General features: G+C 38.1%; 6 protein-coding genes and 1 long non-coding RNA gene across 7 annotated transcripts in view; 2 read left to right on the top strand and 5 right to left on the bottom strand.

Moving 5' to 3' along the window:
• Nucleotides 1-4,172: 4,172 nt before the first annotated feature.
• Nucleotides 4,173-7,674, top strand: LOC107817793 (uncharacterized). Its single transcript, XM_016643664.2, has 3 exons — nt 4,173-4,659; nt 4,779-4,885; nt 6,596-7,674. The coding sequence occupies exons 1-3, from the start codon at nt 4,306-4,308 to the stop codon at nt 7,317-7,319; spliced, it is 1,185 nt and encodes a 394-aa protein (XP_016499150.1). The 5' UTR covers nt 4,173-4,305; the 3' UTR covers nt 7,320-7,674.
• A 31,382-nt stretch (nt 7,675-39,056) lies between these two features.
• Nucleotides 39,057-49,034, bottom strand: LOC107793557 (homoarginine-6-hydroxylase 2-ODD-C23). Its single transcript, XM_016615935.2, has 6 exons — nt 48,724-49,034; nt 48,349-48,464; nt 47,977-48,080; nt 47,834-47,897; nt 46,780-46,847; nt 39,057-46,595 (listed from the first exon to the last, which is right to left on the bottom strand). The coding sequence occupies exons 1-6, from the start codon at nt 48,818-48,820 to the stop codon at nt 46,508-46,510; spliced, it is 537 nt and encodes a 178-aa protein (XP_016471421.1). The 5' UTR covers nt 48,821-49,034; the 3' UTR covers nt 39,057-46,507.
• Nucleotides 49,035-73,003: 23,969 nt separating this feature from the next.
• On the bottom strand, nt 73,004-76,645 carry LOC107793556 (homoarginine-6-hydroxylase 2-ODD-C23.1). The gene is made up of 12 exons (XM_016615934.2): nt 76,462-76,645; nt 76,189-76,304; nt 75,834-75,952; nt 75,691-75,754; nt 74,660-74,727; nt 74,417-74,475; nt 74,137-74,302; nt 73,959-73,978; nt 73,831-73,877; nt 73,561-73,641; nt 73,387-73,476; nt 73,004-73,286 (listed from the first exon to the last, which is right to left on the bottom strand). Exons 1-12 carry the CDS (start codon nt 76,493-76,495, stop codon nt 73,158-73,160), a joined length of 993 nt encoding a protein of 330 aa, XP_016471420.1. The 5' UTR covers nt 76,496-76,645; the 3' UTR covers nt 73,004-73,157.
• Nucleotides 76,646-90,640: 13,995 nt separating this feature from the next.
• LOC107793555 (protein IRX15-LIKE-like) lies at nt 90,641-92,136 on the bottom strand. The gene has a single exon (XM_016615933.2). The coding sequence runs from the start codon at nt 91,746-91,748 to the stop codon at nt 90,822-90,824; it is 927 nt and encodes a 308-aa protein (XP_016471419.1). The 5' UTR covers nt 91,749-92,136; the 3' UTR covers nt 90,641-90,821.
• Nucleotides 92,137-107,814: 15,678 nt separating this feature from the next.
• Nucleotides 107,815-111,301, top strand: LOC107793554 (putative inactive receptor kinase At5g67200). Its single transcript, XM_016615932.2, has 2 exons — nt 107,815-109,637; nt 110,586-111,301. Exons 1-2 carry the CDS (start codon nt 108,221-108,223, stop codon nt 111,152-111,154), a joined length of 1,986 nt encoding a protein of 661 aa, XP_016471418.1. The 5' UTR covers nt 107,815-108,220; the 3' UTR covers nt 111,155-111,301.
• A 17,716-nt stretch (nt 111,302-129,017) lies between these two features.
• Nucleotides 129,018-140,407, bottom strand: LOC107812236 (SUMO-conjugating enzyme SCE1). The gene is made up of 5 exons (XM_075234516.1): nt 140,228-140,407; nt 140,035-140,118; nt 130,979-131,131; nt 130,774-130,887; nt 129,018-129,328 (listed from the first exon to the last, which is right to left on the bottom strand). Exons 1-5 carry the CDS (start codon nt 140,294-140,296, stop codon nt 129,266-129,268), a joined length of 483 nt encoding a protein of 160 aa, XP_075090617.1. The 5' UTR covers nt 140,297-140,407; the 3' UTR covers nt 129,018-129,265.
• A 2,988-nt stretch (nt 140,408-143,395) lies between these two features.
• The window catches only part of LOC107797126 (uncharacterized), a 2,227-nt gene continuing 1,443 nt past the window's right edge, over nt 143,396-144,179 (bottom strand). The window contains exon 2 of the long non-coding RNA XR_001650605.2: nt 143,396-143,696. This is a non-coding gene — a long non-coding RNA (uncharacterized LOC107797126). The remainder of the gene's footprint in view (nt 143,697-144,179) is intronic.

Here is a 144,179-nt window from a genome sequence, read left to right as displayed (position 1 = left end):
TCGTCATCTTGCAATTATTTTGTATATAATTAATTTTCAGAAGCATGCTGCTTTTATTTCATGGGCTTGCATAGTTCATTCAAAATTTTAGCATGAGAGAGAGGTTCCATCTCATTTGCAGTAAAAAATCACTATGAAAAACTGTTAGTTACAGTAACGATAACAGATAAAGATGTAGGGCTATGCATAATTTGGTAAATATCAAATTATCATATTAAAACAGAAAAAATTGATATTTTGGTATTTGGTTTAAATTATTTTTAAAAACTTGATATATGGTATTCGATATTTAAAAATAAAATACCTAAATATCGATATCGTACCGAAATATATACTAAATTATACAATACATATATTATTAATTATAACATAAATATTAAAGTTCTAAATTTTACTTTCCATTATTTTTATAGTTTTTTTAACTTTTACCACTTTTTTTCCCACTATACTTGTCTTTCCACCTTTTCTTTGGTTGCTTACTTGCGTTTCAGCTTTTCTCCCGTCTAGGTTTAGCTTTTTTGGATTCTATTTTTTTTTTCAATATATTATAATATTTTTATTTTTGTATTTTTGAGTACTTTACGTAAGAATATTATAGTCTATAATTTTATGTAGTAGTTAATATTCGAGTCAAACAAATCAAAGTTAGCAAACCGAATAAATCAAAATCGAACGGAGAAAAGCCGAACCAGGCCGAATTTAATTAGGTATGGTATTGGTATAGCATTTTAAAAAATTGAATACCGAACCGAATTGTCTAAATATCGTACCGACCGACGAACACCCATAATAAGATGTATTACCATTTTAAATTTCAATAGTTGGATATATTTGAATCTTAAAAGTTGAAAGAATTGAATAAAATATACTATGTTCCACTTTATGTGGCAACATTACTATTAAATATTAATTCACCATGGTTGTTCTTTGACCATACTTTTTTTTAAAGTATTTATAAATATTTTGAATTATAAGTTATAAACTTATACGTAATACTTTTTTTAATATGTAAAATTTATTTACAAACACTTAAAGAACATATGTCTAATTTTACGATCCAAAATTAATAACTTTGATCCTCATACTTTAAATCATGCCACATAAAGTACAATCGAGGGAGTAATTATTAGTGAAAATTATATTTGGTAAAATAGAATGTCTCAAAATGTACAATGTGTACATCATATAAATTGGAAATGGGGAAGTGGAAATGACACCAGGTAGTCACTTTTAAGCATATTATTTAAAATATATCGACAATTTACAATGTATTTAAAGATTTGTTAATTTTGCTCAAACTCCAGGACACTACGTCCTAGAGTTTAAACCTAAAAATTCAAACTTAAGGACATCGTGTCCTAAAGTTTGAAAATTATGTCCAGAAGTTCGAATCTTATGTCCTGAATTTTAAATTAGCAGCTCAAAAATTCAGGACACTAAGTCCTGAATTTTCAAATTGAGGATACTTAGTCTCGAAGTCCTAGAGTTTAAACCTCAAAATTCAAACTTCAGGACATCGTGTCCTAAAGTTCAGAAATTGTATATAGATTAAAGGTGTTTAACGGGTGGGTGGGGCCGGGCCGGGTTGAGAAAAAAGGTGACTGGCCTGTTTCCAATCCGGGCCGGTTACCAATTTTTTCATACCGGGCTTAACGGGTCCGGGTCCATCCGGGTAAAAATGAACCGGAACGGTTATGGGTCCAAGGGGACGGGCCGGGTTAATGTTATTATTATTATTTATTTTTTTTTGTATTTTGTATAACTATCGTAATTTATATTAATATAAAGTAAAAATATAAAATAAAAAAATAATCTTATAAAAAGAGTGTTTGAATAAAGGATGCAAAGGCTTTAAAATCCTTATATTTGAATATTTCATTGTTACATTAAGAATTTAAGATAATAGAATACAATGAAAATGGAAAAATAATTGCACTTATAATTTGCAAGTGCTTTTTTTATTTCAAACTTACAAATTGAAGTTTACATTTAACAACTAGTAAATTAACGAAAAAGAGTAAATTCAAAGGTTTTGCATTGCCTTAGTAAGTTTTTCATAATCAATATGAACTTTTTGGCCATCTTCTTGAGTGTTAAATTCAGGTGGGTTACCATGTGTTAATATATCTCCAAGTTTCTCGTCTTCTGGTCTATCAACATCTTCACGTCCCTGATTTCTTCGTTCTGGTCTAATCCAATCTCTGAAACATACTAAAACTTCCAAAGCATTGCTTCCCAATGAGTGAGGGATGTCTCCAAGTTGTTGTCTTGCTAGACTAAATGCACTCTTTGATTCAACAGTTGAAATTGACACATTCAACACGTCCTGAGCCATAGCGGAAAGAACAGAAAATTGCTTTTCATTCTCATGTCACCATCCCAACGATGATAATTCCTTTGTGCGATGCTCTTTTTGCTTTTGCAAGTAGAATCAAAGTTCATCAATGTTCCTGCTACTGGTTTGAGTGATAGGAAATATAGACCAGATATTAAAACTATCAAGGCCTTCATCATCATCCATAGTAGTAGAAGTGGTACAATGCATAGTGGGATTAACATTGCCTACATTAAGAGCAACATCATCAACTATATTTGCATAATAATTATATAATTGTTGTAAATAATCATTTAGCTTGTTCATACAATAATATATATCTGGGGTTTCAGTTGGTCCAATCTCCATATAAGTATATAAAGCATTTATTAATTGGTGACAATCAGACATCTTAATAGAAGGATTTAAAACAGCACCAATTAAGTAAATCAGAGGAATTGGAAAGAAATATATTTTGAATTTTGCTTGCATTTTTTCAACAACATCCTTATATTTTTCTTTCTTCTTAAATTCAGAGAGTTGAAAAGAAATTTCAGCTATATGTCTCATCTTCAATTTTTAATTCATTATCTTCTATACCGAAATCTTTCTGTAATTGTTCATAATCTATATTATTATCAGATAATGTTTCAGAAATATATGTAGAGTCATTTAAATTACTACCAGATGTTGAAGTAGTACCTCTTTTTCTATTTTTTCGATTACCCCGATTAGCAACCTTATTACAAACTCTTTTTGCAGCATTAAACATATTGTGAAAATTTAACTACTAGCAAAAATTAAATAGTAAATAAGAGAAAGAGTTGGAGGGAGTGCACCGAATTCGGCAATAAATTGAACACTTGATGATTTCGCAACTCCAATGTTACCACGAAGAAATGTCAGTTGTTCAAAGTTTGAAGTTCAATAATAAATAATACGATAAATTAAATTCCAAAAAAATGAGAGCAAAATAGTTGATTGCGAGAATGATAATTGAGAATATGAGTTTGAGAAATGAGAGATGAGGGAAGAAATGAAGAAAATTGGGGGGGGGGGGAGGGGAGGGGGGGATGTATTTATAATTTTTCCAAGGGCTAAATTAGTAATTACTAAAAGTGTTATTTTTTAAAAAAGAATTGCCCAAAAAGGGCTATTCTTGCAATCAACCCGTTGGGCAACGACCAAATTGAAGCTGACCGTTGCCAACAGTCATATCACTTTAAAAAAATAAAAATAAAAATTCAGATTTATAGCCGTTGAACCGGTCCGGTCCGGTTAACCGGTTCAACGGTATTTTTTGTTGATCAGGTTTGACCGGTCCGATTAACCGATTTTTTAAAAAAGGACCAACCCCTCTAACCCCCCTAAACCCGCCCCCTAACTACCGGTCCGGGACAGTCCGACTTACAACCGGTATGGGCCGATCCGAAAATGGGTCAACCCGACCCGTTAAACAAGTATAGTATAGATGTTCGATTCTTATGTCCTGAATTTTAAATTAGTAGTTCAGAAATTTAGGATACTTAGTTCTGAATTTCAAATTAGCAGCTTAAAAATTCAGGACACTAAGTCCTGAATTTCTAAATTCTGGATACTTAATCCTGAAATTTGGGTAAATTGACTAATTTTTAAATACATTATAAATTATGGATATATTTTAAATAGTGGGCTTAAAAGTGGCTATTGCTGCACTTCGGCCAACAGGGAACTCGTCATTTCTTGTTTGGGCCACTGAGTCTCGTTGCTGTTTTACTGTACGATACTCATAATTGGGCCTGTGACCCAATAGAATTGGACCCAGGCCTCAATCGAGGTAGTCTATATTCCTTCGCGCCCTATTCTAACCGTACCTCAACGGCAACGGCGGCGGTAGCGACGGCGACGTTGGGTTGCGCAACCGTTCCCGTTGCCTCGTCATTAGATCTCCGTCGGTTCTCGGTTGCAGAATTCAGCCGTTACTCTAACCTGTCTTCCACGGGAAGCTTTTCATGGCGACCAAAACCCTAAACCTCAACGACGAAGACATGGAGGACGAATATCTCTGTTCCGCAACCACCACGACTTGCTCTATTCCTTTGGATCTAGAAGAGACACAGTCCTTGGCTTTGAATCGTCCGAATGGTTACCTGAAGGGAGTGTCTCGGATAGAGAGGGCGTGGTCTCATTGGAAGAAGCTAGGTGAGCCCAAACGTATAGTGGCACCAATGGTTGACAACTCGGAGCTGCCATTCCGTCTTCTTTGTCGAAAATATGGTGCTGATGCTGCTTATACTCCTATGCTTCACTCCCGTCTCTTCACCGAAGATGAAAAATATCGCTCTATGGATTTTACCACCTGCAAGGTATCTACTTTTGCTTGTACTCATATATGGAATTTCTTATCAAGTTCTTTCGTTCCTGCTTTGTGCATAAATTCTTCAATATTATTGCATTTCAGCTAATTCTACTTCATTTTATATAGGAGGACCGTCCACTTTTTGTTCAATTCTGCGCAAACAATCCAGACATTTTGCTGAAAGCAGCTCGAAAAGTGGAGCCTTATTGTGACTATGTGGACATCAACTTCGGGTAGGCTCCTTTTTCAATGTTTCCTAATCAAGATGCCTAGATTTTTCTCATATACTATGCTCATCAACCTAGTCTAAACTTGGGCCATGTTATTGGTTCTAGTGATAATATATCTTACCAGCTTTGAGTATCGATGATCATATAAAGTAACACATCTAGAGTCGCCATACCTTTCATTTCATGGAAATATAGACTACGCTGCATTTGAAAATTGAACAAGTCTTCATACTATGTATAATTCAAGTAAAACCTTGATTTTTTTCTAGAATTGGGGATAATTGTTTTTATACAACTTTCAGTGTAACTGGAACATTATTTCACTCGAGAAATTTCTTTCGTCTTTGTATACTCTATTTGTACCTGGAGCTTTTATGTGATACAAAGGATAGTTGTTTGTCTAAATACGTATTCAGTATTTAATGATAATTGAGGTTGCACTAACATGAATGCAGTCACATACCTTAGCATCTTGATTCCACTCTTGGGAAAAAAAGTATCTAATGGAGCAATTAGGATCCATTTGTTCATAGAGCTATATACTCGATTGCAGACATTTCTATTACACCTTGTCTCCACTCTAGAATGAAAAATCTGTGGCTTCAGTACTTCTTCTGAAGTCTTAGTAAAATAAGATAAGATTAAGTGATTTCGAATGATAGAATGATTCCGGAGGGTCATTCAACTTTGAGTAAACGGATAACTAAGGGTAACAGCATAATAGAATCTGAAGCAGACACAATTGAAAGAAAGCTCGGGCCGAATGGGAGGGGCTTGCAACCATGGAAATCATACAGGGATACGGGCATTGCTCATATAAAATGTTTTTTAACTAAACCAATTGGGGTGATAGACACCCGTGCACTGCCAGTGGTTATCTAAACTAAAGGTAAATGAGGGTCTGATTGTGAGTTTTGGTTTCAAAATTTCCCTTTTTTGACCCACATGAAACCGTTGGTGGTTTGGCTAATTACTCCATTCTTTCTCAGACGGTCTCCATACCTGCCCAAACCCAATCCTAATTGCCAATTGCCATGTCCAATAGAAGGCAGTGGAAGCAAAACAAGAATAGGAATGAAGATAGTTAAGTGTCCACCGAGACTTATCAAGACTAGATCGGTTACATATTTTTTTGTCTTGCAAAACAACAGTAGGATCGGTTACATTCCAATTCTTACCTTGATGGATTTTTTTAAGTTTTACTGTTGTGTTGTTCATGATGGAATTAAAAAAATGAACTAAGTTATCAGGAAAGCTTTAGTACCTAGAATTATTAGACAAGAAACATATAAACATCATTCAGTTGAATCTACTTTCTTCACACACAAGCATATCTGATTCCCGACTTGTATAAATCTAAACAAAGTCTAAATTAGAGTTGGAAAACAGCGGAACAAGCTCCATTACAGGACTAATAGACCGTAACTAGCTCTACATTTTCTTTTTCCACTTGCATATTTGAATTCATGTGCTTGCTTATGTTGTGGTGAAGGACATCGTGGAGTAGAGCAGTTTTTCTTCCAGATCAAGATTTGCAGTTTAATATTTTATTTTATTTATAGTTTTATTTTCTCTTTCTGCATTTCCTTCTAAACTGTTTTATGCACGAGACCGCAGATTTTGTTTCTGTATTTCCTGGATTATCTATGCAGATCATTTCTCCACTCATCTTTGCTATCAGCTCAGTTTGCTAAACTACTACTTGCTATGCAGGTGTCCCCAGCGAATTGCAAAACGCGGGAATTATGGAGCTTTCCTCATGGATAATCTCTCTCTTGTCAAGTCTCTTGTAGAAAAGCTGGCTAACAATCTTAGCGTTCCAGTATCATGCAAGATCCGAATTTTCCCTTATTTGCAAGATACACTCAGTTATGCAAAGATGTTGGAGGATGCAGGTTGTTCTCTTCTAGCAGTGCATGGACGAACAAGGGATGAAAAAGATGGGAAGAAATTCAGAGCCAATTGGGAGGCAATCAAGGCTGTCAGAAATGCTGTTAGGATTCCTGTCCTTGCCAATGGTAATATTAGGCACACCGATGATGTACACAGCTGCTTGGAGAAAACTGGTGCCAATGGGGTACTTTCAGCCGATCCCCTTCTTGAGAATCCAGCCCTCTTTGCTGGATATCGAACTGCTGAATGGGGATTGGGCAGTGTAGGACTCAAGGAAGACGATAAGCTAGATCAGGCTGAGTTACTGATAGAATATTTGAGGTTTTGTGAGAAATATCCAGTGCCATGGAGAATGATCCGTGCTCATGTGCACAAGTTGTTGGGAGAGTGGTTTAGGATCCAGCCAAGTGTGAGAGAGGATCTTAACAAACAATACAAACTCACCTTTGAATTTCTTTATGATATAGTAAATCGATTAAGGGAACTTGGGGTGAGAATACCGCTTTATGTGAAGGATACTCAGGAGGCAATATCTGCATTTTGACTTGTAGTTCAAGTTCTGTTCTAATCTGAAAATGGAGTCTGTTATGGTGAACCACAGGCCTTTGCTGGTTATTCTTTTTACTCCAGCTTGTGCTTGCAAAATGAAATATTGTGCACTCACTAACGTTGGTCAGTGTAGATGCAGGTTTAAATTTATCTTTGCCTTTTACCTCATCTTTGTATGATTATAGACGGACGTTTATCTTGTATCATTGAGATAACTTGCACCCATGGATTAGTGCATCTCAAATTGTATTCGGACTGCCAGTGATGTATTTATATTTGCATGTATTATCCGAAATTCGGACTGATTTTTTGGGAAGTTATGCAATAAATTTACTCGGACTGATTATTTGGGAGGTTATGCAATAGAGTTTTGATCGTACGATCAACACGTCTTTTAGTTCTTTGCCCTTATGCTCGTTAGTTTATTTTCCATATATTGCAGTACTGTCTGCTTGAAATGTTTGTATACGGTCGAAATCGGGCATATCAGATTTCATAGGCATGAGAAGCTGCCTCAAGAGTAAGTTCGTAATAGACCAGGCTCGAGCTCAATGGCAGAGTATGAAGCATGAAGATCGAAGTGCTCGCTGAAGATCGAGACCGAGCATGACCAACTTCGAGTAAGGCATAATAACGGAATGGTGAAATATTAGCAACCGAACGAAGATCTCAGCGGAAATCCCGGAACAGATCGAATCAAGCGGTTATTGACGCCAATCATGGGATTTGTTTCCGTTATTAGAACTGTACCTTATTTAGGATTCCTCTACTATATAAAGAGGGACCCCATTCATTTGTAGGGGGGATTAATTCACTGAAAAACATATACAAAAACGCTTCTCTCTATTTCACTTACTATCTATTACTGTTCATCATTGTTTATTTTCTGTTCTTTATTGTTCTTCTTACCCAACCTCAAGACCATCCCGAATCGAGGTCGAAAGTACTGCCAGAACACTGGTTTGATTTATTTTACTATTCAGATTATCTATTCAATTCCTTGTTTATCAATTGGTATTGGATTAAATCACGTATCCTTAAAACCACTAAATAAGTTTAATTGTTACTCGAATTTTAGGGTAAATAGTTTGGCGCACACCGTGGGGCTAAGGATAATAGTGATTTTTCAGTACTGATTCTGGTAAAACACACTATTTTACGCCTGTTCTTGTCAGGTATCTTTGCTTTCAGGTTAATACATGTCAAACTCACAAAACGCATCCACACACGGTGACAATGGCCTCGGATTCCATGGTGATAACGAAAATGTGATTGCTCTAGGAATCGAAGTGCCACAGGCTACTCACGGGGGAGCGTCGGTCGCCAACCCCATCGATGTCAGTTCACACTTTGCTCTAAATGCGGACCTAGTCGCAGATCTCGATGGGAGTGTACGCAAAGAAGGCCGATCTAGTAGCCAAGGAGCATAGGGCAGAGGAGACGAGGGAGTCAGTCTCCAAGTAATATTCGAGATGCTTCAGGCTCAGCAAGCCGCTATTGCTCAGTTACAAAATCAACATAGAGCTCCGAATAGGGTCGAGTCGGAAATTACTCGCCGTACCGAGCCAGTACCGGAGAGGCCAAATGGTAACGAATCGAGTACTGATCCTGCGATAATTAAAATGCTGGAGGAGCTCACCAAAAAGAATTGAATCAGGGGAGAAGAGAATCGAAGCCAACGATAAAAAAATGGAGATATACAACTCTCGAGTTGATCAGATACCGGGGGCACTGCCAATCTTGAAAGGGATGGATTCAAAGAAGTTTGTACAAAAACCCTTTCCTCCAAGTGCGGCTCCGAAGCCTATTCCAAAGAAGTTTCGTATGCCACACATACCCAAATATAATGGTACCACCGATCCCAACGAGCATGTTACTTCATATACATGCTCCATCAAGGGTAACGATTTAGAGGATGATGAAATCGAATCTGTACTGTTGAAAATATTCGGAGAGTCCCTTTCGAAAGAAGCAATGATTTGGTATCACAACCTGCCACCAAATTCCATCGACTCATTTGCCATGTTAGCAGATTCTTTCGTAAAGACACATGACATGGCCATAAAGGTCGCAATGAGGAAATCAGACCTTTTCAAGGTAAGACAAAGGGATAATGAAATGCTGAGGGAGTTCATGTCCCGATTTCAAATGGAATGCATGGAGTTGCCACTGGTCACAGATGATTGGGCCGTTCAAGCTTTCACCCAAGGGTTGAACGAGCGGAGTTCGGTAGCATCACGTCAGTTGAAACAAAATTTGATCGAATATCCAGCTGTAACTTGGGCAGATGTGCACAATCGATACCAATCGAAGATCAGGCTCGAGGACGATCAATTGGGAGCTCCTTCCGGTTCAGCACATCCAAACAGGTCGGCAGTTAAAAATTAGAGGGACATCGACAGGGAGCCAAGGTCGAACAGAGACCGATATCAGACCGATATCAACCATATACCACAGATCGAAGAAACAATGGTTCAGGACGCAATTCCGACTGGAACGATCGGAGAAGTGATCGAGGACAGAATTCTCAGGGACTTATGAGCAAGAGTGGTTTTGACAAGTACACCGATCCCACAGAAGCACCTCGGTTATCGAAATATAACTTTAGCATTGATGCATCTGGCATTATATCGGCAATCGGAAGGATCAAAGATACTAGGTGGCCCAGACCCATACAGACCGATCCTTCTCAAAGAAACCCAAATTTGATATGCAAGTATCATGGCACGCATGGTCACAAAATCGAGGATTGCAGGAAATTAAGGGAGGAGGTAGCCCGTCTATTCAATGAGGGCCACATTCGAAAGTTCCTCAGCGATCGAGCCAAGAATCATTTCAGAGAAAGAGACGCCAACAAGAAAAATGAACAGGAGGAACCCCAACATGTCATTCATATGATTGTTGGTGGGGTCGACATTCCACAAGGACCAATATTCAAACGCACTAAGATATCAATCACTAGGGAAAAACGAACCCGAGATTATGTGCCCGAAATACCTTTATCATTCAACGACGAAGAAGCAGAAGGTGTTTCTCAGCCCCACACCGACGCTCTGGTAATTTCTATCTTATTAAATAAAGTTCAAGTTAAGCGTGTTTTAGTGGATCCAAGTAGCTCGGCGAATATTATCCGATCGAGGGTCGTGGAGCAGCTCGGCCTACAAAATCAAATCGTGCCCACAGCTCGGGTCCTAAACGGCTTCAATATGGCCAATGAAACAACTAAAGGGGAGATTATTCTACCAGTGAATGTGGCTGGAACCATTCAAAGATACTAAGTTCCACGTGATTGAGGGCGACATGAGGTACAATGCCCTACTCGGAAGGCCTTGGATCCACAATATGAGAGCAGTTCCTTCGACACTCCACCAAATGATAAAATTTCCGACATCAGACGGTGTAAAAATAGTATACAGGGAGAAACATGCTGCAAAGGAAATATTTACGGTCGATGAGGTAACACCGATATCGACACTATCAGCCTCGGAAAGGTAGAACATCAAAGATAAATAGGAAGTCAAATAGCAATCACATCCACCAGCCTCGACCGAATCGGGGAAGCGGGAGATAGAAGTAGAAGAGGAGGATTTTCTGACCCCTCGAACTTTTGTTGTTCCCGAAGATACTGACGCCACCTAATCAACGGTCGAAGAGCTGGAACAGGTTGTATTGATCGAGTACCTGCCCGAGCGAAAGGTATACCTGGGAACGGGATTAACCCCCGAACTCAGGAAAAAGCTTATTCAATTTCTTATTGATAACATAGATTATTTTGCATGGTCCCATTTAGACATGACATGGATTCCACCGGAGGTAACGACACATCGGCTAAGCCTGGACCCTAGATTCAAACCAGTGAAGCAAAAGAGAAGACCCCTGTCCGAAGTAAAGCACGCATTCATAAAGGACGAGGTAACTAAACTTCTCAAAATAGGATCCATTCGGGAGGTGAAATATCCCGAATGGTTAGCCAATGTAGTTGTAGTCCCTCAAAAAGGGGATAAACTTAGAATGTGTATAAATTATAAGGATTTAAACAAGGCGTGCCCCAAAGATTCTTTTCCACTGCCTAACATCGATCACATGATCGATGCCACGGCCGGCCACGAGATCCTTACTTTTCTCGATGCCTATTCCGAGTACAATCAAATCCAAATGAACCCGGAAGACCAAGAAAATACTTCATTTATCACCAAGTATGGAACATATTGTTATAATATAATGCCCTTCGGGCTAAAAAATGCAGGAGCTATTTACCAACGCATAGTGAATAAAATGTTTGAAGAACAAATAGGTAAATCAATGGAGGTTTATATTGATGACATGCTAGTTAAGTCCCTGCGCAGAGGACCATTTGGATCATATGTAGGAAACGTTCGAGATTTTAAGGAAATACAACATGAAGCTCAACCCCGAGAAATGTGATTTCGGGGTTGGTTCAGGCAAGTTCCTTGGCTTAATGGTATCGAATCGGGGAATCGAGATCAACCCCGATAAAATCAAGGCCATCGAAGACATCACCATCGTGGATAGTGTAAAAGCCGTACAGAGGCTAACTGGGCGGATAGTTGCCTTAGGCTGATTCATTTTGAGGTCATCGGATCGAAGCCACATATTTTTCTCTTTACTCAAAAAAAAGAATGATTTCGCCTTGACCCAGGAATGCCAACAGGCATTGAAAGAGTTGAAGCGATACCTATCGAGCCCACCACTGCTTCACACTCCAAAGGCAGATGAGAAGCTTTACTTATACTTGGCAGTATCAGAAATTACGGTAAGTGGTGTCCTAGTTCAAGAATAGCAAGGTACGCAATTTCCTGTTTATTATGTAAGTCGAACCTTAGAAGAAACAGAAACTAGATATCCACACTTAGAAAAATTAGCACTTGCACTGATAAGCGCCTCTAGAAAGTTAAGACCATACTTTCAATGTCACCCAGTATGCGTATTAACCACTTACCCACTCCCTAATATTTTGCACAAGCCCGAACTGTCGGGCCGATTGGCCAAATGGGCCGTCGAACTCAGTGGGTACGACATCAAATATCAATCTCGGACGACCATCAAGTCTCAAATTTTAGCGGACTTCGTGGCCGATTTCACGTCAACCCTCGTACCCGAAGTTGAAAAGGAACTCTTGTTAAAATCGGGTACGTCATCGGGGGTATGGACCCTTTTCACAGACGGTGCTTCAAATATGAAAGGATCCGGGCTAGGCATCATTTTGAAGCCACCCACGGGTTGCACTATTAGGCAATATATCAAAACTTCTAGGTTGACTAACAATAGGGCCGAGTACGAGGCCATGATTGCAGGTCTCGAGCTAGCTAAAAGCTTGGGGGTAGAAGTCATTGAAGCCAAGTATGACTCTTTACTGGTGGTAAACCAAGTAAACAAAACCTTCGAAGTTCGAGAGGATAGAATGCAAAGGTATTTGGACAAGTTGCAGGTAACTTTGTACCGTTTCAAGGATTGGACTTTACAACATGTACCTCGAGAACAAAACGGTGAGGCCGATGCAGGGGTCATCGGTCGAGGAAGATGAGATCAACTCGGGGACTGTTGTTCAACTCTCAAAATCTATGATCGAGGAAGGTCATGCCGAGATAAACTCTACAAGCTTAACCTGGGATTGGAGGAATAAATATATTGAATACTTGAAGAATGGAAAGCTCTCATCGGACCCTAAAGAGTCGAGAACCATACGAACCAAAGCTGCTCGATTCACATTGGCCGAAGATGGAACATTGTACAGAAGAACATTTGATGGACCATTGGCAGTGTGCTTAGGACCAGGAGGCACCGATTATGTTTTACGAGAGGTCCATGAAGGCACTTGTGGGAACTACTCCGGCGCCGAATCACTGATTCACAAAATCATTAGAGCAGGATACTACTGGGATAAAATGGAAAAATATACTAAGGAGTTTGTTAGAAAATGTGATAAATGTCAAAAGTTTGCACCGATGATCCATCAGCCTGGAGTACAACTTCATTCAGTCCTATCCTCATGGCCATTCATGAAATGGGGATGGATATCGTCGGCTCTCTTCCATCGGCCCCAGGTAAAGCTAAGTTCATTTTATTTATGACTGACTATTTTTCTAAATGGGTTGAAGCACAGGCGTTCGAGAAAGTGAGAGAAAAAAGAGGTTATAGACTTCATTTGGGATCACATCGTGTGTCGATTTGGGATACCCGCAAAAATAGTATGCGATAATGGTAAAAAAATTTATCGGTAGTAAAGTGACGAAATTTCTCGAAGACCATAAAATAAAAAGGATATTGTCAACACCGTATCACCCTAATGGAACGGATAGGACGAATCGACGAACAAGACTATCATCCAAAACCTGAAGAAAAGGTTGAACGAAGCTAAAGGGAAGTGGAGAGAAATTCTACCCGAAGTCCTTTAGGCATATCGAACAACACCGAAGTCCAGTACAGGGGCAACTCCGTTTTTCTTAGTATATGGCTCCGAAGCTTTGATTCCAATCGAAGTCGAAGAACCCAGCGCTAGGTTTCGACATGCAACGGAGGAATCAAACCATGAGGCGATTAATACTAGCCTGGAATTATTAGATGAAAAACGAGAAGCGGCACTCGTTCGAATGGCTACACAAAAGCAACGAATCGAAAGGTACTACAATAGAAGAACCAACCTTCGCCACTTCAGAGTCGGGGACTTAGTCCTAAGGAAGGTCACCATCAACACTCTAGATCCTAATGAAGGGAAGCTCGGCCCGAATTGGGAAGGACCTTATCAAGTCCTCGATATAGTCGGAAAAAGGGTCTTATAATCTCGGAACGATAGACGACGAACCACTGTCAAGCAACTGGAACATGTCACTTCTCAAATGATAGTATTGTTAAGGTATCACTTTCCCCCTTCTTTCGTTTATATATATATTCGATGCTAACTCATTGCAGGAGTTCGACCAAAGACATCGAGACCTCGGGTTTTAAAGTATGCGTTGCACTCTTTTCCCCTTAAATCGGTTTTTATCCCAAATGGGTTTTTCCGGTGAGGTTAACGAGGAAACAATTATGTGCTACCTGAGGACAATTCAACAGTATCCAAGGCTTCTTTGCAATCAACCTCGAATACTGGCGGGCATCACCCTCGGATGTTGTATTCTCGAGAATAGTACTTCATGTCAAAGGGCCTCGATAGGGAAGCTTTGTAATGGGCCAAACGGTTAAGTGAACCGTGTCCATATAAATTAGTCGAGCCCCGATGGCAACACATGTGCGCATGTATAAACTATTCAAAGAAGCATTCTCTCTTTATTTAAACATTTTGTGTCTCGAATAACATCCTCTACTATACAAACCTCATGCTTATGATATTATAAGAAATGGCTCAGGAGTCAAAGTGCAAATATACACTCGGGGACTACCATCGATGATAGGCATATTCGAGTTATCTAAACTCAAATTCATAAGACCTCAAAGAGGCACCCCTCGATCTATAGGCCAAGGCCACCAGTCTCGGGGACTGACATTTAAAACTACTTTGAAATGTTATTAGGAAATAAGCCCAAGAGGCATACCCGAAGGATACGGCCAAACTAAAGGCTACGGCCTAAATAACGCGGCTCAGAGACGTCCGAATTTCGCAATAACAATAGGCCTTCAAATTCTCTGAAAAACAGTTTAAAAAAGGCTACCCTCGGCAAATAATCAAAAGGGCTTCGATAAAATCAACCTTCAAAAAACCTTAAGAGGTATCAAATTATCTTTAACACAAACGTGCTAAGGCACAAAAAGAAAAAGGGTTTCAACCGACATCGGACCCTCAAAAAACCCAATGGGTAAAAAACAAAATACATGCTAAGGCATAAAGAAAATTTTACTAAGTCTTTTAAGCCGAAATGGGGAAATAATAACAGTCTTTTAGAGGCCATATGGGCCCAACCTAAAAGGTCCTAAGGGCCAATACATTTAGAGTTCGAGACTTTGTTCTCACTCAACTCGGACCTAAGGGTTCCACTATTTCGAGTTCAAATAAACTTAACTTGAATTTAGCTCAAGGATCCGCCATAAAACCTTAAGGGATATGTTACTATAAGTTCAAAAATTACCCATTATTTGATAAAAAACCTAAGGGTTTGCTCTATTCTAAGTTTGAAACATACTCGAACTTAGTTATAAAAACAGTGCAGTCATGCCAATCGATCAAGCCATCTGAAATCTCGAACATATTATTGAGCTCGGGGACTCGCCCTTGCGCGTCAAAAAAACCTAAGGGTTTATTCTAAAGTTCGAATTAGTGTTCACTCGATTACAGAGGCTGCAACAACAAATTTTCACAAGGCAAAAGCACAAAACACGTTTGAACATAAAACCGAGAAGACATCCAAAAGAAGTTTTTCTATTATATATTGGTAAAAATGATTATGTACAAAAGACCGATCAAGGTCTTACAAAAAGAGAAATTAAGCCCTAACTATGGCCGGTTTCGACCTCTTATACGGGAGCAACTTCCCCTTCAGGCCCCTCATCGGATCCGCCTCGACTGTCTTCTTCATCATCGTCTTCATCATCGAAGGAGGCAAGCTGCTTGGCTTCATCTTCAAGCACCTTGGCTCGGGCTATCTACTCGGAGAGGTCAAAACCTCGAGTATAGATTTCCTCGAGGGTTTCCCTCCGGGATTAACACTTTGCCGAGTCAATGATCCATCGCTCTCGGTCAGAAGCCTCCCTTAGCTGAATTTGAGCAGCCTCAACATCGGCCCGGTACATGGCAATGGACTTGTCCGCCATGACCTTTGTCTTCTCGATCTCCGCCTTGGCCTCAGCAAGCCCGGTTTCAAGCTCCTCGATTCTCTTGGCTTGGGCTGAACTTTTCTCTTTGACGCCCCGAAGTTGAACCTCGGACGATAAAAGTTTGGCCAAGGTAATTTCTTTTTCCGCAGCCAGGCGGTCCATATTTTCCTTCCACCGATCACAATCGGCCTTTAGCTGATCGACTTCTCCCCGAAATAGCACGATGCTTTCAACCTTTTGCTGCAGCTGAGATAATGAAGTATTAGCCTTCACAGTTGGGTCGATTCCGTACTTTATCAAAAGGACGCTCACCTGCTTATCTAGCTCGGCCTCTTCCTCACGAGCCTTGGCCAAATCCGCTTGAAGGTCCTTTATAGTTTTGTCTTTTTAGCTGCAAAGAAGCTTCAGAGTGTTCCTATTCTCTGAGACCTTTTGGAGCTGGGTTTCACACTGGCTAAGGTCAGCTCAAAACTTGACGAAGGACTATACAAAAAAGGAAAACACAAGTCAGATTTAGAGAAAAAAAAGAGTAAAGAAAAGAAGTGCAGTAAACTGAATCTTACCCGAGATAAGAGACGTTGGGCCTCTTTTATAAGAATAGAAGCGTCACTGATATTAGAGGCATCATCGACTCCGGTAAAGCAATCCCGAAAGGGATCCCCTTCACTAGAGCCTCCGCCTATATCAGGGGTCTTTAACTCTCGAGCTTCCCTTAGTGCCTCCTCAGAAAAAGTCGGAAGAGAAGGCAAGTGACCTGCTGTCATGGCCCCGAGCAAGTCGCTCGGGACGCTCTGATCGATCTTCGGGGTCTCAGAACCAGCCCCGTCCGGTGTAGTCGCAGATGGCCGAGAAACGATCTCGACCTCTGGTAATTCGGGATCCTCACCCGATTTCTTTTTGGAAGCCTCCTCGACACGAGGCTTGATTTTAGCAGCCACCGTCGGCTCAGAAGGTTTGGTGATCTCGACGGCTTTCCTAGGTCGGACTGTCAGTGCCGAGGCATTTTTCTCTTCTTCCTCTTCTTCGTCTCTCAGTTTTTGAACCGAGTCCATCATGAGAGCGATTACTTTCCTCCTCACCCTTCGAGGTTTGGGCTTAGGGTCCTCGGACTGTGAGGCAGTTTTCCTCTTCTTGTCTTACCCGGCTTCGGAACCGGGGACTTGGTTTCTTCCTTGCCACTTGAAGGCCTCAAAATGGCATCCTTGGTCAGGCCTGCATGAAAGAAAATTAGTGATGAATGAAGTATAAAAAGTGTTTCAGAACATGAAAAAGGAGATCCTTACCGTGGTTCTTAGCCTCCCATCTACCCTTTGCCAAATCACGCCATGCATGTTCGGCATAAGTGGAAGTTAAGGCTAACTTCCGAACCCAATCTTCGAGGTCAGGTACTGCTTGAGGCATCCAAGGGATAACTGCATGTCGAAAGGGGATATCAGGCGAAGTCGAAGAAGGTACGAAGAACAAAGTTTAAAAGATCACTTACGGTCGAAGTTTCACTCCTCAGGGAACAACATCTTCTCTTCCGGGATAATGTCGCGGTTCCTCACCCGTATAAAACGGCTCATCCAACCCCGATCCTTGTCCTCGTCGATGCTCTATATCAAGGCCTTCGTTTCCCGATGTTGGAACCTGATTAGTCTTTAGTAGATTCGAGGTCGGTACAACCGCATGAGGTGATTTAGAGTAAACTCTAGCCCCTCGGCCTTGCTAGAGAAGAAGCACAACATGATTACTATGCGTCATAGAGAGGGGTGGATTTGGCCGAGGGTGACCTAATATCTTTTACAGAGAACAATAATCACTGGTTCGAGGGGATCCAATGTGAAGGGGTAAGTGTAAACACTTAGGAACCCCTCCACATAAGCGGAGATGCTCTCTCCGGGAGCAGGAATTTGCACCACGACCTCGGGAACCCAGTTGCAGTCCCTCTTCATGGCCTTGTGTTGGCTCTTAGAATGTCCGTCCTCGAGAACATTGAGTCCATGATCTCGGAATCGACCCTCACCCAGAGTAAGCTCGAGGAAACATTGCTGGTTGACCAACAGAAGACCGAAATAACGGAAGGCCGAAGTATCCGTAACCGGTCAGATATCACGGCAGGAATCTCGGCACGTATCAATAGGGAACTGGCAAATCAGCAAACCAGGAAATTTTTACCTTTTATAGAATTGTACCTAAAGTAAGACTCCCTTACTATATAAAGGGGGTCTGATTACTTGTAAAGGACATTATAACACACATCCCAAAGTAATATATTACTATTCTCGTCAAGTTCTTGTTACTCTCTTGTTGTTTTTGTTCTAATATCAATAAAAGCATTTTTGGCTCGAGGGTGTCAACCCTTCCAAGGCTAAGACTGTTCAACTTGTGTGGTTAGCATTTACTTTTTCATTACTTATTTCAATTGCAATCTGATTTGTCATTCAACGAGCACATGTACATCGACACATGCTCACATTGGCCCGGGATTGATGAAGGGTTTTCGACCTTAAAGTCAGATTTTAGAGTATACGGGCCGGGAACATATTCGTGGGGAAGCGGCTCTACCGGCGCCTTGCCGCTGGACTGCCGGGAAGAGGAGCAGGAAGCTTTCTCCTTCTGCGGTATAATTTTTGAGGTTTTCGCCATTTGTATAAGTAAAAAAGAGCAAATGAAGATGAAAAACTAGTGGTTTCGATGCTAACGAAGGTGGCTCTACAGATGCCGAAGAGGAGGAGAGGAGAAGAGTGAGAATACTTAGAGGTTTGATTAGAGTAAAAGTAAAGTTTGATTCTAGGAAGGAACGGGTATTTATAGGTTCACGGCGATGGTTCAGTGGCGTTAGTGGCCGATCGCTAACTGACATGCATTAATGATTTGGGGAACTGAACTGCTGGGACATTTCGATCACATCCGTCACTTACGTCATAAGGACGACGCCATGATCGAGGTTTCAGAAAATCAAGGCTCAAACCGTTTCTTATTATTATATTCCAAGAAACATGGGGACTATCTGTATACGGCCGAAATCGGGCATGTCAGATTTCATAGGCACGAGGAGCTACCTCAAGAGTAATTTCGTAATAGACCAGGCTCGAGCTCAATGGCAGAGTATGGAGCATGAAGTTCGAAGTGCTCGCTGAAGATTGAGACCAAGCATGACCGACTTCGAGTAAGGCATAATAACGGAATGGCGAAATATTAGCAACCGACCGAAGATCTCGGCAGAAATTCCGGAGCAGATCGAATCAAGCAGTTATTGACGCCAATCATGGGATTTGTTTCCGTTATTAGAATTGTGCCTTATTTAGGATTTCTCTACTATATAAAGAGGGACCCCATTCATTTGTAGGGGGATTGATTCACTGAAAAACATATACAAAAAATGTTGCTCTCTATTTCACTTACTATCTATTACTGTTCATCATTGTTTATTTTCTGTTCTTTATTGTTCTTCTTACCCAACCTCGAGATCATCCCGAATCGAGGTCGGAAGCACTGCCAAAACACTACTTTGATTTATTTTACTATTCAGATTATCTATTCAATTCCTTATTTATCAATTGGTATTGGATTAAATCACGTATTGTTAAAACCACTAAATAAGTTTAATTGTTACTCGAATTTTAGGATAAACAATGTTAAAGCACTATGTAGACAACTTTAATCTGATAGTTTGAAAACTTGAAAGTAGGAACACTGCTAACTGCTTTCTCTTTTAAGTTTTAGTAACTTGTATAGGGCCAGATGGTATTTTGGCATTTGTTATCCATTTTACGAAATTCGGGCATGGTTAAGCCCAGAAAAGCGCTCGTTAGTCGTTACAGAAGGAAACCTCCTTTTTTTATTGTTTCTTTTCATGGTTTCTCACGTGTCTTAGGATTTCATTTCACTTACCACTCACGTTAACATCGTTTTCATTATTTTTACATCCCATAGCTGTGAAGTGCTAGATGCAATCTGAAGCTAAGTTACTCGGACTTACCAATTTGAGTGTCATATCCGTGTCGATACGACACTGACACGGGTAAGGGTGTGGGATCTGGGTCGGATCCGGTCAAACGAGATCGGGTGTGTTGACCAAACTTTTGGAAAATTTTTTGAGAATTGATTTCCCTAAGTAAAGATTTGAAGAGATGAAAAACGAAATACCTTCCACTACACTGCTATGTAGTAATTTATACTAATCCTTTTGAAACTTTTTGTCTTGATCAATCTTCTTGTTCATGCTCCAGGATTCTGAAATTAAGAGCTATAATGTTTTTTTAGGGCAGAGAAGTTGAAGATGGGTGGTGGACTACTGGACTGAGCTTATTTGGAAGGCCCGGGTCTTGTTCTACTGGAAAAAAGCAGAAACATGGAAAAAAATTTGTTGGGGAAGAAGAAGAAGACAGCGATGCAGAGAATAAGGAAGAAGAAGACTTAGACCAGACAAAGAAGAAGACAGGAATGCAGAGAATAAGGAAAAAAGAAGACTTTAGACTAATTAGGAATTGACTACTTTATTACTAGTTGATATGTATATGTTTGCTAATATTCTGCCGAGATAGACATTACATATAATATGTCTTCAATAGTTTTTTGTTTATAAAAATTACAGTTTTAATTGTACCAAAAATAGTTATAGTTTTAATCAAAATAATAAATAAGCATTTAATTGTAAACTAAATATAATTGTATATGCTTTAAAAACACATATTTTTATCTGAGTAAACTTCATATATATTAAATAAGTATATGCTCTAAATAAACAAATTTTATTAATTTACCTAATTATACTATTTATAAATATTTTCTTTCTCAAAGAAACGGGGGATAATTTCTAAATTAATTATTAGCATGTAAATTTTTTGACAAATTACATTCTCGCGAAGATCATGAAAATTTATAAATTGTACATAATAGAATTGACCCTTTAGTTCTCCACTATATCCTATGTTGTGACACATATTTTAAGACTAATTATAAATTACATGATTTGAGAATGAGCTAAAATAATTTTAAAAAATGATAAAGAAGAATATTCTTATATTATATTTGATTAGCACCACCAATTAATATTGAGTTATCGAAATACTTGAAATATAATTAATTATTCATGGTTAATGTTATATAGCTTTCAAACAAATCACATTAATTGACTAGGGAACTCTTCTTGTTAGATCATTTGATTTTTCCTATCAAATACAAGTTATGAACTATCGAAATACTTGAAATCTAAATAGATGTTTGATTGGAAATAACAATTAACTTTATATCACTAATTTGACCGATAACAAGATATATCCACTATCGTATTAGGGATCCCTCTTGTTAGATTATTTGATTCTTTCTATCAATACAAGTTCTAGAATATCGAAATACTTTAGAAATATGACAAAGAAGAATATTAGCGAATTATAGAAAATAAACAAAGAATGAGAGAACTTAATAACACTTAATTTATACAATTAATATTGAGCTATTGAAATGCTTGAAATATAATTAATTATTCATGATTAAGGTTATATAGCTTTCAGACAAATCACATTAATCGACTAGAATAGAAAACTCTTCTTGTTAGATCATTTGAGTCTTCCTATCAATACAAGTTATGAACTATCGAAATACTTGAAATCTAAATATATGTTTGATTGGAAATAACGATTGACTTTGTCTGACTAATTTGACCGATAACAAGATATATCCACTATCATTTTAGAGATCACGTCTTGTTAGAGTGTTTGATTCTTTCTATCAATACAAGTTCTAGAATATCGAGCTAATTAATATTGAGCAATTGAAATACTTGAAATATAATTAATTATTCATGATTAAGGTTATATAGCTTTCAGACAAATCACATTAATCGACTAGAGTAGAAAACTCTTCTTGTTAGATCATTTGAGTCTTCCTATCAATACAAGTTATAAACTATCGAAATACTTGAAATCTAAATATATGTTCGATTGAAAATAACGATTGACTTTGTTTGACTAATTTGACCGATAACAAGATATATCCACTATCATATTAGGGATCCCGTCTTGTTAGATTGTTTGATTCTTTCTATCAATACAAGTTCTAGAATATCGAGCTAATTAATATTGATCTATTGAAATAGTTGAAATATAATTAATTATTCATGATTAAGGTTATATAGCTTTCAGACAAATCACATTAATCAACTAATTTAATCAATAATAAAATATACACAATATCATATGTAATTAAATAATGTTTAAGGTTATATGATTTTGGGGTTTGAGGTTTTAGTTTTGGAGTTTAGGGTTTGGAGTTTGATTAATAATTATATTTCTATTAAAATTAAAAAATATTTCCAAATTAAAATGATAAAACTAAATGGTAAAAACATCATTTAATGCAATATTTTACTATCCCATGAAAAGTGACGCGAATTATCTTGTCCAAAAAGTGAATTATCATCATAAACTCCACCCATCATAATATCTTTTTGTTTATTTAATAAATTATTTGTCCAATAAGTCTATTGTCATCGTAAACTACCCATCTCCCCAGAATATCTTTTTTCTCATTGAATAAATTTTCTTGTCCAAGAACATAGACAAACAAACCATTCTCACTCTCTCTGCTTCATCTCGACTTTCTTTGAATCCATAGCCGAAAAATTTTAGAATTTTTCTTCACCCAATATCCCTTAAAATGGCTTCATCAACAGCTGTGAAACAAAAAGGAAAAGGCATTTCAAGATCAACAAAAAGTGTTGCAACAGATTTTGATGACAAACCCTTATGGAATCATGTTAAAGTTCTTTCAGTTCCTCCTAATGGAGGTGGAAACAGAGTGTGGTCTTGTAATTTTTTCAATAAATAAGTTACTGGTTCATATTCTAAAGTTAAAGCACATCTTCTAAAGATCTCTGGTCATGGCGTTGCTATATGCAAAGAGATTACTCATGAAGTATGTGCAACATTGAAGATGGAGAACGAAGAAGCTGAAAAGAAAAAAACTGACGCACAACTGAATGCAAGAAAAAAGGCAGATTATGTATCTCTACCGAAAGGCTCAGACTTATCACAACTGAAAAAAAAGAAAAGGTTCAAATGGTGGAGCACTAGAGAACTCTTTTAACATTTGTAACAAAAACATTGCTGACAAGTTGGCGGATCGTATGTTCTACGCATCAGGTTTATCATTTAACCTTGCAACTTCTCCTTACTATAAAAAATATTCAGAGTTTTTGGCAGCAAATTCTTTGCCTGGTTATGTTCCGCCAACTTTTAATAGGTTAAGAACAACTCTTTTGGCCCAAGAAAAAGCTCATATTAATAGAAAACTACAACCTATTAAAGATACATGGAAAAGAAAAGGATTGTCGATTTGTTCGGATGGATGGTCAGATATTAAAAGGCGACCATTGATAAATATAATGGGAGCATCTAGTGACGGACCAATATTCTTAAAATCAATCAATTCAAGTGGGATTATTAAGGATGATGAATATATTGCTAAGTTATTTATTAAAGTCGTAGAAGATGTCGATGCAGAGAATGTTGTCCAAGTTATCACTGATAATGCAGGTAATATGAAGCTTGCCGGTTCTATTGTTGAGCAAACTTTTTCGCACATATTTTGGACACCATGTGTTGTTCATTGTTTGAATCTTGTTTAAAAAGTATGTGTCAACCTTCAGAAAAATCAACTCATTTTAAAAATTGTGAATGGATATTAAAGTTGATTGGTCAAGTGAGTAGCTTAAAGAATTTTGTGGTGAATCACGACATGGCACTTGCCAGTTTTCAAAAGTATTCGGAGTTATCTTTGTTGAAAGTTGCGGAAACAAGATTTGCTTCCCATATTATTATGACTTCTCGTATTGATAGAGTTAAATCGTCATTGGAAAAAATGGTGATGGATGACGAATGGAAGAATTATAAAGGAGATAAAGTAATTGAAGCTAAAGCGCGCGAAATAAAATCTCTTGTGATGGATGATGAATGGTGGGATACTATTGAATACTTGCTGCGGTGTACGGAGCCAATTATATCCATGCTTAGAAGTGCCGACCTTGATTGTCCAAAATTGTACCTTATTTACGACATGTGGGATACAATGATTGAAAAGGTGAAGGTGATTGTATTTGAGCATGAGGGGAAAGATCTTATTACCGGCCAATCGAATTTTTTTGCTACAATTCAAGGAATTCTTGTGGCAAGGTGGAATAAGAGTAATACTCCATTGCATCGCATGACACATTCATTGGTTCCGAAATATTATCATGAATCATGGCTTAAAGGTAAAAGCAACGGGTTAAGAAGACTTGCTCCTAATGAAGATATAGAGATTTCACAAAATAGGCTCAAATGCTTTCAAAGATATTTCAAGGATCCGAATGATTTAAAGAAAGCTTCTTTGGAGTATGGGGTATTTTGTTATGGGAATGGTTACTTTGGTGAGCCTCATATAATTGATGCTATGGGGTATGAGGAGTCTTTATCTTGGTGGGCTAACCATGGTGTAAATGCTCCACTTTTACAAAGTCTGGCTTACAAAAAGGAAAAGGCATTTCAAGACCAACAAAAAGTGTTGCATCAGATTTTGATGACAAACCCTTATGGAATCATGTTAAAGTTCTTTCAGTTCCTCCTAATGGAGGTGAAAACAGAGTGTGGTCTTGTAATTTTTGCAATAAACAAGTTACTGGTTCATATTCTAAAGTTAAAGCACATCTTCTAAAGATCTCTGGTCATGGCGTTGCTATATGCAAAGAGATTACTCATGAAGTATGTGCAACATTGAAGATGGAGAACGAAGAAGCTGAAAAGAAAAAAACTGACGCACAACTGAATGCAAGAAAAAAGGCAGATTATGTATCTCTACCGGAAGGCTCAGACTTATCACAACTGAAAAAAAGAAAAGGTTCAAATGGTGGAGCACTAGAGAAATCTTTTAACATTTGTAACAGAAACATTGCCGACAAGTTGGCGGCTCGTATGTTCTACGCATCAGGTTTATCATTTAACCTTGCAACTTCTACTTACTATAAAAAAATATTCAGAGTTTTTGGCAGCAAATTCTTTGCCTGGTTATGTTCCACCAACTTTTAATAGGTTAAGAACAATTCTTTTGGCCCAAGAAAAGGCTCATATTAATAAAAAACTACGACCTATTAAAGATACATGGAAAAGAAAAGGATTGTTGATTTGTTCGGATGGATGGTCAGATATTAAAAGGCGACCATTGATAAATATAATGGGAGCATCTAGTGGCGGACCAATATTCTAAAAATCAATCAATTCAAGTGGGATTATTAAGGATGGTGAATATATTGCTAAGTTATTTATTAAAGCCATAGAAGATGTCGATGCAGAGAATGTTGTCCAAGTTATCACTGATAATGCAGGTAATATGAAGCTTGCCGGTTCTATTGTTGAGCAAACTTTTCCGCACATATTTTGGACACCATGTGTTGTTCATTGTTTGAATCTTGCTTTAAAAAGTATGTGTCAACCTTCAGAAAAATCAACTCACTTTAAAAAATTGCGAATAGATATTAAAGTTGATTGGTCAAGTGAGTAGCTTAAAGAATTTTGTGATGAATCACGACATGGCGCTTGCCATTTTCCAAAAGTATTCGGAATTATCTTTGTTGAAAATTGCGAAAACAAGATTTGCTTCCCATATTATTATGACTTCTGGTATTCATAGAGTTAAATCGTCATTGGAAAAAATAGTGATGGATGACGAATGGAAGAATTATAAAGGAGATAAAGTAATTGAAGCTAAAGCGCGCGAAATAAAATCTCTTGTGATGGATGATGAATGGTGGGATACTATTGAATACTTGTTGAGTTGTACGGAGCCAATTGTATCCATGCTTAGAAGTGCCGACCTTGATTGTCTAAAATTGCACCTTATTTACGATATGTGGGATACAATGATTGAAAAGGTGAAGGTGATTGTATTTGAGCATGAGGGGAAAGATCTTATTACCGGCCAATCGAATTTTTTTGCTACAATTCAAGGAATTCTTGTGGCAAGGTGGAATAAGAGTAATACTCCATTGCATCGCATGGAACATTCATTGGTTCCGAAATATTATCATGAGTCATGGCTTAAAGGTGAAAGCAACGGGTTAAGAAGACTTGCTCCTAATGAAGATATAGAGATTTCACAAAATAGGCTCAAATGCTTTCAAAGATATTTCAAGGATCCGAATGATTTAAAGAAAGCTTCTTTGGAGTATGGGGCATTTTGTTGTGGGAATGGTTACTTTGGTGAGCCTCAAGTAATTGATGCTATGGGGTATGAGGAGTCTTTATCTTGGTGGGCTAACCATGGTGTAAATGCTCCACTTTTATCCATTATAATCTTCGCTTGCTCTCTCGAAGAAAGGAAAAGTATACAAGTGGTCCAAGCAAATATTGGGATTTAGGTATATCCGTATACATACATATCCATGATTTGATATTTCTTGAGTAATTTCTTTAGCATGATAAGTTCCTTTCACAATCTTCTAAATTTATTTTGGTGTTGTTTTAGGTGGGGATTATTTTAATATTGATGAAAGTATCAATGATCTAGTTGAATTGTCAATAGACGAACCTCAACTAGAAGGAGTCTTCTTTGAAGAGGAAGTTCAAGATTTGCAAGAAGTTGACATTGAAGAGATTGAGGAAGATGACCTTTGAATAGAATGTACTCATGCACAATGTTTCAAGTGACAAGTCTAGCGTAGTTTAAATGTGTATGCTATGTACTTATTTTTTGTCTATGAACTTGTGAACTTACAATTTCTGTAAGACTTTTTGATGGTCACTTGAGTAACTTAATTTGAATAGCTAATTATTTAAAACTTTTGAATAGTGACTCTTGAATATATGTTAGTCTATTTAGTTCTAAGTTCTAACTTCCAAAGGTATGTTTCATTTCTTTTGTATCTCTAAATCTCTTTATAACTTTTATTTGTTATATTTCAACAAGTTTATAATAACTTATTTTAATACTTTGTTGTGTGAGTTATAGAAAAATTAATGAATCATGCCATTTTGGAGAGTGTCTATGTGCCTGCCTACAACTTGAAAACTAAATGACTCAGTTACTACACTTTACAAGGCACAAGTTACACGTAAGTTTTTCATATAATCTCTCATAATTATGCATATCTCTATAACTATATTTCTAGATTTTTAATTTATTTTTGCCGAATCTCCGTACCCGTACCTGTATCTAGATCCGTATCCTCGAATCCTAAAATTTAGACCATGAAGGATCCGATCTTTGGATCCGCACCCGTGTCGGACACCTGCACCCGAATCCGAGTAACTTAGCTCTGAAGTAATCTAACATTACAGTGGCACTATGGCTCTTACAGTAGCTTAAAATTTTAGATCTTTCCCTCGTGTATCCCGCAATATTTTGCCGTACAGAAAAAAATATCCACTAATTGGATACACTTATTAAAGTTCAGCATCCAACCCTATCTACATTCAGATTTGACTGAAATCCGATCCTAATCTAGCCAACATTGGGTGGAGGTAGATTAGTTATTATTGATGACTAAACGATCTTCAAGTTCGCAATACTCCATACAGCACTTCCCACTGAAACTTGATGCGTTTAGTTGAGTTCTGAATTTGTCAACCTAATACTTCCTCTTTGGGATAAAGCAACCTTCCCTTTGCCCTTTTTTTCTTCTCTCTATCTCCTTTTTTTTTCTTCCTTTGGAGATGTTTTTTGAAGCAAATTCACGACATAGTGTCCATTCTGTAAATTATTATTTCCTGTATGTGTATGGGTAAAACCGAGGCTAACGAGTATCCCGATTTTCCGGTAAAGCAAATGAGGCAAGGATATGACTACGAGGAGTCGGAATCGAGGCCAGGAGCCTCTCGCGTCAAGACCCGGGCAAAACACCTACCCTCGGAACCATCGAGACCATGCACCAGGGTCTGGTTAGAGTTCCACTACCTCGGAAAGCATTACCAAATTGCCGTGAACGATTAACGGAGGGCCGTGATATCCATATCCAACCGGATATCACAGCGTGAATCTCGGCCTGCATCGGTGGTGGATCAATGATTAGCGAAAAAGAAGATTTTACCTTTCTTAGAATTGTACTTAGGGTAAAACTCCCCTACTATATAAAGGTGAAGCTGGTTATTCATTAGGCACACTGTAACACACACACCAAGGCAATATACATCTGTTCTCTCTGCTATTCAAAGTTCTTGCTTTCGTTGAAAAGTTTTTCATAAGTGTTGGCTCGAAACCGAAGGCAGGATTCTTGTTAAGCCTTTAACCGAGCCCGGACTCACTATCATCATTGGTTTGGCTATTTACTCTATCTTTTATCTGCTTATCTAATGTCATTAATCACTTATATTGAATTAGTCCACATATCCTTAAAACCGCATATAAATTTAATTGTTATCCATTTTTAAGGGTAAGCAGTTTGACGCCCACCGTGGGGATAAGGATAATAGTGGTAATTTGATATAAATTTCCATAACGCACTCTGTTTTACACTTGTTTTTTGAGATTTTAATTTCAGGTCAACTTAAGAATGTCAAACTCTCAATCTGCTCACTTGAACGTTGATGCCGAGTCTGGCCACCATGGCAAAAATAACAATATAGAACCTAGCAACGAGGTGCCCCCTGTTGACCCCAATGGAGTCCCAGTTGCGGACCCGATCGATTCCAACTCATATGTGGACATCGATGCAAACCTGCCGACCGACCCCGAGAACAGCATTAGCGGAGGAGCCTGATCAACAACTCGGGGTACGTATGACGGTGAAGGCAACAAGATCAATCTGCGAGTGATCTTCAAAATGGTACAAACTCAACAAACGGAGATAAACCAGTTGCAGAACCAAAGCCGCACCCCTAGCAGAGTTGAGCCCGAACCATCCCAAGAAAATACCCGAAGAAATGAACAAGTCACGGGAATGCTGGGTAAAGTTGAGCCTGGGACCAACCCCGAAATAATAAAAATACTTGAGGAACTGACAAAGCGGGTGGAATCGGGGGAGAAGAAGATTGAAGCCAACGATAAAAAAGTGGAGACTTATAACTCCAAAGTTGATCAAATTCCAAGAGCACCTTCGATCTTGAAAGGCCTGGATTCCAAGAAATTTGTCCAAAAGCCTTTCCCCCGAGCGTGGAACCGAAGCCAATCCTGAAGTTCTGTATGCCCAAAATTCCGAAATATAACGGAATCACGGATCCAAACGAGCACGTAACCTCCTGCCATTAAGGGAAACGACTTAGAAGATGACGAAATCGAGTCGGTTTTGTTGAAAAAGTTTGGAGAAACCTTGTCAAAAGAAGCAATGATATGGTATCACAACTTACCCCTTAATTCTATTAATTCGTTTGCTATGCTTGCATATGCCTTTGTAAAAGAGCATGCCGGGGCCATCAAGGTCGTGACCAGAAAATGAGACCTTTTCAAAGTAAAACAAAGAGATAACGAAATGCTCAGGTAATTCGTGTCGAGATTTCAAATGGAACGAATGGACCTGCCTTAGGTTGCGGACGATTGGGCCCGTTCAGGCATTCACTCAAGGACTCAACCCCCAAAGCTCTTTGGCTTCACAGCGAATGAATCACAATTTGATATAATACTGATCACGTCCAAAGCACACCTCAAAAGAGGTATGAAACGATCGTATGCAATAATAGAAACCCAACTAAGAGTCGGGGTTGAATCCACAGGGAGCTAAGATGGGAGTTCGGGTTATATATTTCAAATTAAGCAATTAGATTTTCTAGATTGCACTTCAACAATAAGGATTTATTTTCTATTTCTAATTTTACTCTGATGATTGCAAAAATAAATAAATAAGACTAGGGATAATTGTTTTTACGATTTTTCCAAATAGATAAAAAGTCTAGGGATGTGACCATGACCTAGGTGTTTACCTAATGGGATAAAGACTTTAATACTTGTTCTGTTGATTGGGATGTATTATAGCTATCAACTCTAAATTACCCACTCAATATCTCTCGGTCAGAGAGTGGTTTTGCCCACTTTGGCTTTCTCAAGATCAAATGGGTATCACCCAAAATAATTGATAAAAGCTCAAGTCGGGTTATTACTATCTCTAGGTTGAACCCTTTAATTGGATTAATCAATCTCTCGATTGACCCAATTTCTTGTTAGCAAAGTTATCCTATACTAGATATCTCTTTCTTAAGTAGAGACTAAGTCAAATAGGCATGAATCAATGTTTGCAACAATTAATTCTAAAATTGAAGCATGAACTAGGCTAAATAATCAACACCCAATCATAAACAGGTACTAAATTAGATACCCATAAGGTTTACAAACTAGGGTTGGTCACAACCCTAGTAAAAGTCTAGCTACTCATAATGAGGTTTGAAGAAAATAAGGAAGAAAAACTAATTAAACTCATAATGGAAGCTTAAAATGATTAAATATATTGTAAATACACCAAAGAAAAGTAAAACGTCCTAAAATAGTAAAGAAAAATGGCTACAGCAGCTTCAGAGATTCAAACTTGACCTAATTTTGAAAATTGTTCTATTTATACAAGGCTAAAAATCTCGGACAAAAATGCCCCTCGGGAGGTTCTGTGGTCGCACAATTCCATGTGCGGTCCGCATATTTCTTCATTTGGCAGGATCTAGAGTTATGCGGCTGCACATTTCTGAACTGAGGCCGCGAGGCATTCTTCTACGTTCGCACATTTCTGGACTGTGGCCGCAAGGCAACTCTTTTGCGGTCTGCAGATTTAGGACTGCGGCCGCAAGGCACTCTTCTATGGCCGCACAATTCTTATGTTGTCCGCAATTCACAGAGGCTCCTGGACTTGGTCTTTTTGCATACTCTCTGATCTTCAACTCTTAGCCCTGCTTTGCGGCCGCACAATTCATGTGCGGTCCGCACTTTGCGCAAATGTCTGCTAGATGTTTCCTCTTTGTTTGCGGCCGCAGATGGAATTCAGCAGTCCATAATTTCTTCTGCGGACCGCACATTTGTGCTTCTACGGCCTTTATAGCCTTTTCCTTCGGACTACTTCTTTTTTAGTCGGATTTCATCTCGGGAGACCAACTTCTAGCATTCCTGCAATTTTGCATAATTTCATTAGTTGCACGAACACAATTCAATGCTTTGAGACTAAAACTAAAGCTAAAAGGCATTAAAAGTAGTCAAAATCCCCACTTATCAAATACCCTGCGGTAACCTCGGCCGACGTCCATAACAGGTTTCAATTGAAAATCAGAGTCAAGGATGATCAGCTTGGAGCCCCCTCTATCCAATCAGAACTAACGACAGGTCTAAGAGATCCATCGATCATGAACTAAGACCGAACAGAGACAGGTATCAATCGTATAGCGGAGATCGAAGGGGTAGCAGATATGGGCGTAACCTTGCGAGAAACGAAAAACGGAATGATCGAGGCCATAATAGCCGGGGACTCATGAGCAAAAACGGTTTCGACAGGCCACTCGTGACCAGGGAGGCACCGAGATTATTGGAATATAACTTAAATGTCGATGCTGCCAGCATCGTGTACGCCATCGGGCGCATCAAATATACCAAGTGGCCTCGGCCATTACAGTCCGACCCTAACCTGATGTGTAAGTATCATGGCACTCATGGACACAAGACCGAGGACTGTTGGCAACTAAGAGAAGAAGTGGCACGATTATTCAATAACGTGCATCTCTGGAAATTTCTGAGTGATCGAGCCAAAAATCACTTCAGGAATAGGGACTCCAACAAACAGACCGAACAAAAAGAACCTCATCACGTCATTAACATGATCATTGGTGGAGTCGACGCCCCACCCCCCTCTCCATGGACCAGTGCTAAAGCGCACTAAGGTGTTCATCACAAGGGAAAAATGAACCCGAGATTATATACTAGAGGGAACCATCTCTTTCAACGATGAGGACGTTGAAGGCATCGTGCAACCACATAATAATGCCCTGGTAATATCTGTACTCATAAATAAATCTCGAGTTAAGTGTGTGTTAATTGATCCAGGTAGCTCGTCCAATATCATCAGATCGAGGGTCATAGATCAGTAGGATCTACAAGACCAAATAGTGCCTACAGTTCGGGTTTTAAACGGATTCAACATGGCGTGTGAAACTACTAAAGGAGAGATAACCCTGCCGGTGAACACCGACGGGACCATTCAGGAAACAAAGTTCTATGTGATTGAAGGGGATATAAGATATAATGCTCTATTTGGAAGTCCATGGATTCACAACATGAGGGCACTACCCTCGACACTACACCAGGCACTAAAGTTCCCCACACTGGGAGGGATCAAGATGGTTTATAGAGAGCAGCCGACCGCAAAAGAAATATTTGCGGTCGATGAGGTGATCCCGGTGTCTGCACTCTCGACATCAAAGAACACGGAGCCGACAGGGAAGGAAGAAGCTAAATAGCAATCACCGACACCGGCCCCAACCGAATCGGAGAAGCAAGAAGCAGGCGAGGATGATGATTACGAAGTTCCTAGGTCGTTCATCACCCCTGACGATTCTGATGCCACCAAATCAACGGTCGAGGAGCTGAAGCAAGTCATATTGATTGAACACTTGCCTAATCAGAAGGTATACCTGGGCACGGGGTTAACTCTCGAGCTCAGGAAAGAACTCATTAAATTCCTTATAGCTAACATAGATTGCTTCGCTTGGTTCTATCTTGATATGACAGGGATCCCGCCAGAGATAACCACTCATAAGCTGAGCTTGGATCCGAAGTTCCACCCAGTTAAATAGAAGAGGAGGACTCAGTCTGAAGTCAAGCACGAATGCAAAGGTATTTTGACAAATTACAGGTAAAGCTGCATCGATTCAAGGAATGGACCGTACAACACGTACCCCAAGATCAAAATAGTGAGATCGATGCTCTTGCTAACTTGGGATCATCGGTTGATGACGATGAATTCAGCTCAGGAACGGTCGTACAGTTCATTAAATTGGTAGTGGAAGAAGGCCATGCCAAAATAAACTCGACAAGTTTAACTTGGGATTGGAGAAACAAGTATATAGACTACTTGAAGACTGGGAAGCTACCCTTAGATCCTAAAGAATCGAGAGCTCTACACACGAAGGCGGCCAGGTTCAACCTGTCCGAAAGTACTCTGTTCAGAAGAATGTTCGATGGCCCGCTTGCCATATGCTTAGGTCCTAGAGATACCGAATATGTTTTGAGGGAAGTTCACGGAGGCACCTGCGGAAACCATTCGAGGGCGGAATCTTTAATTCGTAAGATAATCAGGGCCGGATATTACTGGATCGGCATGGAGAAAGATGCAAAGAACTATGTATGAAAATGCGACGACTGTCAGAGGCATGCACTGATGATCCATCAACCCAGAGAGCTACTACATTCGGTCTTGTCACCTTGGCATTCATGGCGTGGGGAATGGACATTGCTGGTCCCCTGTCGTGGGCACCTGATAAGGCTCAATTCATATTGTTTATGACCGATTATTTTTCTAAGTGGGTCGAAGTTCAAGCGTTCGAGAAGGTCAGGGAAAAATAAGTCGTTGAATTCATTTGGGACCACATAATATGCCGGTTCAGGATACCGGCCGACATAGTGTGTGATAATGGGAAGCTGTTCATCGGCAGCAAGGCAAACAAATTTTTCGAGCACCACAAGATCAAAAAGATCTTGTCAACACCCAATGACCCTAGCGAGAACGGGCATACGGAATCAACAAACAAGACCATACTCCAAAACCTAAAGAAAAGGCTAACCGATGCCAAAGGAAAATGGAAGGAAATTCTGCCCGAAATCTTGTGGGCATACCGTACAACCTCAAAATCTAGTACTGGGGCCACTCCATTTTCATTGGTCTACGGTGACGAAGCACTAATACTGGTCGAAGTGGGAGAACCAAGCTTCAAGTTTTGATATGCGATCGAAGAATCAAACGGTGAGGCCATGAGCACGAGCCTGGAATTGTTGGATGAAAGGCGCGAGGCAGCCCTAGTCCGATTGGCCGCCCAGAAATAGCGGATAGAAAGGTATTACAACCGAAGAGCCAACCTACGACACTTACTTGGTGTTAAGAAAAGTAATACTGCACACACGAAACTCGAATGAGGGGAAGCTGGGGCCGAATTGGGAAGGACCATATGGAGTCATTGGGATTACCGATAAAGGCTCGTACAAACTCGAAGCAGGAAACGACGCACAACTACTGAACAACTGAAACATTACACACTTGAAGCGGTACTACTGTTAAGATACGATCTCATTCACCTTTTTATAATATTTTGAATTGGACTAACACTTGTAGGCAACAACCAAAGGAGAATGTGACTATTAGGTATGAAAGCAAGCGTTGCACTCCTTTTCCCTTGAACCGGTTTGTCCCAAATGGGCTTTCCGACAAGGTTTTCATGAGGCAACAGTAAATCGTGCTAACTTAGAATCGAAGACCTATTTTAAATCGGAGTCAGTGGTCTCATCGACAATATCCGATCACTCTCAAGATCGATCTCAAATACTGGGGGCCATCACCCTCGGGTCAAGCTTCTTATCAAGGAAATAAAGAAACTTTGTGCTTGAATAGCCTAGGCTCGGTGGTTAGGATTTATTGTAAGGGCCAAACGGTCAAGTGAACCATGCCAACGTAGGTGATAAGTGAGGATTTTGACTACTTATTAGCGCTTTTTAGCTTTTGTTTTAGTACAAAAGCGTTTAATTGTATTCCCGAAAACTAATAAAATATGCTTAATTGCAGGAATATTGAAAGATGAACTCTCGAGATGCAATCCAACTCAAAAAGGAGCAATCTAAACTCAAGGACATAAAAGGCACAGAAGCTCAAAAGTGTGGACCACAGAATGTCATCTGCGACCGTAGATGATGAAGGAAAAGCCAGCATAGTTTGGTGCAAAGTGCGGTCCTCACATGAATTGTGCGACCACAAAAGTTGGTCCAGGAGCAAAGTTCAGAGAGTATGCATATGCATTCCAAGTCCATCAAAAGTGCGGCCGCAGGAGTAAAAGCGCGGATCGCAGAAGATCAAGTGCAGCCGTACAGGTAAAAGTGCGGATCGCAGAAAGAGTGCTTTGCGGCCGCAGATCAGAATTATGCTACCGCAGACTTCCAGTCCTGATAAGTTGAAGAAAAGTACGGACCGCACATAAAATTGTACGGCCGCAGAACTTCCCGAAGGGCATTTTTGTCCTAAATTTCTAGCCTTGTATAAATAGACGAGTTTCACAATTTTAGGTCAACGTTTGACATCAGCAGCTACAGTAGCCATTTTTTTTTTACTTCTTTTAGTAGTTTTTCATATTTTGAGCTATTTTAACACAGACTCTATCATTTTAATCTTGAAATATGAGTTTAATTATCATTTTTTCTTCTTTTTCTTTAATTTAAAGCATGAGTAGCTAGATTTTTACTAAGGTTGTGACCCAACCCTAGTGTGTAAACCTTATGGGTGTTTAATTTATTGCTTCTTTATAGTTAGGTATTTATTATTTAGCCTTGTTCATGCTTTAATTTGTGGAATTAATGGTTGCAAATATTAGTTTATGCCTATTTGACTTGGTCTCTACTTGAAAAAGAGAGACTTAGTCTAGAAAAACTTGGCTAACAAGAAATTAGGTCAATCGAGAGATTGATAATTCCAATTAAAGGGTTCAACCTAGAGATAGAAATAACCCGACTTGAGCTTTTATCAACCGTTTTATGCAATACCCATTTGGACTTGAGAAAGCCAAATTGGGAAAAACCACTCTCTGACCAAGAGGTATTGAGTGGATAATTGAGTGTTAAGAACTATAATACACCCCGATCAATAAAACATGCATTAAGGTTTATATCCCATTAGGCAAACACCTAGGCGATGGTCATAACCCTAGGCTTTTTACAAAACTTCAAAAACAACAAAAATAATTTCTTAGTTTTATTTCTCACCTTGCACTCTTAGTTTTAAACTAGACTTAAAAACAACTCAAATTTGTGGAAGTGTAAATTGAGATAATCAAATTCACATACTACAATATATACTCCTAACTCCCATATATAGCTCCCTGTGAAAATCGACCCCGACTCTTGTTGGGCACTATCATTGCATTCGACTGTTTCATAACCTTGAATTGAGGTGTGAAATTGGACGAGATCAGTAGGCCACCTTAGCCATAATACAAGCTTTTACACGCTTTCAATCTTGTACTTTACACACAAAAATGAAAGAAAGTTTGTACCTTGCTATTACATATTTTTGCTTCTTAAAGCATCGAGCCTAAGGGCTATCCCTACTCGGGGACTATCAAGCCTAAGGGCTACCCCTATCCGAGCCCAAGGGCTACCCCCACTCGGGGAATGTCGTCTGAAATACATTCGGTCAACTCGGGTTATCAAAACCCAGAGGCACAAAACCTATTAGGTAGTGCCTAAACTTAAAAGGCTACGGCCGCCCTAAAAAATAGCTCGGAGACCTCCATATGGACGCGCGGATTTTCCCGAGGCACACTTCGTACCTTTTGCAAAAATCCAAAATAATCGGGTCCACCAGGCCCAATGTGAAGGGATAAGTGCAAACACTTAATTAACCCTCCACGTGTATAGTAATGGAATCCTTAGGCCCGGGGACTACCACGTTCTTACCTTCCCAGTTACAGTCCTCACGGACCACGGGAAGGACGTCTTCGGTCACGAAGCATATGTACCTTGGTGCTCCCTCACCCTGGTCCTGCTTGGACAAGGGGTTTTCAACCTTGAAGTCATCTGCAATAGAACAACCCTCGGGAATAAATGCTTTCAAAGGGGGCTCGGGAGCCGGTTCGGCGGCTGCGGACTCGGTGGCAGCCACATCGAGAGCAACCGTCTCGAGGATAACTATTTCGGGATCGACCGCCTCAGTACCAACGGCCGGTTGGGAAGACGAAGAGGCAACCTTTTGGGGAACTGATTTGGAAGTTTTATCCATTGTTGGCTCGTAATATTTGAAGATTTGAAAAAGAAGTATGGAGGTTTGGAAGAACAAGCTTAAACACTGAACATCAGAATATGAAGAATTTAAGAAGATTCGGGCAAAAATCTAAGAATAATTATGAAGATTTGAAGATCAAAGGATGAAGGTATGAAGATGTGAAAGAAGTTGATGATAGTCGGAAAGTTCGAAGGTAAAAGCTTGTCTAAAAAGTGGAAAAACAATAAGGGATAAAGGCTTTTATAAGGAAGTAGGCGATGCTTCGCATTCGGAGGCAACCAGCCAATGGTTGACACATGTCCGAAGTCATAACGACATGACTGATGGGACGTTTTGGCTCCTTCGTCGTAACGTACGAAGGAAGGAACTGGAGAGCATCTATCGTTTCGGCAAACCTACTCTCTGAGAAACGAGGGGACTATCTGTGTACGGGTAAAACCGAGGCTAATGAGTATCCCGATTTTCCGGTGAAGCAAACGAGGCAAGGACATGGCTGCAAGGTGTCGGAATCGAGGCCAGGAGCCTCTCGTGTCAAGGCTCGGGCAAAACTGTCACGACCCCAAATTCCCTCCGTAGGATGTCGTGATGGCACCTAGTCTCTAAGACTAGGTAAGCCTATCAATGCAGAATAATAATAATAAATATCTAAAATAAATAAACTACAATTCAAACAATTTCAACTCCCAAAACCCGGTAGAAATAAGTCACAAGCTTCTAAGAATTTATTCTCTATGTCTCTATATATCAGAGTCTAAAGCAAATAAGGAAGATAACATAGTAAGATAGAAGGGGACTCCGGAGTCTGCGGATGCTGGCAGATATACCTCGAAGTCTCCTCGTACAGCTAGTGTACTGATACGTGGTCTGATAAGATGTACCTGGATCTGCACAAAAGGATGTGCAGAAGCATAGTATGAGTACACCACAGCGGTACCCAGTAAGTGCCAAGCCTAACCTCGGTAAAGTAGTGACGAGGTCAGGTCAGGCCCTACTGGAGAATAAATAATGGCATGGTAAAATATTTAAACAATATTATAAGATAAAATGACAATAGAAATTAATCAAGTAGTATGTCACATTTAATTACATCAAATAATGGCAAATAATTACCTCGTGGAAACAAAACAGAATTCTTTTAGACTTTAAGAAAATCACAACAATAATCAAAGGCAACTGCGGCCATAAATCAATATCAATAAGGGCACTCCCGAGGTACCGCCTCGTAGTCCCAAATCATAAACAAATTCACAATATCTCATTTCCTTATCTCACCGCGGGAGCCTTCACAATTTATTTAAAGAAAATATTTTTTTTTCCCGAAATAACATCTCGCGTTTTAGCCACCCTTATCACACTGCATGACTTCTAATAGTCACCCCTACTAGCCACGCGTATCAAGCCACCTGTAAGCACGTAATTTTTGACCCACACATTAGAATTACCTTTAATAGTCCTAGTATTTTTTAGAATATTTATTTGATTTTATTTCATTAGGATTTTATTTTATTATTAATTTTAATTCTATTTTTTTAAAGCACAAAAATTGAAAAATACAAAAATAGTTTTATTTTCTCTATTTAATTTAGGTATTAGGTATTTTTAGAAAGATATTATTATTATTATTATTATTTGAAAATACCAAAAAAATATGTTTTGTATTAATTAGTATATTTTGATAGTATTAGTATTTTTATTTTTATTTTTTGTTCAATGAGTAAGAATTGAATTTGGGCCAATTGGGAGCTTATTTTCGTATTTTGGTGGCCCAGCAAGACAAAGGCCTATCCTTCCCAATCCCTTTTAGCCCAAATCCTTTTCTCACCCATCAAACCCCTCCCTTAATCATAGCCATTGATCTACTTTCATCCAAAGGCCAATACTCACTCCCCACTATCATATAAAAACCAAATTAACATCCAAAAACCCTAAGCTAATTCACATGAACCTAGCCGATGCGCCCACACCTCATCTTTACCGCATAATTGATTTTTTTACAAAAATGACACTCACTGTACACAGATCATAGAGAGGAAAACTCCTAACCTAGTTGTTGCTTGCTCCTTCTGTTTTGAGACATCATCAGCGCTTCACCTCCCCTTTAGAACTTCATCATTCTTTCCCTCAAAATTAAAGATACACACACACATAAACATAGAAAAGAGGCAGTCGCCTCCCCTCAAAAAGCCCCCTCTTATTTTCTGTCTCGCCTCATCGCCGACGAGCTCAGCCAAAAACCGGCGACGGCTACTGCTCCTCCTCCTCCTCCTCCGTCTTCTTCCCAATTATTTGTTACTGCTGCGACGGAAGGTGACGAATCTGGCTGGAAATCCGGTTTTAAAAGCTATGGAGTTTCAATGGAGGTTTTTTGCGCCGTTGAATTGAGGTTATCGTCGAGGTCCCCGGTTCGATCTTTCCGTTTAGTTGGTGATTCGGGTAGTGTTTGAGTTATATCGGTACTCTCTTCCTCGATGTATTCAGAGAAATTCAATATTTAAACAAATTTCAAAGCTTCTGTTCATTTAAAGGTCAGCTTTCTGTTTGCTAGCATTTTGATATTGTCTTTCTTCGTTGTTATGGATTTTGCACCACTGCGTTTAGTTCCCATAAAGTATTTTCTATCTTTGATTAGTTGGTACCTGTGTCTAAGTTGAGAACCTTCTATTATTTGACAAGAAATAAGGGTACTGTTGACAATGACAATGGAACCAATATATGATGATAGAGTAGAGTTTCACGAGTCTGATTTGCTAGCTTACTGCAAAGATAATCACATAGAACTTGAAAGAATTGTTTGATGCATACTGCAGATTCTTAATCCAAATCCAGATGCAATGTCCAAGTTGAATACTGAAAATGCTAGTAAAGAATTTCTGCATTCATTAAGCAATTATTGTCAAAAGTGGAAACGTCACACGATATGGTTCTACATGTGTTGTAGTTGCCCAATGACAAATGCTTTTGCTTTACTTTTTTTTTATATAAAAGATTATTGAATAAGTGCATTGTTTTCCTTTGAGTTTACATAGTTATCAAAATTAGTGTATTCATTTGTTACATTAACCGTTAAACTATTAAGATGCAAATGGAAACTACATAGTGTAAATGATTCTTATAATTTCAACAACTAAGCCACACACATCTTATCCACAATAATTTTCATAATTCTTGGCTTTACAATAATCTCAAAGTTTAGGAAGAATGATGAATATCGCAGTTTACTTTAGGCACGTAAATAAATCATCGTGACTATGGGTACAGTTCCCATGGCATAGTCACGATACATAACCCCCAATTCGGGTGTGCATTTCATGTGACCCGATCATAACTTCAAATAATAATAATAAACATGTTGTATATCGCGGGTGCGTTTCACGTGGTGCGATTTACAATATGTACAAAATCAACGAATGCACGACATCGCGACTTGTTCAAAATAATTCCATAAATAATTAAAAGAGGTAAAAGGTAAAATGATGCATAAAAGGTTTTAAGCATGTAATGAATGAGATAATTAGGGCAATTATTAATAATTGAGCGACCGTGCTAAAACCACGGAATTCGGGAGTGCCTCACACCTTCTCCTGGGTTAACAGAATTCTTTACCCGGTCTTCTATATTCGCAGACCATAAATAGAGTCAAATTTCCTCGATTTGGGATTTAAAACAAACCGGTGACTTGGGACACTATAAATTATTCCAAGTGGAGACTCTGGATAAATAAATAATCTCATTTCGATTAATGTCACTTAATTTGGAAAAACTCCCCTATCCTATATCCCTCGCGGGAAAAAAGAGGTGTCTCACCGCATGCGTTTCAACACCCAGACCTTATACCACCGCATGCGTATCAATATCACAATATGTCACGATTTGCACCTCAAGTGCCCAATATTTTAATTTTTCACGAAAAAGAATCTCACGAAAATATTCAAGAATAAATAATTCAGGAAAATAATATTCCAAATTTTTAATACGTTGCTTCAATATCAAAATTTAAAAATGTCAAATACTTTATATTAATAATATTTAATTTAAAGAAAATCAACCTTCAAATAATGCACAGTATGAAAGAAATCAAGTTTCAATTAAATAGGTAAAATAATTAGCAGGAAAAAGGCAAACAAATTTTAAATATATATCACAGATCAATGATGAAGAATATAACAAGATAAAATAATTTAATAAATGCGCGACAATGATCTACACAATTTAAAAATATAATATTTCACATTTAGCCCGTGTACACACTCGTCACCTCGTGTACACGACTTTTAACACATTTCAGTAATCACATTAATATCAATTCTAGGGAAAATTTCTCCAACACAAAGTTAGACAAGTCACTTACCTCGACTTGCTCCAATTTAACCAAGTATTATGTTTTTTCCTCGATTTTTCGACTCCGATCGACTCATATCTAGTCATAATTAATTCGATACAGTCAACAAAAATTATAGTAATCAATTTCATAAGAAAATATTACATTTTCATTAAAATTCGAAATTAGCTCAAAATTTATCCGTGGGGCCCACATCTCGGAATCCGGCGAAACTTACAAAATCCGACAACTCATTCAATTACGAGTCCACCCATACCAATTTTATCAAAATCCGATAACAACTCGACCTCCAAAATCTTAAAATTTCATTTTTGGAAGATTTTGCAAAAATCTTAATTTTTCCTCCATAAATTCATGGATTCATGATGTAAATGAGTATGGAATCATGAAATATAATCAATATAGGATAAGGAACACTTACCCTAATGTTTTCCCGTGAAAATCGCCCAAAAATCACCCAAGAACCGTGCTCCAAAAATCCAAAACGAAATAAATGAAATGACCATTTTTGGTCCTTAAATTTATGTCAATCCGTCACTAAAAGTCCATTTTTCGTCACTAAAAGTCCACCAGAAACTGCTCTACCAGCCTTCCTTCAATTGATCATAACTTTATGTACAAATGTCCAAATGATAAATGGTTTAACTTTATGGAAACTAGAATCAACCGACTACAACTTTAATGTTTTGCAACATTTCTGATTCCTTATGAATTGCGAGATATAAGCTTCCAAAGTTGGCTCCATGTATCAGAATTTCTGGCGAAACTGCTTTGCCAGCCTTTATTCAATCAATCATAACTTTCTGTACAAATGTCCAAATAATAAATGGTTTAACTTTCTGGAAACTAGAAACAAATGAATACAACTTTCATGTTTTGAAAATTTTCCGATTCCTTATGAATTACGAGATATAAGCTTCCAAAGTTGGCTCCACATACCAGAAATTTCTGGCGAAATTTCTGCAAATTTCCAGCAACCTTCTTTGTCCGCAATCCATTCTGTTTACCTTCCGAATTCCACCCGAGACCTTCGGGACCTTAACCAATTATTCCAACATGTCTCAAAATACAATACGAACTTAGCCGAGGCTTCAAACCACATCAAACAATATCAAAACCATTAATCGCACCTCAAATCAAAATCTATGAATTTTGAAATTTTAATTTCTACAAACAATACCGGAACCTATCAAATCCAGTCCAATTGACCTCAAATTTTGCACGCAAGTCATAAATGATATAACGGAGCTATAAAAATTTTCAGAATTGGATTTCGACCCCGATATCAAAAAGTCAACCCCTCGGTCAAACTTCCCAAAAATTCAACTTTCGGCATTTCAAGCCTAATTCCACTACGGACTTTCAAATAAAATTCTGATCACGCTCCTAAGTCCAAAATTACCATACGGAGCTATTGGAATCATCAAAATTCTATTCCGGGGTCATTTTCACATAATTCGATATCCGGTCACTATTTGAACTTAAACTTTAAATTTTTCATCAAAATTTCATATCTCGGGCTAGGGACCTCAGAATTTGATTTCGGGCATACGCCTAAGTCCCAAATCACGATACAGACCTATCGGAACTGTCAAAATACTGATCCGAGTCAGTTTGCTCAAAATGTTGACCAAAGTCAACTCAGTTGAGTTTTAAAGCTCTAATTCACATTTTAATCCATTTTCACCTGAAAACTTTTCGAAAAATTTTATGGACTGCACACGCAAGTCGAGGAATGATAAATAGTGCTTTTCAAGGTCTTAAAATACAAAATTAATTATTAAAATTAAAAATGATATTTTGGGTCATCACAAAAATACCTGTCCTCGGAACCATCTAGACCATGCCCCCCGGGTCCGGTTCGAGTTCCACTACCTCGGAGAGCATTACCAAACTGTCGCGCACGATTAACAGAGGGCCGTGATATTCGTATCCAACCGGATATCACGGCGTGAATCTCGGTCTGTATCGGCGATGGATCAGTGATTAGCGAAAAGGAAGATTTTTACCTTTCTTAGAATAGAATTATACTTAGGGTAAAACTCCCCTACTTATAAAAGGGAAGCTGATTATTCATTAGGCACACCAAGGCAATATACTTTTGTTCTCTCTGTTTCTAAAAATTATTCAAAGTTCTTATTTTTGTTCATAAGTTCTTCATAAGTGTTGGCTCGGAACCGAAGGCAGGTTTCTTGTTAAGCCTTTAACCGAGCCCGGAATCACTATCATCATTGGTTTGGCTATTTACTCTATCTTTTATCTGCTTATCTTACGCCATTAATCACTTGTATTGAATTAGTCTACATATCCTTAAAATTGCGTATAAATTCAATTGTTATCTATTTTTAAAGGTAAACACTATTTAAACCAACAAAAGAGGAATGAAATACAGAGTAATGACTTAGCTCAAATTCTACATCAGAAAATTGGTGATGAATTTGCTGACCAAATGCTTTACATAAACGGTTCCTTCAAAATTTTTGGTGTCATCGGTCTTTTGTAAACACACATCCAGCGACTCTATTGCAGCATCAAAGTTGAGCTATACAGATAATAAAACACATACAATTGATTATCATAAACTAACCTCAACACATACCATCATTCTTTTACTTCAATTGTCACAATAGAAAAAGAAAGTAAGACTTAGTGGGCGTTGTGGACATAAGAATTGTAAAATTCCAAAAAAAAATAAAAAAAAATTTCAAGTGAAAATGATATTTGAAAATTAGAGTTTGTGTTTGGACATGAATATTATTTTTGGTTGTTTTTGAAATTTTGTGAGTGATTTGAGTGAAAATTTTGAAAAACAGCTTTTTGCAATTTTTCAACATCTTCGAGTGAAAATTAAAAATTTTATGGCCAAACACTGATTTAAAAAAAAAAGTGAAAATTTTTAGGAAAGAAGTGAAATTTTTTTTTATGTCCAAACCGGCTCTTAAACCTCGTAAAAGTAGGCCACACAAACACGATATTTAGGAGAGTTATTGATGACCCAGTGCAAGGTTGATTCATAACTTCCGTTTGATAAGATCTATCAATAGCCAGCAGAAAAGAACAACTTTAACAGGGGGGAAAAAATTATGCAAAAGTTACAAAGTAAAATATTACCTTCAACATATCTCCTATATTGCACACAAATGTACCAGGAATTAGTAGTGCTAATATCCACTTGACCGATTTCTTTCTCACCTTAAAACAACTCAAAATGATTAATAGTGAAACAAAGCCCAAAATTTATTTCATCAAAGATTCAGCCGTATAAAACACAGGTGTAAGATGAGGCTTTGCAAGGTAAATCTGGGGAGTAAGCATGCTTTAATTAAGGACTTGGAAGCCAATCGTCCTCGGTAACTATCAAAGAAAGTAACAAAATCCGAACAAAGGAATATAATTCTTAAAAGTGGCGATCCATTTTGGGTTATGCTCACAATTGTACCCTGTCGCATCTATTTCTGAGATGGACATTATAAGGCTAACAATGTTATTAAATGATAAATTGATATTGGATGTATCTCTTTTCTAATGAGTGATATCTAAGATGGATGGAGCAGGGTAAACCAATTGTTTACAAAACCCAAATGGATCACCACTTATAACAATTCATTCACTGATCCACCCAATGCTAGAGCAATTCATCTGCCGAAAAAGTGCAGGTGTTTTATGTGCATGTATTTTCAGAGAGAAATTGAGTGGAGTGTTCTGTATTGTGTGAAGATGAGTGCAGGTGTGAGGCCAATAAAAAGTAGTGAGTCAGTGTACTTAGTGTGTAACCTCTGTATGAGGCCACACACCAATTGGAATTAATTGTGTGCTGTTAGGCTACTGGTGAGACATGAGGCCAGCACCCAGTTCAACAAAGTTTACATGAGTTTGATTAAAACCAGGATCAGCTATCATCAAAAGAAATATTTATCTATACCGATATTTATACTAAAATAAAAATATATATTAGTCGATCATGGTTTAGTCACAAAAGTTCAAGTGCACACACATCATGCGTTTATAATTAAATACTACAAAACATAAAACATCAAGTGCAAATTAATTCTTTTCACTGTAATCGTCTATCATTGACAAGGGGAAAACATGCTTTGGTAGAAGAAAATATCAGCAAAAAATCATCTCTACTTGCTCCTGTGTGTGAAAATGAAATGACATTGTGCAACTGCGAAGGGAGACTGCACAAGCACGTGAGTTGGTTTGCACTTTGCAGAGGTGACGTGATTGTACGTGAGATGCTCCAAAAATGATGAGTGTTAGCAAAAGATACGAATGGAATCTTTTTCAAGTATATTGTTGTCTTATTGAAATTCCTACGGTTTTTCTACTTTCCATGTATTGCGCTAATGCCTGCTTCAAGTTGTAAAACTTGGAAGGAGGAATTGTGCCCTCTCTTTCAAGTTTTAACTTGGCATGCCATTTTGCAAAAAAAAAAACGGTGTTATGGTTAAGCTTAGACTAAGGCTTGCTTAGTTATTACACAAGGAAATTACTATATTTTTTTCTTTTCCTTTTTGTTGTTCTAACATGTCTATATTTCACTACATTCTCATTGCTTTTCCATGACACAGCTCACAGCTGTGAAGTTCTAGATGCTTCCCATATTATTCTAACGTTGTAGTGGCGCTATAGCTCTGATGTAGTTAAATATCTTTACAAGAAAAAAGAACTTTCCGCCCTGGATCCTTCACTATCTTGCTATGCAGATGAAAATATCCAATAATTGGATACTCTATATTGGTCTTTAGAGTTACAGATTCTACTGAAATCGGATCGTAGTCTAGACAACAGTGGATACATCTTTATAAAAAAAAGTTACAGATGGAGGTGATTTTGTTATGATTGATAGAAAGACAATCGTAAAATTCAAATAGCATTTTTCCCAGAAACTTGACTGGTCAAATTAATAATCTCTTTCGAGAGAATGCAACCTTCCTTCCTTCTTTTTTCCCTCATGTCCATTTGAAATAGACGCAGCAGGGTAGCCATTTATTCGCAAGACGCAAAACGGATCACCAACTATTTCACCCTCCATTTCATCCGCTGATCCACCCAATGCCATAGCAATTTCCCTCATTATCTTTCGTGATATATCTGTCAGCAGTATAATACAAAAGTTCACCAATTTCTTGTCACTTCCATGTAGAAAATCTTTATCAGTATAGGCACTGCGAAAATGTCAAAAGAGTATGCAATAGAGCAAGGCAACTGTGCAATGGTCAACATACTCCTCCACTAACTGCTTGAAATTTGGAGGGCTACTTGACCTGCATATGAAAACCACATGTAGACCAAAACAAAATGAAGAAACAACAAAATCGAAACTCGTCATTTAACAGTCAGTATCATAAACAAAGGGTAAGAAATGACAAGGGTTTTAAGATGTACAAAGGGAAACAAAGGAGGGGGTTAGTGCAAAGACCATGCATTATAAGTAACTTGTTAACCTACCGTATGTTGGATCCTTGCATAACTTCTCCAAGATCTCCATACATCCTATGTTTAACTTCTCTATAGCACTGTAACCAACAAACAAGATAGAAAGAGAAGAACATCAAAGATGACAAAGTAACAGAAAGTGTATAATTACATAATAATTATTAAACAAAGCATTCATACAAAAGTTGTATCAAGACATATGTGCACACAGAAACTGATATTGAGAGGAGTTCACATCTATGCCATTGCAACGAGCAGATATGTTGTCTATAGTTGAAGAATGTTCTTTAACAGAAAAAATAAAATTTTCTCATTTTTTAGAAGAGCTTAATATGTGAATGAATTAACTATAAAGTTCATAGTTGATCCAGAAACCCAAATAATTGAAACAAGACCTCACGTAAAAGGGAACGAGCCCCAATCCCAAGTGGTAGAGGGTAAATAGGAATAACGTTACAATCTATACATTGTTTAAAAACTCTCTTTTTCTAATATGCACGCACAAACTCTACACAGAAGATATGATCAAGATGAGGCTTTCAGCAGAAAATAGTTGTCCTTTTGTTTTAACTAATGGCTACTTTAATGAGATAAATACGACAGGCATATTCTTTCTTGCATTAACAGTTTGCCAGTGCATATCGTTTGCTCCATACAAGTTTGATGTTGCCTTTCTTAGATCCAAAGACTGCATATTTATATGTCTAGAATATCCTATAATTCAATCAGTTCCAGTTTTACAAAACATCAAAACTGGAGCACACACTTTAAAACCTCCAAGTAGTTAGCTAATAATGGCGAACAGCTACATAATGCATAACGTGCAAAAAATTCTAATTGTCCAATCCAAAACTTTAAATGGTAGAGTAAAAGAGAAGCTCAAAGAAATAGTATCAGTAGAGATAGTACGCAACTGGGCCAGAATAAGAAACGATTATAGTATAAGCACGGGCTTACAGGTGAAATGGTGAAAAAAACCCAAGAAAGCTTTGTAAAAACCAATATACAACAAGTGGTACACTTATTTTCTGCAATATATAAACCATAAGTAATTAGTATAGCCTACATCAATTGCTTCATGCATATCAGGTGTGCCTTTGGTTATATTCTCTCCAATTCTTTGATATCCTCTGCATTCAAGATATATAAGCAATCATTAGTTAAGATAATATGTTGAATTTAAGATATTGGTTAATGACCGGAATAAACCTGTATCCAGTTTCGGCAGAAAGTTTGATCTTGAGTTTATCCTCATAAGGTTGATGAAAATATTCATGTTTAATGCTTCTAATCTGAGGAATACCATGGCCTGTCTGGAAAAATGAGAAACAGAGAACAGAAAGAGGTCAAATGGACACTAGTGCCACAACAATATTAGTTTCTCTAATACAGAGAGTTAACAGTTAAAATTACGAAAGATCCAAAAATTACTTAAAGCTCAGGAGAAGCTTAGCTTCTTTCACAGTGACAGCACACTATTTTCCCCAATATTGTAAATTCAATAGATATAAAAACTAGGCTGCAATTAGGACCACCAATAACATCAATAGAAAGAAAAATTAGCAGGAGAAGAATAGTTACCACGTAAAAGAATCCAGCTTCTCTACAAGCCAGATCTAATTCCCTAACAACTTGAGCAGCACGTTCATCTTGAGCCATATTTGGATGATCCGACTTGTCCAAAAGAGGACTTATATCTGTCGCATACCAAAAAATAAAATTAATTTTCACATAACCGGTGGAACAATTTTAAGCAAGGTTTCAACAGCCATGTCAAGAAAGGAAAAATAAAATGCTTTGGAGTTAAAAACAAAAGCAAAATGCTTTCAAGGTTTAGCTTTCTGTGTTGTCCGTCTATTTTCTTGGAATCAAATAATTCTTAGCGGACAGCATGCATAAAGCGTCTTATCTATATAAGGATATCACCAATATCATTTTTTTTTCCCAGTAACTCACCATCCAACAACATTGTTATGCCCATCTGAGATGGATGGAGCAAGGTAAACCAATTGTTTACAAAACCCAAAATGGATAACCACTGATAACAATTCATTCGCTGATCCACCCAATGCTAGAGCAATTACCCTCATTAGATCTGCCGAAAAAGTGCAGGTGTTTTATGTGCATGTATTTTCAGAGAGAAATTGAGTGGAGTGTTCTGTATTGTGTGTGAAGATGAGGGCAGGTGTGAGTAGAGTTATTGGCCGATAAAAAGTAGTGAGTCAGTGTACTTAGTGTGTGACCTCTGTATGAGACCACACACTAATTGGAATTAATTGTCTGCTGTTAGGCTACCGGTGAGACATGAGGCCAGCACCCAGTTCGACAAAGTTTACATGAGTTTGACCAGGCCAAAACCTGGATCAGCTATCGTTAATTAAAGAAATACTCCATTTATCTATACCAATATTTCATACTAAAATGAAATAAAATGGGAATGTATATTTAGTCGATCATGGTTTTAGTCACAAAAGATCAAGTGCATTTTGTTTGACAAAAAAATATAACTTTTGGTTAAAACTATTATATTTAAGTAATAATGGGTTAAACATAGTTAATGATTAATTAATTATGTCTCTAAATGCTAATTCTGAACATGTGGATAATGTGGAACAAATCTAGTGGGAGACTCACAATAACATACATTAAATATTTCAAAAGGTATGAGCAATAATAGAGGAGTAATTAGTAATGAATAACAATAAATAGCATTTAAGTAAATAGGAGAAGTGGTTCACCCAATAATGAATGAACTAGATGATTATTCTTCCTGATAATGATGAGTGACAGACAAATCCTAGAATGTTTGAACTATTCTCGGATCTGATGAAAAAGTGTGAAATAATATGAACAAGAATCTTGATGAAAAAGTAATCTTTGTATCTTTTACAAGAGAGAGAATCTTTATCAGAAGTATGTGCTTCTCCAGTGAATATCACATGCCCTATTTCTTTATCTTTTTTCCTATTTATATGGGACATAGCCCTAAAAACCCTAATAGTACATGTGCCCAAAATATTCTTTTGAATATTCTCTCTATTATACTATTCTAACAACTAGCCGTTACAGCCCTTTTCACAAAGCTCGACCTCGGTCATTGTTGACATCCCGACCATGAGCTTCGTTGTTTCCCGATCGACATCGATTGACTCTTCCCTTCGATACTATCTCGCTCTAAATGCTCGGCAATAGATTTTGCCTTATACAGTTAGTCCCTCCGCTTATTGAGGTTGTCCTCATACGACCTCGATGAGTGAATTTTGTTGGTTTTGGTCGAGAAAAGTGGGAGAGTGGATTGGGCAGTTAAGTTTAGGACGAACTCATAACGTGGACTTTCGTGAGCTGCAACTTTCGGGGTTACGTCATTTCTGGATTAGAATGACGTCATGACATCATGCGTAATATGGCGCATTTTTCCGATGCTTTACGTCGTTTTCCGTGCGACTGTCAGTTGGGGCTGCCGTTTCGATTCCAGTGCCAAGTAATGATGGCATAATCTCTTGGTTTTGATGCCCAAATTTTTATAAATAGAGATGTGATGACATTCATTTGTTGTTTACATATTTTTCTCATCAAAACCTTGTGCCTTCTTCTCCTTCTTCCATTGTCGTGCATCTTTTTTGATGGCCTTAATGATTCATGTTGCTTCTAATCCTTCTTTGCATGAATATCCTTTCTCTCATCAAAGTTATGACTAATATAACCTCTGGTTACGGCGTGGGAATTGACCATGTTCCTTTGGCAGTGCTTATGCCTCCTCACGCTGATGGCGTCTCTATCGCCATTGAAGATGAGAACTTTCCTACAGTGGAGGAAATAATTCCTCGTGGCGAGAAAGTTAGGTCTGACTTCTCGAAGGAGCCTGAGGACAAGCCCTAGGTCTCTGAGTCGGCGATGAAAGAGGCCAATCTAGCAGAGATTAGGGCAAAATTCAACACACATGCCCGCATCGATTTGGTCCTAGTAGGGCATGATGTGGTACAAATCCACCGCCTCGGGTATTGCGCATTCTATGCGTATCCCTTCCAGGTCGGCTATGCTCTTCCCTTTCTCCCATTGGCGGAGGAATTTTGTCGCTACTATGGCATGTGCCCAACTCAAATCTCTCCATATATCTACAAGCTCATCAGGATGCTTACTAAATTTGTTGAGTTGGTCGGGGTCGAGATTACACTCCGGTATCTGATGCATCATTTCGCCCTGAGTTTCTATAGGGGGACAATGTTCAACCTTTGCCATCGAGGAGGCAAATGCCTGGTGGTGAAGATGGATGACAAAGAAAATCGCCAGCTCTGGCATAATTTTTTCTTTGATAGAACCGAAGACGTGGTGGCCAACACGGACGGCTACCCCGAGACTTGGAATTACACTCGTAAACGTCTATTCCTCTTTTGTTAAAACATTTGAGCTATCTATTTTAGTCGAAGGCTCTGAACTTTTGTCCCCTCTTCGTGCAGCCAAGACTACGCCCCCTCATTTGGTTGAGAACATTTCTGACTGGGTTGGCCGGGTTCTGCCTCACATCGTGGGAATTCGTGAGTGTACGGGCTTTTTAAAGAAGTTTGGTCCTGCTCCTTCCTTGGCCGGTGAGTTTATCTATATATATTTTTGCTCTTTTGGTCTCATGGTCGCCTACTTATTATAGATCCAGCCCGAGGATCTTTGAGGAAGCCGAGGGCTCCTCGTCCTACATTTCGTAAGAGGAAGGCCGCCTCCTCTTCGGCATTTATTCCCATTATAACTGCGGCTCGACTTGCTCGATCGTCTACTTCTGTTCCTTCCTCAACCGAGGCCAGGTCTGCTAGGTCGTCGGCCCTATCTACTGCTGCCTTAACATCGGTTTCTTCTCTGCCTGTAGATATTTCGACAACGGAGCTTCTGGCTTTCCCCTGCACCGTCTTGTGGAAGGGGAGGAGGAGTCGTCGCCGAGCGGTGGGAATTTGGTTCCCTATAAGAGAAGATCGGTGGACGTTGGTAATGGGTTTTCCCGGGCCGTAGATTCAGTAATGGATGATTTTGTCATCTGTGAGACAGCAACCATAATACTTAAGGATGACGTCGAGCCGGCATCTGATGTTTCGTATCGGCGGAGGTCGTTGAAGGCGTACCTCTTCCTTTTGCGGCGGTAGGAGCCGAAGGGCCGGCCGTTGAGGCTTCTGATACTTTGCAGCAAGAAGGGCCGTGGACTTCATAGCCGGCTAACGATGCTTCTCTGCCGATCGATGGGAGATGCAAAGGCATTTTCGAGGATGGCTACGAGATGGGTTCTGATCTCGATGCTGACGAGATGAGGATGATGGAGGAGGGATTTACCCACCTGGAGGTAAAACTGGAGGGGTCCACGCGGACTATTGTGATCCCTGTGGATCGGAATTTATTAAAAGATACAGAGAACGTGGTTCCTGCCCTCGGTCCCCTTAGCTCCAATGTAGAGGGTCAAACTTTCCAAGAGTTGAATGATGCTACCTTATCGAAGAGCATAGTCGGCCTCGCTCTCAGGGTAAGTTTTTTGACGCTTTATTTTTCTGTTTGTTATGTTCAACGTTTAGGCCTCGTTCTTACTTTGTCTGTTTTCTCTTTCTTTCTTTTCCAGACCATGATCTTGGAAATTAAAAGCCCCCGAAGAGAGGCAAGGCGTAAGGCTATTTTTATGAAGTTGCGACACAAATACCGCGAGGACTGTGGTAAGCACCGGGAAATTTGTAGGCAGTTTGGTGAGAGCGATAATCTACAGGCTCTTCTAGATGAATTGAAGGAGAAAGATGATGAGCTAGTGAGGATCATCGAAAAGTGCAGCGTCCTTGAGGGGATGCTAAGAAATAAAGAGGAAAAGCATGAAGTTAGCAGGGCCGTGAAGGCTCAATATGGCGATCTCCAGGCGCAGGTGATCGAGCTGCACAGACAGTTGGATGCGTGTCACCTGCAGATGGAGGTTCTTCATGGCGAGATTACTGAGAAGAAAAACGAGTTGGAGAAGGCGGAGTCTGCTTGTTCGGTGGCTTCTAGGAAAGCGAAGGCCCTCGAGGTAGTGATCCGGACTCTCTGTTCTGAGCGAGAGATTGATTTGGAGATGGAGAGACTTAAATAGGAGTGGCTCGATGAGAGGATTAGGGAGTTGGATAAAGACAACTCCTTTCTTCAGGACCAGGTGGCCGCCTTAGAAGATGAGAAGGCTCAAATGCTTGTGCAACCATCGTCTTCTCATACTTCATATTTCCCAAACGTTCCCCAGGGCCTGTACGAGGAATGGATTCACGCTGAGGTTCAGTTGGATGTGTTCCGAGATTTGCATGCGGCAGGATCTATTCCTGGGGCCTCCCTTGAAGATACTCATGTTAAGGCCTGTGAAGCTCGAATGGCTTGCGGGTATGATCCTGCTACGCCGGAGGCCGATGACGATGAGAGGGATATGGGTGTGGACCAGATTGAAGAGGACGCCTGGTATGAAAACGCGTACCCTGAGGGCGGTGGTGATGGTGAGGGCGCAGATGGAGGTGGCCCAGATGGTCAGGCCGATGGCACTGATGGGCCAGGCGGCGACCAGTAGTTTTTCTTCTTCCTTCTTATTTTTGCTGTGAACTTGTGCGTATTTTGTAGGCGTCTTAACGAGCCTTTGTAAAAATATTCTAAGTATGAAATGTCACCTTTGTTATTTGTACCTTATTCTCTTCCTGCGGTTCGTACTTGTATGTTTTTTTTACGTTGTTGCTTGTTTGCCTTGATTTTCTTAGCCGTAATAATTTAGTTCGAATAAGGTCAAACATATCATATGTTTAATTATGGCCGAGGGCCAGTAGGTGTTAGTTCGGACGAGGTCGAAAATAACATATGTTTGACTATGGTCGATGGTCATTAGGTGTTAGTTCGAACAAGGTCGGACATGACCTATATTTGACTAAGACAGAGGGCCATTAGGTGTTAGTTCGAACAAGGTCGAACATGGCCTATATTTGACTATGGCCGAGGGACATTATGTGTTAGTTCAAATGAGGTCGAACATAACCTATGTTTGACTATGGTCGAGGGCCATTAGGTGTTAGTTCGAACAAGGTCGAACATAACCTATGTTTGACTATGGCCGAGGGCTATTAGGTGTTAGTTCGAACAAGGTCGAACATAACTTATGTTTGACTATGGCCAAGGGCCATTAGGTGTTAGTTCAAACAAGGTCGAACATAACATATGTTTGACTATGGTCGAGGACCATTAGGTGTTAGTTCGAATAAGGTCGAACATAACCTATGTTTGACTATGGTCGAGGTCTATTGGGTGTTAGTTCGAATGAGGTCGAACATAATCTATGTTTGAAAATATATGCTTCTAGGTGTAAAGTTTATCAACATCGTAAACTTTAAGCATTGTCGCCTTGGTTGTACATTTGGAGAAAATAGAAATAAACTTCATGCATTGTTGTTTTGTTCATACACTAGGAGAAATTTATAAATTTTTAGGTGTTGGTTGGCGTTCCAGCCCCAGTCTATTCTAGTCCCTTCATTGGTCATCCTGGAGAAGGCTTGAGAGGTCGGGCAATGAACTAGCCGTCCCGGCCTCTATTTTTGCGTACTTCGACTTGAAGTGTCCCTTTCGTTGCCTCGTTAAAAACCTCCTTGAGAAAACTCAATTGGGACAAAACTCAAGTAAGGGAAAAAAGAGTACGACCTGGGGGACGCTTTACCTCCTAAAAGTTGAAGTACTTGAGGTGGGTAATATTCCAGTTGTTTGGTAGTAGCTTTCCTTCCATTGTTTCTAGTTGGAATGATCCTTTGTTCGCTGTTGCCGTGATTTTGTACGGGTCGTCCCAATTTGTTCCCAGTTTGCCTTCTCGCGGGTCTTTGCTTGCTTGTGTTTTGGCTTTAAGCACGTAGTCCCCGACTTTGAGCGGCCTGACCTTTGCCTTCTTGTTATAATAGCATTTTGCTTGTTGTTTTTGGGCGATCATCCTTATATAGGCCATGTCTCACCGTTCTTCGACTTCGTCGAGCTCCTACATTTTACTTTCGTCGTTCCTTAGTCCGCCCTCATGGGAGTATCTTATGTTAGGCTCCCCGTCTTCAACCGGTGTTACTGCATCAGTCCCATAGACTAAAGAGTAAGGTATCTCTCCTGAGCTTGTCTTCGGCGTTGTTTGGTAGGCCCAGAGTACTTCTGGTAACATTTCCGGCCATAACCTTTGGCGTCTTCAAGTTTTTTCTTCATGATATTTAGTATCAACTTGTTTGAGGACTCTGCTTGTCCGTTTCCCGCGGGGTGGTATGGCGTCGAGAATATTCTTTTGATATGCCACTTCTCAAAAAATTCAGCAACCTTCTTTCCTGTAAATTGAGGTTCGTTGTCGCAACTGATCTCTTTGGGGAGGCTGAACCGGCATATGATGTGTTTCCATATGAAGGCGATCACTTCATGTTCACGTATTTGGGCAAATGCTCCTGCTTCTACCCACTTAGAGAAATAGTCAGTTAAAACTAAAAAAATCGTATGTTACCTCGCCCTGCTGGGAGGGGCCCACGATGTCCATTCCCCATTTGATGAATGGACAAGGGGAAGTGACTGAATGGAGGTGTTCGCCTACTTGTTGAATCATTGGGACATACATTTGGCATTGTTCGCATTCTTTCACGGAGTCTGCAGCCTCTTTTTCATGGTAGGCCAGTAATACCCTGCCCGTATAAGCCATCTGACCAAAGCCTGATTGCCGGAGTGAGATCCATAATGGCCTTCGCGGACCTCCTCGAGGACGCGCCGCGTCTGATTTGGGCCAAAGCATTTCGCTGAGGGTCGTCGTACGTTCTCTTGTACAGGTCGTTGTGGATGATGTTGTACCTGGCTACTTGCATTCGCAATTATTTTTGCCTTTTTTTTTATCACTTGGGAGTACACCGTCCTGCAAGTATATAACAATACGGTTGCGCCAATCCCAAGTCAGGTTTATGGTTCTTACCTCAATTTGGTCTATCGATGAATTGAGAAGGTGGACTACACTATTATCTCCGGTTGTAATGTTTTTGGTAGATGCGGCTAATTTTGCAAGGCCTACTGCCTCGGTGTTTTGTGCTCGAGGGATCTGGTCGAGTTGACAGTCGTCGAACTCGGGCAATAGCTTGCAGATTTTGGTCTGGTATTTTTGTAACCTTTGTTCCTTGATTTGGAAAGTCCTTGTTACTTGGTTGACAACGAGTTGAGAATCGCAGCGTAGTCTTAACCATTTCGCCCCTATTTGAGTGCTAGCCTTAACCCTGCAATTACGGCCACATACTCGGCCTCGTTGTTAGTCATTTCTGGGCACCTTATGGAGTGGCAAATCACTTCGCCGATTGAAACTTCGAGTACGAGTCCCAACCCGGATCCTGACGCGTTGGACGCACCGTTAGTGTACAGGACCTGGGTCCTATACTTGGGGAGAAGCATGGGCGGCCTCTCTTTCAACTTCGAGCATTATTTTTGCATTGAAGTCGGCGATAAAGTCAGCAAGAACTTGTGACTTTATCGTTGTTCGCGGTTGATATGTGATATCGTGCTTGCTTAGTTCGATGGCCCATTTGGCCAACCTGCCCGATAGCTCGGGTTTATGTAAAATACTTCTTAAGGGAAAAGTCATGACGGCCGAGATAGGATGACACTAGAAATATGGTCTAAGCTTTCGTGAATCTACGACTAAGGCCAGGGCTAGTTTTTCAAGGTGAGGGTATCTCGTCTCGGCGTCGATTAGTGTTTTGCTAATGTAATAGATTAGAGATTGCGTACCTTTATTTTCTCGGACCAGGACAACGCTCACAGCTACTTCGGACACAACGAGGTAGACGAGGAGGCGTTCCCCTGATTCTGGTTTTTGAGAGCGATGGTGGTGATGATAAATACGCTTTTAACTCCTTCAAGGCTTGGACGCACTCAGAGGTCCATTGGAGGCTGTTATCCTTCTTGAGTATGCCGAGGAATCTGTGGCACCTATCCGATGATCGCGAACTGAACCTTGAAAGGGCAGCGATACGACTGGTCAAACTCTTAACCTGCTTTTTAGTGGTCAAGTGCTCCGGTATCCCTTCAATGGCTTTGTGATCAGGGTTGACCTCGATACCTCACTGTGATACCAGGAAACCTAAAAATTTTCCTGAGGCCATGCCGAACGCATACTTTTTAGGGTTCAATTTCATTCTGTATCGCCTGAGTATGTCGAAGGTTTCTTTCAAGTGGTCGATGTTATCTTCTTTCCTTTCGGACTTGACCATCATGTCGTCTCTGTAGACTTTCATCGTTTTGTTGGTTGGTCTTTGAACATCCTTGTCACTAACCTTTGGTAAGTCGCCCTTGCGTTTTTCAGCCCGAAGGGCATAACCATGTAGCAATACGTCCCCTGATATGTGATGAAAGTGGTTTTCTCCTGATCCTCTTCTTCCATGAGTGGTTATAGCCCGAGTAGGCATCCAAGAAGCTTAGTAGTTCATGTCTGGCCGTTGCGTCGATGAGTTGGTCGATATGGGGTAACAAAAATGAATCCTTGGGGTATGCTTTGTTCAAATATGTGAAATCTATGCATATCCGCCATTTCCCATTCTTCTTTTTCACCATGACCACGTTGGCGACCTATTGGGGGTATTTCGACTCCCTGATAGAGCCATTTTCCAATAGTTTTTCCACCTCTTTGCGTACCTCATCATTAATTGCGGAGTTGAACTTACGCCTAACTTGCCTCACTGGGGGTGGAATGGGTCAACGTTCAGCTTGTGCGTGGCAATTTCCTTTGGGATTCCTGGCATATCTGCATGTCTAAAAGCAAACAAGTCCGCGTTGGTAGTTAAGAATTGACGAAATTTGCCTGGTTCCTGAAGTTTGGAGCTGATGTACACTTTCTTTCTGTGGTTGTTGTTGTCCAATTGGACGGGGTCGAGGTCTTCTATGGTTGATCTCGTGGCTTCGACCGAGTCAGGATCTCTGATGACGTCCTCACTATTATCATGTATCTACCTCAACCCTATTGGTTACTATGCCTCTTTTTCTTTGTCTTTCATTTGTTGAGTGACTGTACAGTCTAGGGCGGTGCGGTAGCATTCCCGGGATGTGAGTTGTTCCCCTCGTATATTGAATATTACCTATTGAGTTGGGAATTTGATGACTTGGTACAAGATGGAAGAGATGGCTTTCATGGTGTGTATCCATAGTCGCCCTATTATGCCATTGTACGCTGTCTCTTGGTCCATGATATGGAACGTGGTTTCCAGAGTGACACCACCAACTAGGACGGAGAGTGTGATTTAACCGAATATTCGCTCAACTGTATTGTTTAAACTCGTTAGCGTGATGCAATGCGGCACTATCCTATCTTCGAGTTTCATTTGTGCAAGCACTCGAGGGTGGATAATGCACGTGCTGCTCCCATCGTCTACCATAATGCGTCTCACATCGGTATCTAAAATTTGTAAAGTGATAACAAGGGCATCATAGTGAGGGAAAACCAAACCGTTGGTATCTGACTTCTCGAATATGGTACTTTCTTCGAGTTCATCATACCGTTCGTAAGTTATTGACCGTTTGAGCTAGTGGGTTGTGGTGAATTTCACACTGTTGATGGAAGCATCATTGCCGCCGCCGATATCATGTGGAATGTGCGGGCCGGCGAGGGAGGTTTTAGCGGTCCTTGATATTGTTCACGACCTCTCGCAAAGTTAGTCCTTCCCCGGTCGCTCAACAACTCTTTGAGGTATCCCTGATGTAGCATGTTTACGACCTCCTGTCTTAGGGAGATGCAATCCTTAATTTTGTGTCCTCGCTCTTGGTAGAACTCGCAAAGTGCGTCCGATTTTCTGGTATTTGGGTGCGACCTCATCTTTTGCGGCCACTTCACCTTTAGTCCAAGCTTCGCCAGGGCGTAGACTATTTCTGTATATGACACACAAAAATTGTGAGTTGATAATAAAGGGGCAAACCTCTTTCGTTCCGGTGAGTCCTTGTCCATGATCTGGGTGGGCCCTCTTCGTGGTGGGAGGAGGATGCAGTGGCAGCTCTGACATATGGTAGGTGTCGTTCCCTATTGGATCATGGAGTTGTGAGGTCCTTTATGATATCATTCCTTCGATCTTTTCTGGATTCGGCCTGTACCGAGGTCAATCAATGAGTCAGTCCATTGAGATCGTCTTCGTCTGCTCGGACCTCGGCACAATACGCGTTATGTATTTCACCCCAAGTAGTTGGGGTACTTTATGAGCCGACTTAATAACTTTTTTGTTGCCCTTGAACCATTCCTGCTCAGACCATTCTGAAAGGCTGCGACCGCCATCCCTTCTGATATGTTTGGCAAGGTCATTCTTACTCGATTGAACCGGGCGAGGAAGTCCTGCAATCCCTCTCCCAGGGATTGTTTATAGCAAATATGTCGTTTACTCATGCCTCGGCCTTCTTGGCCCCAGCATGGGCCGTTACGAACTTGTAGACCATTTCTTCGAAAGTTTCAATAGAACGTGCAGGAAGTTGTGAATACCATGTCAATTCTCCTCCCGTGAGGGCGTCGCCGAATTGTTTCAACAAAATAGAGGATACTTGTTCCTTGGCGAGATCATTACCTTTCACGACGGTGACGTAGTGAGTCACATGATCTTCGGGGTCGGTCGTGTCATCATATATTTTCAGATAGGGCGGCATTTTAAAGGTTTTCGTATGGCATGTGGGGTTGCGTCATCACTATATATACGGCTGCTCGACGAACCGACCGGCATCCCTTTTCGGCAAGAGTTTAGGGGCGCTCGGTATCTTATAGACCCTTTCTTGGAGTTCTCTTATTTGGTCCCGAAGTGCTTTGTTTTCATTCTCCATTTCCTCCATCCTTTTTAGAACGGCTGCGAGAGTGTCTTCACCTGCACTATTAATGACATTGTGATTAATACCTGTCGTTGGGGGAGGAGGAAATTGGTCATGTTGTTCGTCCGCTGGTTGTATAACGCAAGTCTTTGCGTTTTCTGTAGCCGTGCTCCGAGCGGGCATATGGAAGACGCTAGTTAGCGTATCAGTTAGCCAAGCCTCAAGAAGCTATTTTACAGCTGGGGGCGTCTTCTCCACCACGGATGTAGAGGCTCCTTTACCAAAAGATTTTGTGATGTTGCAGTGAGGAGGAGGTGACCCATCTCGTCCAGGGGAGGCGTTAGGCATTGCGTCTCCGTCTTCTGTTTCACAATTCTTGTTGATGATATTCATAAGGTTGGCCGGAAGGTCACTTATTAATCTCGTCATTTCTTCTCTGTTACCTGCCATATTGGATTTGTACATGCAAAGAAAGGAGATGTTGTTCTTTTTTTTTTTTTTACGTTAGTAATCCGTGTTAGTTATATATCTAGAGGAAACTAAAAATTTAACTAGGAAATCCCCACAGACGATACCAAATTGTTTGACCAAAAAGTATAACTTTCGGTTAAAACTATTGTATTTAAGTAATGATGGGTTAAACCTAGTTAATGATAATGTCTCTAAATGCTAATTCTGAACATGTGGATAATGTGGAACAGATCTAGTGGGAGACTGACAATAACATATATTAAATATTCCAAAGGTATGAGCAATAATGGAGGAGTAACTAGCAATGAATAACAAAAAATGGCATTTAAGTAAACAGGAGGAGTGGTTCACCCAATAATGAATGAACAAGATGATTGTTCTTCCTGACAATGAAGAGTGACAGACAAATCTTAGAATGTTCGAACTATTCTCGAATCTGATGGAAAAGTGTGTAATAATATAAACAAGAATCTTGATGAAAATATAATCTTTGTATCTTTTACGAGAGAGAGAGAATCTTTATTAGATGTTTGTGCTTCTCTAGTGAATATCACATGCCCCCTTGCCTTATTTTTTTCCTATTTATATGGGACATAGCCCTAAAAACCCTAATAGTACATATGTCCAGAATATTTTTTAGAATATTCCCTCTATTATACTATTCTAAAAACTAATCGTTACAGCCCTTTCCACAGTGCTCGACCTCGATCATTATTGACATCCCGACCACGAGCTTCGCCGTTTCCTAATCGACCTCGACTGACTCTTCCCTTCGATACTATCTCGCCCTAAATGCTCGGCGGTAGATTTTGACCTATACACACATACATCATGCATTTATAATGAGATATTAGAACATATAAAATATCAAGTACAAATAATTTTTTTCCACTGTAATCGTCTATCATTTGACAAGAAAAAAAAATGCTTTGGCAGCAGAAATATCAGCAAGAAATTATGTCATGAAAATGAAAGGAAACTGTGTGACTGTGAGGGAGAGTGTACGTGAGATGATGTACTAGTACTAGTAACAAGAGTGTACGTGAGATGCTCCATAAATGATGAGTCGTAACAAAAGATAAAGAAGGAATCTTTGGGAAAGTGGCAATTTCCCCTTGGTGTTTTGTTTGTTTTTCAATTGTTTTTTTCTTTTTAAAAGCGGAGTAAGAATATAAAAATTATTAACTAACTAAATAAAAATGTGCAACTATATTTGGTAATTTAAATTTAATCCAAAGTAAGATGAAAAAAGTTAAAATATCAATATTTAGAGCCAAAATAAATATCTAAATACCTAAAATAATATAAAAATGGAGAAAGGTCAAAAATCATGTGTCTATAATATTAATCCCTCAACAATCTAGTTTCTAGAGAATAACGGTATAAATTGCAAAATATCCAAACATAACTTAAAACTCAAGAGAAGATTAGCTTCTCTCACGGTGACGACAAGTTTTCCCAAAATATTGCGAACTCGAACAGCATGAAGTAAATTAGCTAGTAGAAGTAATTAATGAGGACATAGAAATAGATGATAAGCTTATCTTTTTTTAACTTATGAACAAAGAACTGAGAACGGAAACTGGGTTAGAATTACTTTCTTTTTTCTGATAATGGTGGGTTAGAATTACAGTTCGGTGTGCGCTTTAGCATGTTCCTCATCATTATTAACTTTCTGCTCCTGATATAATCCCATTGGATTAATTAATTAATTAATTACTGAAATTAGTAGCTTGGTTAGTTACAAGTTAGCTGGTGATCAAAGTTAGGTGGTCATGTGGGAGGCAGGTGCAGCCAAGCTTATTTTAGCTCTCTTCCGAAAATCAGTTGTATCAAACTCTCCCTCTCTCTTTCACTACAAATAAGCTGGGAAATATAGAGTACTATGTTTTTATGATATGTTGCTGATACATTAATATTACGGATAAGTACTTTGCTTTTATTTGTCTAGATTTAATGAAATTTGTTGTGTCTTGATGAATTAAATGTTGTATTATGTTTTATTAGCATTTGTCAATTCGAAAATATTTTTTAACAGCAATGAAAAAAGACTGTTAAAAGACTCCAATATTTTACAACAATAATTGTACCTTTCATTTGCCGCTAAAAGAGTTATTTTCTACCGACAATTTTAACTGGATTTACCGGCAATAATAATGAACACTAAAAGTGCAAATAAGTTATTTTCGGGACTATTTAGCAACTGTTATAATTGCCACTCAACAATTGTCGTATAGCCTATGACTTTTAATTGTAAATAAATTAAATATATCAATAATAAAAATAGATACTTAAAGTGAAAACTAAGCTATTTTGGGAATGAATTTAACAGCCATTATAATAGCCACTAAATAATTACCGTTTAAAGCATATGACTGTTAGCGGCAATAAAAACTATCTTTACCAACACTTCTGTGAATGGCCGCTAAAACAAAACTCCCTTCTTCTTTTTTTTGTGGCGCACGTGCATCCGTTCATCTCATATTCTTCTCGGTCTTATTATTTTGAGAGGTTCGGCAATGGAGTTATGATAGAATGATAGAGTACATACCTTTCAAATTTTTGGCCCTTAACTTCATACATTGGTGCCTTATTAAAATTCTTACAGCTTGTTTGGATGGTTTTTACACATCGTTTCATAATGTATCGTATTGCATTGTATTATATTGTATTGTACTGTATCGTTTGATGAATACAATGTTTGGATAGATTGTATCGTTTGTCGTTGTTTCATGATATCATGCACCAGCAATATGAAGAATAAATTTGCAATATTATAAAGAAAAATTATGATACGGAATAAATTTATTATATAAAAAGGTAGGGTAAATGATAAAATAAAATTATTTAATAATAATGAAGAGTGAGATGAGAGAAGAAGACAAGATAACGACGCAACCACACCAAATCGGTCGTTACATAAAGTGGCATATTTCGTCGTTACGTAACGACGAATTTAACGATACGATATAATAAAATTTAAGTAACAACCAAAACAAACATCGTATTTAAAGCAACAATACGATACAATACAATAGGTAACAACCATCCAAACAAGTTGCGTGCTTGAAATGTTCGATTCTCAAATCTATATCTATATATGATTAAAAAAGAACGAAAAAAAACTCTCCTTAAGCCAAGTGGCCACCTTAAAATTAGTCATATGTAATGTATTAACTAATTAACTATTAATTACTAACTAATTCAGCCATATGGCATAACCAAAAAAAGTCACATATAACTTATTTCTTAATTAATTAATAATAAATAACTAAATCAAAATTTTAAAAATTTTAATAAAATATCTATCCATATTTTTAAAAAAGGAATTTTTTTTTTCCAACGATCTCATTTTATTACAAATTTCAAATCACTGTTATACATTCAAATTGAGTACATCTCAGCAGTTGATTTTTATATTTTCAGTGATTCTTCAAGTTTAGGACAATATTACAAATAATTTTAAAAATAAAAATTAATATTGGATATTTAAAGTTTCATATTCAATAAAAGCTAACTATAGTTTTAAATTAGAAACAGTTACAATTTTTATTCTTTTTGAATGAAAGGTAAAATAAAATTGAATCTATATGTTAAGATTAGAGTAGCTTTCAACTCTATTCAAATTAAAATATGGATGATTATCACATATAACTTATTTCTTATTTAGTTAATAATAAATAAGTAAATCAAAATATTAGAAATTTTAATAAAATATCTATCCATATTTTCAAAAATCCGGGAAAAAAACTTTTCCAACGATCTCATTTTGTTACAAATTTCAAATCACTGTTATCCGTTCAAATTGAGTACATCTCAATAGTTGATTTTTATATTCTCGGCAGTTCTTCAAGTTTAGCACAATACTAAAAATAATTTTAAAAATAAAAATTAATATTGGATTTTAAAGTTTCATATTAAATAAAAGCTAACTACAATTTTAAATTAGAAACAGTTACAAATTTTCTTCTTTTTGAATGAAAGGTAAAAATTTTGAATCTATATGTTAAGATTATAGTAGATTTCAACTCTATTCAAAATAAAATATGGATATTTATCACTTATTTTATTTTTATTTATTTTTCTCTAATCAAGATTAATTGATAATATTAATAATGATGATGATAAAAATAAAAATATAAGTGGAATAAAGTGATAAAATTTTCAAAGGAGAAATTTTGCTAAAAAAAATAATAGAAAAAACTAAAATAAAAATAATAATTATAAGGGAAAAAGGTGACAGATATTTTGAACGAACATATTTTACTTTTAAAAGTAAAATCTTAAATTTATTAGAAAACTACAAAAAAGAAATTATCTACAAATTATTTATTCTGAAACCTATTCTATTATAAATTAGGAAGTTGCCCACACATAATATAACTTCATATATTATATTAAAAGAATGATAGTGAAGTATGAGGTCAAGTCAAGTGTCATGTAGTGAAAATGCAACTTCTCACTTTAAATGACTAGATTTTACGACAAAATTTAATCTATATCTATATTATAGATTTGTATAGACAATTTGGAATGCTAAGAGTGTATTTGAAATTGAAAGCTAAAATACACAATCTTTACTATTCTTATTAGATTATATAATTTCGAGATTTAGTATATATTTCGAGATTTTATATATATATATATATATATATATATATAAAAAAAATAATAATTACAAGCAACATAGTAAAAAATATAAAAACCAAAACTATATATTGAAAAATAAAATAGAAGAAAAGTCTAATTTCTTATTACATATAATGCCGAAAACAATATTAAAGATATTGATACATTTTACACAAAATAATAAAATAACATCTTTTTTTGACGAAGTAAAAATCAAAATTAGTATTAACTATAAAATTATTTGAGTTATAGATTATAGATAATATACTAATTTAAATAAAAGAAAGTAAGTAAATAATACTCAATATATTATTGCTAAATTTAGACAATTGAAGAATTAAGAAAGCTTGAAAGTGAAGTCAAGCGTAGTCAACCTTGATATGAAGATAATATATTAAAAGTTATCTAAATTATATTAAAAGGATAGTAGGCAAACTTGATATGAAGCTAAGTAGCGTATTGAGAAAAAGTAAAAATAAAATGATGAGACTTATTTAAATTTGAGATGAGAAAGCGATTTTCAATTATGAAGAAACAAATACAATAGATAATATCACGTAATTAAAATCTTAGTAAAATCAAAATCAAATAATATTGAATAATGAAAGAATTTCAAGTAACGATAAATAAACTTACTCATAAGAAAAATAAAAAAATTTATTATAAATTTATAGATAAAACTTATCTGAATTTGAGATGAAAAATTATCTTTTAATTTATAATGAGAAATTTCATACAAATAACAAAACATAACTAAAACCATAATGGATAAAGTCAAAAATAAAAAGATATAGAACAATAAATGAATTTCATGTAAAAGAGTAATAAATTAATAATCAACCTTCTCAGGAGTAAAAAATCTATATTATCTATATTATATTAAAGGAGGTAATAAGCAAGGACATTAAATATAAAGGCAAAGTAATAAAAAATTTACATGATAGTGCAATCTTATTGAGCAACGAATAAATCAATAACGATAATCGAGTAACAAAAGAAGAAAAAATGGTATAAATATAAAATGATAAGATGTATTAGAATTTAAAATCAGAAAGCGTCTTTGAGTTATAATGACATCAAAAATCATACATATGTATATAATCACGTAACTTAAAATCTTAATAGATAAAGTCAACAACCAAAAATATTAAGTAATGAAAGAATATCAAGCAATAAAGCATAATTTTAAAAGATAGTTGACTTGAATAATTAAATCTTAAAAATTAAAATTTTAATGAAAAGTCAAAGGAGAAGAAAATTTTAATTTCTAGGCATAGCATACAAAAATATCGATTATTTAAAAAATTGGTAGATTTATAACTAATAAAGAAATGTTATAAAATAAAGACTGTAAAGTAAAGACAAGTATAGAGAGAAACTGATATATTATTCAACTTCAAACTTATGTACATAATGAACTGAAATCTCCTCTATTTATAGAAGAAAGGAAGATGTTGTGTAAGTTGCTACTGCAAGCTGCTGGTAAGTTGTTTGTAAGATGCCATTGTATCAAATATAAATAATCTTCTACCGGAAGAAATATTTATCCATAACGGAGTACCGAAAGGATAAGCTTCTCCAGGAGGCTTATTTCCAATAGAGTACTAAATAGATAAAAATATTTACGGAGGAATCCCATATGGATAAGCTTCTCCAGGAAGCTTATTTACAACAGATTACTAAATAAACATCCATAATATAATATATTTATAACACTCCCCATTGGATGTTCATTAAATAGAAAATGTGCCTCATTAAAACCTTACTAGGAAAAACCCCGTGAAAAAAATCATATTAAACGAAAAAGAGTACACATATTTAGTAATACGCATAACTAGTTGTCTCATTAAAAATCTTATAAGGAAAACCCTTAGTAAGCGAAAAAGAATATAGCGCGTATTTTACTCCCCCTGATAAAAACCTTATTTTAAATATTTGAGTCTCCGCATTCCAATCTTGTATATCATCTTCTCAAAAGTTGAAGTTGGCAAAGATTTAATGAATAAATCTATCGGATTGTCACTTGAACGGATTTGTTGCACATCAATGTCATCATTTTTCTGAAGATTATGTGTAGAATAATTTTGGTGAAATGTGCTTCGTTCTATCTCCTTTTATAAATCCTCCTTTTAATTAGGCTATGCATGCAACATTGTCTTCGTATAAAATTGTGGATCTTTTATCACATTCCAAACCACATTTTCCTTGAATAAAATGAATCACTGATCTCAACCATACGCATTCCCTACTTGCTTCATGAATAGCTATTATCTCGGCATGATTTGAAAAGTAGCAACAATAGATTGATTTGTGGAGCGCCATGATATGACAGTACCTCCATATGTAAATACGTACCCGGTTTGAGATTGAGCTTTATGTGGATCAGATAAATAACCCGCATTTACATAATCAATAAGATCTGCACTACCTTTGTTAGAATAAAATAAATCCATATCAAGTGTTCCCTTTAAATATCGCAATATATGCTTAATCCCGTTCCAATGTCTCCGTGTAGGAGAAGAGCTATATTTTGCTGGTAAATTAACAGAAAATGCTATGTCAGACCTTGTAGCATTAGCAAGATACATAAGTGCACCAATTGCACTAAGATAAGGTATTTCGGGACCAAGGAGTTCCTCATCCTCTTCTGGAGGTCGGAACAGATCCTTATTCACTTCAAGTGATCAAACAACCATTGGTATATTCAATGGGTGCGCTTAGTCCATGTAAAAGCATTTTTAGACCCTTTATGTATAGGCACATTGATGGATAAAGATCTCATCTGCTAAATGTTCAATTTGCAGACCAAGACAAAGTTTTGTCTTTCCAAAATCTTTCATCTCAAATTCTTTCTTAAGATATTCAATTGCCTTTTAGAGCTCTTCTGGAGTTCCAACAAGATTTATGTCATCAACATAAACAACAAATATAATAAATTTTGATGCCATTTTCTTTATAAAAATACATGGACAAATAATATCATTTATGTAACCTTCTTTCAGCAAATATTCACTAAGACAATTATACCACATGCGCCTAGATTGCTTTAAACCGTATAAAGATCTTTGTAATCTAATTCAATACATTTCCTGAGATTTTGAATTCGCTTCAGGCATTTTAAATCCTTCAGGTATTTTTATATAAACTCCATTATCAAGTGAACCGTACATATAAGATGTAACTACATCCATTAGATGTATTCAAGCTTTTCATGTAGTGCTAAACTGATAAGATATTAAAATGTTATGGCATCTATAACATGTGAATATGTTTCATCAAAATCGACTCCAGGTTGTTGTGAGAATCCTTGTGCGACAAGGCGAGCTTTGTATCTTTCAATTTCATTTTTATCACTCCTTTTTCGCACAAAACCCCATTTATGACTAACTGATTTTATACTAGCAGGTGTTTGGACTACTGGTCCAAAGACCTCTCTTTTAGCAAGTGCGTTCAGCTCTGATTGAATTGCCTCTTGCCATTTTGGCCAATCAGATCTTTGTCGGCATTCTTCAACAGATCAGGGTTCAAGATCCTCACTATCTTGCATAACGTTAAGTGCAACATTATATGCAAAAATATTATCTACCATTATTTCAAATCGATTTAAATTAATCTCATCACCAGTAGAACTTATTAAAAGTTCCTCACTTACTTGAGTCTCGGATTCATTGATTTCTTCAGGTATCTCAGAACTAATCAGATCTTGGGTCTCTTCAAAAGATCCCTTCATAGTATCGTTTTGATCATTTGTCGATTTTCTTTTTCGAGGATTTCGATCCTTAGAACCCAAAGGCCTACCACGCTTCAGGCGTGCTTTAGGTTCATAGCTCTCATGCTAGTAGATGATCCTGTTGGGATATCAATTCGGATAGGCACATTCTCTGCAAGGATATATGACTTAGTTATCCTTTTCAAATCAGTAAATGCGTCTGACATTTGATTTGCTATATTCTATAAATTGATGATCTTCTGGACCTCTTGATTACATATAGGGGTACGTGGATCAAAATGAGATAATGATGGAACTTTTCACACAATTTCTCTTTTGACTTCCTTTTTCTCTTCCCCTAATTGTAAAAAATTTGTTTCATCAAACCTGAGTAGATATCCACACCTTTTCACCAGCTCAGGTATTTTTCTAATTCTCTTCGAGGAAGAACGTTTATTTTAGAGGTGAAGAATGTGATGACCCGATAGGTCATCTTTAAATTTAATATTCACTTATGTGTTCTGAGACCTCAAATAGCATCATTCAGCTTTCCTCGACTTGCGTACACATTCCATATAATTTTTCGGGAAGCTTTTATGTGAAAATTTGATAAAAATATGAATTATGCTTTAAAACTCACTTAAGTTGACTACGGTCAACATTTTGATATCTGCAAATCGAGCAGTAAATAAATCTCTAGTCAATGGTTCAAGATAGCGAATAATAGAGGGTGATTCAAACACAACATATATTCCTAACCTTCTCTGTGGGCCCATCTTACTACATTGTGGTGGTGGTGCTGGCACATATACAGCACATCCGAAAATTCGTAGATGGAAAATATTTGGTTCATGACCAAAAACTAATTGTGACAGAGAATATTTATTATAATGTGTCGGTCTGAGACGGATAAGTGATGTTGCATGCAAGATAGCATGGCCCCAAACAGTAGTGGGCAATTTTGTTTTCATAAGTAGTGGTCTTGCTATCAATTGCAGGCGTTTAATAAATGACTCTGCAAGGCCATTTTGAGTATGAACATAAGCTACATGATGTTTAACTTTAATCCCAACTGATAGACAATGATCATCAAAAGTTTGAGATGAGAATTCTCGAGTATTATCAAGGTAAATAACCTTTATAGGATAATCTAGGAATTGTGTCCTTACTCGAATTATTTGGGCTAATAGCTTTGCAAACGCCAGGTTGCGAGATGATAGTAGTCACACATAAGACCATCTTGAAGATGCATCTATTAGGACCATAAAATATCTAAACAGCCCACTTGGTGGGTGAATAGGTCCACATATATCCCCATGTATACGTTCTAAACAGGCAGGGGATTCAATGCCAACCTTCATTGGTGATAGTCTAGTGATCATTTTGTCTTGATAACAAGCATCACAAGAAAGCTCATCATTTGTAAGAATCTTCAGGTTCTTTAATGGATGCCCACTTGTATTTTCAGTGACTCGTCTCATCATTATTGATCCAGGATGGCCCAAACGGCCATGCCAAAGCACAAAAATATTTGAATCAGTAAACTTCTTGTTTATGATAGAGTGTTATTCAAATGTACTAATCTTTGAATAGTATAAGGCAGAAGATAAAGTTGGTAACTTTTCTACAATGCACTTCTGGCCCAAAACATTCTTTGTAATACAAAGATATTCCATATTTATTTCATCTATCGTCTCAACATGATACCCATTTCGGCGGATATCTATAAAACTTAACAAGTTTCTTCGGGACTTGGAGGAGAATAATGCATTGTCTATAATAAGTTTTGCTCCCTTAGACAGAAATATAGTGGCTCTTCCAGAGCCTTCAATCAAACTTATATTACCAGAAATTGTTGAAACATTTGCTTTTTCCTTATACAAATAAGAAAAGTATTTCTGATCTTTGAATATGGCATGAGTTATTCCACTATCAATTACACAAATATCTTCATGATTGGTCTTTGATCCAAACATAATTTGAGGATTATCCATTTTCTTCAAAATGACATAAACAAAATAAATATGATAGTAAACATCATTATCAAAGCACAACTTTTATTTATGTACAACAATTACATAACCATATTATCTACTACAATCAACAAAAATTAAAATATTTATATTTTTACAAATTCATCACCGATCACATGACTTGCTTTTCCTTCCGAGAGTGCAAAGTAATCAGCACATCCAAATGCATGAAGTCTAAATTATCTTCAGAAATAAAATTTGCTTTAGCATTTTTCTCTGTCTTCTTTAGGGAGGCTTGATAAAGCTCAACCAGATGCTTTGGCGTACGGCAAGTACGTGACCAGTGCCATTTTCCTCCACATCTTTAGCAAGCATTTTCTGCATTTATTGTTTGCACCGCTTCATGCTTTTGTTCCTTCCTTTTCTATTGTTGGTGGTGAGAAGGGTTCTTTGGTGCATTATTATTACCATGATTAGAGTTTCTTCCCCGACCACGGCCATAACCACGACTGGGGCCACGACCTCTTCTACGCTTAGCTTGGTGGAAGTTCGTCTCATTCACTTCAGGGAATGGATAAGAACCAGTAGGTCGACTTTTATGGTTTTTCATTAATAGCCCATTATGTTGCTCGGCTATAAGAAGATGTGAGATAAGTTCAGAATATTTTTTGAATCACATCTCTCGATATTGCTGCTGCAGGAGCATATTCGAGGTATGAAAAGTGGTGAACGTTTTTTCCAACATATCATGATCAGTAATATTATCACCACATAATTTTAATTGAAAAATAATTCCGAACATAGTAGAATTATACTCACTGATAGATTTAAAATCTTGTAGCCTTAGATGAATCCAATCATGACGTGCCTATGGAAGAACGACCATCTTCAGGTGGTCATATCTATCTTTCAAATTGTTCCACAGTATGGTTGAATCTTTAACATTGAGATATTCCATTTTCAAGTCGTCATCAAAGTGGTGGGGTAGGAATATCATTGCTTTGGCACGGTCTTGGTTTGATGCTTGATTTTTGTCCTTGATGGTGTCTAGCAGATCCATCGCATCAAGATGAATTTCAGCATCAAGCACCCAACACATGTAGTTTTTGCCCGATATATCCATGGCTACAAATTCAAGTTTAGAAAGATTTGACATTATTTAGAAAAAGAAAGTTCGTACCTCTGATACTTTCAAAGTATTTGCTCGAGATGATAGAGTCTCGTACTGATAACGTGTTATAAAATAAAGAATGTATAGTAAAAACAAGTATAGAGAGAAACTGATATATTATTCAACTTCAAACTTATGTACATAATGAACTGAAATCTCCTCTATTTATAGAAGAAAGGAAGCTGCTACTGCAAGTTGTTGTGTAAGTTGCTACTGCAAGCTGTTGTGTAAGCTGCTACTGCAAGCTGCTGTGTAAGCTACTACTGCAAGCTGTTATTGTACCAGATATAGATAATCTTCTACCAGTGATAATATTTATCCATAACGGAGTACCGAAAGGATAAGCTTCTTCAGGAGACTTATTTCCAATAGAGTACTAAATAGATAAACATATTTACAGCGGAGTCCCATATGGATAAGCTTCTTCAGAAAGCTTATTTACAACGGAGTACTAAATGAACATCCATAATATAATATATTTATAACATGAAAAATTAATTTATATTTTTGATGAATTCAAATGAAGATGTACAATGGAGAAAATGTTTCAAGAAAAAGTTTTAGAAGTAAGAAAATACACACACACACAAAAAAAAAAGAGATAATTAACAAAAATATTAAGTCAAGTAACAAACTAATAAAACGTCATAATATCTAATAAAATAATAATAATAAATATAGTAGATTATATAATAAAGAAAAATGAGGAACTGAAAAGTTATTCAATGACCATATGAATTTTGTTTTCCAATTTCATCTGATTTTTTTATTGGACATGTTTCATTGGATAAAAAAAGAAAATTGAAATTTAATTCAAACAATATGATATAATATGGTCAAACAAATTAAATCACAATATGATTTATATTCTCAGCGCATGCGGGTGCTATACTAGTGCCTTTTAAAGGGTAAAGTGCTGAGTTCCTATAAAAACTTGAAGGGAATGGTGCCCTCTCTTTCAAGTTTTAACTTGTCAAACAGTGCCGCACGGTGTTATGGAGCCTAGAATAATTACAGCAGGAAACCACTATTGTCCATTTTGTTCTTTCCGATTGTCTTGAGACTTTTGATTTCACTAGCTAGTTAGTATCATTCCCATTGCTTTTCCATCACACAGCCGTGAAGTCGTAGATGCATCCGATATTATTCATTAGACTTATAGATTCTAGACAACACTGGAACTGGTTACATCTTTATAATTTTCTTTACGGGAGGAGGTGAATTAGTTATTGATGGTTAGACAATCGTAAAGTTCAAAATGCTCCATTAGTATTTTGCCCAGAAACTTGATGCATTTAGTTAAATGCTGGACCGGTCAAATTATAATACTCTTTTGAGAGAATGCAACCTTCCTTTTTTTTACTTGGGTGAGGGGTGAGGAGGGGGTGGGGGAGAGGAAGCTGAGGCCAATACCTGACACTGTGTCCATCATGTACATTTAGAGGCAGAGTCACGATTTGAAGCTTATGTGTTCATGATTCTAAATCTTTTAAGTTATTGGGTTCTAAATTAATAATTTGTACACATTCAATGATTTTCTTAAGACAAATACATAGTTTGGTCTAAAGCTACTCCGTCCTTTCTTATCTCTTTACTAAACTAGTTGAAGAAACCAACAAGAGAGGAGATAAATTCAGACTTAGCTCAAGGTCTACATCACAAAATTGGTGGTGACTTTGCTGACCAAATGCTTTCCGTAAACAGCTCCTTCAAAATTCTTGGTGCCACCAGTCTTCTGTGAACACACATCTAGCGGCTCTATTGCAGCATCAAAGTTTGGCTAATACGGAAGATAAAACACATATCATCAGCAACTAACATTGAGCCATATCATATTTCTTTTACTTTTAACTGACACAAAAGAAAAAAGAGCTTTTAACCTCATAAAAGTAGGCCACGCAAACACGATATTTGGGAGAGTTATTGATGACCCGGTGCAATGTTGATTCATAAATTCCGTTTGATAGGATCTACCAATAGCCACCATACAAGAACAGCTTAAGCAGAGGGGTAAGAATGATAAAAAAAAAAAAGTTACAAAGCAAATTGCATACCTTCAACATATCTCCTATATTACACACAAATGTGCCTGGGATAGGTGGTGCTGATATCCACTCGCCCGATTTGTTTCTCACCTTAAAACAACCCAATATGATTAGTAGTTTGTAAATCGGGATGAACTTCAAATCATAAAACAAAGATGTAAGACGAGGCTTTACAAATTAAATCTAGGGAGTAGGCATGCTTTAAGGACTCGGAAGCCAATCTTCCTCAGTAGCTTTCAAAGAATGAAACAAAATTGGAACGAGGAAACATAATTGTACCTGAAGGGCAACTATGTCGTCATCTTGGTTGACTAATGTTAATAGCCCTGTAAGATAAGAAAACACTTATATCATGGTTGCTAATCAATGGGATAGTATGCTATCCTTGTAAAGATCAGAAGCTTTACCATAATCTGTATGGGCGCCACTGAGATTTATTCGGTTCGGAGAAAAGATATGGACAACAGCGAAAGCCAAAAAACATCACTCATTGGAAAAGAGATACACCAATAAGAGAACAGAAAAAGAAAAAAAAAAGAATATGATAAACAAGAAAAAATGTGATGACCGACACCAGCGACTTACCATCCAACATCATTGTCAGCCTTATCATGTCCATTTGAAATGGACACAGCAGGGTAGCCAATTATTCGCAAGACCCAAAATGGATCACCACCTACTTCACCCTCCATTTCATCCGCTGATCCACCCAATGCCAGAGCAATTCCCCTCATTATCTTTCGTGATAGATCTGTCAGCAGTAGAATACAAAAGTTCACCAACTTCTTTTCAGTTCCGTGCAAAAAACCTTTATCAGTATAGCCACTGCAAAAATGTCAAAGGAGTATGTAATAGAGCAAGGCACCTGTGCAACGGTCAACATACTCCTCCATTAACTGCTTGAAATTTGGAGGGTTACTTGGCCTGCATATGAAAAAAATGTATGTAGACCAAACAAAATGAAGAAAGAACAAATCCAAAGTCGTCATTTAGCAGTCAGTAGCATATACCATGGGGAAGAAATGGCAAAGGTTTTAAGATGAACAAAGGGAAAGAAAGGAGGGGGTTAGTGCAAAGACCATGCATTATAAGTAACTCGCTAACCTACCATATGTTGGATCCTTGCATAGCTTTTCCAAGATTTCCATACATCCCATGTTTCACTTCTCTATAGCACTGCAACCAACAAACAAGATAGAGAAAAAAGTGCATCAAGGACGATTTAGTAACAGAAACAGTACAATTACTAATAATTATTAAACAAAGTATTCCTATAAAAGCTGTATCAAGACATATGTGCACATAGAAACTGATATTGAGAGGAGTTCACAACTATACCATTGCAAAACAGCAGAAATGTTGTCCATAGTTGAAGAATGGTTTTTACCAGAAAAAGCTTTTTTTTCTCATTTTTGAGAAGAGCTTAGTCAATTTGTAAATGAATTAATGATAAAGTTCGCAGGTGAGCCAGGAACCCAAATAATTGAAACAAGGCCTCACCTAAAAGGCAACGAGCCCCAATCCCAATAGGTAGAGGGTAAATAGGAATAACGTTACAATCTGTACATTGTTTAAAAGCTCTCTCTCTCTCTCTCTCTCTCTCTCTCTCTCTCTCTCTCTCTCTCTCACTCACACACACACACACTCTACGTAGAAGATATGATCAAGATGAGGCTAACAGCAGGAAAATAAGTCTTCTCTTTTGGTTTTAACAACTGGCATATCATTTGCTCCATACAAGTTTGATATTGCCATTTCTGGATCCAAAGACTGCATATTTATATACCTAGATTATCCTATAGCACAGTAATTCAATCAGTTCCAGTTTTACAAAACAATCAGAAACTGAGCACACACTTCGAAACCTCCAAATTGTGAGCAAATAATGGCAAACAGCTATCTAATGCATAATGTGTGAAAAATTCTACGCATCCAATCCAAAACATTAAATGGTAGAGTAAAGATAAGCCACAGAAATAGAATCAGTAGAAATAATATGCATTTGGGCCAGAATAAGAAAAGAATATAGCTATAAGCGCGGGCTTTCAGGTGAAACTGTGAAGAAACACAAGAATAATACAACAAGTGGTGCACTTATTTTCTGTAATATATAGACCGTAAGTAATTAATATAACCTACATCAATAGCTTCATGTATATCAGGTATGCCTTTGGTTATATTCTCTCCGATTCTTTGATATCCTCTGCATTCAAGATACATAAGCAATCATTAGTCAAGATAATATCTTGAATTTAAGATACTGGGTAATCACAGGAATAAACCTGTATCCAGTTGCTGCAGAAAGTTTGATTTTGAGTTTCTCCTCATAGGGTTGATGAAAATATTCGCGTGTAATGCTTCTAATCTCTTTCATAAGGGAAATAGGGATACCATGGCCCTTCTGCAAGAAGGGAAGACACAACAATTTAGTTTCTCTAATACAGAAAGTAACAATTAACATTACGAAAGATCCAAATATGACTTAAAACTCAGGAGAAGCTTAGCTTCTTTCACAGTGACAGCACACTGTTTTCCCCAATATTGTAAATTCAATAGATACAAAAAAAAAAATAGGCTGCAATTAAGACCACCAATAACATCAACAGAAAGAAAAATTAGCAGGAGAAGAATAATTACCACATAAAAGAATCCAGCTTCTCTACAAGCCTGACCCAATTGTCTAACAACTTGAGCTACACCTTCGTCATGAGCCAAATTTGGATGATCCCACTTCTCTAAAAGAGGACTTATATCTGTGTCATAGGAAAAAATAAAATTAATTCTCACAGAACCAATTGAACAGTTTTAAGCAAGGTTTGCACAGCCATATCCAAAAAGTGAAGATAAACAAAAGCAAAATAGAAGTAAGAACTTGTAAATAGGGCTTGGAATTGGCTTGAAATTTTCGACCTATTATTGGGATAGACTTGAAATCTGTTGCCATGGTGCTTGGAGTTTTGTGTCTAGGCTCAAGCAACTCTTGCTCTTGCTAGCTCTGTTAGGCGTTAGCAGATTTTTTTGGGTAATATTCCTCGGTTGGCAAATCTAATAATGTAGCCTAGCTGACTGCTCTCTCTCTCTCTCTCTCTCTCTTGACCAATTTTCTAAAATATGTTTATTTAAAAAGTATTTTTTTTTGTGAGAATCAATTTGTATTTGGTTAATTAATTTGAAAAATATTTTTGAGCAGTAATTAGTGTTTGGCCAAATTTTTGAAAACTGCTTCTAAGTGTATTTTTCTCAAAAGTGCTTTGGGAGAGAAGTTACATTTTTCTGTTTCTCAAAAATTATTTTTGATTCTCCACAAAAAAAAAATCTTCTAAAAGCTTGGTCAAACAATTCAATTTTGGCCAAAAGCACTTTTGACCCAAAAAAAAATACTTTGGCCAAACAGGCTATTAGTATATAAACACTCCAATCTATAATTATGGAGCAGTTTACCTGCTTTCACTTACCTAATTTTTACTGTGAAGTCCAACATCCTTTTACCGACTCTATTTAAATAAAAACTTCAAAAAGTACATAAAATCTAGTAGTAGTAATATTATTTTTGAAAAAAGAGAATACAATTTTAAATTAATTATCTATATTATTGTAATTCATCTTTACATTGTATATCCGTTATCCATGTTAGGTGTTTGCTTGGTAGGCCGATCTCCAAAAGATATTGTCTTGCCTATACAAATTGGGCGAGTTTGGTCCTCAAAACACACTTTGCGAGTTGAGCAAACGGGAAGGAATTTGTATGAACTTGTACACCCAAGGGCAGAGCTTGTATAGAGTTTACGGGATTCGATCGAATCTACTAGTTTTTGTTCAAATTTTATATTTATCTTAAAAGATATATTGTATATTAATTTAAAATTCAATAATTTAAAAAAACTACAACCAAAATTATAAGTTTCAAATCTTCTCATCTTTATATAAATCGATAAAAACTACCCTACCCTCTCATAAGGGGGTTGGAAAGTGTCAGATGCTCATTCTCACATTGACATATGAAATTTATAAAATTTAAATTTTGATTCTAATTCTGCTAGCAGTATGTGCAGGATAAAGAAAGGGAATAGGAAAGACATTATATTATCTTGCACCATTTCAATGTAAGATAGCAGCTTTATCATTTAAGTTATGACCATATTCTCCAAAAACCCTCATCTTATCGTTTTGTTCTTTATAAGAATATTATTGCAAATTATAAAATACTACACTGAAGTTCTTGCAACCAGATAGGAAAAAAATATATTTGAATGACGGAATTACATATATTTGTTTTTTGCGCATGTTCCTGCATTACATAATGCTTTATATATTCACTTATTAAATCCTTTTCGTACACAAAGCTTTCATTGTCTCGATTTGTGATTGATCCTTGTCGTTTGAAATAAGAATAATATATTTGTACAACCATCTCGCCAACCTATGAAACAGTCATGAGTCAACATATTGTACAACCACTCGAGTATTTTTTACCAGGAAGATGGACTTATATGTCATACTACTAATTTTTCGTTTCTCTCTACACTTTCGGTCTCAATTCGTTAGTACGTGTCACATCTCTTATATTGTACTTTTTTTATTTCAATTTATGTGAACGTTTGACTAAGCACGGATTTTAAGAAAAAATGAATGATTTTAAAATTTGTGGTCCTAAACAAGTCAAAAAGGGGTTCAGAGTTATAAAAGCTTCATTAAGGGTATTGTAACGCCCCGACTTGTCGTTTTAAGAATTAACGCCCCGTTCAGCAATTTAAGGTCCCGAAAAGTTTCGTAATATGTATTATGACCCGCGTGTGTGATCGAGTTTGATTTTCGAAAGATTCGGAATTAAATTGAGAAAAACAATTCTCATTTTTGAAGCTAATGAAAAGAGTTGACCGGAGTTTGACTTTTGAGCAAACGACTCGGGAATGGAATTTTGATGATTCCAATAGTTTCGTATGGAGATTTAAGACTTAGGAGTGTGTCTTTGTACATATTTTGAAGTCCGTAGTTGAATTTGGCTTGAAATGGCGAAAATAAGAAATTTAAGGTTTGGAAGTTTGACCAGGGAATTGACTTTTTGATATAGGGATCAGAATATAATTCTGAAAATTGGAATAGGTCTGTTATGTTATTTATGACTTGTGTGCAGAATTTGAGGTCAATCGAACTTGATTTGATAGGTTTCGACATCGAATATAGAAGTTGGAATTTCTTAGTTTCATTAAGTTTGAATTGAGGTGTGATTCGTGTTTTTAGCATTGCTTGATCTGATTTGAGACCTCGACTAAGTCCATAATATGTTTTGAGACTTGTTGGTATGTTCGGACGGGGTCCCGAGGGGCTCGGGTGAGTTTCAGAGTGATTTCGGACCATTTCTAGGCCAGTTATAGCTGCTGGTTTTTGGCTACAGCAGTGTGCTATGCGATCGCGTGGAATTGGTCGCGATCGCGATCACGATGAGTAAAATGGGAAAAATTGGCCAGTGATCCGCGATTGCGGAAGGCCATTCGTGATCGCGTAGAGGAAATTTTCTACTGCACTGACCCGACTTTGGAAGCTTATATCTCGCAGTCTATAAGGAATTTGGAGATGATCCAAAAATAAAAGTTGTATCTTTTGGTGTCTAGTTTTCAGAAAGTTAAATCATTTACATTATGAAGTTTTATATAAAAACTAATGGCCATTATACTAGAGGTTGTCTGGAAGAGCTGGGCACTTGTTCTTCGCGATCGAAAGGCAAATTTTGGGCTGAGAAAAATTTTGCTTCGCGATCGCTAAGAGTAAATACCTGGGCAGTAGCTATATTTTGAGGTTTCGGTCATTTTTATGGAGCTCGGATTAAAGCGATTTTTGATGCGATTTTTACTATATGGATTGGGGTAAGTGTTCTATATCAGAAAGTGATTATACTTTATGAATCTATGGTTATATTCATCGTTTAATTCGAGTTTTAATGGAGGAAATTGGGATTTTTGTAAAACTTTTAAAAAACGAAAATTCAAGATTTGGAGAACGATTTGTTATTGGAATTCGATAAAATTGGTATGGTTGAACTCGTATCAGAATGGGTGTTCGAATTTCCTAAAAAAATTATCTGGTTCTGAGAGGCGAGCCCCGCATTGACTTTGGTTGACTTTTTATAATAAAATTTTAAGTCGACGTTTTATTATCCGGAAATATTTATGATAAATTTTAATGAAGTTGTACAATTAATTTGGTTAGATTTGAGCTGTCTGGAGGTCAATTCAAGCAAGAAGACGATTTTGGAATATTAGACTAATTTCAAAACAAGGTAAGTATCTTACCTAACCTTGAGTGGGAGAATTTTTCCTTAGGCATTGAGTCATATGTGAAAATTGTGTAATTGAAACCATGTACGCGAGGTGACGAGTACGTACTTGGTTTATATGTGCAAATTACATTGGTTGAAATTCGTAGACGCCCTTATGTATTAAATTAAAAAATTGTTGGAACATAGTAAATCCTTTATTTGTCATGCCTAAATCCTTGTTTGTTGACTTTATTTTTATATGATAATTGGGTGTGATTGCCATTTTGATTTTTATGTGAATCCGTATTTTTGTTGAGTTGATATTTCGTGGAGATAATTTCATTATGGATTATTCATTTACAAATAACTTATTATGTAAGTTTAAAAGAAGGCATTAATCTATTTGCCAAAATTTTTGATTAAAGAAGGCGTTGTTCCTTGATGAATTACTTTCTAGTTTATGTTGTTGCAATTGGTATTGAGTTATAAAGGTCGTAAATAATATTTGAGGCAAAGTGTTAAATTGTGAAATATTATTTTGTTGAGTTGTTCGCTCCCGAATTTTTTTGTTTAGATTTTTGTGCATATTATGGTCGATCCATGAGCTCCCTATTGTAAAAAATGATGTATTGTCGATTTTTGTGGCAAGTTAAAATATTTAAGCACTTGAGATGCAATTTGCGATATGTTTTGATATTTGAGCACTCGATGTGCAATTTGTGATATGTTGTAATATTTGAGCACTTGAGGTGCAATTCATGAGATGTTGTGATATTGGCACATGATATTGTTGGAAGGATTGTTTGGGTGTTTGCACGAGGTTTCTGTCGTACTATTATTACTATGCGCGTGCAGCGAGACAGGGCAGCATTTACTTTATTATTGCGCACGTGGCGAGACAAGGTGGCCTATGTCGGGGATTGATTTGTGATGACTTGTGATGGCCTCGGGGCATTGTTATTGTTGATATTTGTGTTGGGACTACGAGGCGGTATCTCGAGTGTGCCCTTTGCTGTACTTGCCTTTGGTTACTTTATTTTTCGTGATATATAAATTCTTGTGTTCTTCCGTGATGTATTATTTTATTTTATTATGTGTTTTGTATTCCTTGTTGTATTGTGTTGGCTTTGGCTCTTTGTAAAAGACTCTTAGGATTTATGTTTATGGTTTTTACTGGGTTTCGAGATTTAAGTTATTTCGAATAAAAGAAATTGCTATTATGTTTTAATTTAATAAATTATACATCCAAATTAGTAGTCATCGGATACTTCATTTTAACTGAAATATCATTTTCTTCACCCAAACGAGTTCAAAAATAAACTCATTTCTTTGATAATTTCGTACTTGATTTAAAAATTGCAAACTTACTTTATTGAAAATAAATTGATCATGCGGATCTTATATACATTGATATTTTGGTACGTGAGTTGTCCGTGCGGTTATGAAAGAAATATGGGCAGGAGGTGCCGTGGAAATATGAACGTGAGCTGAGACCCGTAATTTTTATGATTGTGAAATGAGGTGTCACATGGTGACTTTTACTTGAAAGAAGTATATTCGAAAGATAATTATTCGAAAGATATTTATCTTAAATAGTTATATGTGAATGATTTATATTTTAAGGACTTGATTGATTGGTTGTACTTGTGTTCCTTATTCGTTTGAGCAATAATTATGATGTTCTTGTTGCCTTGTTGTTTATATCACTGGTTGATTTTATTGTTATCATTGCTAGTTATTTTTCAGCACTATTGTATACTGCTATATTGCACAGGTTATTTGACTAGTGAGTGTCTTGATTGTACCTCGTTACTACTCCACCGAGGTTAGTCTTGATACTTACTGGGTACCGACCGTGGTATACTCATACTACACTTCTGCATATTTTTGTGCAGAGCGAGGTATTGGAGATATCAGATTCGGACAGAGATTAGAGTATGATCGCAAGGATTTAAGGTAGGACTGCTTGATCGTCGCAGTCCCTTGGAGTCTTTCTATTTTATTATACTGCTAATTTCTTATTCAAACAGTATTGTATATTCGACCCTCGAGATAATTCCATGTATTCAGTTAGAGTTCATGACTCAGTATTACCAGTCTTGGGAGGTTGTTCGAATATTTTCGCTGTTAGTTTTGACACTTATCTAAAAAAATGGCTTGAATTGTTATTATAATTGGCTTACCTAGTCATAGAGACTAAGTGTCATCACAACGCCTATGGTGGAATTTTGGATAGTGACAAGTTAGTATCAGAGCTCTAGGTTCATAGGTTTTACAAGTCACGAATGAATCTAGCAGAGTCTTGCGGATCGGTACAGAGACGTATGTACTTATCTTCGAGAGGCTACAGAACTGTTAGGAAATTTTCACTTCTTCCATTCCTGTCATGCGGAATTTGTTGATCTTGGAATCTGAGCCTTTGTATCTCTATTCCCTCACAGATAATGAGGACACGTGCTACCGGGTGAGCTGAGCAGACACCCGCGCATACTGCTAGGGCCGCAAGAGGTAGAGGCCGAGGAAGAGCACGTGCCACAACTAGAGCACCTGTTAGAGCAACAGTTGAGGAGCCGCCAGTAGCTCCAGTTGGGGGACAGGCACCAGAAGCACCTGTTGTTACCCCGGACTTCAGGAGACTTTAACACAGTTATTGAATATGTTTGGTACGTTAACTCAGGCGGGATTGATCTCTGTTGCACCAAATATTTCACAGATTGGGGGAGTAACTCAGACTCCTACCGCCCGTATTCCATAGCAGCAAGTTCACATTGGTCAGGTTCCGGGTGTAGTACCGGTACAACCTATTATTCCGGTTCAGCCTGAGGTCAGGCAAGAGGCATCAGAAAAAGAACAAAAGAGACTAAAGCGATTTAAGAGGTATAGTCCACCTACTTTTAGTGGCACATCTACTGAGGATGCTCAGGGATTTCTAGAAAAGTGTCACCGTATTCTCCGTACCATGGGTATTGTGGAAGTGAGCGGAATTGCCTTTACTATATTTCAGTTGTCAGGCGCAGCGTATCAGTGGTGGCAAATCTATGAAGAAGGTAGACCAGCCGATGCAACACCACCAACTTGGGCTAAATTTTCGAAAATATTTTTGAAAGAATTTGCTCCCCAGACTCTCCGGGATGCATGGCGCACAGAGTTTGAACGGTTGCATCAGGGCACCATGACGGTGTCAGAATATGCTATCTGGTTCAGTGAGTTAGCCCGACACGTACCTATCGTGGTTCCTACAGTTAAAGAATAGGTCCGCAGATTCATTCAGGGACTCGATTATGATCTTAAAATATGCATGGCTCGAGAGTTACAAAATGATACCTCATTTCAGCAAGTAGTGGAGATTGCGAGGAGGATTGAGGGTGTCCTAGGTGAGGAAAGGGAGTCTAAGGAGGCCAAAAGGTCTTGAAGCTCTGGAGGGTTCAGTGGATTTTACTCTTCAGCTATGATCCATTATGGCGGAGGCTCGAGCAGTCGGCTAGCTTAGTCTGCACATTAGATTACTCGGTGTGCTCCAGTAAGTTCTTATAGTACACCACCAATACGAGATTCTTACAATGGTTATTCCAGTTATCCGGCACAGACTCAGTACGAGCAGTCACGACCTCAGAGGGATTGTTATGAGTGTGGTGATACTAGGCACATCATGAGAGATTGTCCCAGATTTGGGAAGGGTAGATTTTATCAGAACACTCAGGCTATGGGCCCCAATGCAGTTACTACCCCACGTTCACAACCAGTTAGGGGTGGAGGACATGCGGGTAGAGGGCGCCCTAGAGAGGGAGGCCCAGCACATTGATATATTTGCTATGGTGTGGCTGAAGCCACTACACCAGATGGTGTCGTTACAAGTATGATACTGATTTGTTATAAAAAGATATTTTTCCTTAATTGATTCGATTTTGAATATTGAGGCGAGTCCTCCTATTATGCTCCGCTTATGGGTGAGCTTTGTAATTTTGTGACCCACTTATATGTTTATTCCTGTTGGGAGGTTTGATGATGTTAGCCCGTATCTATCATTTTTATTTTTGTACACTATTGAGGGCTATAAGTCCAAAAGTAACTTTTTATTATTCACTGTAGTGGGTTTTGATGTGATTTCAGAATAATTGAATTCAATTTTATGAATTATATGCTCTACCGGTATGAGGGTTCATTATGTGTTGTGAAAATTATTTACGGAATTTATTAAAAAGAAGAAAGAAAGGAAATGGAAAATTTCAGTTGGTACAATGTGCAAAATACTTGTGATTCGGAGTTGAGGACGGGATCCTCACAATTGTTTTTATATGATGTGAAATACTTGAACTGAGCTACAAGTCGCGATGGAATTTATATAAGGACGAGATCCTTGTGGTGAAAAACTTATGAGTTTAAATTCTCCCTTTGTGAAATTAAAATTGTACTATAGTATTAATAGGGAGTCATTCCTGTTAGGCTTATTTGATAATTCTATTATGTGTTTATATGCATATTTTGCCACATCCGTGGTGTAAATATTGAGTTTTAGCCTACGAGATGAGTGTCCAGGTGGCATTAAATATGACTCGTTAATTCGGATAAATAATTATGAGGTCTTCATGACTTGTGTCTCGTTGTTAGTAAAGTGGAGGTTTGAAACGAGATTTTTGTTAACATGAGGTTAATTGGAGATATTGTAATCGATTATGAACAATTGTTTAAGACCAGAGATGTGGTTATGGGCATACGCATGTTGTGTGCGTAGGCACGAGTTGCTACAACCGGTTGAGACTAATATAGTGTGTTGATGTGAAAAATCGGGCTTTTTAGAAATGTTTGGAGTGTAACAAATTGGTTTTAAAGTTTATAAATATGGATCAAAGAAGTAATCTCAACTGAGATGGTATGTCGGACCCCTGTTAAATTTATGGTGACGTAGAATCACCCACGAGTATGTGTGCAGTAAATGCATTCAGTAAATTAAGTCCTCAGAAAGATTCTTGGCACGTTCGAGGACAAACGTATGTTTAAGAGGGGGAGAATGTAACGACCCGACTTGTCGTTTTAAGAATTAACGCCTCGTTCATCGGCTTACGGTCCCGAGAAGCTTCGTAATATGTATTATGACCCGCATGTGTGGTTGAGTTTGATTTTCGAAAGATTCGGAATTAAATTGAGAGAAACAATTCTCATTTTTGAAGCTTAAATGAAAAGAGTTGACCGGAGTTTGACTTTTGAGAAAACGACTCTCGAATGAAATTTTGATGATTCCAATAGTTTTTAATGTGATTTCGGACTTAGGAGTGCGTCTGGGTACTTATTTTGAAGTCTGTAGTTGAATTTGGCTTGAAATGGCAAAAATAAAAAATTTAAGGTTTGAAAATTTGACCGGGCAATTGACTTTTTGATATCGGGATAGGAATATGATTCTGGAAATTGGAATAGGTCTGTTATGTCATTTATGACTTGTGTGCAAAATTTGAGGTCAATCGGACTTGATTTGATAGGTTTCGACATCGAATGTAGAAGTTGAAATTTCTTAGTTTCATTAAATTTGTATTGAGGTGTGATTCATATTTTTAGCGTTGCTTGATGTGATTTGAGGTCTCGACTAAGTCTATAATATGTTTTGAGACTTGTTGGTGTGTTCGGACGCGGTCCCGAGGGACTCGAGTGAGTTTCAGAGTGGTTTCGGACTATTTCTAGGCCATTTGTAGCTGCTGGCTTTTGGCTATAGTAGTGTACTATGCGATCGCGTGGAATTGGTCGCGATCGCGATGAGTAAAATGGGAAAAATTGGCTAGTGCTTCGCGATAGCGTAGAGGAAATTTTCTGCCGCACCGACTCTACTTTGAAAGCTTATATCTCACAATATATAAGGAATTTGAAAATGATATAAAAATAAAAGTTGTAGCTCTTGGTGTCTAGTATTCAAAAAGTTAAACCAATTGCAATTTAGATTTTTGTACAAAAAGTTATGACTATTATACTAGAGGATGTCTGAAAGAGATGGGCATTTGTTCTTCGCGATCGCGAAGCATATTCCGCGATCACGAAAGGCAAATTTTGGGCTGAGAAAAGTTTTGCTTCGCGATCACGAAGCATTTTTCGCAATTGCAAGGAGTAAATACCTGGGCAGTAGCTATATTTCGAGGTTACGACCATTTTAAACATATTTGGAGCTATAGAGCTCGGATTGAATCGATTTTTGAGGCGATTTTCACCATATGGTTTGAAATAAGTGTTCTATATCCGAAAGTGATTATTCTTCATGAATATATGGTTATATTCATCGTTTAATTTGAGTTTTAATGGAGGAAATTGAGATTTTTGCAAAACTTTTCAAAAACGAAAATTCAAGATTTGGAAGATAATTTGTTATTGGAATTCGATAAAATTGGTATGATTGAACTCGTATCAGAATGGGTGTTCGAATTTCCTAAAAAAATTATCTGGTTCTGAGAGGCGAGCCCCGCATTGACTTTGGTTGACTTTTTATAATAAAATTTTAAGTCGACGTTTTATTATCCGGAAATATTTATGATAAATTTTAATGAAGTTGTACAATTAATTTGGTTAGATTTGAGCTGTCTGGAGGTCAATTCAAGCAAGAAGACGATTTTGGAATATTAGACTAATTTCAAAACAAGGTAAGTATCTTACCTAACCTTGAGTGGGAGAATTTTTCCTTAGGCATTGAGTCATATGTGAAAATTGTGTAATTGAAACCATGTACGCGAGGTGACGAGTACGTACTTGGTTTATATGTGCAAATTACATTGGTTGAAATTCGTAGACGCCCTTATGTATTAAATTAAAAAATTGTTGGAACATAGTAAATCCTTTATTTGTCATGCCTAAATCCTTGTTTGTTGACTTTATTTTTATATGATAATTGGGTGTGATTGCCATTTTGATTTTTATGTGAATCCGTATTTTTGTTGAGTTGATATTTCGTGGAGATAATTTCATTATGGATTATTCATTTACAAATAACTTATTATGTAAGTTTAAAAGAAGGCATTAATCTATTTGCCAAAATTTTTGATTAAAGAAGGCGTTGTTCCTTGATGAATTACTTTCTAGTTTATGTTGTTGCAATTGGTATTGAGTTATAAAGGTCGTAAATAATATTTGAGGCAAAGTGTTAAATTGTGAAATATTATTTTGTTGAGTTGTTCGCTCCCGAATTTTTTTGTTTAGATTTTTGTGCATATTATGGTCGATCCATGAGCTCCCTATTGTAGAAAATGATGTATTGTCGATTTTTGTGGCAAGTTAAAATATTTAAGCACTTGAGATGCAATTTGCGATATGTTTTGATATTTGAGCACTCGATGTGCAATTTGTGATATGTTGTAATATTTGAGCACTTGAGGTGCAATTCATGAGATGTTGTGATATTGGCACATGATATTGTTGGAAGGATTGTTTGGGTGTTTGCACGAGGTTTCTGTCGTGTTATTGTTACATGCGGTATGATAAGGCGGGCTATATATGTGGGTTTGCGCATGTGGCGAGACAAGGTGGGAATACTATTATGCGTGTGCGGCGAGACAAGGCAGGCATTCACTTTATTATTGCGCACGTGGCGAGACAAGGTGAGCTATATCGGGGATTGATTTGTGATGACTTGTGATGGCCTGAGGGCATTGTTATTGTTGATATTTGTGTTGGGACTACGATGCGGTACCTCGGGAGTACCTTTTTTTGAAATTTATTTATGATTTGGGACTATGAGGCAGTATCTCGGGAGTGCCCTTTGTTGATATTTTTCTATGGATGTACTTGCCTTTGGTTATTTTATTTTTTCGTGATATGTAAATTCTTGTGTTCTTCCGTGATGTATTATTTGATTTTATTATGTGTTTTGTATTCCTTGTTGTATTGTGTTGGCTTTGGCTCTTTGTAAAAGACTTTGAAGATTTGTGTTTATGGTTTTTACTGGTTTTTGAGATTTGAGTTGTTTCGAATAAAAGAAATTACTATTATATTTTAATTTAATAAATTTTAAATCCAAATTAGTAGTCATCGGATGCTTCATTTTAATTGAAATGTTATTTCTACACCTAAACGAGTTCAAAAATAAACTCCTTTCTTTGATAATTTCTTACTTGGTTTAAAAATTATAAACTTATTTTATTGAAAATAAATTGATCCCGCGGATCTTATATACATTGATATTTTGGTACGTGAGTTGTCCGTACGGTTATGAAAGAAATATGGGCACGGGGTGTCGTAAAAATATGAAAGTGGGCTGAGACCCGTAATTTTTATGATTGTGAAATGGGGTGTCACATGGTGACTTTTACTTGAAAGAAGTATATTCGAAAGATATTTATCTTAAAGAGTTATATGTGAAGGATTTATATTTTAAGAACTTGATTAATTGGTTGTACTTGTGTTCCTTATTCGTCTGAGCAATAATTATGATGTTCTTGTTGCCTTGCTGTTATATCACTGGTTGATTTTGTTGTTATCATTGCTAGTTATTTTTCAGTACTATTGTATACTGCTATATTGCACAGGTTATTTGACTAGTGAGTGTCTTGACTGTACCTCGTCACTACTCCACCGAGGTTAGTCTTGATACTTACTAGGTACCGACCGTGGTATACTCATACTACACTTCTGCACATTTTTGTGCAGAGCGAGGTATTGGAAATATCAGATTCGGACAGATATTAGAGTATGATCGCAAGGATTCAAGGTAGGACTTCTTGGTCGTCGCAATCCCTTGGAGTCTTTCCATTTTATTATACTGTTAATTTCTTATTCGAATAGTATTGTATATTCGACCCTCGAGATAATTTCATGTATTCAGTTATAGTTCGTGACTCAGTATTACTAGTCTTGGGAGGTTGTTCGAATATTTCCGCTGTTAGTTTTGACACTTGTCTAAAAAAAATGGCTTGAATTGTTATTATAATCGGCTTACCAAGTCTTAGAGACTAAGTGTTATCATGACGCCTGTGGTGGGATTTTGGGCTGTGACAGGTATAATTGAAAGTTTAAGCTAAATTGTTTTCAAATTTAGAAAATGATCATTCTTTTAGAAACAAATCAAAATGGAAATAGGTTCGCATAAACTGGAACGGAATTAATATGTATTCTACTAGAAAGGAGTTCGGAACTAAAATATTATAAATTTTGACTCAAGAGACAAAAATAAGTGGAAAAAAAGTTTTGAGGACCATATTATGTATAATGCATTTAAAACATGTGTTCTACCTTAATGGCCAGTTACCTCGTTATAATATAGTGCATGTAATATATGTGTTATACTCAATATTTGAAGCCATAATAATTGACTACATAACGTATCAATTACATATGCTATGTATAAATATACCCCCAACCCCCACCTTCTTCATGATATACTTGTATAGAGGCTAAACTTAAGGGTTGTTTTTGGTTGAACATTGGAACTATCATTTTATGTTTGATCTCTAATGCAGTAATAGTCGAGTTGAGTGACTTGGAGACCTTTTTGTATTGGGCAATTAAAAATGATGACTTTCACAAAGAACAAATGATAACCTTCTTTCTAAAAAGCAGAGTATTAGCCTAACTTTTTATACTAACGACAAGTATGTTCCCCAGAAGATAAATTAGACTATGGCATTGAAATCTACGTACCTACCTCAATCTATTTATACTTACATATTTATACTAATTCTTAATACACATTACGCCAGAGAGTAAAATAAGTCAAAAATTCACAAATACATGAAAATACAAAAATTCATAGAGTTACATGGGCTAATTTCCAAGTTAAATTGTTAGTTATACCGAAAAGATAACTCATAAATCATGTTTTATGTGATTTTCTTGAAATAAAGAACATATTAGAGATGATAAAGTATTGGACTAGGGCATTGAAAACTACATACCTACCTCAACCAGCTTACACTTAAATATTTGTACTAATTCCTAATACAGATTCTGCTTGAGAGTAAAATAAATCAAAAATTCACAAATACATGAATATATCACAAATACATGAATATACAAAAATTCACAGAGTTACATGGGCTAATTTCCAAGTTAAATTGTTAATTATACTGAAAAGATAACTCATACACCACGTTTTATGTTATTTTCTTGAAATAAAGAACATACCAGAGGATTTGGAGGAGTATGCATAGCGCATTGATGCGCTATGCAGTCAATTATTACGGCTGCAAGTACTGAGTATAACGTATATATACATGCGTTATATCTTAACGGGGTAACTGGCCGTTAAGGTATAGTGCATGTTTTAGATGCGTTATACCTAATATGGCCCTCAACACTTTTTTCACATATTTTTGTCTCTTGAGTCAAAATTAATATTTTGGTTCCGGACTCGTATCTAGTACCTTTTTGAGTTTTATAAATATCTTAATAGAATAAAGTTAATGTTAGAAACTAAATGAAGTAAAAAAAAATATTTAGGAGTGAGAAAGAAAATTTTTGATTACAACATTGAAGGTTAGGCCGACTATTTTAGTCTTTGAGATATCTTAATAAATCATTGTAGGTAGTCTTTGGAAGAAAAATGGATCTCATATTGTGACCTTTGAGAGGAGAGGGCAAAGAAATTTGATGATAATGAATAGGACAAACTGGCGGATGATGCAAAGGAAGGAAATCCCACACCATACCATATGCTTTTGAGCTATTTTCCAGCAAAAGGCAGATCTAAGGGCAATCATGAAAGGATGCCCAAAAGTAAAAAAGCTTTTTACTCAAAACAAATATCCCTTTTTCCAATATTTTAATGCTCTTCATCAATTTTCTGTTTGTTCTTCCATTTGTTTTTGCTGAAACTGCATCATCACGAGGAGAACGATTTTCTAAATATGTTTTGTAAACGTATACAAATTTTTGACAAAACAGTTGCCTTTTTCATTCAAGGAAGAATACATTTGACAATACCAAAAGAGAAGTTATTTTTACGCAGGATCCCTCCTTCCCCCTAGCATAACAAGTCCAAAAATTTGCAACATCTTTAAATAAATGACACAGAAAATGAAACTGATATATCGCAATTACAACCAATATGCTAAGAAGAGGAATTCGCCATTGTCGAGTTATGGTTGCGACAGAATTGAAAGCTGTTAGCATCCATTCTTTCCAACACAAAATGCCCCAACATGTCCTTTGACTTCACCAAATTCTCTTTACATAAGAACTCATCACTTGTAATTCTATCCACTTGCTGATTAAAATCATGCACAAAAATATGTGTCTTTGAATTACCACCTTTCTTGCTCCGCGCCAAAACGCTAGCAGTAAAAATAGCTGACATTCGGCCAGGTGCCTCAGGCCAGTATCCTCTTGGACCATCTACCAAAATAACATCCCAATCAACTTCGTAAAATTGATTTGGCAAGTCATTTAGCCCAAGTTTGCACTCTGAAAACAACAAATTCTGCACTGGCCTGCACTCGTTTCGCACTTGTTCCTTAACTCCTGCAATCAGTTCCTTCATTTCACTCAATTTGGTTGTGTATTGCACGTCATAAGCTTCAATTTCTGGATATTTTTCCTCTATATAAGCCGCATAATAACGATTTTCGTCAATAAAAACCGTTCGACCATTGTGATTCAGGGCTTTCCAGAGACGAGTCTCGTGGGTAAGTCCAAAAACAAGTAAATTACAAGGTTGAGAACATTTTTGGAGAACATCAGCAATATATTTCATATCTGTATAAGACATGTGTTCTGTATTGTTAGAATTTGAAGCGTAATGGACAAGGGCCATAGCCACAGCCTTTGACAATGGAGGGGTACTTGAACTAGTAATTGTAGATGCAGAAACTACAGAGGCCGTGATTTTAGATTCTCTGGTGTAAATCACAGTAAGGAGCGAGGCAAGTGTCAAGAATGAAACAAAAGCCAAAGCCCAAAAACGATTGGAACTTCCCTGTTTTTGGATATAAGGGTGAAGGAGTATTAGCTTTGTGCTACTTCCAAGACTATTCTTCATCTTTGTGTTTGTAAGGAAAAATAAAGATTTCCCTTTTTGTAAAGATGGATTTGGAAATTCTTGGAAATTGGAATGAGTTTCTGAGAGAAACAGAAGCTGAGTTTTAAAGTAGAATAGACATGAATTGGCAGATTGTGGAGATTAATACTAATCATGACATTACAATCTTACCAATATTTGATTAAGTAAAGCAAGGTCTCCTTGGCAAAGAAGAAGTTGACTTGTTGACCATCTGGCTGTGATTGGCTAACTCAAGCTTTGTCTAACCACCTCATTTTTTTCTTGCTAGAATTGGTTTCATATTGAAAATGGAGTAGTTGGAGAGAAGGTATTTGGTAAGTTGCTAGCGACTCAGTAACTAATTTACAAGCAGGAAGTCGCTTTTCCTTGCTCATTCCATCTTCATTTCTCACGTAACCTCTACTTAATAAATAAACACACATTTTACTCTTGGGAGTAGACGAATCAGTTGCCAGCAGATTCCATTTCCGCAACATAATAAATACATTAAAATACCTTCACATGTATCGTACAAAATTAGAGTTAGCTGACGACATATACTAGTTTTTAAAAGAAGGATCTAATTTGTTGCAACTTCCGCTCTTTGATTATTGAATATTAAACTGAAGTTCTGAATGCAAGGTGCCAACTATAATATTAGTTCAGTTAGAACAATCAACTAAAGTTGAAAATTCTCTAAATTTAGTACAGGTCATTTGCTACTGACTTTAATTGAAAATTTTATTGTCAGTCCTAACGTTCAAAATAAAATTTAATGAGTCCCTGTTGCCCCACTATGACACAGTGCAAAAGGGTTCAATTTTCATAAAACGTATGACAATGCAACTTATCTAGAACCTCTTATATTGAAGTTGGGGCAGTTCGAGTAAGAATTCAAAAACGGTTAAAATGACGTATTGAAGCCTTAAATATTAACATACGTTTGCTCGTTTTTTGGTTGGTATGCTTTAATTTTCTGAATTGTCTCTGTCATCTATGAATTTCCGAACGTTAGTAAATTAATGTAGTAATGGCAAGACCAGTTTCAAGAATAGTAAGAAATGTTGAGGCCTTGTTCAGAACCAATTATCATTGTGGGCCTTGTGATGTCATTGATATTGGCGAGGACACAGTTTTGGGTCCGGGTCATAGAAATTCAGCCTCAGCCTTGTCATGAGTAATTGTCTGGATCCTTGACCAACACTACACCAAGCACTGTAATTCGTTTTGGATTCAAAAAATTAAGTTAGCACGTCAAGTATAACTACATTTAGGGGTGTACATAAGTCGGGTTGATTCGAATTTTTTAATTATCAAACCAAATCAATCGTGTAGGGTTATTAAATCTAAAGATCAAATCAAACCAATAAAGTCGGGTACTCGGATTTTTTAATCTCGGGATTTTCTAATTTTTTTCTTCATAAAGTCTTCATAGTACAAAACATAGAATTTGTGCTCCAGAAATTTCTTTGATCCTAGTAAGACATATCTATATAAGGTGTTTTTCAAGAAAATAACATAAAATATGAGATGAGCTATGGCATTGTACTAAAATATTCAACAATAAAGCTAATAAAATCGCATAAAACAAATATTATTAATAAGTCATAATGAAAATAAACATAATCTAAAATTAGTAAGTTGCTAAAATAAGTACGAGTAACAAGTACTATTTTTACATGACTAAATACTATAAAAAATAAGTTGTGCATTTTATCTAAACCATGAAAAAACTTAAAAAAATAGATATCCAACACTATTGTCATTTCTAGTACAATTTAATTGAATGTCTTTTATTAGCATTAATATTGACTATAAAACTTATTGTAGCATTCAAGAAATATAAGTTCAAGTTTAAAATTATACGTTAAAAGATAAAGTTATGAAAATATTTAAGAAATATTTATAAACTACACTACAATAAATATTTTTATGTATTAAATATATTTAAAACTTCTATAGAAGTAATGTCGGGTTGGTTTGGTTTCGATTTGACTTTTTTTAGTTAAAACCAAACCAAACCAATTATGATAGGGTTTTTTTCCCCTAACAACAAATCAAATCAAACCAAACCATAGACGTAAAATTAGTATAAATGGATATTTACATATATGTATGTAAATGGATAGTTTGAACTACATATATTGTACTAAGTCAATAATAGTTTGCATAGGCACACCCCTGCTAGAGCTATAGATGCCGTTGGTGTATAGATATATCTATGGCACGTTAAGTAGAGATCAAAACACTCACTCCCTATCAAAGTAGTTTTGTTTAGCGAGCAAATGATGAGTAATCGCCCCTTTCCACAAGAGTTGCTTCTACTCAAGTGTGCCATAATTGCTAATAAAGCGAGGAAGTGGTGATGGCCAAAAATCAGTGTCATATTGAGCACTCAATTTGTGCTTTGTTTTTTATAGCCGCAGAAGAATTATTGGCAATTAGAAGTTGCTCAATTGCCCAAAAAAAAAAGAAGGTAAAGCATTCTCTTTAACTTTGTAAATTGGCCCACGGTGGAGGAGAAATGACAACTCTAGAGGTAAAGGAACTTTGTCGTGCCTCAATACATTTGTGAGGGATTAGTATCGTCTTTTTATGAAATAAAAGACGCTACTTTTTGGGAAAAGAAGGATTAAGGGTGACAAGCTTTGGTTGACGCCTTTGAAGTTGAAAGTTGAAAGTTTGGACTTTAAGAAAAGGAAAGATGCCATTTTCCTCCGCGGTCTCCAATTCTCGCAAAGAAGCTAAAGAAAACAAAGAGAAAAGAAAAGGAACAGCTTAACGATATAATACCACTACAACGCCCTGCCCATTTTCGCTTAATTGGGAACTCTATCTGAATCATTCAACTCTTCGAGATATTAAGTGTATCTATTTATTTTCACCACCACCAGCTACTATCGCCATTAGCTTTTAGAGTGTGCTTTATCAAATAAATTATTCCTAAATACTGTATAAATTAAAATTTTCTCTAATATTTTGTGGATATACTAATATTTTGGTTTTAAGAAACAGTTTTGTACACTTTTTGAAAGTAAGCTCGAGTGCGCGGAGAGTAATCACTTACCTCAGAAAATCACGCCATGATTCTCTTAAAATGGATGTGCTCCTAGTCAAAAAGGCATATAGTAGTGCCACTGCCAGGTCCCTATGGCGACTCTCTTCTAGTGAAATAGTGTTGCGAAAGCGAATTCAATGTAAGCATAAATGCCAAATATTCTGAATCAGTCTTAACCGAACTACAAAACATCCAATTGTGTGTAATATCATTTAGAAAAATAATACTATCTTTTAAAACATTTCTTTTCTTTTTACTCTGTTTATTACACAATGTGCTATTGATACGTGAAATTGATGTTTATTTGAAAGATTTTGTGATATCCATGAGTACACCAATGCGAACCTTTTGAGAATTAGGTGAAATTGAAAAAAAAAATTATATACGGTCGACCGATTTCATAGGCACGAGGAGCTGCCTCGAGAGTAAGCTCGTAATAGATTGGGCTCGAGCTCAATGGCAGAGTATGGAGCATGAAGATCGAAGTGCTCGCTGAAGATCGAGACCGAGCATAATAACGGAATGGCGAGATATTAGTAACCGACCGAATATCTCGGCGAAAATTCCGGAACAGATCGAATCAAGCGGTTATTGATACCAATCATGAGATTTGTTTCTGTTATTAGAATTATAACTTATTTAGGATTCATCTACTATATAAAGAGGGACCCCATTCATTTGTAGAGAGGATTTTTGACTGATAAGAATATATACAAATACTGTTCTCTATTTCACTTACTATCCATTACGGTTCATCATTGTTTATTTTCTGTTCTTTACTGTTCTTGTTACCCAACCTCGAGACCATTTTAAATCGAGGTCGAAAGCACTGCTAGAATACTGGTTTGATTTATTTTACTATTCAGATTATCTATTCAATTTTTTGTTTATCGATTGGTATTAGATTAAATCACGTATCCTTAAAATCACTAAATAAGTTTAATTGTTACTCGAATTTCTGGATAAACGGTTTGGCGCCCACCGTGGGCTAAGGATAATAGTGATTTTTCAGTACTGATTCTGGTGAAACACACTATTTTACGCTTGTTCTTGTCAAGTATCTTTGCTTTCAGGTTAAAACATGTCAAACTCACAAAACGCATCCACACACGATGATAATGGCCTCGGATTCCATGATGAAAACAAAAATGTGATTGCTCCAGGAATCGAAGTGCCACAGGCTAATCACGAGGGAGCACCGGTTGCTAACCCTGTCGATGTCAGTTCGCACGTTGCTCTAAATGCGGACCTAGGCGCAGATCTCGATAGGAGTGTATGCAGAGAAGGACGATCTAGTAGCCAAAGAACACAGGGTAGAGGAGGCGAGGGAGTCAGTCTCTAAGTAATATTCGAGATGCTTCAGGCTGAGCAAGCCGCTATTGCTCAGTTACAAAATCAACATAGAGCTCTGAATAGGGTCGAGCCGAAAATTACTCGTCGTACAGAGCCAATACCAGAGAGGCCGAATGGTAACGAATCGGGAACTGATCCTATGATAATTAAAATGCTCGAGGAGCTCACCAAAAGAATTGAATCAGGGGAGAAGAGAATCGAAGCCAACGATAAAAAAAATGGAGACATACAACTCTCGAGTTGATCAGATACTGGGGGCACCGTCAATCTTAAAAGGGATGGATTCAAAGAAGTTTGTACAAAAGTCATTTCCTCCAAGTGCGGCTTCGAAGCATATTCCAAAGAAGTTTCGTATGCCAGACATACCCAAATATAATGGTACCACCGATACCAACGAGCATGTTACTTCATATACATGCGCTATCAAGGGTAACAATTTAGAGAATGATGAAATCGAATCTGTGCTATTGAAAAAATTTGGAGAGACCCTTTCGAAGGGAGCAATGATTTGGTATCACAACCTGCCACCAAATTTCATAGACTCATTTGCTATGTTAGCAGATTCTTTCGTAAAGGCACACGAGGAAATCAGACCTTTTCAAGGTAAGACAAAGGGATAATGAAATGCTGAGGGAGTTTGTGTCCCGATTTCAAACGGAACGCATGGAGTTGCCACCGGTCACAGATGATTGGGCCGTTCAAGCTTTCACCCAAGAGTTGAACGAGCGGAGTTCGATAGCATCACGTCAGCTGAAACAAAATTTGATCGAATATCCGGCTGTAACTTGGGCAGTTGTGCACAACCGATACCAATCGAAGATCAGGGTCGAGGACGATCAATTGGGAGCCCCTTCCGGTTTAGCACATCCAAACAGGTCGGCAGTTAAAAACCAGAGGGACGTTGACAGAGAGCCAAGGTCGAACAGAGACCGATATCAACCATATACCGCATATCGAAGAAACAATAAGGATAATAGTTCAGGACATAATTCCGCCCATAACGATCGAAGAAGTGATCGAGGACAGAATTCTCGGGGACTTATGAGCAAGAGTGGTTTTGACAAGTACGTTGATCCCACAAAAGCACCTCGGATATCGGAATATAACTTTAGCATTGATGCATCAGGCATTGTATCGGCAATCGGAAGGATCAAAGATATTAGGTGGCCCAGATCCATACAAACTAATCCTTCTCAAAGAAACCCAAATTTGATATGCAAGCATCATGGCACGCATGGTCACAAAACCGAGGATTGCAGGCAATTAAGGGAGGAGATAGCCCGTCTATTCAATGAGGGCCACTTTTGAGAGTTCCTCAACGATCGAGCCAAGAATTATTTCAGAGAAAGAGACGCCAACATGAAAAATGAACAGGAGGAACCCCAACATGTCATTCATATGATCGTCGGTGGGGTCGACATTCCACAGGGACCCATATTCAAACGCACTAAGGTATCAATCACTAGGGAAAAATGAACCCGATATTATGTGCATGAAAGCACTTTATCATTCAACGACGAAGAAGCAGAAGGCGTTTCCCAGTCCCACAACGACGCTCTGGTAATTTCTATCTTATTAAATATAGTTCAAGTTAAGCGTGTTTTAGTGGATCTAGGTAGCTCGGCGAATATCATCCGATCGAGGGTCATGGAGCAGCTCGGCCTACAAAATCAAATCGTGCCCGCAGCTCGGGTCCTAAACGGCTTCAATATGGCCAGTGAAACAACTAAATGGGAGATTATTTTACCGGTGAACGTGACTGGAACCATTCAAGATACTAAGTTCCACGTGATCGAGGGCGACATGAGGTACAATGCCCTAATCGGAAGGCCTTGGATTCACAATATGAGAGCAGTCCCTTCGACTCTCCACCAAATGATAAAATTTCTAACATCAGATGGTGTAAAAACAGTATACGGGGAGCAGCATGCTGCAAAGGAAATGTTTGCGGTCGATAAGGTAACAACGATATCAACATTATCAACCTCGGAAAGGTCGAGCATCAAAGATAAACAGGAAGTCAAATAGCAATCACAGCCACCAGTCTCGACCGAATAGGGGAAGCGAGAGATATAAGAAGAAGAGGAGGATTTTCTGACCCCTCGAACTTATGTTGTTCCCGAAGATATTGACGCCACCAAATCAACGGTCGAAGAGCTGGAATAGGTTATATTGATCGAGTACCTGCCCGAGTGAAAGGTATACCTGGGAACGGAATTAACCCCCGAACTCAGGAAAAAACTTATTCAATTTCTTGTTGATAACATAGATTGTTTTGCTTGGTCCCATTTAAGATATGACAGGGATTCCACCGGAGGTAACGACACATCGGCTATGCCTGGACCCTAGATTCAAATCGGTGAAGCAAAATAGAAGACCCCAGTCCGAAGTAAAGCACGCATTCATAAAGGACGAGGTAACTAAACTTCTCAAAATAGGATCCATTCGAGAGGTGAAATATCCCGAATGGTTAGCCAATATAGTTGTAGTCCCTAAAAAGGGGATAAACTTAGAATGTGTGTAGATTATAAGGATTTAAACAAGGCGTTCCCCAAAGATTCTTTTCCACTGCCTAACATCGATCGCATGATCGATGCCACGGCCGGACATGAGATCCTTACTTTTCTCGATGCCTATTCCGGGTACAATCAAATCCAAATGAACATGGAAGACCAAGAAAAGACTTCATTTATCACCAAGTATGGAACATATTGTTATAATGTAATGCCCTTCGGGCTAAAAAAATGCAGGAGCTACTTACCAACGCCTAGTGCATAAAATATTTGATGAACAAATAGGTAAATCAATGGAGGTTTATATTGATTACATGCTAGTTAATTCCCTGCGCGCAGAGGACCATTTGGCTCATTTGTAGGAAACGTTCGAGATTTTAAGAAAATACAACATGAAACTCAACCTCGAGAAATGTGCTTTCGGGGTTGGTTCGGGTAAGTTCTTTGGCTTCATAGTATCGAATCGGGGGATCGAGATCAACCCCGATAAAATCAAGGCCATCGAAGACATCGCCGTCGTGGATAGTGTAAAAGCCGTACAGAGGCTAACTTGACGGATAGCTGCCTTAGGCCGATTCATTTTGAGGTCATCAGATCGAAGCCACATATTTTTCTCTTTACTCAAAAAGAAGAACGATTTCGCCTGGACCCAGAATGCCAACATGCATTGGAAGAGTTGAAGCGATACCTATCGAGCCCACCACTTCTTCACACTCCAAAGACAGATGAGAAACTTTACTTGTACTTTGCAGTATCGGAAATAGCGGTAAGTGGTGTCCTAGTTCAAGAAGAGCAAGGTACGTAATTTTTCGTTTATTATGTAAGTCAAACCTTAGGAGAAGCAGAAACTAGATATCCACACTTAGAAAAAATGGCACTTGCACTGATAAACACCTCTAGAAAGTTAAGACCATATTTTCAATATTACCCAGTATGCGTATTAACCACTTACCTACTTCGTAATATTTTGCACAAGCCCGAACTGTCGGGCCGATTGGCCAAATGGGTCGTCGAACTCAGTGGGTACGACATCGAATATCATCCTTGGACGTCCATCAAGTCTCAAATTTTAGCGGACTTCGTGGCCGATTTCACGCCAACCCTCGTACCCGAAGTTGAAAAGGAACTGTTGTTTAAATCGGGTACGTCATCGGGGGTATGGACCCTTTTCACAGACAGTGCTTCAAATATGAATGGGTCCGGGCTAGGCATCATTTTGAAGCCGTCCACGGGTAGCACTATTAGGCAATCTATCAAAACTTCTAGGTTGACTAACAATGAGGCCTAGTACGAGGCCATGATTGTAGGTCTAGAGCTAGCTAAAAGCTTGAGGGCGGAAGTCATTGAAGCCAACTATGACTCTTTACTGGTTGTGAACCAAGTAAACAAAACCTTCAAAATTCGAGAGGATAGAATGCAAAGGTATTTGGACAAGCTGCAGGTAACTTTGCACTGTTTCAAGGAATGGACTTTATAGCATGTACCTCGAGAACAAAATAGTGAGGCTGATGCACTTGCAAACTTGGGGTCATCGATCGAGGAAGATGAGATCAACTCGAGGACTGTCGTTTAACTCTCGAGATTTGTGATCGAGGAAGGTCATGCCGAGATAAACTTTACAAGATTAACCTGGGATTGGAGGAATAAATATATTGAATACTTGAAGAATGGAAAGCTCCCATAGGACCCTAATGAGTTGAGGACCCTACGAACCAAAGCTGCTCGATTCACATTGGCTGAAGATGGAACATTATACAGAAGAACATTCGATGGACCATTGGCAGTGTGCTTAGGACCATGAGGCACCGATTATGTTTTACGAGAGGTCCATGAAGGCACTTGTGGGAACCACTCCGGCGCCGAATCACTGATTCACAAAATCATTAAAGAAGGATTCTACTGGGATAACATGGAAAAAGATACTAAGGAGTTTGTTCCAAAATATGATAAATGTCAAAGGTTTGCACCGATGATCCATAAGCCCGGAGAACAACTTTATTCAGTCTTATCCTCATGGCCATTCATGAAATGGGGGATGGATATCGTCGGCCCTCTTCCATCGGCCCCAGGTAAAGTTAAGTTCATTTTATTTATGACTGACTATTTCTCTAAATGGGTTGAAGCACAGGCATTCGAGAAAGTGAGAGAAAAAGAGGTTATAGACTTCATCTGGGATCACATCATGTGTCGATTTGGGATACCCGCAGAAATAGTATGCGACAATGGTAAATAATTTATCGGCAGTAAGTGACAAAATTTCTCGATGACCATAAAATAAAAAGGATATTGTCAACACCGTATCTCCCTAGTGGGAACGGACAAGTCGAATCGACGAACAAGACTATCATCCAAAACCTGAAGAAAAGGTTGAACGAAGCTAAAGGGAAATGGAGAGAAATTCTGCCTGAAGCCCTTTGGCCATATCGAACAACATCAAAGTCCAGTATAGGGGCAACTCCGTTTTCCTTAGTATATGCCTCTGAAGCCTTAATTCCAGTCGAAGTCGGAGAACCCAGCACAAGGTTTCGACATGCATCGGAGGAATCGAACCACGAGGCTATGAATACTAGCCTCGAATTATTAGATGAAAAATGAGAAGCGACACTCGTTCGAATGGCTGCACAAAAGCAACGAATCGAAAGGTACCACAATAAAAGAACTAACTTTCGCTACTTCGGGGTCGGGGATTTAGTCCTAAGGAAGGTCACCATCAACATTCGAGATCCTAATGAAGGGAAGCTCGTCTCGAATTGGGAAGGACCCTATCAAGTCCTTGATATAGTCGGAAAAGGGTCTTATAAACTCGGAACGATGGACGGCGAACCACTGCCAAACAACTGGAACATATCACTTCTCAAACGATATTATTGTTAAGGTATGACTTTCTCCCTTCTTTCGTTTATATATATTCGACGCTAACTCATTGTAGGAGTTCGACCAATGACATCGATACCTCAGGTTTTAAAGTACGTGTTGCACTCTTTTTTCCTTAGATTGGTTTTTATCCCAACTGGGTTTTTCCGGTGAGGCAACAATTATGTGCTACCTGAGGACAATTCAATAGTATCCAAGTGTCACGGGCCCAAATCCTCACGTTGGGTAGCGGCACCTGCTCGCCCGTGCGGCGCCCGCGGCTCTCCTCGCCGTGGGCCAGCCTACTTCCTGTCCCAGGATTCCCCAAGCACGATCTTGTGCCTGTTGGTGGGGCTCACCCGCAGGCTCGCCCCAACCTGTGCCGCCCGTAAGATGCCTAGGTCCTTGGCCCTAGACATGTCGTGGCTCTTCATCTTAGGATCACAATCCATGTGCGCCATGGGGGATTGGCTTAGGACATGTCTTGTCCTTAGCCTAAGACTGAGCATCACTCCCGCGTGCACAGCCCAATCCTCAAGCTTGACACTCACCTAGTGCATCCGCGACTAGCTCGTGCCTCGCCCGAGTAAGGAAACCTTTAGCCCTTGGCCATTGTCATGCTCGTCTTTCGTGCCATGCCCATACATAGCCCTCTTACAGCATGCTTCCATTCTGAAGTAGTGCAGTGTCGCCCACACCTGCACCTTTAGGCCAACGGACCCTTGCTTGCATGGTTGAACCAAAGCCATGCTCACAAGTTGACACATGATGCCCCTATGACAGGTGCGTCAAGTATCCAATCGGCACGAAGGTCTCGTTCTAACATTCGGCAGCCCGCGGGGCTGGCCGTTCCACACATCGATCCTCCAGCACCACTTTGATGCCCAACGCAGGCCCGAAGGCGTTGCGCCGCCCATAGAGTTTCCCTAACTCGTATGGGTGCCTTTGACACTCCTTTTGAGTTATCTAGGCAGGCCCTTGAGGTTGCCCCCAAGGTAGCTCGTTCTATACGGCTCGGTGACAGCACGCATGGGGGAGGCAGGTCGGAACTTTCATCACCTATACCCCCCCTTATATATGCTTAAAATGAAAAATCCCAAGTTTTCCGAGTAGACTGCTCTACGTCAGACCATTAGAAGGACCTTTTCTCACCAGTTCTTGGCCGAAATCACAACTCCAAAATGCGAGTTGTGACACAAGGCTTCTTTGCAATCAACCTCGAATACTGGAGGGCATCACCCTCAGATGTTATATTCTCAAGAATAGTATCAAAGGGCCTCGATAGGGAAGCTTTGTAATGGGCCAAACGGTCAAGTAAACCGTGTCTATATAGATTAGTCGAGCCCCGATGGCAAATCATGTGCGCATGTATAAATTATTCAAAGAAGCATTCTCTCTTCATTAAACATTTTGTGTCTCGAAGAAAATTCTCTACTATACAAACCTCAAGCTTATGAAATTGTGAGAAACGGCTCAAGAGCCAAAGTGTAAATATGCACTCGGGGACTGCCATCGATGATAGGCATATTCGAGTTATCTAAATTCAAATTCATAAGACCTCAAAGAGGCGCCCCTCGATCTATAGGCCAAGTCCACCGTTCTCGGGGACTAACATTTCAAACAAATTCGAAATGTTATTGGAAAATAATCCTAAGAGGCATACCCGAAGGCTACTGCCAAACTAAAGGCTACAGCCTAAATAACGCGGCTCGGACACATCCGAATTCCGCAATAACGATAGACCTTCAAGTTCTTTGAAAAAATGGTTAAAAAAGGCTACCCTCGGCAAATAATCAAATGAGCTTCGATAAAAACGGCCCTCGAAAAACCTTAAGAGGTATCAAATTATCTTAACACAAATGTACTAAGGAGCAAAAAACAAAAGGGTTTCAACCGACTTCGGACCCTCAAAAAACCCAATGGGTAAAAAAAAAATACATGCTAAGGCATAAAGAAATTTTTACTAAGTCTTTTAAGCCGTAAGGGGAAAATAATAGCCATATTTTAGAGGCCATATGGGCCCAACCTAAAAGGGCCTATGGGCCAATACATTTAGAGTTCTAGACCTTGTTCTCACTCAACTCGGACCTAAGGGATCCACTATTCCGAGTTCAAATAAAGCTGACTTGAATTTAGCTCAAAGATCCGCCATAAAACCTTAAGGGATATGTTACTGTAAGTTCAAAAATTACCCATTATTTGATAAAAAACCTAAGGGTTTGTTCTATTCTAAGTTCGAAACTTACTCGAACTTAGTTATAAAAACAGTGCGGTCATGGCATCGATCAAGCCATCCGAAATCTCAAACATATTATTGAGCTCAGGGACTCGCCCCTTGCGTGCCTAAAAAACCTAAGGGTTTGTTTTAAGTTCGAGCTAGTGTTCACTCAATTACAAAGGCTGTAACAACAAAATTTTCACAAGGCAAAAGCACAAAATATGTTTGAACATAAAACTGAGAAGACATTCAAAAGAAGTTTTTTTATTATATATTGGTAAAAAAGGTTATGTACAAGAGACCGATCAAGGTCTTACAAAAAGAGAAATTAAGTCCTAACTACGGCCGGTTTCGACCTCTTCTCCGGGAGCAACTTCTTCTTCAGGCCCCTCATCAGATCCGCCTCGACTGCCTTCTTCATCATCGTTTTCGTCATCGAAGGAGGCAAACTGCTTGGCTTCAGCTTCAAGCACCTTGGCTCGGGCTATCTCTTCGGAGAGGTCAAAACCTCGAGCATGGATTTCCTCGAGGGTTTCCCTCCGGGATTGACACTTTGCCAAGTCAATGATCCATCGCTCTCGGTCAGAAGCCTCCCTTAGCTGCATTGGAGCAGCCTCAACATCGGCCCGATATATGGCAAGGGACTTGTCCGCCATGACCTTTGTCTTTTCGACCTCCGCCTTGGCCTCAGTAAGCCCGGTTTCAAGCTCCTCGATCCTCTTAGCTTGGGCCGAACTTTTCTTTTTGATGCCCCGAAGTTGAACCTCGGCCGATGATAATTTGTCCAAGGTAGTTTCGTTTTCTGCAGCCAGGCGGTCTATATTCTCCTTCCACCGATCACAATCGGCCTTGACATGATCGACTTCTCCCCGAAGCAGCTCGATCCTTTCGACCTTTTGTTGCAGCTTAGATAGTGAAGTATTAGCCTCCACAGTTGGGTCGAGTCCATACTCTATCAAAAGGATGGTTACCTGCTTATCTAGCTCGGCCTCTTCCTCATGAACCTTGGCCAAATCCGTGTGAAGGTCCTTTATAGTTTCGTCCTTTTTGGCCACAAAGAAACTTCAGAGCGTTCCTCTCTTCCGAGACCTTTTGGAGCTCGGTTTCACACTAGCTAAGGTCAGTTCGAAACTTGGTGAAGGCCTGTACAAAAAAAGGAAAACACAAGTCAGATTTAGAGAAAAAAGAGTAAAGAAAAGAAGTGCAGTAACTGATTCTTACCCGAGATAAGAGACGTTGGGCCTCTTCTAAAAGAATAGAAACGTCACTAGTATCAGAGGCATCATCGAATCTAGTAAAGCAATCCCGAAAGGGATCCCCTGCACTAGAGCCTCCGCCTATATCAAGGGTCTTCAACTCTCGAGCCTCACTTAGTGCCTCCTGAGAAAAAGTCGGAAGAGAAGGCAAGTGACATGCTGTCATGGTCCCGAACAAGTCGCTCAGGAAGCTCTGATCGATCTTCGGGGTCTCAGAACCGGCCCCGCCCGGTGTAGTTGCAGATGGCCGAGAAACGATCTCAACCTCTGATGATTCGGGATCCTCACCCGATTTTTTTTTGGAAGCCTCCTCAACACGGGGCTTGATTTTAGCAGCCGCCATTGGCTCAGAAGGTTTGGTGACCTCGACGGCTTTCCTAGGTCGGGTCGTCTGTGCTAAGGCATTTTCCTTTTCTTCCTCTTCTTCGTCTCTCAGTTTTTGGACCGAGTCTATCATGAGAGCGATTACTTTTATCCTTACCCTTCGAGGTTTGGTCTTGGGGTCCTCGGACTGCGAGGCACTCTTCCGCTTCTTGTCTTTCCCCGGCTTCGGAATCGGGGACTTAGTTACCTCTTTGCCACTCGAGGGCCTCAAAATGACATCCTTGGTCAGTCCTGCATGAATGAAAATTAGTGATGAATGAAGTACAAAAAGTGTTTCAGAACATGAAAAATGAGATCCTTACCATGGTTCTTGGCCTCCCATCTGCCCCTTGCCAAATCACGCCATGTGCGTTCGGCATAAGTGGAAGTTGAGGCTAACTTCCGAACCCAATCTTCGAGGTCAGGCACCGCTTGAGGCATCCAAGGAATAGCTGCATGTCGAAAGGGTATATTAGGTGAAGTCGAAGAAGGGACGAAGAACAAAGTTTAAATGATCACTTACGGTCGAAGTTCCACTCCTTAGGGAATGACATCTTCTCCTCCGGGACAATGTCGCGAGTCCTTACCCGTATAAAATAGTTCATCTAACCCCGATCCTTGTCATCGTCGATGCTTGAGAACAAGGCCTTCGTTGCCCGGCGTTGGAGCATGATTAGTCCTCGATAGATTCGAGGCCGTTACAACCGCATGAGGTAATTTAAAGTAAACTCCAGCCCCTCGAACTTGTTAGAAAAGAAGCGCAACATGATTACTATGCGCCATAGAGAAGGGTGGATTTGGCCAAGGGTGATCTGATATCTTTTACAGAGATCAATAATCACTGGGTCAAGGGGACCCAATGTGAAAGGATAAGTGTAAACACTTAGGAACCCCTCCACATAAGCGATGATGCTTTCTTCGGGGGCAGGAATTTACACCACGACCTCGGCCCCCCAGTTGCAGTCCCTCTTCATAGACTTGAGGTGGCTCTTCGTTATCGAGCACATGTACATCGATACATGCTCGCATCGGCCCAGGATCGATGAAGGGTTTTTGACCTTAAAGTCAGATTTTAGAGTGCACGGGCCGGGAACGTACTCGTGGGGAAGCGGCTCCACCGGCGCCTTGTCGCCGGATGGCCGGGAAGAGGAGCAAGAAGCTTTCTCCTTCTGCGGTACAGTCTTTGAGGTTTTTTCCATTGGTATAAGTAAAGAAGGGCGAAAGAAGATGAAAAACTAGTGGTTTTGGCGCTAATGAAGGTGGCTCTACAGACGACGAAAAGGAGGAGACGAAAAGAGTGAGAAGACTTAGAGGTTTGATTAGAGCAAAAGTAAAGTTTGATTCAATGAAGGAACGGGTATTTATAGGCTCACGACGACGGTTCGGTGGCGCTAGTGGCCGATCGCTAACTAACAGGCATTAATGATTTGGGGAACTGAACTGATAGGACGTTTCGGTCACATCCGTCGCTTACGTCATGAGGACGACGTCATGATCGAGGTTTCAGAAAATCGAGGCTCAATCCGTTTCTTATCATTTTATTCCAAGAAACGCGGGGGCTATCTGTATACGGTCGAAATCGGGCATGTCCGATTTCATAGGCACGAGGTGCTGCCTCGAGAGTAAGCTCATAATAGATCGGGCTCGAGCTCAATGGCAGAGTGTGGAGCATGAAGATCGAAGTGCTCGCTGAAGATCGAGACCGAGCAAAATAACGGAATGGCGAGATATTAGCAACCAACCGAAGATCTAGGCGGAAATCCCGGAACAGATCGAATTAAGCGGTTATTGATACCAATCATGAGATTTATTTCCGTTATTAGAATTATAACTTATTTAGGATTCCTCTACTATATAAAGATGGACCCCATTCATTTGTAGGGAGAATTTTTGACTGATAAGAATATACACAAACGCTGCTCTCTATTTCACTTACTATCCATTACGGTTCATCATTGTTTATTTTCTGTTCTTTACTGTTCTTGTTACCCAACCTCGAGACCATCTCGAATCGAGGTCGAAAGCACTGCTAGAACACTGATTTGATTTATTTTACTATTTAGATTATCTATTCAATTTCTTGTTTATCGATTGGCATAAGATTAAATCACGTATCCTTAAAATCACTAAATAAGTTTAATTGTTACTCGAATTTCTGGTTAAACAAAAACAATTCTAATTCAATGAAAATCCACCTTCAAACAAAATTATAAACTTAAAAATTGATTAGCGTATAATCTTTTATATATATATATATATATATATATATATATATATATATATATATATATAATTTATTATTTTACAATGTCCCAAGTATTTGACACATTTTTATCAAACTTGAAAAATTCATAATTAGCTTCATTTAACTATTTAAATCCAAGTTGGTTACTATAAGAATTTAGCATTCTGTTCATTAATGCAAAAGCAAAGAATTTTAAATACAACAGGAATGGGGAATGTAGGTAGCAGTGTGTTAAGACATTCAAAAATGTGAAACATTCACGGGCCTTTGAATAAACAAAATGACTATAAAATTAGCAGAAGTTTCAGAGCGACGGACGAATGACTATACCCAAACAATTTCCAAATTTTCTTCAAAACTCTTACCTTTCACGTGACAACTGACCCATGTTTTAAGCCAGCTGCTCCGCAACAAAGTACTACTTCTCCTTCACCCCCTACTACCCCCCTTTTCTCCCCCCCTCTCGGAAACCGATAGCTCACTGTCTCCCAAAATTCAGTCCATTTTTTCAAACCTCGTTTCTTACATTAAACCAAACAACATGACAAACAAACACTAACTTGACCTTTAGTCACTAAACCAAACACTGGCTTTTGTTAGTTGAAAACTTGCAATGTTCCCATTGATGCTTGTTCTCTGCTTCCTTCAACTATTTTCTAGTTTCTACTTTTGTTCTTCTTCTACTACACCATCTGCACCTTTAAACTCTTTACTTCCCTCCGACGCTGTTTCTTTATTATCCTTCAAATCCAAAGCTGACCTTGACAATAAGCTTCTTTACACACTTAACGAGCGTTTTGACTATTGTCAATGGCAAGGAGTGAAATGTGTGCAAGGTCGTATTGTACGTTTTGTTCTTCAAAGTTTTGGTCTTAGAGGTACTTTCCAGTCCAACACTTTAACTCATCTTGACCAACTCCGAATCCTTAATCTTAGGAACAATTCACTTTCTGGTCCTATCCCTGACCTTTCTGGTCTTACAAACCTTAAAACTCTGTTTCTTGATCATAACTTTTTCTCTGGAACTTTTCCTCTTCCTCTTCTTTCTCTTCACCGCCTCATTATCCTCGATTTGTCCCATAATAATCTCTCCGGTTCACTCCCTGTTGAGCTTACTGTTCTAGACCGGTTGAACTATCTCCGGCTTGATTCTAACTGGTTCACCGGTTCGATTCCGCCCTTGAACCAAACCCAACTTCAAATCTTCAATGTGTCAAAAAATAACCTCACTGGTTCAATACCTGTTACTCCGACTCTGAAGAAATTTAACGAACGCTCATTCTTATGGAACCCTAATCTTTGTGGTAAAGTTATTAATACCCCTTGCCCGTCAACTCCATTCTTTGATTCGCCTTCAGCTGCTGCCTCCCCCCGGCCCTCACCGTTATACCAAGATGCACAGTCACAGGGTCTACTTCTTACTCCTCCGCCTCAGCATAAGCACAAAAAAGTTGGTGTCGTTTTGGGTTTTGTGGTCGGAACTTTGATTTTAATTGCAGCTGTTCTGTGTCTTTTTGCTTTGGTGAAAAAGAGAAGAGAAGAAAGTGAAACTGAACCGAAAGCAACAAAATGTGCCATTGAGACCATTACGAACAATGCAGTGAACGCGACTACTTCTGCTCCAGCTGATAATAGCCAATTATTAGAGATAAAATTAGAAAAGGAAGTGAAAGTGGCTCAAGTCTCTCAACAGCAATTAAAGAGTGGAAATCTGATATTTTGTTCAGGGGAAACAGAGTTGTATAATTTAGAGCAACTAATGAGAGCGTCAGCAGAGCTACTTGGGAGGGGCACAATTGGAACAACGTATAAAGCTGTAATGGCTAGTCAATTGATAGTTTCAGTAAAGCGATTGGATGCTTGTAAAACTTCAATTACGAGCGGGGAAGCGTTTGAGCAACACATGGAGGAAGTAGGAATGTTACGGCACCCGAATTTGGTAGCAGTTAGGGCATACTTTCAGGCTAAACAAGAAAGGCTTGTTATCTATGATTATCAGCCTAATGGCAGTCTCTTCAATCTCATTCATGGTAAAAGTTTCTAACTTTGCTGATTACTCATTTGAAATGGTTTTATTTTTCATTTTTTTTGTGTGTGTGGTCATTTTGTTAATTGGTCTATGTGGACTGTGGAGTCAATTTGGTGGACCTGTGGAAAGAGGAAGCAGTGGAAGAGTGAGTTGTCTGCACCAAACAACTAGTAGCATTTTTCTCTTTTGTGGACAGAAGTGGGCTGTAGTCTTTTGGATCATTCAGTGGTTGCAGTAGCAGAGAGTCTTTTTTTAGCTTTTAGTTTGGATGCTTAATATGGGATCCCACTGAGCTCACTACCGACAATTGCAATGTTTGCGTTCACAGGGCAGTCAAATAGTAGTGTGTTTTGGTTTCAGGCTGTCACTGACTGATCCGTATGGGTTGATTGCACTAGTCTATTTCCCCCAACTACCTTTCATTTTTTATTAAGGCAAATGGTCCTTGTGTCTTTCTTTTGATATTTATGTTTATGTGTTTGCTCCGTCTCTCCTTTCTGTTGACTAGAATATTTTCCTTAGTTTTGTTTTCTCTCGAGCCCGCGCACACTAGCACATGTACCGGTTTTCATCCACTTTTGATTGTTAGCCACACCCTTGGGTTAATGTTGTTTATGTTATCCTTAATTTTTGTGTTTCTTTTCCTTAACCAAAATGTGCGTACATTCTTACATATTCAACTTACCTATGTGAAAACCGTTAGATGAAAGGTTGTTAATTTAGAGAAGAAAAAGTTCAATGATACTATTCTAGAGCACCCTGTTCCTTCGTGTACATCGGATAAAATTAGGAAGATACATAGGAGCACTCTATATCGCTCTTCCATGTTCGTTGTTATCAATGGACTTTTTATGTAATTTGTGTGTTTAAAATGATGCTTCCTTCACCTAAATACTAAGATTTTGTTGTATCTTACCTATTGTGTCCTATTTTCTGTTTTACGTGGCAGGGTCAAGATCGACAAGGGCAAAGCCCCTTCACTGGACATCGTGTCTAAAAATAGCAGAAGATGTGGCTCAGGGTCTTGCTTACATACATCAAGCATCAAAGCTCACTCATGGCAACTTGAAGTCCTCAAATGTGCTTCTAGGGTCTGATTTTGAGGCCTGTCTAACAGACTACTCCCTCATCGCGCTTGCAGACATTTCTTCCGATGATGATCCTGATGCAGCTCGCTATAAAGCACCAGAAGTTCGCAAATCTGCACGAAAAGCCACTCCAGGGTCTGACGTCTATGCCTATGGCATTCTGTTATTAGAGCTTTTAACGGGTAAACCTCCATCTCAGCATCCGTATCTCTCTCCCCCTGATATGGCAGATTGGGTTAGAGCTATGAGGGAGGATGATAATGAGGAGGATAGATGGCTCGCAATGCTAGTTGACCTTGCTAGTATATGTAGCTTGACATCACCAGAACAAAGACCAACAATGAGGCAAATCTTGAAAATGATACAAGATATAAAGGATAATGCAATGGTGGAGAATAACAAAAGGGATGAACATACTGGATATTCATAGCTTCTTCTGAATTGCAGTTACACCATTAACCAGCGAGGGTGCATGGTCAATTGTAAGTGTCACACCTGAAAACAATTCGGATAATGAAATCATTTATCTGTGTCTCCTCCTTTGGCAAAGTGCCATTAATTGACAACAGATTGGCTATTGACTTTTGCCCAGATTGACCAAATGACTCTTCAGCTGTTAATGGTGCTTGTATCTTACTACTCAGTAAACAACCTAAAACCGATAGGTTAAGGTCGATCTGCTAGAACATAAGACAACTTAGTCATTGATGATTATGGCACACATTTTGTACCCCTCCTGAAATCCTTCTTTTTTTTTTGTCACAAACATATGGAGGCCAATATTTTCAGGGAGAATTGTTTGCATCTGCATAGTCTATATATTACTAGGCGGTTTTGGTTAGTTCTTTCTCTAAGGAACTTTAAAATGCACTTGCTTTATCCTTAATGGCAGAAGGATGTTGTATAATCTTGAATGGTAAAGCTACCCAAATCTGCAAATCCTGAACTTCTAGTGGAAAGCCTTTTCTGCATGGCTTGGTATCAACTTAGCAGAAGAAGAGGATAGTAAAGTGTGTATACCAAGAGAAATCATGTATCAAAGTGTTGCGAGTTTTTCCTTTTGTTCGTTCATAGCACGAGTATTGCCACTAGAAGGGGGCAGTCAGTATCTATAGGGTTAGAGAGTCTAATGACTATATAAGCCCCTGGGAAATAAGAATAGTCATACACTCGGTCTCAAACAAACAGATGGGAGTTATCTAAAAACCTGTCTGAATCGAATTAGAACAGCTCCGGGGTTTAATAATATTTTTTTTTGGTAAGTAAAATGATTTTATTTACCAAGTATAATTATTTACAATTCATACAGATCAGACTATCCTTAGCGCAACTCCAACTGGACATGGTGCCCCAGGTATGAGTTGTCTATTCGTTCCAGCATTTCCTACCATAGTACTTCTAGTCTTTCTAGTATTAGTCAGGATACCAGTTCAGCTTTTTCAGGTTCCTCACTAGTTTAGGAAACAAACTTGCCCTGACATGGATCTCCTGAATGATAAGTCTTAGGATTGCTGTGGCCGACCTCTTCTTACTCTGGAAATCACATTGTTCCTTTCTTGCCAAAGATGATATACTGTTGCTGCTAGAGTCATTCTGCATATTGATGCCCCTCCACTCTTGCCTTTGCCAACCTGCTCTATCCATTTCAGCTCCTCTTGCCAATCCTTCTTCCTTCTCTATATGCTTTGCCATTGCAGCAACTTCTGCCATATATAACCAGTCACTTCACACTTAAAAAATAAGTGTTGCAGTGTTTTATTCTCACGTCCACACAATGAGCATATGTGGTCTGAGATAATGTCCTATTTTGCTAATCTCTCTTTTGTAGAGAACCTGTCTTGCAGTGCTAGTCGTAGGATGAATATCCATTTAGGTAAAATCCCTGGTAGTTGCAAATCAGTTTCCTCCATGGCACCTTCTAAAATTCTCCTTGCATGGCTTTGTACATTCTCTTAGTAGAGAATACCTCCATCTGTTGAACATCTTCCATGATATATCCTGTTGCTTCTAGGTAATGCTTTGCCTTGAAGATCTTTTGGATAACCCCATGATGCACTCTTTGGGCATGTATCCCATACAATCTTTGCTTTGATGTAGTAAGAGTGCACCCATATTACCCACAATTTCTCCTTCTTTGTGCATATATTCCATAAGAGCTTGCAATGGCTGCTTTATTCCATAGTTCCACATTAATGAAGTTCAACCCACCTGCCACCTTTGGGGTGCACATCTTGTCCCGAGCAATCAGTGCCTTCTTTGTAGGCTCAGCAACACCAGTCCACAAAAATCTCCTACAAATTGCCTCTATGAACTGAATGATTTTCTTAGGCATGATGAACACTTGGTCCCAGAATATTTGGATAGAGAATAATACACTCTTAACTAGCATTGCTCTTCCAGCATATGACAAAAACTTTGTTGTCCAGCTATTGATTCTTCCTAACATCTTCTCTATCAAGGGTTCACACTGGATAACTGTTAATCTTTTTGTGCTCAGTGGTACTCCCAGGTACCTAAAGGGTAGATCCCCTTTAGAGAACCCCAACATATCCATAATGTGTTGCTGAGTCATGCTACAAACACCACCAAAATAAACACAACTCTTGCTAGCATTTTCTATTAGCCCTGAAGCTGCAGAGAAAGCCTGGAATTTTTTGTGGAGAACCTTCACTGATTGCAGGTCTCCTTTGCAAAATAGGAGGAGATCATCAGCATTTCCTAATTGTACTATGTTGACCTTTGCACATTTAGGATGAAATTAAACTCCTTACTGTCCTTCACGGGCTTCAGCAGTCTGCTTAGGTATTCCATAGCCATCACAAAAAAGGAATAGGGATAAGGGGTCCCCCTTCCTCAGTCCTTTCTTTGCCTCAAAAGGTTCAGATGGCCTACCATTAATAATTACTGAGTAGGATACTGTGCATATAAATATCCATTTGACAAAGATCTCAGGGAATCCCAGAAGCTTCATACTTGCTCAATGTATACCCACTCAACATAGTTATATGCGTTCTGCATGTCTATTTTGAGCATGCATCTTGGTGAAATATTCCTCCTTCCATATCCTTTGACTAGCTCATGGATCTTGATGATGTTGTCAGTAATCATTCTACCTGGCACCAAGGCAATCTAACAATTATCTATAAGATCTTCCATAACTCCTTGTAGTCTAGATGTTAGGACTTTAGATATTATCTTGTAAAGCACTGTGCAGCATGAGATTGGTCTGAACTCCTTAATGGTGGAAGGGTTCTTTACTTTTGGTATCAATGTAGTGGTAGTGCAATTGATAGCTCTGTACATTTCTGTAGAAGTAAAGAATTCCACTACTGCTTTAGTGACTTCCTCCTCAATAATTGGCCGTGTCTTCTTGAAGAAGAAAGCATTGTATCCATCACCCTGATGCTTTGTTATCAATATCCATTACAACCTGCTTGATTTCCTCCTTTGTGGCTGGTTGAATGAGCTGCAGTTATTGGCTTCGATTGAGTGTGTATCCATTATGCATTATATCTGGTACCACTGCAGGTAGTTGAGGTGCAGCAGTGCCCAGCAATCCTTTGTAGAACTTTAATATTTTCTCTTTCACTTCATCCACATTATGTATTATTTGCCCTGCACTGTTGATCAACTTGCTAATATGATTTTGTGTCTGCCTGTTTTTCATGCAAGCATAGAAGTATGTAGTATTTGAATCTCCTAGTTTAAGCCATTGTACGCTCGACTTTTGTTTTAATATGCTCTCTTCTACCATCGACCATTTTTCCAGTTCCATTTTGGCTATCTTCTCCTGTTGGATAGCCTCTGAATAATTGTCTGGGGTACTCATCTGTGCTTGTATGGTCTCCAACTTCTCCTAGCCAGCTTTATATTACTACCTACAATAAATTCTTGTTTGTTCAGCTGTTGTAGGGTCCACTTCAGTGCTTTGAGTTTTTTTCTAGACATTAATCATAGTTGACCCCTTGCCATTGCTTGTAAAGCATTGTTCTACCACTGTATTAAAGTACTTGTGGCTTGCCAGACAATTGAAAAATCTGAAAGGTCGTGTTCCATCTTTTGATACACTTCTGAAAATTTGAATAGCTATGTTATGTCATTTATGATTTGTGTGCAAAATTTGAGGTCAATCGGATTTGATTTAATACGTTTCGGCACGAGTTCTGTAAATTTGAAACTTGAAAACTCATAAGTGCAATTCGAGGCGCAATTCGTAATTCCGATGTTGTTTGATGTAATTTGAAATCCCGAGTAGGTCCGTGTTATGTTACGAGACTTGTTGGTATATTCGGACAAGGTCCCTAGTACCCCGAGTGTGATTCGGATCGAAATCGGATTAATTTTTAGACTTAGGCAAATTCTGAAATTTTGCAGCTTATGATGTCATCGCACCTGCAGAGAGATTGACCGCAGGTGCGGACTCGCACAAGCGAGCTGTGGCTTGCAGAAGCGGACAAAGGGTTGCCTAGTTGGAGTTGCAGAAGCGGAACAAGCTCCGCAGAAGCGAAGGCACTTCTGCGATGGAATGAACCGCAGAAGCGGGAGATGGGGTCACACCTGCAGTTGCGGAGAAGAGGATCATTGTCCGCAGGTGCGAAGGGAGCTTTCCAGTGCTTCTTCGCAGAAGCGGAAATGCGGTCGCAAATGCGACTCCGCAGAAGCGACAATTGGTCCACAAATGCGAAAATACCTGGACAGAACATATAATTCGGGGGTTAGTCATTTTTACCCATACTTGGATTTTAAGAGCTCGTGTGAGGTGATTTTTCAAGGAAAACATTAGGATAAGTGTTCTTAACTCAATTTTGGTAAAAGTACCCGAATCTATGATAATTGTTAACATTTAATTGGTGGATTATGTTGGAAAAATTGTGAAGATCCCTAAGTTTAGATTGAAGATTTAAAGGTCGAGTTGATGTCAGAATTTAGTAATTTTATTATGGTTGAACTTGTGGTTGAATGAGCGTTTATATTTTGTAACTTTTGTCGGGTTCCGAGACATGGGCCCCACGAGCGATTTTTGAGTTAAATTTCGGATTTTGTTGGAAAATTAGTATTTCCATATGGAATTAATTCCAATAATTTGTATTGACTGAATCGAAATTATTATGCCTAGATACGAGGCTTTCAGAGGCCAATTCACGAGACAAAGGCATAACAGAGTAAAAAATTTCACGGTTCAAGGTAAGTGTCAAGGTAAGTGACTTGTCTAACCTTGTGGGGGGGGAATTTCCCTTAGAATTGGTATTGATATGATAATTGTGATGTGTTGAAAGTCATGTACGCGAGGTGACGAGTGTGTACACTGACTAAATGTGGAAAACTCTGGTTTTAAATTGTGTAGATCTCTGTTACACATTAATTAAATTATTTTATCCAGTTATATTAATCATTGATCTATTTTTATATTTTGAAATTTGCCTGACATTTTTCCTGCTAATTGCTTTACCTGTTTAGTTGAAATTTTGTTTCTTTTATTTTGTGCTCATTATTTGAAAGTTGAATTTCTTAATTGAATTATTATTAATATGAAGTATTTGATATTAAAAAAATTTGGTATTAAGGCAAAGTGTTAAATTTGTGAAATATTATTTTTGTTGAGTTATTCACTTCCGAATATTTTGTGAGATTTTGTATTCATTGTGATTGAGCAGTGAGTTCCTTATTGTGGAAATAATGTTGCTGATTTATATTGGCAAGTTGAAATATTTGGGCACTTGAGATTCAAATTGTGATATATTGTGATATTGATACGCATGTGGTGGTATAAGGTCTGAGTGTTGAAACGCATGCAGTGAAATAAGGGTGGCTTGTTACGCGTGGCTAGTAAGGGAACTACTAGAAGTCATGCGGTGTGATAAGGGTGGCTAAAACGCGGGATGTTATTTCGGAAAAAATATTTTCTATAAAATTAAATGTGAAGGCTCCCGCGGTGATATAAAGAAAAATAAGATATTGCGATTTTATTTATGATTTGGGACTACGAGGCAGTACCTCGGGAGTGCCCTTGTTGATATTTCTTTTTGGCTGCATTTGCCTTTGGTTATTTTGTATTTTCCTTAAAGTTATAAATTTTTGTTTTTCTTCTGCGAGGTATTATTTGCTCTTATTCTTTGTAGTTAAATTGTAACATACTATTTACTTGATTAATTTTCATTGTTATTTTATTATTATTATATCGTTAAACTTTTTATCCTGTCTTTTATTATTTTCAGGAGGGCTTGATCTGATTTCGTCACTACTCTACCGAGGTTAAGCTTAGCACTTACTGGTACCGTTGTGGTGTACTCATACTGCGCTTCTGCACATCTTTTTGTGTAGATCCAGGTACTTTCTATCAGGTCAGGCATCAGTGAACTAGTCGTATGCGGAGACTTAAAGGTACATCTGCCAGCGTCCGCAGGCCTCGGAATCCCCTTCTATCTTTATTATGTTGCTTTCCTTATTCTCTTTAGACCCTGATGTATAGAGACACTTAGAATAAATTGTTAGAAGCTTGTGACTTATTTCTACCGGATTTTGGGAGTTGTAACTATTTGAATCGCGGTTTGATTTATTTTATATGTTGAGATTTGAGTTTCAGTTTTGTATCCGCATAATTGATAGGCTTACCTAGTCCTAGAGATTAGATGCCATCACGATATCCTACGAAGGAAATTTGGATTGTGACAAGTTGGTATCAGAGCTCTAGGTTCATAGGTGTTATGAGTCACAAGTAGGTTTAGTAGAATCTCGCGGATCGGTACGAAGACACGTGTACTTATCTTCGGGAGGCTATGGAATTGTTAGGAAAATGTTCACTTCATTGATTCCTTATCGTGCACATTATTGACTTCGAAATTCTAAACCCTTGCCTTTCTATTCTCTCATAGATGGTGAGGACACGCACAATTGGATCCGATGATCAGACACCCGCGCCCTCTGTTATAGCCACAAGAGGCCGAGGCCGAGGAAGACCACGTAGTGCGGCCAGGGCACCTGCACGAGCTGCTGCAGAGGAATCACCAGTAGCTCCAGTTGGAGAGCTGGCACCTGAGACGCCTGTTACTACCCCTGCACTTCAGGAGACTCTTGCTTAGTTTTTGAGCATGTTTGGCACTCTAGCTTAGGCATGGTTGATTCCACTTGCTCCTCCCACATCTCAGGCCAGGGGAGGAGCACAGACTCCCACCGCCCGTACCCCAGAGCCACGGGCCCAGGTTGACTATGCCCCAAAGACTATACCAGTGCAGCTAGTTGTCCCAGTTCGGCCCGAGACTAGGGCAACAGTTTTGGAGGGGGAGCAACTTAGGCTCGAGAGGTACAAGAAGTACCACCCTCCCACTTTCAGCGGTTTGGCTTCAGAGGATGCTCAGAGTTTTCTTGAGGAATGTCCTTGTATCCTCCGTACTATGGGTATTGTGTAGTCTAGTAGAGTTTCTTTCACGGCATTCCAGCTTAGAAGAACGGCCTACCAGTGGTGGCGAGTATACGAGTTGGATAGTCCGACTGAGGCAACTTCACTCACTTGGACTCCGTTTTCAGATATGTTCTTGAGGGAATATGTTCCTCAAAGTCTTAAAGATGCATGGCGCATAGAGTTTGAGCAGTTGCGCCCGGGTTCTATGACCGTGGCAGAGTATACGGTCCGATTCAGTGATTTCGCTAGGCATGCACCAGCCCTGGTTCCTACTATTCGAGAGCGGGTTTGCCGATTTATTGAGGGGCTCCACCCTAGTATCATATTCAGTATGGCCCGAGAGCTAGAAATGGACATCGCATACCAACAAGTGGTGTCAATTGCTAGGAGATTGAAGGGTATGCAGATCCGGGAGAGAGAAGAGAGGGAAGCTATGAGACCCCGAGATTCTGGCACATATAACAGTTCTTGTGCCCCAGCTGCAGCCCATCATGGTAGAGGCTATGTGAACCGTCCTATTTATTCAGCACTTCCAGCTTCCAGCGGTATTCCGGCTACTCCCAGACCCCAGGTTCTATATTATGCATCGCCAGTGTCTACTGTACCTCCTGTATGGGGTGCTTTCAGCGGGCAGTCCAGTCAATCAGGCCTGAGCCAGTTTCAGCAACCACGTCCTCCGAGGGCTTGTTTTGAGTATGGTGACACTCGTCATATAATGAGGGATTGCCCAGATTTATGAGGGATTGCCCAGATTTATGAGGGGTGCATCTCCACAGATTTCTCAGGCCCCACCCATTTCACAGGGCCCTTAGGCTTTTCAGGCCATGATTACTGCACCAATTGCTACTCCACCTGCACAGCCAGCTAGAGGTGGAGGTCGGACAGGTAGAGGTCGCCCTAGAGAGGGAGGCCATGCCAGATATTATGCCCTTCCTGCTAGGACGGAGGCAGTTGCATCCAATTCTGTTATCACATGTATGGTTTCAGTCTGTCATGGGGATGCATCAGTCTTATTTGATCCAGGCTCCACTTATTCTTATGTGTCATCTTATTTTGCCCCGTATTTAGGCATATCCCGTGATTCTTTGAGTTCTTCTGTTTATGTATCTACACCTGTGGGTGATTCTATTATTGTTGTCCGCGTGTATTGGTCGTGTTCGATTGTTATCAATGGTTTTGAGACCATAGCTGATTTATTATTGCTCAATATGGTGGATTTCGATATTATTTTGGGCATGGACTGGTTGTCGCCCTATCACGCTATCCTTGATTGTTACGCCAAGACGGTGACATTGGCTATGCCAGGTTTACCGCGGCTAGAGTGGAGAGGTACCTTAGATTATGTTCCTAGTAGGGTTGTTTCATTTCTTAAGGCTCAATGAATGGTTGAGAATGGGTGTGATGCGTATTTGGCCTATGTGATAGATGTTAGTGTTGATACTCCTACCGTGGAGTCAGTTCAGGTAGTAAGGGATTTTCTAGATGTATTTCCAGCGGATCTTCCGGGTATGCCGCCCAACAGAGATATTGACTGGCATTGATTTATTATCGGTCACTTAACCCATTTCTATTTCACCATATCGTATGGCCCCGACAGAATTGAAAGAATTAAAATAGCAGTTACAGGAACTGCTTGATAAGGGTTTTGTTCGGCCTAGTGTATCACCTTGGGGTGCTCTTGTCTTATTTATGAAGAAGAAGGATGATTCCATGCGTATGTGTATTGATTACTGCCAGTTGAACAAGGATACAGTGAAGAACATGTATCCATTGCCACGTATTGATGACCTATTTGATCAGCTTCAGAGTGCTAGAGTATGTTCGAAAATTGATTTGCGGTCAGGGTATCATCAGTTGAAGATTCGGGAACCAGATATTCCAAAGACTGCCTTCATGACTCGGTATGGTCATTACGAGTTCCTTGTAATGTCATTTGGGCTGACCAACGCCCCAGCAGCATTTATGCACTTGATGAACAATGTATTTCAGCCCTATCTTGACTCCTTCGTCATTGTGTTTATTGACGACATTCTGGTGTACTCCCGGAGCCGGGAGGATCATGAACATTATCTGAGGACTGTGCTTCAGACTTTGAGAGAAAAGAAGTTGTATGCAAAATTTTCAAAGTACGAATTCTGGCTAGATTTAGTGGAATTCTTGGGTCATATAGTTTAATGCAAGGGGATTAAGGTGGATCCGAAGAAGATTGAGGCAGTGCAGAGTTGGTCCAGACCGTCCTCAGGTACGGAGATCCGGAGTTTTCTTGGCTTGGCGGGGTATTATCGTCGATTTGTAGAAGGTTTCTCTTCTATTGCTGCACCTATGACTAAATTGACCCAGAAAGGTGCTCCGTTCAGGTAGACCGAGGAATGTGAGGAGAACTTTCAAAAGCTCAAGACAACTTTGACTACAACCCTAATATTGGTATTGCCTACAGGTTCAGGGTCTTATACAGTGTATTGTGATGCCTCGCGTATTGGTCTCGGAGTAGTGTTGATACAAGACGGTAGGGTGATTGTCTATGTTTCTAGATAGTTAAAGGTACATGAGAAGAATTATCTGGTACACGACCTTGTGTTAGCAGCTATTGTTCATGACTTGAAGATTTGGCGTCATTATTTGTACGGTGTCCATTGTGAGGTTTATACCAATCACCGGAGTCTACAACATCTGGTTAAAATGAATGATCTTAATTTGCGACAACGGAGGTGGTTGGAGTTGTCTAAGGATTATGATATCACCATTCTCTATAATCCCGGAAAGGCCAATGTGGTGGTCGATGCCTTGAGTCGTAAGGCGGAGAGTTTGGACAGCTTAGCATACTTAGAGGTAGCATAACGACCGGTTTGTCAGATTGGATATTTCCGAGCCGAGCCGAGTTTTGGCTTGTGTGGTTTCTCAGTCCTTTCTTTATGATCGTATCTGGGACCGTCAGTATGATGACCCCCATCTTCTTGTCCTTAAGGACACAGTTCAGCACGGTGACGCCAAGGAAGTCACTATTGGAGATGACAGTGTATTACGAATGCAGGGTCGGCTATGTGTGCCCAACGTAAATGGATTACGTCAGTTTGATTCTCCAAGAGGCTCACAGTTCGCTGTACTCCATTCATCCAGGTGCTGCAAAGATGTATCGGGACTTGAGACAACACTATTGGGGGAGGCGGATGAAGAAAGACATAGTGAAATATGTAGCTTGGTGCCTAAATTGTCAGCAGGTGAAGTATGAGCATCAGTAACCGGGTGGATTACTTCAGAAGTTAGAGATTCCAGAATGAAAATGGGTGCGGATCACTATGGATTTTGTTGTTGGGCTCCCATGGACTCAAATGAAGTTCGATGCAGTTTGGGTAATTGTGGATCGATTGACCAAGTCACCTCATTTCATTCCTGTGGTTACTACTTACTCTTCGGAGCAGCTGGCTCAGGTTTACATTCGTGAGATTGTCAAGCTTTATGGCGTACCGACATCTATCATCTCTGACCGGGGTACGCAGTTTACATCATGGCTCTAGAGAGCTGTACAACGAGAGTTGGGTACTCGTGTGGATTTGAGTACAACATTTCACCCTCAGACGGACGGACAGTCCGAGTGCACTATCCACATATTGGTGGATATGTTTCGTGCGTGTGTGATGGATTTTGGGGGTGCTTGGGATCAGTTCTTGCCACTTGCAGAGTTTGCTTACAACAATAGCTACCAGTCAAGCATTGAGATGGTTCCGTGTGAGGCCTTATATGGGAGGCGGTGCCGGTCTCCAATGGGTTGGTTCGAGCCGGGCTAGGCTAGGCTATTGGGTACAGACCTGGTTCAGGACGCTTAGGAAAAAGTTAAATTGATTCAGGATCGACTTCGTACAACCCAATCTAGACAGAAGAGTTATGCGGATCGAAGGTTCGTGATGTTGCATTCAGGTTTGGTGAGCGGGTCTTGCTCCGGGTTTCACCCATGAAGGGTGTTATGAGATTTGGGAAGAAGGGAAAGTTGAGCCCTAGGTATATTAGGCTTTTTGAGATTATTGAGAGGGTTGGAGAAGTGGCTTACAGACTTGCACTACCACATAGTCTCACTGCAGTTCATCCAGTGTTTCATCTCGTGTGTTAGACTTCAGCTCAGTCCAGTTAGACAAGGATCTATCTTATGTTGAAGAACCATTGGCCATTTTAGACAGACATGTTAGAAAGTTGAGATCGAAGAGCATTGCTTCATTAAAAGTACAATGGAGGGGTCATCCGGTCGAGGAGGCGACTTGGGAGACCGAGCATGATATGCGTAGCCGTTATCCTCATATTTTCACCACTTTAGGTATGTCTCTATACCCGTTCGAGGACGAACGTTTGTTTAAGAGAGGGGAGAATGTAATGACCCGACCGGTCGTTACAAATACTTTAACCCCGATCCCCTAACTTATTGTTTCCTCAATACTATATCGTGGTGTTGTAACTTGCCGGGGTGTTTTGTTTTTGGATTCAGAGTGAAATCAAAAACTTAGTTCCAAGATTTAAAGCTTAAGTTGAAATAGTTGACTGGATGTCGACTTATATGTAAACGATTCCGGAATAATATTTTGATGACTCCAATAGCTTCGTATGGTGATTTGGGCTTAGGAGTGTATCCGAAAAATTATTCAGAAGCCCGTAGTTAAATTAGGCTTGAAATGACGAAAATATGAAGTTTAAGTTTGAAGTTTGACCGGGGTGATGACTTTTTGATATCGGGGTCGGAATCCAATTCTAAAAATTTGAATAGGTCTGTTATGTCATTTATGACTTGTGTGCAAAATTTGAGGTCAATCGGACTTGATTTAATACATTTCGGCACGAGTTTTGTAAATTTGAAACTTGAAAACTCATAAGTGCGATTCGAGACGCAATTCGTAATTCCGATGTTGTTTGATGTAATTTGAAACCCCGAGTAGGTCCGTGTTATGTTACAGGACTTGTTGGTATATTCGGACAAGGTCCCGAGTACCCCGAGTGTGATTCGGATCGAAATCGGATCAATTTTTTGACTTAGGCAAATTCTGAAATTTTGCAACTTCTGGTGTCATCGCACCTACGGGGGGACTGACTGCAGGTGCGAACTCGCACAAGCGAGCTGTGGCTCGCACAAGCAGACAAAGGGCTACGGGCTACCCAGTTGGAATCGCAGAAGCGGAACAAGCTTCACAAAAGCGAAGGCGCTTTTGCGATGGAATGAACCGCAGAATCGGGAGATGGGGTCGCACCTGCAGTTGCGGAGAAGAGGACCATTGTCCGCTGGTGCGAAGGGAGCTTTCCAGTGCTTCTTCGCAGAAGCGGAAATGCGGTCACAAATGCGACTCCGCAGAAGCGACAATTGGTCCGCAAATGCGAAAATACCTGGACAGAGCATATAATTCGGGGGTTGGTCATTTTTACCCATATTTGGATTTCAAGAGCTCGTGTGAGGCGATTTTTCAAGGAAAACATTAGGATAAGTGTTCTTAACTCAATTTTGGTAAAAGTACCCGAATCTATGATAGTTGTTAACATTTAATTGGTGGATTATGTTGGAAAAATTATGAAGATCCCTAAATTTAGATTGAAGATTTAAGGGTCGAGTTGATGTCAGAATTTAGTAATTTTGTTATGGTTGAACTCGTGGTAATGAGCGTTCATATTTTGTAACTTTTGTCGGGTTCCGAAACATGGGCCCCACGAGCGATTTTTGAGTTAAATTTCGGATTTTGTTGGAAAATTAGTATTTTCATATGGAATTAATTCCAATAATTTGTATTGACTGAATCGAAATTATTATGCCTAGATACGAGGCTTTCAAAGTCCGATTCGCGAGGCAAAGGCATAGCGGAGTAAAGAATTTCACGATTCAAGGTAAGTGACTTGTCTAACCTTGTGGGGGGGAAATTTCCCTTAGAATTGGTATTGATATGATAATTGTGATGTGTTGAAAGTCATGTACGCGAGGTGACGAGTGTGTACACTGACTAAATGTGGAAAACTCTGGTTTTAAATTGTGTAGATCTCTGTTACACATTAATTAAATTATTTTATCCAATTATATTCATCATCATCGGTCTATTTTTATATTTTGAAATTTGCGTGACATTTTTCCTCCTAATTGCTTTACCTGTTTAATTGAAACATTGTTTCTTTTATTTTGTGCTCATTATTTGAAAGTTGAATTTCTTAATTCAATTATTATTAATATGAAGTATTTGACATTAAAAATTTTTTGTATTAAGGCAAGGTGTTAAATTTGTGAAATATTATTTTTGTTGAGTTATTCACTTCCGAATATTTTGTGTGATTTTGTATTCATTGTGATTGAGCTGTGAGCTCCTTATTGTGGAAATAATGTTGTTGATTTATTTTGGCAAGTTGAAATATTTGGGCACTTGAGATTCAAATTGTGATATATTGAGATATTGATACGCATGCGGTGGTATAAAGTCTGGGTGTTGAAACGCATACAATGAGATAAGGGTGGCTTGATACGCGTGGCTAGTGGGAAAACTACTAGAAGTCATGCGGTGTGATAAGGATGGCTAAAACGCGGGATTCTATTTCGGGAAAAATATTTTCTTTAAAATTAAATATGAAGGCTCCCGCGGTGATATAAGAAAAAATGAGATATTGTGAATTTATTTATGATTTGGGACTACGAGGTGGTACCTCGGGAGTGCCCTTGTTGATATTTCTTTATGGCTGCATTTTTCCTTTGGTTATTTTGTGTTTTCCTTAAAGTTGTAAATTTTTGTTTTCCTTAAAGTTGTAAATTTCTGTTTTCCTTTCGCGAGGTATTATTTACTATTCTGTGTAGTTAAATTGTGACATACTACTTACTTGATTCATTTTCCTTATCATTTTATTATTATTATATCGTTAAACTTTCACCCTGTCTTTTATTATTTCCAGTAGGGCCTGACCTGACCTCGTCACTACTCTACCGATGTTAGGCTTGGCACTTACTAGGTACCGATGTGGCGTACTTATACTACGCTTCTGCATATCTTTTTGTGTAGATCCAGGTACTTTCTATCAGACCAGGCATCAGTGAACTAGCCGTACGCGGAGACTTCAAGGTACATCTGCCAGCGTCCGCAGATCTCAGAGTCCCCTTCTATCCTTATTATGTTGCTTTCCTTATTCTCTTTAGACCCTGATGTATAGAGACATTCAGAATAAATTGTTAGAAGTTTATGACTTATTTTTATCGAGTTTTGGGAGTTGTAACTATTTGAATTTAGGTTTGATTTATTTTATATGTTGAGATATGAGTTTCAGTTTTGTATTCCGCATAATTGATAGGCTTACCTAGTCTTAGAGACTAGGTGTCATCACGACATCCTACGGAGGGAAATTGGGGTTATGACAGTAACACACTTTCCTTATTAGTCAATTCCAAAAAGAATGAAACGTTTTTATATTTTGAAATAAATTTAACTTTAAACTTTTTATTCTACCCAATTTACCCTTAATGAAAAGCTTTTATAGCCACACAAGTATCATGGTCCCACAAAGCTTTTACCCCTTAACCTTTAAGATCACATGTTTCAAAAGTTTTTTTTTTCTTAAACTTTGTGCGAAGTTGAACTACCCCATCTCAATTGAAATGAAGGGAGTACTTTATTTTCCTTGCAAAAAGTTTTTAATTCTTTTTGCTTATACATCTTATCCAGCCCCTAACATTCCATGCTATGATGTTCATCGTAATGTTATGGGGTACAGACAATTGAAAAATCTGAAAGGTCGTGTTCTATCTTCTGATACACTCTCAAAGCAAACATAAACTGGGTTGTGATATGAAAACCCAGGGTTCATAATAATCCCCTCCATGTGAGCCCACTTCTGTATCCACTCAGAGTTAACTAGTATCCTCTCAATCCTGTTGTGAATGTGGTTGTTTGTCTAGGTGAATTTCCTCCCCACAGTCCTTAGCTCTTCTAGCCCCGTCTCAAGTAGGAAGTTCTTGAAATCTCTCATTGCCACCTCTTGGACTAGGTTTTCTTGTATTCTATCCTCACTATATAGAATGGTGTTAAAATCTCCCATCACTAGGCTTGGTCCAGTCATTCCATTCATAGGCATCTTCAGGTCCTCCCACCGCACTTTCTTATCCTGAATTGTATGCATTCCATATACTGCACATAAGTTAAAACTTGTACTATGTTGCAACATATTAACCTACCCCTGTATGAACTGATTGTGTGCTTTTATCATAGTGAAATTGACTTGTGATTGATTCCATACTACCCAAATTCTTCCTCCTGGTGCTTCAGCATAGTTATCTACCCATTTCCAGTTATTCAAAACATTCTTAATTATTTTTGCTGCATTTTCCTTCTTGACTCTATTTTCTATAATTGCCATAAATACTACTCTCCCTGTTTCAATTTAGATGACATATTTTTCTTATTAGTCCATTCCAAAAAGAATGACACATTTATATATTTAGAAATAAATTTATTTTTAAACTTTTTATTCTACTCATTTTACCCTTAATGAGAAGTTTTTATAGCCACACAAGTATCATAGTCCCACAAAGATTTTATCCCTTAAGCTTTTAAGGCCACATGTTTCAAAAGTATTCTTTTCTTTCTTAAATTTTGTTCCAAGTCAAACTACCTCATCTAAATTAAAACGGGGGAAGTACTTTATTTTCCTTGCAAAAAGTCTTTTTGCTTATACACCTTATCCAGCCCCCTAACATTCCATGCTATGATATTCATCGTAATGTTATGGGGTATAGATGTCCACCTCCTCTTCCACTCCTACTAGTCTGTCCCTTGTCAAGCTGATTCTCAGATAGCTGCACTGCCTTTTTCGGCTGTGTCAACTAGGGCTTTGAAAGCATTGCCAATGTCAACTTTAGTCTCCTTTAAGGTTCCCATATTCTTCTTCGATGCAACTTTCCCCCTAGCAAGCTGCCATTCTAAGTTATGTTCATGTTCAGGCATTTTGTCTTTTTCCACAAGCTCCAGTTGTTCAAGGAACCTCCCTTGAGCATCAATGTTGTCCACTGCATGGTCGAGGTTTCTTACTATTCTCCATCCTTGCTTATGTTTCAGTTCTATGCCTCTTTGTTGTGGGTCATCTTGCTTCTGCTTCTTCTGATCTTTACATGAGTATCCTAGTTGGCAACATGTTTGGCGTACTATAGCTTCTAATCGTACAGCACCATATGCATGGTGCTCCACTACCTTGCCTTTGGGATCATTCAACTTGATTTTTTCAAGTAAAGGTCTAGTAATGTCCATTTCAATCAAAAGCCTAGCATAGGAAATTCTGTAAGTACTTGTGGTACAAGCGTCAGCATACAAGGGCTTACCCAAACCACTTCCAATCTTTACTCAAAGCCTGTTTACTCCAGCAGTTCAAAGTTAATTAGGCAGCTTAACCCATAGAGGAATGGTTTTGAGTACTTCCTCATTGAACTCTGCCGTCCATGCTCGTAGTATAATAGGCCTACTATTGATGGTGTACGGGCCAGTCATCAACACTTCATCTCGCTTAACATTACTATTCAATAGGATTACAAAGTAGCCATCGTTATGGAAGAGTACCTTTGTTTTTTTGACAAAACTCCATTGACTAGCAATAAATCGTTCAATTGCCCCAATAGATGAAGTGTTTCCAACCACATAGAGTATCACAACTCGATTTCGTTTTTGATTTTCATCTTCGAGATCGTCCTCCAATAACTGCACTACAACCTCCCTATCCTGAATCATCCGAGGAATATAGGTCAAGTTCATGCCCTTGGCAGCTAGCTTGTTCTCTGAGAACAGTCTTTCCCCCCATCTCCAGTCTGCACATCCGTCTTACCTTGGGTGCCACTCGGATTGGTGATCTCTAACTAGCTTGTTCTATGAGAACAATCTTTCCCCCATCTCCAATCTGCACATCCGTCTTACCTTGGGTGCCACTCCGGTTGGTGATCTCTGTAGTTCTTTGTTCCACCGTTGGAACTGCATGCACTGTTCCATTGGTCTGTGACCTACTAGGGCTTGGATCACACACTGATACCGGCGGCATAACTACCCCTTTCACACTAGAGCTTTGCGGCGTTTTCAATTCAACCCTAGCACTGCTCAGATCTAGCCAATTTGGGTCGCTCTCACTCTCCTTTTCCTCTTCTTGTAGTTTGTCTTTCGCTTTAGCAGTTCATAGTCGTGGGTCTCGCAGGATGATATCCGTGAGCTTTCTCTCTACCACTGGTGTTTTGCTGGTGTTCTTCTTTGCTTTTCCTCTTCCCCATTCCCGCGAAGGCGCAGGTTAGCAAGATCACCTAACGTGCGCTAAGAGAAAAACGAAGACGACTATTTCTTTATCATACTTCTTTTCTTGGTGTAATTACTTGTGCCTTCCTAGGGGTTTAATAATTAAACTCCTCTTTATCATAGGTTCACACGCAGCGAAGGTGCATACAAGAAACCTTATCGTTCACTTTGGAATAGAAGGAATGAAATAGAAGAAATATGTTAATAGTGGTAAATGAAAACATCTTAATACCTGGTCAAAATTAACTTATTGAATTAGATATCACATCAAAATTTAAATTTAAAATGCTAAATGGATTTGAAATCTTGAAATTTGTGAATGTTGATTAGAGTAATGTTAGTGATAGAATTTTACAATATAATTTTGAGTGGTTTTGAACGGAACCAGATATAAAGTCATAACGTCCCGAAGGAATCAAAATTCAAGATGTACCCAAGTTTTGCCAGTGACAAATCTTCCCTTTAATAGTTGTTATTTGGCACAGTCAGACGAACAACAACAAAAGAAGAAAACAGAAAGAGCAGAGCTGATTTTGGATCCAAAACAACAGGACACAACCCCATATTCCCTGGAGCAAGATTTTCCGTAAATTTGCGACAAAATCTTTGCTTTCGCAAAAGAAAACAACTTTCAACAGATTCTCACCATTTAAATAGTAACAATTTGCAGCTGTGCTTGTTATACACATATACTCTTTGAGAACTATCAAAGGCAATAACATCAGATATAAAATCCTGTAGTTATAAATATTTACTTCTCCACTTAAACAAATACCAATCAGCATCCGTAGCTGGCAGATTTGTTGTCCGCTATTGCCAGGGGATGACAGCAAACTTTGACGTACACTAGGAGCCAGCACAAGATTAGACAAAACATTCTTTAAACAATAGGAGGATACTGCTTCGACTGCAATCGCACCCTCTTTCGGTACTCCAGAGCATCCTGCAGTAATATGAGCGTGCATCAAACAGAGAGTATCAAACTCATATTCTGAACTAATACATCTTTCAAAAGTTTCAAGCATGACCAAGAAAAGACACAATATGGACCTGCAAATACTAGTTTGTTCTACTAATGAGATAACTACAAAATGTTTCCATAAAATCTGATATAATTCATGTAAGAGAAAAAGAAACCAGAAATGATTCTTGAGCTTCCAAAGAGTGACGTCCATGAAACCTAATACCGATCACTAATGCATTTAACCTACAGCAAAAGTCAACAGTGCCCTTCTACCCTCCTTGTGCAGGAACATTATTGTGACATAAAAGCTAAAGCACACTCTAATAGTGCAAGAGAAATGGCAGTTAGCACTTCCTTCATCACGTTTGTTATGGTTATTAAGAGAGGCGGATCCAGAATTTTAGGTTTATAGGTTCTTACAAAAATCTCGAATTAATATATACTAACTAGATGAACGGGCTGGGTTCTAAGCTAAATATTCTTATACATTTAATAATTTTTCAATACAAATACAGTCTCTAGACAAAAGCTACTGGGTTCACGGGAACCCATAGCTATTGAACTGAATCTGCCCCTGGTTATTAAGGTAAAGACCGAAAGTCATCCTATACTAGTAAAGGGGGGTCGAATTAAAAGTTAAGATTCACACTGTCATAAATTTATACTCCCTCCGTTCCAATTTATATGAACATGTTTGACTGCACGGAGTTTAAAAAAAATGAAGACTTTTGGAATTTGTGGTCCTAAACAAATCAAAAAGGGGTCCAGAGTATTTGTGTGGTTATAAAAGCTTCTCATTAAGGGTAAAATTAGAAGTTTAAGCTAAATTGTTTCCAAATTTAGAAAAGGGTCATTCTTTTTGGAACTGACCAAAAAGGACATAGGTTCACATAAACTGGAACGAAGGGAGTAATAAATTGGGATGCATAGTCAGCTAAAATCAACTTTTTGATAAAATTTGAAATTGAACGGTAATTACGCTTTCATCCCATTATATATGACACAATTTAATTGAAATACAAAGTTCAAGATGCTTATTTGAATTTTGTATTATGCCTGCAAAGGTGAACAAAACATTAAAATACCTGTAGACAGCTAAAATGGCAGGAAAAAAAACAGCTAAAATGGCAGAAAAAATATTTCATCAAAGACTAACTTTGACTAGTTAAATGCATTTAAATTCTTGCAATTTGAGAAAATTGTGTAAAATAATAGAATGGTGCCCAACATTCCAAGATAAAAAGAATGTTATATGAAGTGAGAAAGTGAAAGTACTTGGAAAGTAGTTCAATTGTACATTTTAGTATATTATAAAGAAAAAAGTTCTCTTACAGAAAAGTAGACACAATTTAAGGATAACATCAAGAGTAGGATAATGAATTTGGAAAAATGGAGAATTAACAGTTTTTTTAAATCAAAATTACCTGAATAAATAGATGATAGCCTTCAGTTTGGGCAGGATCAGCAGGGTTTGGCTGATCTAACAAGTCCTGAATACCAATCAGTATCTGTTTCACGGTAATGGCTGGTCTCCACCCCTAAACAAGAAAAGAAAATTAATAGTTGTCGTACATCGAGCACAGTCAATAAGCCAAGAACAGGACAAAAGAAACAGCATAGCCCACATACACTGTCTTCATTGAGGATCGACAAGCAAACCGTTCCAGACGGATAGACATTCGGATGGAAAAAACCTGGTGGGAATTTACACTTTGGTGGTTTACTCGGATAATCTTCACTGAAGTGAATTGTAAGTGGATAATAACCACCTTCCCAATCAGTCTGCAATCATTAAAATGTCATTAAGGACCAATGAAGAACAGAAGGATAAACATGTTGTCCCTAAATCAGTCAAGCATAGTACTTTCACAGAAAAAGGATAATGCTACATGTTTAATAAGCATATGCTTTGAAGATGCTCTGATCTGAGGGAGGCAGGGAGGAAACAAAAAGCATAAGAGAATACACTCTGCAGTTTGCACTTCTAAGTGAACTAATTGGTCCATCTTAACATACATGTACTCCGCATGTCCCCCGCACTTCTCTAGAAATGACATCAAAGTCTGATGTAAATGCTTCAGCTCCGTATACACTATACTCCTACATGCAGCAATTACCTTTTACCAGTTAAGAGTATACGAAGCATACGACTTCAAACGTATGCCAACAACTCATAAACTTAACTTGCTACCACAGTATTCTACTTCAGATGGCCATACAAGGGTGGTTATGTTTTAAAAATGTCGTTTTCCAGTTTTTCTTGGGGAAAGGAAGGGACCAGGACTATTTCCCTTACCCCAGGAGACATGAGATAGGAAAATTAAATACTGTCAAAGCTTTTCAGTCTTCTCTGTCTTTTTCTCCCCTTTCTTGATGTTTTCCTACACTCATATTCATATAAAAATTCATGAGAACAGACACAATTTTCCAGTGAGGTATGTCTTTTGATGCCTTTCTTCAAATTTGTTTATCTTAAATATTAAGGAATAATAAATTATTACCGTACATTGATAAAGTCATAGATATGAAGTTGATACAGTTATTTGCAAACAGGAGAAGCAAAGCTAATTAAAGGAACACCACCAACTTAACAAAGGCCTAATCTGTATCCCTCTAGACAGTTTTGAAATGGATGCACCAATACATTGCAGAAGAAGACTAAGGAACAAGCCTTTTAGACTATGGAAGGAAAGCCGACTGAAGAAGTTAAGCCTGCAGAGAAAGTACTTCTACCAAGAGAATAGGGAATTCTAAGACCATTAATGGAGTAGGTTGTTTTAATTTTCTAAGCTGTGGAGGGATATGGATACTGTTTCATACTCTCCGAAATGAAAAATAAGCAATAGCTATTCAACATTGATCTCTGTATAAAGTGTAATATTTGCAGGTACAAAATTTTATTTTAAAAAAAAAGTGCTAACTGAACCAAGAGAACAGCTTAATTTTCAGTTCAGGTCCATAAACCAAGGTGCTTCAATCAAACAATGAACCAACACAAATAGACACATACCAAAAGTCAACCAAAATTAACCCAATTGGTGTTGGGATTTTAAGCTTGTGTAGCTTAAAGAGGGTGAATGAGAAATGGAGGAAAAATAAAATATTTGAGTTTCCCTTGGCAAAGGGACATTGTCCCATATCGGAGGAAGAAAAGGCTTTTGATGAGTATATATATAATTGCTCTTCTTTTAGCTCTTAAAGAGTTAAGAAGAAGGCAAGCCTCGCGCCGTCGTCGTCATCGCTCGGCTCGGCTTCGGCTTCGGCTTCGGTCAGGCCCGTTTTCTTTCCAGATTATTTTAAATACATTTTCCTGCAATATTTCAAACAACCCTGTTCCAACAGCCATGTCGTCGTCGCTCGGCTCGGCTCGGCTTCGACTTCCGTCATGCCGTTTTCTTTTCCGGATTATTTTAAATATATTTTCCCGCAATATTTCAAACAACCCTGTTCCAACAGCCATGGCTGTTTCTGAAAGGTTGCAAACCTTTTCAGAAACAATGCCAGCAACTCTATAAATAGAGTTTGAATCCCAAAATCTTTCTTTACGAAATTTTCTAAGCTTCTTCTTCTTCTTCTGCACAATAAATTCCAGTGTGTTTTACAGCCTTCGAGTGGCTCGTTGTTCACCGGCGTTTTGATACCAACACTCCGGTGAGTTAAATCGTTCTATCCTGGGAGGATATATTCCAGCACCTCGGGTACTTGAGGGGAATAATTTCCTTAAGGACACATTGTGTATTCAGTGGGCTCGATTTATTCCTATACTGTTTTTTTTCCAGAATCTATTTCGTTAAACTTTACAGCAATACAGAATTATAATATTCTTAAGGAAATTAATTTATTATATTCTGTATTTTGTTTGTGGAGATTAAAACCTGTGTGATTTTCTACTCCTTCTGAATTTTACTATTCTGATTTGAAGATATAAAAAACTTCATCAGAGTATTGAAATTCATAAAACGATTTGAATAACATAAAAACTTCATCGTTTTTCTGTGAAACAGTATATAAAAACTTCGGTTTTATTTATTATACATACTGTTTTTGTTAATAACAGTATTGTTTATTGTTCTTATTTTGCCATTAATTGAACTCTTCTGTTGTTTACAGTGAGAAATGGCAATTGATAACGGAAATTCTTTTGCAACTATTGCGGCAACGACGATAGCCTCGTCAAGCCGGACTGCTGTTCCACCGACAGAGAAACTGGGAAAATTTTCCGGAGCCAACTTCAAAGGATGGCAGCAAAGGGTGTTCTTCTGGCTTACCACACTTGGTATGCAGAAATTCACTAGTGAAGAACCTCCAGTGCCTGCTGCGGACATACCGGACAACGAGAAATTCATGATTGTTGAGGCGTGGAAGCAGGCAAATTTTCTTTGCAAAGGCTATATCTTAAGCGCTTTAGAGGATGACTTGTACAATGTGTACAGTGCGATGAATACTTCGAAAGAATTATGGGACGCACTTGAGAAGAAGTACAAGACTAAAGATGCATGCTTGAAGAAGTTCGTGGTTGCCAAGTTTCTAGACTATAAAATGATAGACAGTAAAACTGTTGGAACCCAAGTTCAGGAGTTTCAACTTATTTTTCATGACCTTATTGCTGAAAGTATGGTCGTGAATGAAGCATTTCAAGTGGCTGCAATGATTGAAAAATTGCCTCCTCCGTGGAGAGATTTCAAGAACTATCTTAAGTACAAGCGCAAAGAAATGAAGTTGGAAGATCTTGTGATTCGTCTCAAGATTGAGGAAGACAACAAAACAGCCGATAAGAAGTCTCGTGGAAATTCAACGATCATGGGAGCTATTATCGTTGAGGAGACTGCTCCAAAAAGTAAGAAGAGAAAGAGGTCTTCTGGACAGACTAAGGAGCAGAACAAAAAGAAATTCAAGGGCAGCTGCTACAATTGTGGAAAAATCGGTCACAAAGCCCCTGATTGTCGTCTCCCGAAAAAGTATAAGAAGAAGGAACATGCCAACATAGTGGAGAAGAATGATGACATTGATGATCTGTGTGCAATGCTTTCGGAATGCAACCTAGTTGGAAATCCGAAGGAGTGGTGGATTGACTCTGGAGCCACTCGACATGTTTGTGCTGTCAAGGAAGCATTTGCGACTTACTCTACTGCTGGTCCCGAAGAAGAGCTTTCCATGGAAAATACTGCAACAGCCAAGATTGAAGGTTATGGGAAGATATTCCTGAACAGCGTTCTTTATGTTCCTACTATTAGGAAGAATTTAGTTTCTACTTCTTTGCTTGTTAAGAATGGATTCAAATGTGTATTTGTTTCTGATAAAGTTGTTGTAAGCAAGAATGAAATGTATGTTGGAAAGGGCTACCTCACAGAGGGCCTCTTCAAACTAAATGTAATGGTTGTTGACAGTATGAATAAAATTGCAGCTTCTTCTTATTTATTGGAGTCAAATGATTTATGGCATATTCGTTTAGGACATGTCAATTACAAAACCTTGCGGAAGTTAATTAATTTAGAAGTGTTGCCTAAATTCGAGTGTAATAAATCAAAATGTCAAATATGTATTGAGTCTAAGTTTGTAAAACATCCTTAGTCTATTGAAAGGAATTCAAATCCTTTAAACTTAATTCATACTGACATTTGTGATATGAAGTCGACACCATCTCGGAGTGGGAAAAAGTATTTTATTACTTTTATTGACGACTGCACTCGATATTGTTATGTTTATTTGCTTAATAGTAAGGATGAAACAATTGAAACATTTAAGCAATACAAGAAAGAAGTGGAGAATCAATTGAATAAAAAGATCAAAATGATTAGAACTGATAGGGGTGGAGAATATGAATTTTCATTTACAGAAATATGTTCGGAATATGGAATTATCCATCAAACTACTGCACCTTACACACCTCAATCCAATGGAATTGCGGAAAGGAAAAATCGGACATTAAAGTAAATGATGAATTCTTTATTAATAAGTTTCGGATTACCGTAGAGTTTGTGGGGTGAAGCTATCCTTACAGCTAACCGAATACTTAACAGAGTACCCCATAGCAAAACGCAATCTATTCCATATGAAAAATGGAAAGGAAGAAAACCCAACTTGAAATATTTCAAAGTGTGGGGGTGTCTAGCAAAGGTACAAGTTCCTTTACCTAAAAGGGTTAAAATCGGACCAAAAACTGTTGATTGCGTTTTCATTGGATATGCTACAAACAGTAAAGCATGTCGGTTTTTGGTTCATAAATCCGATAATCCCGAAATTCACGTTAATACGGTAATGGAATCAGATAATGTTGAATTCTTTGAAAGCATATATCTGTATAAAACTGAATGTGAGTCGTCAAGTGAAAGACCTAAACGACCTCGGGAAGAACCAAAGGAAAATACTCCAAGTATAGAAGATCCAAGGCGTAGCAAACGTCAAAGAATATCTACTTCCTTTGGACCAGATTTTGTGACATTCTTGCTTGAAAATGAGCCTCAAACTTTTAAAGCAGCTATGTCATCTTCTGATTCAGCGTTTTGGAAAGAGGCAATCAATAGTGAGATTCAATCAATTTTGGATAACCATACATGGGAATTGGTAGATCTTCCTCCGGGAAATAAGCCTTTAGGTTCGAAATGGATCTTTAAACGGAAAGTGAAAGCTGATGGCACTATTGACAAATATAAGGCAAGACTTGTTGTCAAAGGTTATAGACAAAAGGAAGGCCTTGATTACTTTGACACTTACTCACCAGTAACGAGGATAACATCTATTAGGGTGTTAGTGGCACTAACGGCCGTGTATGGTCTTGAAATCCATCAAATGGATGTTAAAACAACTTTCTTAAATGGAGAATTAGAGGAAGAGATTTACATGGAACAACCTGAGGGTTTTGTGGTAACTGGTAAAGAAAAGAAAGTGCAAACTTGTTAAGTCGCTTTATAGACTTAAACAAGCACCCAAACAATGGCATGCCAAATTTGACCAAACAATGTTGGCAAGTGGGTTTAAAATCAACGAGTGCGACAAATGTGTTTACATTAAAAACACTCCAGGTCATGAAGTCATTGTTTGTTTATATGTTGATAACATGTTGATAATGAGCAAAAACATGGCAGATATAAATGCTACTAAGCGCATGTTGGCTAGCAAATTCGATATGAAAGACTTAGGAGTTGCTGATGTGATCTTAGGAATCAGAATTCACAAGACTCCACAAGGTCTAGCATTATCACAGTCTCACTACATTGAAAAGGTACTTAACAAGTTCAAGTATTTGGATTTCAAAATTGCCAAGACTCCAATTGACGTGAGTTATGCACTTCAAAAGAATGAAGGTGAAAGTGACTCACAATTGGATTATGCAAGAGTATTGGGAAGTTTGACGTATATCATGAATTGTACACGACCAGATATAGCATGTGCTATTAGTAAACTGAGTCGGTTTATAAGTAATCCCAATCACATACATTGGATGGCAATGAAACGAGTTTTGGGGTATCTCAAAAATACCCAAAATTACGCTTTGCATTGTAACAAATATCCCTCCGTGATCGAGGGATATAGTGATGCAAATTGGATCACTGGATCATCTGAAGTTAAATCCACGAGTGGATATGTTTTCACAATTGGGGGTGGAGCAGTGTCTTGGAAATCATCCAAACAAACGTGCATCGCCCGTTCTACAATGGAATCTGAATTCATAGCTTTAGATAAGGCCGGTGAAGAAGCTGAATGGCTCCAGAATTTCTTGGAAGATACTGCATTTTGGCCCAAACCTTTGGCACCTATTTGTATACATTGTGATAGTCAAACGGCAATAGGCAGGGCAGGGAGCGTTATGTATAACGGAAAATCTCATCATATACGACGGAGACACAATACCGTTAGATAACTACTCTCTAGTGGTGTTATCACAATTGACTACATAAAGTCAAGAGATAACGTGTCGGATCCACTTACAAAAGGCCTATCTAGAGAGGCAGTTGAAAGATCATCAAAGGAAATGGGTCTAGGACAAGTCATCATGACGGTAACTCTACCTAGCAGACTGGAGATCCCACGAGCTAGGTTCAAAGAGATCAAACAAAGTTATGAATGACGGTTCAACATTGTCAAATAACTCAACCCATTCTCGTGATGAAGACAATGTTCAGAAATCGAGGTAAAGCATTAAGGTTTTTTGATGAGTCAACAAAGCTTAAATGTTTTTTAATGATTTGCTAAGTCTGGCAGGATATGACCAGATAGTGTGTCTATAGGATTACACGTTTAGAAATCACCTATGTGAGTGTGAAGTGTAAGCCGCTTCAAGGGAAATGAAAGTAAAGGCCCATTCTCTAAGCACTCATGAAACCAGGCGGTGTTCATGGCTGAAACGAACACAACCGTGAGAACTGTAGATGGTTAATGATTGATTGTGTGACTTATGTTGTCTAGGTATACAACAAAGCTTGACGGTTCAAAGATATCAAATCTACCGATTGACCGAGTATATCCGATATAAGTTCACTACGAAAAATTCAAAGGGAAACCTACTTATCCAGACGCAATTAATTCTTGCATGTAAAACACACACGCGTCCGTGCATTCCTTTATTTTATAGCCATTCCCCATTCATGGGGGATTGTTGGGATTTTAAGCTTTTGTAGTTTAAAGAGGGTGAATGAGAAATGGAGGAAAAATAAAATATTTGAGTTTCCCTTGGCAAAGGGACATTGTCCCATATCAGAGAAAGAAAAGGCTTTTGATGGGTATATATATAATTGCTCTTCTTCTAGCTCTTAAAGAGTTAAGAAGAAGGCAAGCCTCGCGCCGTCGTCGTCGTCGCTCGCTCGGCCTCGGCTTCGGCTTCGGATTCGGCTTCGGATTCGGATTCGGATTTGGATTTGGTCAAAGATCGATTGATTGATTAATCTTTTTGGACAAAATTCCTTTCAATTATTTAATTAATTAATTAAATAATTAACGAAAAATTCAATCCGGAATAACACATAACCCGCGACCCGGTCAGACCCGTTTTCTTTCCCGGATTATTTTAAATATATTTTCCCGCAATATTTCAAACAACCCTGTTCTAATAGTCATGGCTGTTTCTGAAAGGTTGCAAACCTTTTCAGAAACAATGGTTTCTTCTTCTTCTTCTTCTTCTTCTGCACAATAAATTTCAGTGTGTTTTACAGCCTTCGAGTGGCTCGCTGTTCACTGGCGTTTTGGTACCAACACTCCGGTGAGTTAAATCGTTCTATCCTGGGAGGATATATTCCAGCAGCTCGGGTACTTGAGGGAAATAATTTCTTTAAGGACATACTGTGTATTCAGTGGGCTCGATTTATTCCTATACTATTTTTTTTTCAGAATCTATTTCGTTAAACAAGTATTACTAACTTTCTGTTTTGTTTTTTCAGAAAGTTTAATTGTTTATTACAGCAATACAGAATTATAACAATTGGTTGACCCTATAATGGTTGATCGCTAGTACCTAGTAGTCATTAAATGAAACTCACTTAGGGGTGGCAAACGGCAGGTCGGGTCGGATAGGGTGTTGGTATAAAGTCAAAGATTTCTTTGTGGTCCCTTTTCCTTCTTTACTTCTCTTCTTTGTCTTTTGTGAAAGACAGTGTACTTCATTGGTTGTGCAAAATCTTTTTCTTCTCTTTATATTGAATTGTTCTTTGTTCGGCTTGTAAAGAGCTAGTAAAAGAGAGTGGCCTTGCGCACATGAGAAATTGGTCCTGAAGAAAAAACGGATCGATTCGCCCCTCTCGTGCGCGCGCGAGATATACGTGAGGCCTAATTCAAAGCTGGTTTTGCTAAAAAAGATTCTTTATTTTTTGAGCTTACCAGAATATGTCCAAATTCATTCTCTTTGAATTGAATAACGTCTGATTTATTACTTTGTAACAGCTATACTTTAAATTGTTGTAACTGCTACTTGAATTCTGTTACAGCTCTTTAATTTTCATAACCCCCAATTTAATTCTCCTTCTTGTAACAGCTCTAGCATCTTATCTATACTAGGTAACAGCTCTAGCATCTTATCTGTACTAGGAGTTGTTTTGTGAAGTTTTCAAACACATAAAAACACATTCATCTTCTCTTCTTCTTCAACCGATTTCTGGGCAATTGTTTTGTGCAAATTCCAAACTTCCAGCCATGAGTGCACGTGTTTGGAGGTGTTGTGGAACCTGGGAGCGGCCGATCTTAACGATTTGCACCCAGCTGAACCGAAATCACTTTCAAGGCCCACGACACAGTATTTTTTTATAAGTTATTTTTCTTTCCTTCTTGTTCTTGGTCAATATTATCTACTCATTTTTTTAAAAATGGGCGGGTCAAAAAGGGTAATGCAAAAACGGATTAATTATCCGACCCGACCTATATTTAATAGAGATAGAAAATGGGTTAAGCGGCGGATGACGACTTAATCACTATTGGGAGAATTCTTAGTATCTCAAACTTGAAAAACGCCCAATTTAAATCTTTAAAAATATAAAAGTTAAATCCATTAGTATCTATTTTCTAGGTGGATAATACGATTTTTATCTATAATTGACCCATTTTAAAAAAGATTTATTATCCAACCCATTTTTGTAGATAATAATATGGGTGGAGAATTTTAGCTCACTCGTGGGTTTCCCTTACCCTCACAAAGTTTAAAAAACGAGTCTTTTCCAATGAATGAGCAAAACAGAAAGAAGGGAAGAATAAAAGCGTACCCCAGTTTTACCAGGAATGGTGCAGTGCCAAACCATCAGGTTCACTGACCCATCTGTAAGTGTTTCCGGCTTTGCAACAAATCCCTATTAACCAAAAGCATGAAGTTAGAAAACAAAACTTATAAATAAGAAATGAATTCGCAAAGTTAAAAGCAGAAAACTGAAAAACAAGAAAGGGGTCGTCGAACTGAACATGGGGGTGATTCTTGCGCCAAGCTTTTCGCTCCTCTGCAAGACGACCTCGAGCAATACCTCCCGACATTCTTGTCTTTCTCCAAAACAGCTGTAAAGGTGAATGAGTAATGAGTAGCGAGCAATGAGTTTCTCCTTGGATGCCCCTTTTATTTAAATTTATACTAAAAAGAAAAGGAACTGTATTCAAAAACTGGTAATGTTCAAGTGGCTGATTGGACGGTGGAGATCATATTAGGAAATGGTGACGGAATTAAAGATAATACTTAAAACTGTTGTCTTTTTTCTTTTGTTAGGTCGGGGCCTTTCTTAAAATGGATTTAGACGGGAAGTCAATGGATTCCGATTTAATTTGGAAAAAGAAAAAGATTCCGATTTTATATTCTAGCGTGAAAACCACGCCATTATGCGCGTTCACGTGGAAAACGTCAGCGGTGCTGTTTTAGCTAGTCGCCATTGGCTGTTGGGGACTTGGCCCGTCTAATCAGCCCACTACACTTGACTTGGTTGTCAAAGTACGAACAAACAAATGCAATTTTAGTGTCATAATTATTATCTTTAGTTGAGCATAAGTTATGTAAAATAGGAAGGCCAAATGGTACGAATGGCTATTGGTCTAATTCTATTTTTTTGGATGTAAGATGGAGAATCATTAGATGCTTTCTCGTCCCATAATCATTATCCTTTGTCTGCATCAAGAATGTCATCACGATAGTCGTTTCTCCTTAACTTTTTTTGTTCCATACATGAGATTATTTAACGGAAAACTTTCGAAAATAACTATTGTTTGGAAGTTTATTATTAGGCTTAGTTATAATTTAACTAATTAAATTTTATAGCTACTAATTACTTGTATTATATTAAAAGAAGGGTAGTGAATCTCGAAACTAAGCTAAGTGGCGTATTGAGAAAAAATCATTTGACACTTTTAAGATTAGACAAATATAATCTATATATTTATATCTATATCAATATATAGATTAACTCGTCAATTTTTCTTCTATATTATCTAGAAACATGGAGGTGAAAAATTATAAAAAGTTATAATAGAAAAAACTGAGAAATATAAAAAGATGTAGATTGAGATAATCTATGACTATTTATACTTTCAAATAAATTAAAATATAAAATAAAGTAAATAAATTTACTTAAGATATTAAAGATTTAATGACTTTAAATTTTTTTTAACAAAAACCCCGAATAAGATCTACATAAAATACACAAAGTATTTAGAAGGTAAGAAAAAGAATTAAAAATAAATTAAAATATATAACAAGAATAATAACGCCATATTAATATTTGACAGATTGGGCAAACAAATATTCTATACATAAATAAATATCTTTATACAAATAAGAATTTTGTAAAATCAATCGGATAAATAGCAAATGGACTACTATGCAAAAGAATATACATAAAGACGTATATTAAGGGAATTTATTACTGTTTACACTTTGGGTAAGTTAAAATATAAAATAAATTTAATAAATTTTACCTGAGAATAAAATAATAATTAAAATATAATATTCAATAACAAGAATAATGGAGTAGAATTGGACTTAATTGAAGTAAGAACTACAAATGGATAGAGCATAAGTAATATTTCTCCTCTCAATAAACTCAATTTGATAGGTTATCAATCATCATTTCCATTCCCACGTTTTTAGAGGTTTAGTAGCATTTCAAGCCCAGTAAAAAATAAAAAAGGTTTCACGATAATAATTATGATGTCTAGCTTCATTCATATAGCTTTACGTTAAACATATCATTTTGAAATATTTGATAGAAACTATTTGAAATTCTATTTTTGTGCTGATTGTTTTTCAAACGAAGTCGAATAATCATGTGCCATAGAATAGCTATTCTGAACATTAAAAGTTGCCATTCTCAAAACTAGATTGTTGGTATTGCTGATGTATTGAAAATGAATTTAGGCACTTAATGGCACAAGGCAAGTGTCAATTTCAACATTACTACAAAGAAGCTAATCTTGTAACTGATAAACTTACCAATATTGGACTTATGAACAGACAAGAAAGGTTCTTCACTCAAGTTATCTCATTATCAAGGAATGTTAAAGCTTTATTGAAGAATGACCAAAAAGACTATATCCACTTCAAAATGAGAACAAAGAGTGATCACTATCTTTTTGAAAATGTTTAACTCTGATTATCCAGGATTAATCATAATAGCATATGCTTCGACATTCATTTGTTATACAAGAGAGAAGTCCTCTCTTAAACCAGAAGATACATTTTTTGCTATCTATATAAGGGTGAGGTTTTCTCACTCTTCATGTATTTGTGGAGGCTAGGGTTTATATCCTCCTACGAGTATTCTTTTGAATAATATTCTTTTGGTAGGGGTCTTGCCAAACACACCTCAGGCCAGTACAACCTGGGTGAATGGATTTATTACAAAAAACAAAAACGAAAATGAATTTACCTTTTTCTTTTTTGGTGCTTTGACTTTTTCTAATGATGTTGTGTTATATATGTTGCACTTCAATTGCCCTGTTAGCATCCAAATTACTTGAATTTTGAGGTCAAAATTGTTGTCCATCTCCTCCCTCATATACTTAGAAAGGAGCTATACAATATTCAAGTTCAAGACTCATGTAAACTTGTTACATAAAATAGAGTACTGTTACGGTAATATCTGGTGTAATACAACAAATAGTGTAATTCTAAGAATAACAATATCTCCATCTAATGTAGGAATATCTTTTAAGTTCTAGCAAAGACAAATTTAATCGTTAGATATTTTGCAGATATTTTGCCGTGATAACAAAAGTCAAGGCCAATCATGATTTCATGTGAGAGTTATTTTGAAGAAACCAAATAATTTTATGATGCTCTTTCACGGATATAAAAAGGGGTTAGAATTCTTTAATTTATGATTATGATGAACAAATAACAAAATATATAGAACTATAACAAAGTTTTCTCGTAATTTAATTTGAGACGTCATAGAATCTATATATTTTTAATTAGTCAATTCAAATTATTTCCATTACAAACAGAAACAATGTCAATATTTAGGACGAGGTAGTTATTGTCACGTCCTAAAATAAGTGAACCATCCAATAGATTAATACTCACCTATGTGCCTAACGGGAGGATGCGAAAGCCTCTTCAAGTACAATCATTTTAAGATATAAAACAAGACATGAATAATATCTTTAAATAAATATTTTTCTTTGAAAGTGAACTTCATAAAGATAAAAAAAAGGTTCATTCATGCATGCCATATGAGTAACCATAGGATTACAACCCAAAATGAATAATACTATTGTCTATGGAATCTATATGACACAAAATGAAATAGCCAACCAAAACATAACCCGGTGGCTTAAAAGGATAATCATATAAATAAATTCTCCACGGTACGAGTGTGAAGTCTCACCAAAAGCGTCAACAGAAAATGTAGAGATGCCTAACCACGCAGTCCAAGCTGCTCATGTCCAGTCCCTGAAAACAGAAATAAAAATGTGGCCAAAAGGCCTAAGCTCCACATGCCTAGTACAAATCATGAACCGTTTCCCAAAAGAAAGTAGGACAAGACTTAAGAAGATATAAGATATGCAATAACAATTGATATAAGAAAGAAGCCTTCATATCAATTAACAATTTAGAAAATAAAATAAAATAATATGGTAAAACATATTTCAAAGTCTTCTTTTAGCTTTAATCTTTGCAAATCATATTAGATTTTTCATTTACCGGGAGCGTTATACCATCACCGATACGAAAGGAGGTCAACTAGGTTATGTACCTAGCGACAAGTATCATATACCCTACTTGCTCAGGTCGTCTCATCGTTGTGCCGCACGAATCGACTCAGCCGTGCTAATAAAGTAGCACAATAAGGTAGGTTCTACGCCTACACTGCCACATGTAGTTTCATGGCCTAATGAGGAAAAGTATCCAAGATCAATCTCGGTGAACTTAAGT

Source organism: Nicotiana tabacum, chromosome 17 (assembly GCF_000715075.1).
Source record: "Nicotiana tabacum cultivar K326 chromosome 17, ASM71507v2, whole genome shotgun sequence".
In the NCBI taxonomy this organism is placed as follows: Eukaryota; Viridiplantae; Streptophyta; class Magnoliopsida; order Solanales; family Solanaceae; genus Nicotiana; species Nicotiana tabacum.
This window is presented reverse-complemented; position numbering and strand designations above follow the sequence as displayed.

Bases quoted from the DNA above. Each gene is read 5' to 3' on its own strand.
- LOC107817793 (XM_016643664.2), top strand. From the start codon at position 4,306: ATGGCGACCAAAACCCTAAACCTCAACGACGAAGACATGGAGGACGAA. The intron at 4,660-4,778 runs GTATCTACTTTT...CATTTTATATAG, and splicing joins TGGATTTTACCACCTGCAAG to GAGGACCGTCCACTTTTTGT. The intron at 4,886-6,595 runs GTAGGCTCCTTT...CTTGCTATGCAG, and splicing joins TATGTGGACATCAACTTCGG to GTGTCCCCAGCGAATTGCAA.
- LOC107812236 (XM_075234516.1), bottom strand. From the start codon at position 140,296: ATGTCGGGAGGTATTGCTCGAGGTCGTCTTGCAGAGGAGCGAAAAGCT. The intron at 140,119-140,227 runs GTTCAGTTCGAC...TTTGGTTAATAG, and splicing joins GGCGCAAGAATCACCCCCAT to GGATTTGTTGCAAAGCCGGA. The intron at 131,132-140,034 runs GTACGCTTTTAT...TAATGATTGCAG, and splicing joins CCATTCCTGGTAAAACTGGG to ACTGATTGGGAAGGTGGTTA.
- LOC107793556 (XM_016615934.2), bottom strand. From the start codon at position 76,495: ATGGCAACAGATTTCAAGTCTATCCCAATAATAG. The intron at 74,728-75,690 runs GTAGGTTATATT...TGTTGGTTGCAG, and splicing joins ATATACATGAAGCTATTGAT to TGCTATAGAGAAGTGAAACA. The intron at 73,287-73,386 runs GTTAAAAGCTCT...CTTCCGTATTAG, and splicing joins GCGTGGCCTACTTTTATGAG to CCAAACTTTGATGCTGCAAT.
- LOC107793555 (XM_016615933.2), bottom strand. From the start codon at position 91,748: ATGAAGAATAGTCTTGGAAGTAGCACAAAGCTAATACTCCTTCACCCT.
- LOC107793557 (XM_016615935.2), bottom strand. From the start codon at position 48,820: ATGAATTGTTATCAGTGGTTATCCATTTTGGGTTTTGTAAACAATTGG. The intron at 48,465-48,723 runs GTGAGTTACTGG...GGTATGCGACAG, and splicing joins CATAACAATGTTGTTGGATG to ATATAAGTCCTCTTTTGGAC. The intron at 46,596-46,779 runs GTAGGTTAACAA...TTTCATATGCAG, and splicing joins ATGCAAGGATCCAACATACG to GTCAAGTAGCCCTCCAAATT.
- LOC107793554 (XM_016615932.2), top strand. From the start codon at position 108,221: ATGTTCCCATTGATGCTTGTTCTCTGCTTCCTTCAACTATTTTCTAGT. The intron at 109,638-110,585 runs GTAAAAGTTTCT...TTTACGTGGCAG, and splicing joins TCTCTTCAATCTCATTCATG to GGTCAAGATCGACAAGGGCA.